This window comes from Rosa chinensis, chromosome 4 (assembly GCF_002994745.2).
Source record: "Rosa chinensis cultivar Old Blush chromosome 4, RchiOBHm-V2, whole genome shotgun sequence".
Taxonomy (NCBI): domain Eukaryota; kingdom Viridiplantae; phylum Streptophyta; class Magnoliopsida; order Rosales; family Rosaceae; genus Rosa; species Rosa chinensis.
In genome coordinates, this window is record NC_037091.1 from 31,853,935 (window position 1) to 31,970,954 (window position 117,020).

The window sequence follows — 117,020 nt, forward strand, 5'->3', positions numbered from 1 at the left end:
GTGTGTGTACCCAAACACACATATATGTATGTGTGTACATGTATTGTCTAATATATTAGTACTTTTTTTTTTTGAGAAGAAAATATATTAGTACATGTGTGTGTGCGCGAGCGCGCGCATTTATTGTATATTATATAATTTATATATATATATAGTATATATAATTAACTACACATTTAATTTGCGGGCTTACGGGTCGAGCTTGGAGGGCTTTTACGGGCCTTTGGCCGGCCGGGCTTCAAACCCCTAAACCAAGTCCAACCCTAACCCAACGGGACGAGTCTTTTGAGGGCTTTTATGCTGGCCGGGTCGGGCTTTTACCCGTCAGGCTTGCAGGCCTCTATAGGCCCATTTGATCTGCGGGCCAAATGATGAGGCCTATGCTTGGGTACCAAAGAAAAACTCTGCTAAACTAGCTAGCAAAAACAAAACCAATGGAAAAACAAAACCTGGCAGCTTCAATCAGTTTCCCAGTAATATGGACAAGACCTGCAACACCTTGACATACTCCTTTACATCACCAACACCTCAATCATTTAGTCATTCATTCTATCAGTCTCTCAAATTCTTGCATTTTCTTAAAGATTGATGGTAGATACTTGTGAACTAGCAGAATGATCACCAGATTTTGGTTGTTCAACTCAATGAACTCAAAATTTTTCAAGGAACATAACCCATTCACATATCAACAAGTTTCACAAAACTTATTGAGGTGGGAAACTAGTCATTTGCGAGACAAGCTAGTGTACTGGTGGGTATGAGATACCCTCATTTACAACTATTTGAACAAAAATTTACAAGTATTTGAACCAAAATTACAACATTGAGAACAAAAGTTACCATATTCATTTACACTATTTACATATAGTTAAACAAAAATTACAACATTGACAACGAATTTCTTCAAAAACTTGTAAAAATTTCGTAAGAAGTGTAATTATCATTATTAGAACTAAGATCACAACATTGACAACGAATTTGTTCAAAAACTTGTAAAATGTCGTAAGATATGTAATTACCATTATTAGAACTAAGATTACACAAAGTAGGACTCAAATTACAACTTTGACAACAAAATTTGTTCTCACTTTTGTAAATGTGGGTATAAGATACCCACCATTACACTAGAATTTCCAGTCATTTGCACTTGTTCTGATTCCAGGTAGGGTACCCATCTCATAATGCTGCATTGTCTCATCCATATTTAACTATTTCAGGGACATGGACAACTTCAATTGTTTTCTTTTTAAGTAACTCACCAATAGTGATATCTCCACCAGGTCAGAAAGAAATTCAGTTTCTACCTCTGCCATGGATCCTTGCTCGAAGCTTGAGCTTCTCACCGCCGCAGTTGTTCTGTTCCCAAATCTGAAACTCATCGATATCAAGCTTCCAAGGCCTTGCTTGGTGCGACGTCGTTTTCCGATTTGAGTGCTGACAAGCAATTCCCTACGACAGTCTCCACCAGAATTTAAGTGCGGATTCATCTCCATGGTTTGATACAATCATAGAGAGTTTGGCAATCTCTTTCCGATTCACTCATCTCTACTCGTTGTTCATATGCTCTCTGCAATTGTTGCTGCTCCGCTTCATTATACAGCTGATGTGTATGCTAGTCTATTATGGGATCTTGCCTAAGTCGTTTCTGTTTCATCCATCTACTTTGCACGTTATTATGTTGAAGTATATTGATTGAAGTTTGTTTTATTTTTGGATGGATAGTTCTGACTTGACAAGTGGGATAGTAGAAGATGTCAGCTCATTGTGTTTTGGATTGTGAGAATGGCTCTAGTGTGAAGGAAGTCTGTGAATTGGAAATTTTGGTGAAATTGATTCTGGGTTCTTAAGTGATGAGATGCCTAAATCTAGGTTTGTGTTGTGGTATTGAAGAATTGGATGTGGTAGATATGACTGATCGAGAAGTATCTAACTAAAAAGAAAAGTCGTATAGAGGCATCTTTTCTATGGTGATCAATCTGTGATGTAGTATAGATCTAATGATGGTGTATTTCTTTCTGACCTAGTGAAGATATCACTATTGGTGAGTTACTTAAAAAGAAAGCAAGTGAAGTTGTCCATGTCTCTGAAAAAGTTAAATGTGGATGAGACAATGTAGTATTATGAGATGGGTACTCTACCTGGAATCAGAAGAAGTGCAAATGACTAGTTTCGATCCCACTGTTTGGCTCCAAAACCAGCTGGTGTGCAAACAGTCTCTTTTGGGCGAGTGGTTGCGCAGGCGTGCCAGCACCGCGGGGTGCAGTCGTTGGGGTAGTCCCGTGACCTGACTTCTTCTTCAAGCGCTGTGGACGAGGAGAGCACCAACCTCGTCACAGGGTTCTTTTCTTGCCTTCCGGAGAAGGACTTCTTGCCTTACGCGGGTAAGGGCTTTGGTTGTGGTCTCTTTGCGTTCACCAAATCGATACTCAACGTTGAGAGGCTGAGCAGAGCAATCACTGGGAAGTTTGAGAGAAGCACGGTTTTGCTAAAGCGTGACTTTAGCTTCGCTGGGTGCGAGGGCGTTACCCTTGCTTCGCTGGAAGTAACAGTGGCGGTTGTGCTCGCAGTCGGCTCCTGGGGAGACTGGGACTGGAAGTACGGTCGCCGGGTTGAACTGGTGAGGCTGACAGTCGGCTCGCGAGGAGACTAGGACTGGCGGGCGGTCACCGGGTTTCAACGAGGTTGAGGGTTTGCTCCGGGGAGGCTTTGTAATCGCTGGGATTGATTGATTTGAGAGAGATCTTCTCTGTATTGTCTTTAGCCTCTATATATAGGCTATTGCAGATTCATTGTCCAAATAGGAATGAAATACTACATTTTAGGCCACAGTTATTGGCCTTGAATCAAATCAAAACTCTTAATAGTTTTGATATCTATCGTAAGCGATAATTAATGTTATCCGCCTCTGTCGTCGCTAGAATATAGGCAAAGATTAATTGCCTCTTAGAATCCTAGACGTGATCGCTGGATGCGAGCAGTAGGATACGCACGTATTAATTGCAAATATATCTTCACGCCCCTCTGAGCGCTCAAATCTTCATGCAATTAATGATGATATCTCCTTATGAGACACGGGATAAGCAGCATCACGACCCAAGTCCATGTAATCCCATTTTGGGCCGCAAGTATCAGCTCACTGGCTCAGACCCACTAAAGGATTTCGCCAAACTTACTTTTGGGCTCAAACACCCACCTTAGTAAGTTTTGTGAAACTTGCTGATCGATATGTGAATGGGTTATGTTCCTTGAAAAATTTTGAGTTCATTGAGCTTAACATCCAAAACCTCTGGTGATCATTCTGCTAGTTCACAAGTATCTACCATCAATCCTTGAGAAAATGCAAGAATTTGAGAATGTAATGACAGACCTCGCAGAAATGGACCTCAGAATGCGAGATGAAGTTGTCGTTGATGCTGGGCACCTCCTCATATTGGGCATTGGCCGGACTGCACACAAGTCAGAAGCTTGATCGATCAGCTACAATCTTGACTAGTGAGTGAGTGAAGTTACAACTTCAAACTACAAATACATAAGATCCCAGAACAAGAGTATTTATAAGCGTACCTTCAGAACATCATCGACGATCGAATTATAGGTTGCATGATCAATGAAGGTCTCAGTGATCTTGAAAAGATCACCCACAGCAAAGTCAGAGCTGTGCCCCGAAGAATTAATACTTTCCAGTAATGAAGCTGACGATTTGTTCGTCAGACATGAGTAGTAGGAGTAGGAGTAGGAGTCGCAGTACTGATAAGATCTACTCCTCCCTTAGGATGAGAAGTAGTCCCAGTATTGTTTGTACCTATTGCTCCACCAATATGGAACAATTTTCCTAATTCTACGTCGATGTTTGCCATTATATCATTTATATGACGATGAAGGCAGATTGAATAGAGTTTTGGTAATGGCTTACAAGCAAAGAGTTGGTGTGAGTTCAATGCCTTCCACCATGCCCTATTTATAACCTCCCTCTTCACCTTCAAGCTTGAACTGTAACGTGCATGCAAAATTGCAAAGAGCCAGCTGTCCCATGCAGAACAGTGAAACGAAGACTGCAGCGAAGACTCAAGCTAAGAGTCTCCCGTTTCACACCGGAAATTGAACATCAATAATTGTTGCTCGTACACGTGTCCAAAGACAAATCTTTAAGTCCCCCAATGTTGTAAATCAGATCGAGGAGTCATCTAGAATATTTTGTGCTAGACTTTTTTTTATATATATTTGTAATTAAGAGCTACATGTGGGATTTTTTTTTTTTTACATTGATTTTTCTTTATCTGTTTGGCACCTTGACAAATAACCGTGCTGATCGACAGTCATGGATGCTTGCAACCGAACATTGATTCAGATGATTTCGATCAGATAGTGTCATGGACTCATGGTGCATGTACGAGAGGGATACTAATTTTGTCTAGGTGGTTAATTATGGAGCAGTTATATATCATGTTCAGTACTAATCATTTAGTCAATAATTGACTAAAAATACTAAATTATCTTTACAACTGAGTGAAGAGTACACAATCCAATCAACTTAAAATTAATTTTTTTAACTGTTGAATTTACATTCGAGAGTGATTAAGCATAATTTATTTAGTCAAAAATTGACCATGTACATGAACATTATTGGGTCATATATTAGAAATTTTCTCTTCTAATCTTTAAATTTGATCCTAACTCAATGGTGTAGTGATAACACTCCTTTTCTTTCTCTCCTAATTGGTTGTATTATTTTTCTTTTCTTATTCAATAAAATTTTAGTGGAGGTTTAGCCAGGTACTTTTGGCTACTCCTCTGTTTAATTTTTCAAAAAAAATGGTGTAAAGATAATAGATGATAATATTATGATCATTGCACAAGTTCGATTCAGAATTTAAAAAGACATTTGATTATAAGTTGGATTCCTCATCTGAACAAGCAGGATATATTGTTGTTTTTACCAATATTTCTCAGATACCATAATTATTGACAATGTATTTCTCATCTACAGGCTTAATCTAATTGTTGAAAATCGGTGATTCCTCATTAATTGTGTTGAATAATATTCTATTTGGTATGTAGTAATGTTGAAAATCGGTGATTCTGCATTAATTGTGTTGAATAATGTTCCGTTTAGTATGCAATAATAATTAACCATTTGTTTTGTCAGTATGTATCAATTTCTTGGTTAATCTGAGAACAGGAAAATTATTATACTTTTGAGTCCAAATAATTCACAGCTGTCATCCCTTATCTAAGGGCTGGTATCACATTCTATATCACTTGGGTTGATAGTACATAGTTGGAATTAATTTTTAATTAATGTTTAGTTGTTTCTCCGTTTCATGTATCACATTTTTTCTTCTAGTCAAAGTTGCTATGCCTTGATTAGATCTAACAATCCATGATATTATCCAATGTTCCATGCTTGCCATTATATGACGATGGCTCACAAACCCATAGTAGTACTGTTGGGTGCCGTGAAGGCAGATCAAACAGACTTTTTGTAATGGCTTACAAGGTAAGGGTTGGTGTGGCTCGTACAACACAAATTTGAAACAATTGATATGGTCCCCCAATGTTGCGAATCTCAGATCCGACTCATTTAGAATTGCAAAAGATATTTTATTACATTTTGTTCCAGGAACTTCCTACACTTTTTGTTTGTTTATTCTTAATTTTTCACGTGTATCATCTGGATAAAAAATGTTGTTATTTTTATTTTTGAGCGCTTGACTTTAGCCTAACAATTACCTACTTTAGCCTAAAAGATATGTATGTTCCCACTCATTCTATTTAAATGTAAAAAGTCAAGTTTATCTCGATTCGAATATTAAAAATTTATTGGAGAATTCGTTGAAATTCGGTTATCGGCTGGAGGTCTCCAAAGAGGTCATCAGAGATCTTATATGTTACAGGAGAGGTCGCCGAAGACTTTCATTGTCCTTAATAAAACCCTATATTAGTTATAACAAATTATATATAAGTTATTGACAAAAAATGACTTAACAAATACATCCACTAAAGATTGAATTAAACATATAAGAACTAAATCTTATAAATAAGGACAATGTGTTCTCCATTTGCCACATGTCATGAGTTAATTTACTTTTTTACTCTTAACTACTTCTTTTGACTTCTAATCCCTTCACAAGGATCAAATCTTACAAATAAGGACAATCTGCTCTCCACTTGCCACATGTCATAAGTTAATTTATTTTTTTACCCTTAACTACTTCTTTTGAATTCTAATCCCCTTATGTTACTTTTTTTTTTTTCTGAAAATAATTCTTTATGTTACTTTTTTTTTTTTTTAGAATAATACTTTTATGTTATTTTTTTTATGAGAATAATCCGTTTATGTTACCTTTTTTTTTTCTTTGAGAATAATCCTTTTATGTTACTTCACAAAACCTCACTCTCCTACTACTCTCATCTCATCATCTAATCCTGCTACTACACTAGTCCAATCCTGCTACTGCACTCATACTCGTCTAGTTCTGCTACTCGTTTTCTGCTACTGCACTCGTTATCGTCCAATCATGGTACTGCACTCGTCCAATCCTGCTACTGCACTCATATCATTGACAGTAGCATATCTAGCAGGTGGAAAACATATCATTGACATAAACTATAAACTATATAGTAGCATTCAAACATAATACTTTCTAATTTATTCACTGTTAAGGAACGAAAAATAATAGAAACCATCTAATCCTTTAAAAATATGGACTATATTCAATGACAAAATAACAATAGGTTTTCTTGAACAGTTATCACACGAAGTAAATGGAGATGCCATAATTACTTATCCAAAGCACATCCAGCCATTTTTCATATAATTGACGAGCTATCATAATCGATTCAAATGTTGAATCATCAAGCAATCAAAGTGCCTAGTTTTGATTGCAACAACCACTCGAAACAGTGTGTGACTTCACTACACCAACCTAGGCCTCATCATGGGCCGGGTTAGGGCCAACCCTACCCTAAATTTTAGGGCTTAGGGTAGGGCAGGGCCGGACTTTGACCGAGTCAACGAAACTTAGGGCCGGGCAGGGCTAAGGCTTCAAAATGCAAGCCCTTACCCCCCCTTAAGGCCCATTCCGCAAGGGCCAAAAGGGTTGGGTCGGGCCAGGCTGTCCAAATAGGGCCGGGCTAGGCTTTTGTTTAACTCACATAAAACCAAATTTTGCTGTGTAAAAAATTTAAAAAATGAAACTGAATACTAAAGTCTTGAGATTTCAGAACCTGAGTGGCTTAGTTGATTACAAATAATTACAAATTCCACATAAACTCACATTCTCAATGATCAAGTTTTATAATTGAAAATGAAATTGCACTGAGGCACTAAGCCACTGACTGAGGCTACAAAAAGTTGTTATAAAAACTGATGAACTGATCAAGTCTTCATCAATTCACAAAAAGTTGTTATCTTTGATACAAAAACTAAAGCATGGTTTGATTTAACACCAGCAAAGTTTCCTTCATCTCTTACTAATATGAAGATCCATGGCAACCAAAGAAAGAACCTGCATAAAATCATATAAATAATTTAGTTACTAGACACATTTCATTTCAACACCATAAGCATACAAATACAACTATCTATCTGACTTTAGTTCAGCAACACACACACACACACACACACATATATATATATAGAGCTTCAATCCAACTGGACAGTTTAATAACTAAAAACCATATCAATTGCAACCATAAAGGATAAAAGAAATGAAATACTTCCAAAGTCCCCAAGTCCCAAATCCCAACCATAAGCATACACAAAGCACCAAGTAGTTCAGAACTGAATTGTAATCAAGGGAAAAATGTGTTTTAGAAAATATTGGAACTCTTACAAGTAGTTCAGAACTGAATACTAAATATGCGGTTATGTTTGAAGAAAGAAGCCACTACTTAGTTATAAAGGCCACTCAGGCCAGACAAGAAAGAAAATTGCAACGGACATATTTGTGTTTCTAACGGTAACTTAAAATTTGGGAATCTGTGAACAACGATCAAAAATCTATAGTCTATATAAACTAACTCACTGTCCTCCCACTCCATACAAATTGGCTAGAGACCCAGAGTCATTACACAGTCCATATTGAAGGAAAAGAAATAAACCAAAAGACCAGTCATTACACAGCTACAGTCCTACACTCACCAGATTAGTCATACACAGTTGCACACCATTGCTGCATCTTCATGAAAGTTGGGAGTCTTCTTCTTCCTTCTCTCTCTCTCTCAACCCAACCAGAAAACCATAAACATCACTTAAACATTCAAATTTCAACTGTAACTATGTAAAAACAGCAGTACCAGTATTATCTTACCATGTATTGAAGAAACAAATGTCGGCGAATGGTTCGGACTGGAGGAGGAGGGCCGGAGGCCGAGTGTTTGGCTGTGAGATTTAGAGATGGTGGCGATCTTCAGCTAGACTATGGCTGTCAGTGGCTTCACCCCTTCTTGCTCGTACATGAATATAGTCCTTGTGACAAGACCCGCCCCGGATTTCACCCCTGAAATCCGAAGTGGCCCTGCGGGACCCACCTTAGAAGAAATTCTACCAAAAATTTGGCGGAACTTCCCCCAAAATGGGCTACCCAAAACCTGTAGAAAGCATATACACTTCTAGATCAATTCATCCTTATGCTCCTGGAGCCACCCTGCTCCCCAAATCAACATCATCCTCCAATTCACAAAATACAAATCTCAACTTGAATAACATAAATCTCATCGATAATCAGAGCGATTCTAACGGAAAGGTATATAAGGAAAACCTAATTCAAGGACAGACGCGGAAGCCATGCTATTGACTATGCCTCAACTCCAATGTACGCCCGACCTCAACAAATTTCGCCTGCAAACTGGGTATTTGAAACCGAAGGGCCCAGGGGAAAAGTATTGAAAACACGTTAGTGTGAGTGGACAAAAATAAACAATTTTAAACAAGAGAGATTTTATACTTTCCCACATTTAATTTATTAAAAAATCTCCCGATGCATGCACTGATTTAGGAAAACGAAACAAAAGGAGTTTCGCTCAAGAAAACCGACTAACCCCGCTAGTCCCAAACAACTGAAAGGAAGGATGGAAACTCCGATACTCAACAGAATAAGACTAAACGGAAATCAGACTAGGCCCCGCTAGTCAAGTAATGATAGGATATGGGGAAGAAATATCACCATACGGGTAATGGAGCCTCCCAGGCTCTACCTACCCTCGACTGCCACTCACACATAGATTGTGCGAGGAGGAGAACTAATAACCTAACTTCCACTCACACATAGATTGTGTGAGGAGGAGAATATGACCTCGACTGCCACCCACGTGAGGAGGAGAATAAATCACCTCGACTGCCACTCACATACACAAAGTAAGTGAGGAGGAGAATAAGCTACCTCAACTGCCACTCACCAACAAAAAGTCGGTGAGGAGGAGACCTAATCACATGACCCGCGTATGGTGAGGAGAAACCATCGAAAACCAGTAAATCCGTAAATCCATAAGGCTTCTCCAAAATCTCTCAAGATAAAATCCATGTATTCAACGACGTGACCCCGCACGCCAAAATAGTCTCGAAATCATAAACAAATGGGCGAGAATTAATAAATCATTATAATTTCTTTAGGAAATCTCATTTCCGATAATATTCCAGAAAATCTCGAAATCATCATTAACGCATTCCCAATGCCAAAACCGAAAGTCGATAAATAAATAAATATGAAGACTAACTCCATCGAAATCTCATTTCAAAAATCTCTTAAAAATCCCAAATTGACAAATATAAATATAATATAAATAGTATAATTCCGGAAATCACCTCGGAAATAATTCGTCGAAAATCAACATCAATTATAAATTCGAATCCGAGCATAACAAATTAATATCCGAAATTCACAACCGGTATAAATCATAAATACTTCATGAAAATCATTATTGAAAGCAAATCCACGAGATAAATCGAAATCAAATTCCGAAATCAATTCATATGCTCGGAAAGTAATATGTTAATTAAATAAAGCATTAATTCAAGAAAATAAACGCATGCATCATTATTTAAAACAAAAGTCCACTCACAGTACTATTCCGGTGATCACGCATATGAGTTCCTTCGTCGAGCAATCGCTTGGTACGTCACCCTGTACATAATATATTCCGTGAATAGTTTCCACAAATTAATACAATTCCTCAAATCCATTCCTTATAATAACATCTCCACTTCTCCTCGGATGCAACCCAAATTATACTACTAATACCAATTCGTTAATTTAAAGGTTCCAAGGCAGAACCGAGAGATATCCGACGGCCGGATTCTCGTAATTCGATAATCGAAACCCTAAACTTCAAAAATTCATAATTAATTCCAAGCTTCTCCAAAATTCACCAAATTTCATATACAAGCTCTACAATATTTATAAGATTTAATGGGCTAAAAACTGGAATTAAAACACAGCCCAACACGCCTCCACGCCCCGCCAACAGTGGCAGCACGTGGGCCCCACGCACCGGCGGCCCCTACCTCCGATGGCCACCATATTTTGACAGTAGCACCTACTCAACACACTGATCGATTTTCTCAACTACAACACAACCCAATTTTACCTTTAAACAGTCGAAATCGGCCGGTGAAATTTTTCCAGAAAATCCCAAGAACCCTAGGATTTGAAATCTTCGATTCGACCTCCACACTGAAAATCTTGACTCGAGGGTAGGGGCGAAATGATCCTTCGCAAAATCGATCCTTCGACGCCAGTTTGGTGGCCGGATATGGCCGGAATTGCCGGAAATCGATGAAACCTCCGTTCGGCTACCGTAATCTTTGTGGCTCAATTCTGAGCTCCTCCGGTCGAGCCGCCGCCAAACACCACCATAGGCGTGACAAGGGAGAGGAGACGAGCTTGCCGGTGCCCAGATTCCATCGTGGGTCGGCCGGAGAAGGGAGATATCAGAGGAAGAAGAAACCGGACAGAAGGGAAGAAAGGATCGGGGGAGAGGAGAGAGAAAGAGCTGGGTAGGTTTCCAAAAATGGAAACTTATCACAGTAACTCGGCTATTTATAGAAACTTACCATGAACAATAACCGTAAACAATAACTTTAATCTTTCGCTTATAACTTTCACATACGAACTCCAATTTTTACGCACCACATATGCACGCGCTCGGTTTAACGTCCTCCACAACTTTCATGAAGGAAGTTTCCTCAAATTTTGACCCGAATGAAAAGTCAACTTTTAGGGCCACTAAAAGTATCTAAACAAGTAAAAAGTGAAAGAAATTGTCGTTTCCAGTCCAAATGACTAGTAAATGGTAAAATTTAGGTCCGGGACGTTACACCTTGAGTAGCTTCGGTGGCTTCGAACCAATCTTGCCTGGTTTCTCATCGGAAATATCACTAGCTTCAGCTAGAAAAGGTGACATTAACGCTGGAGAAGGCGGAGGTGGCACGACGCGAGAGGAGGTGGAAGAGGCATCAATGCTGGAGGCGAAGGCGGCATCGAAGTTGGAAAAGACTGAGGTTGGAGGAGGCGGAGGCTGGAGAAGACGGAGATGGACACTCGAGTTTTGAGAAGAAGAGAGCGGCGGCCTTCGTTTGTCGAACTATCGAAGAGAGTCAAGAGATGAAGACGCGGAGTTGTTGCCCTAGAGTCCTAGACATGCTTAGTTTTTAAGCCTTGGACTTGGACTGACTTGGAAAGAAATGGGTCATTGGGCCTCAGACATTAATAGGTTGTTTATACCCATTTTCTAATATAACACATATACAGATTTTATATTTTATTTCTATGTAATAGAAAATAATAAGAATAATATATAAATTTTAGGGCCCGGCCGGGTAGGGCTTTTAGGGTCGAGCCGGGTTTGGCCCTTACTAGCTTGGCCCTTACTGGCTCAATAGGGCCGAGCTGTAAGGTAGGGCCGGGCTTCATTTGCATGACCATTACCCTACCCTATTTGACAAAGGGTAGGGCCGGCGCGCCCTAATGCAAGGGTCGAGCGGGCTTAGGGCCGGAGGGCTATTTGATGAGGCCTACACCAACCATACGGTTGACTAAGAGGCAATCATCTTTAAGGTAGTCTGATGTCTCCAGAGAAGTTCTTTTGAAAAAACGCTTGTAACCCCTGCAGCATCCAAAGAAGCCATTAAATTCTACAAGTAAACCAATCACCACAGTGGATATATACATGATATGGAAAGCTGAACCAAACTAATTTCGACTTTTCAAGAACATCACACTGCAGAATATTAAACATAATAAAGTAGGGCATACATATTACTAGGTTAGATAGCAATCAATCCAAAGCATATATCACAAGAAGTTTTCAACAAAAGTACAAAACAGTTCTAGCAGAAATATAACGATCAAATGGGGCATTGTCATCATAACAAAACACACAGGATTCTATGAGAGCATGACAGAACTGATATCTATTGTTCCTACATTGAATACAATAACTCAAGAATAACCGAAACAAGAGCAAATACATTTGTAACTCTATACATGTCATACATAACTTCTAACAAGGTTCGGCGTGAGCATTTTCTGTTTCAGGTTGCACAATTAGCTCCTTAACAGTGATCAAGGCAAAGAACAAATAAGGATTCACAACTTTTCTATCCTAACCCCAACTAGTACAGAATTTATAATTACAAACCAAATGATTGCTTCACATTTCCTAATCATATCTGCAGCTTTTTCACACCTAAAACCCTTACTCTTCCAAATCAAACATGCTTGTTTTAAAATCAGAAAATTGAAGCTAGCAATTATAACAAACTCACACACATTCATCAATAAAAATAAGGCAAGACAAACAAGATTCTGGCAAAGAACTCTGAAGCATTCAACTCACCACATGCTACTGCTACTTTCGATTTGCTCAGCTTTGGAGGTTTCAATCGATTCTACTGCTACTTTCGATTTGCTCAGCTTTGAAGGTTTCAATCGATTCTACTGCAACTCCTACCTCATGTTTTCATATCCTAATTCGAAGAAACATAAACGAAGGCAGCAAAATTGGAGTAAAGGCTTACCTTACCGACCTCCATTAGAGCCAGATTCAAGCTGAATGCTACTGCTTCGGAGATTTTGCAGTGCGTTTTGGATCCGTCGTTGGAGCTTTTAGGGTTTTTGTTTTGGGTTTGGGCGTTTTACGTTTTGGGATTTCAGGTTTTGGTCGTTGAGGATTATGCAAGTGGCATGAGCATAAATTGTAATAAAAACTGAGCATTTTAGTCATTTTCTATCAAAATTCGAAGCTAGGCCTGCTTCATTTGGTTTTGGGCCTGAGCTTGTGTTCTTATTTGTATAAAACAAATTGAAAGTGAGGCAATGGGAGAGAATTATTTTTCTTTTCCAAGTGGTTAATTATAGAACAAATTATAAAGGTCATGTTGTAGGTAATTTCTCTCTTAATCTTTAAATTTAATTCTAATTATGTTATAGTGAACGTGATCGTTGACAATTATATATATATATATATATATATATATATATATATTTAAAAGAGCATCATACTTTATTAGCACTCAAAAGAGATTCACGAGTTACAATGCATGGCTACACATTCCCTAACAGCTATAGGAATGGCATCCACCCAAGAATTTGATTCCCTATAAACATGGGTAAAGAAAGCCCCCAGTAGAGAATGCAAGGAGTCTACAATATGATCCACAAGACGACCAAGAAGTGACAAATTGTTTTCTTCTTTTTTGTCTGAAAGTGACAAATTGTCACTGTGATCCTTGGTAGCCTGAAACAAAGCCAAGCGATCGGATTCGAAGATATTTGGAGTCAACCGATGGGTAGCAGCCAATTGACAGGCCCATCTGCCAGCTCTCATCTCGACCTCCTCGGCAGATGAAATCCCACTGGTGGTGTATTTCTTTGGCTTGTATTTCGAAGGCGAAAAACAAAGTTCATGGTTGCTACTATTTTGACTTTCAACTAGAAATAGATTATCAAGGTATATAAACGTAAGCGTTACTTGTCCATTTTGTGAATTGCACCCAGGGACTATTGATCATTTATTTGTTGAGTGTCATTATACTAAGGAAATCTGCCGGAATCTTAATTCTAACCCTTCGATCTCTCAGTCCTAGTGGAAGTTTGCATGTCTTATATGATCAATAGTCTTTAACTATAATGGAAGTTTGTCTTTAACTCAACGATTGGCTAAAAATAGGACTACTTCTCACTATTTTCTTTTGAGAAAGTTTTTATGTCTTGCTAGGTAATTTTGGATCAAACGAACAAGTCTATTTTCCAAAACAAGTATCCTAAATTAATGGAGGTTTTTTTCGAAGTTAAAAGTTTGACGCATGAATTTAGGCCAGTCAAAAATTTGTTTTGAATAAATTTCGGAAGAAGTGTTATACGGTTAATATAGGTTGGTTACCTCCTACAGATAATTTTTATAGAAAATTATAATTTGTTATAATTTTTATATTGGTTCAATAAATTCTATAAGAAAGGCATCGACGGGTTTTGTAATCGGAGATATACAATAGATTTTTCTTATGTTCTCCGAGTCGAAGTTGGTTTAAGATTTGGTATTCTTTGGGCGGGTTTAAGTCTTGGTGTTAGTGTTACTACTCATTTGCAAGTAGAAGGAGGTTCAAAATTTTTAATCAAGATGCTTAGAGGATCTTATCAAGTGTCTTTGAGAGTTTCTACCAAACAAACATCTTTCCTCAAATTTCACACGAATAAAATTCATTCAACCACGTATTTCGAAAACCAAATATGCTGGTGGACAAGGTTGCTATTATCAGCATCACGTTTGTCAAAATAGGATTTAGATGCACAACTTTCCTTCTTGCATTTTTCAGCATATGTTATTTGACACTTCATTGTAGGAGATCCTGAATAAATCTTCTCTGTAGTTTTATTTTAATATATCATTAAAAAAAAAAAAAGATTATGCCTTTCAAAAAAAAAAAAAAAAAGAGAGAGAGATTATGTATCTCTTCTTTAAGATCGAGCGGTGTGATCTCAATTCAAAAAAAAAATGTATGATCTTATTTTTGCATTGCTGATCCTTATTCATCTATACTATTATTAAGAAAAGAGAGTTTGCCAGGTAAAATAGAAAAATTTTACCAAAATATCCCTCAAATATTAAAAAACATTAATATTTGAGAAAGACAAAATGGTCAATTCACAAATAAAAGAAAAACAAAAGAAATTTAACAAAAAAAAATTAAAAATCAAAAACAAAATATGTGCAGCAGTTTTCTCCATATTCTGTGGAATAACTTCCCACGTAATTATCTATACTTATAGGGTGTGTTTGGAGTCTAGTTGTTTATAAATAAAATTCCCAAATTTTATTTAATTTTTTAGCAAAGGTCAATCCATTGAGTAGGTAGAAAGAGGCAAATGTTACATAGTAACCCACCTAAAATCTTGGGCCTATCGGAATCAAATTGCTGCCTAGTGCCTAGAAACCCTACATAACATTGTCTTAGACGCAATAAGCTTCAAGTAACCAAAATAATCTGACACTACCAAAGACTGAATCCAACCAAACCAAATTCCATCTCCGAGTTATTCTTAATCCATGGGACCACCCTACGCAGAGGAGGTAACCCCAGGAATATTGGACTCAACAGACTCCACAAACTGAGACACTGGTGGTTTAGTGCCTTCTTCTGAAGTTTCCTAGTACCAACAAGAAGTTGAAGTTTTTTGGGCTTTAACGCTTTCTCCTTGTTGTTCCTGTTCTTACCACCAACTGGATGGCCTAAGTTTCTTTGCTTTGCCAGCGAGATCACCAGAGCCCTGCCATAGAACCTAGAGCAAGAGAAGGATCACAATCTAATTTCACAAGTTCGAATGGGACTACCTGCTTTTCACATCTCTGATACTATTACGCTTTCAGAGCCAACTTGGGGCAATAGTCATTGAGTTATGCACCACCGTACCAGCACAAAGTGACAAGACTTGCCCTGAATTTCACCCTAAAATCTGAAATGGCCCTGCGGGGCCCACCTTAATAGAAATTCTATCAAAACTTTGATGGAACTTCCCCTAAAAGTGGACTACCCAAAACTTATAAAAACATTGTAACACTCTTTAGTAATCATATTCATCCTCATCTCCTATAGCCTATCTGCTCCTCACAATTTCAATACCAACTCCCAACAATCTCAATAAGTCTGAATCTACTCAAATACAAAGTTTTATAAATATTGGTAATCAAAGCAACTAGACAATTAACTGAATAGAATGAAAGTACGTTAAACATATAACCTACATCAATGACGAGAGTGGCAAATATTGTGCCTCAACTCCTACATACGCTCGACCTCAACCTATCTGCAGACTGGGCACATAAAATCGAAAACCCCAGGAAAAGCATTTAACAATCATTAGAGTGAGTGGACCGAAAAAATAATAATTTCAAAGGAAATAAAAATAAGATTTAATGCTTTCCCAATTTGGTTTCACATAAAACCCGAGCATGCAGTACTGTATTGTAAAATACTCTTAAATGTTAACTGAAAAGAGCATCTCAAAAATATTGCAAAACTCGTGAAAATACTCTTGATCATTCTCTGAAGTCTCAACTCATGATGTAAATCATGTCGAAAGCTGTCTCAAAATCTCATTAAAGTACTCAATGGTAATATACCTCGATCAAAATCATTTAGAAATCTCGAAAATATACTGAAGTCTCAAATCATACTGTAAATCTTATCTCGTAAAATAACTTCAAACATCAGTGAATCATCTTAAAACTCTTGGAAATCTCATTATAAATACTTGTCATAAAATAGGCAATGACTAGAGGGAACTGCCGACTAGTCATCTCATGCTACTTGAAGGGTACTGCCGATCAGGGACGCATCGGAGGGTACTATCGACCAAAATGCGAGGAGGTGATGGTAAGAGGGTACTGCCCGCTAACCATATATAGATAGTTAGAGGGTAATGCCGACTAACTATCTCATGTTATCTAGAGGGTATTGTCGATCGACCAGATCACGCATCGGAGGGTACTGCCGACCAAAATATTGTCTGGAAGGTATTGCTGAGCAGACTATTACCTGGAGGGTACTGCTGACCAGGTAATGCATGCATGCCCTAATATATTTACCTCCTCGAATAAACTGAAACCATTAAATCATATAATAACTCATGAAATCTCGATAAATCATTTATACTCAAATACTCGAAAATCATACTCATAATATTTAAATCTCCATTTTCTTCTCAATAACTCGGTACTCAAAATCATCATAAAATCTCAATAATTCAAATATCGAAAAAACTCAGTAAATCCTCCATAACTCAAAATAAACTCATTGTAGATAAATCATAAATAACTCGTCGAAACCATAAACCATGAAATCTCGATAAAATATTCATACTCAAATATAATCCTCAATAAATCATCGAAAGCATAAATCAAATACTCGATAAATTACAACTCATAAAACTCAATAGTATAATCACATATCAGATACTCAAATATTACCACCATGCCATTAAAATGTGAGTTAGGAGATTCCAATAAATCATCAATTAAAGGAAATCATTATATCGTGAAATCATATATTAAATCTCAATAGAAAAATAATAAAATATTGCATGCATAATTCATTTAAAAATAAATGTCCACTCACAGATTTGCGCTATGATATCCGTCCAACAATTTACTCCTCAAACTCGATCTACATGTCATCTTGAACAAATTGATATTATAAATAACTGTTCTCGAGAATCAGAACTAAATTGATGATAATAAAATCAAAACCCTAGAAACAATAATTCACCGAAAGCTCGAAATCATAACGAAATGAACTCAAACTTCATAGGTCACGTTGATTTGATAATTATAACAACCTATCAAAAATTAAGGTCGATCCAATGGTCGAATCTTCCTAAATCATCAAAACTTCAGAAATTTCTATTGATCCCAAAGTTGATCGTATGACTACCAAATTATACCCACATGTCCATAACGTCATGCTCTACCTGAATCACCAAATAAGAAACCCTAAAGTGGCCGGACGTGCCCCCACGAGCCGCCACAAGCGGCTGCATGTACTTGGGCCCCGCGCGCCACCACCTCTGACCCCAAATTGGGTCATGAAATTTCATCACCATGATCCTCTCATCATCCCCAACATGCTTTCCCAACTAACACAAAGTCCAATTTTAAGTGTAGAAGCCGGAATTTACCTCGAAAGGGTTGAGGAGGATTTGAGGCCGAAATTGCTCAAATCCAAAATTCATCTTCTTTGGGTCGAATTGAGATGTGAAACTTGGAGGGTTTACAGAGGATGACACACTACACCAATATCGTAATCAGACAACACTTATCAGACGACAACAGCAATTTTAACTGTCGTCCCAAATCAAATCATCAGACGACAGCAAGAATTTTTCTGTTGTCTTAATTTTTGGATCAGACAATAGTTGTTACATTGCTGTTGTGCAATTGTAATTCAGACAATGGTTGTTTTTCCGACGTTGTCTGAGTCAATCAATTCAGACAACAGTTATTACATTGATGTTGTTCAAGGTCGATTAACACAATGGATGAGAAAAGATGTTGTCTGATTATTTTTAATCACACAACAGTTATTACTGCTCTGTCGTGCAATTCCTATTAATACAATGGTTGAAAAAGATGTTGTCTGATTGTCTTGATTCACACAATAGTTTTTAATTATATGTTGTGCCACTATCTTACAGAAAATGTAATTGAATTGATGTTGTCTGAGTTCTAGGGTTCAATACGCTAGCCGGCGCCCTAGTTAAATGACTTTAACATTTGGCCAAAATTTCAATTTTTCACTTCCCTCCGTTCGATCAAAACTCGAGCTCCGCGCCTCTCTCTCTCTTTCTCTCTCTCCCTCCTTCCCCCCCCCCCCCCCCCCCCCATCTCCCTCAAAATCATTATCTATCTCACCCGAGCTCACCAGCCAACTCTCTCACGAAGCCCACAACCCTGGATCTCACTATACTCTCACTACTCTTAGCCATCTCTCTCATAAAGCCCTCAACCATCAGCTTCTCTCATATGCGCAGCCCTATTTTCTCATAATCTCAAATCCATCTTGTTGGAGCTTTCAACCATCAAACACAGATTTCGAAGTTCTTGAAGACTGTCTGCTCACTCTTTTGAGCTAGGTACGAATCTTTCCTATTGGTTTGTTAGGATTTCGGGTTGAATTGGAATTAGGGATTAGGGTTTTGTATTGATATCGATTTTGTTTGTAAACCCTTCTTGCATAAATATTATTGCATCTGTAGATACTTAGAGCTTATATGGAACTTGTTCAAGTAATTTTTTTTTTTTTTTGAGTTTATATTGAGGGGTTTATGATTCGTGCTTTTTGGGTGTGTTAGTTTGGATTTGGGTATATGGATCTTGTTCAAAACCCAATTTGGATTGAAACTCTACTTCGGTGGTATTACAGCTTTCCTTCTCATTCAGACCAAAATCGTTGACTTCTTTCGAATTCAGAGAAATGCAGAAGCACCGGAGAAGATAAACCAAGGTAAAATCCAATAAGAAATTGAGTTATAAGGTTTGAATTCCCGTTCAATTTCTGGTGTATGTGAAAATAATTTTTTTATTATTTTTTTTTACGTATGTTTGGTGGGAGTATATACTAATGGGATAGTGTTGGTTCTGTTTTTATTTCTAGATAATTGAAAGAGGTGAAGGAGAGCGAGTGGTTTGGTGATGTCCAAGAAGAGAAGGAGAATGTTGCCTTTTAGTCCCAGTGAAGATGCTGCAGTGAGATTGAAGCAAATGGCATCCCTGGCAACAGCTTTGACATCCACTGGAACTGATTTTAGTAATAAGCTTAGTTATAGGCCTGGTATGGCACCGAGGGAGGCCAACTGTCCATATTATGGACAAGGAGGCATGCAGGTAAATATGTTTCTTTTGAACAGCTAAGGACCAGAAAATTCCTTGTGTTTGGTGCATTCAGCTTAAATTCAGACTAGTCAATACTTGTCTATTAGGTGGATAATACCCCAGTCAACTATATAGGTGAACCCAAATTCCTAGCTGTAGTGAGTAGTATTATGGCTAGAACAATGTCTCTGCTTCTGTATGTAGACTTTCAACTTTCAAATTTACACTCATGTCGAAGCCAAGTATGCCAAGTCCGGCAAGTCCTCATGCAAGAAATGCTCAGAACTAATTTAAAAGATAGCTCTGAGGCTGTGCTCAGTCACCAAAGACCCGCGTGGTTTTGACGCGACCAAGTGGCACCACTTGGGTTGCTTCACTTTTGGGTCCAAATCGGTTGCTTTGTTTGACAAGATTAAATCGTTTCTGTCTAAAGGTATTGCAACTTGGGTTTTTTGTTTTCGGTAATTGGAAAGATAAAGGTTCTTTTTTGGATTATCCAAGAAAATGGATGTGGTAATCTTTTGTGGGAAATAGTTTTTGGATCCACATGTTACGTGACCATCAACAACAATTTGAAAAGGACATTTATTGGATTCCTAGAATGCAACACATTCATTGGAATGGGTAAATAATGTCTCGATGTCATGTCCACATATGTAAGTCCTAGAATGTTTCGGTGGCTTGCCTGGGCATAATATGTTTTTGTTAGTTGAATTAGAGAACTTGCGTTGGTCAATAATACAGTCTTTTGTATGATCAAATTTAGCTAATATTCTATGAGACATACTCCCACCTGGAGGCTTGTCATAACATCATATCACTGAGCATCAACAATTTAATGGTATTCACATGTTCATTCTGCCTATAGGATGATGGTCTGCATGATTTAAGTAAAATTGATGCTTTTGATTTTGATGGATGTCTTGCAAATACTAATGTTAGAAGGTATGACCGGCCAATACGATGTTTATGCACTTCAGTTTCTTTTGCAGTTATTCTTCTTCTCATTCTGTGGTGGAATAAACTTATCTCTGATTATTATGTTTAGTATAATGTAATGAAATGTGTATATGTACTTCAATTTTTGAAAGTAGATAATCAATCTCGCACAAAGCATTTTTAACATTCAAGACATCTTAGGTATTATTGACGCCTTGATGTATAGTGAAGAATATAGTCTAGGTTCACACTCTGCAGACATCAGACTATATTTTATAATCCATTTATGTCTTGTGAAAGATTATGGTATATAATTTATAGGCTAAGAGACTTTTGAGAATGTCGTGGAAGTCACAATTTGTATAAATCATGGACCATTTAAGAATAATACTAAATGTTAATTGTCTTCAGCAACTTGATAACTTATAATTTCAAGAACAATAAATGTATCCAACTTCTACCGTTAAGGCCATTGGTCAAAGTCTTTCAGTTATATCTCTTCTCAACATGTTCCAGGAATATATGAGCTATGAAGCATTCCATTTGTACAAAGGAAGAGATTACTTATTTGTCACAGAACTGTGATCAAACTCTTTGATTGACAACCAATATGTTGCTCTGTTGTCATGATTAAAATATAAGTTTATGTTAGCACTACTGGACTCTTCTTCACTGCATTTGTACTTCATTTCAAGTTTGCTACTCATGGTGGATTCTATCTAGTTTGATCATGATTGACAAAGTTCATTGGATCAATAAGAAAAAGCTTGCCAAATTCATTTTAGATTGTCAAGTTTTATGTAACCTATTTGTACATTTGGAATATTCTTTAGGAGTTTCCAAAGTGAAATTCTGATTATGTGATTGAATTTATATGAGATGTTGTGATCAATTATTAAAAATTGTAGGACATTGAAAATGGAGGAAGACATGCCAGATGATGCCTGTGATGCTAACCATACATTAGTGTAGCAGGTATATAGTTGCTTTGGTTCTAACTTGTTTATTTTTAACATTTTGTTACTTAGCCTGTAGAACCTTTCTGAATAATAATAGTAGATGCCCAGTTGGAGCCTCTGCTTCTACGTGAGAGGTCAGATGCATGAAATGTTTACATAAGAAGATTTAAATTGCACATGTACTTTTCCTTCTATAAGTATCTGTTGGCAAGATGAGATTGGATCTAACCAAAAAAATAACTTCCCACATATATATATATATATATATAGGAATTTTCTTAGGTGTGGACGTTCGTACCCAATTTTCTGTACGGATTTCCTGTTTTCGACCACTTTCCGGCCACATTTTCACATCTTAACCGTTCAGTTTTTAGGTCCTAGTGTATAGATCACCTCTACAAAATTTCATCCAATTTGGTGATCGTTAAGGCATCCAAAACTACATTTTACACGAACGGACCGAATCTGTTGAACCGGAACCGTTCGTATTTATAATGGTAAATTGCACTTTTGGATGCCTTAACGATCACCAAATTGGTTGAAATTTTGCAGAGGTGATCTATACACTAAGACCTAAAAACTGAACGGTTAAGATGTAAAAATGTGGCCGGAAAGTGGTCGAAAACAGGAAATCCGTACCATCCGCTCGGTACGGACGTCCGCACCTGAGACGGACTGTGTGTGTGTGTGTGTGTATATATATATATATATAAGTTGTCAGTGCCGTGTAGTATTTAACTATTTATCTTTGTTATTTGCTGTTTGTTTGCCGCAGTTTTCATCACAAAACTGAGGTTGGTGTTTTTTGATGCAGGGCTTTCCCTCCTTGAATATCCGGGGGTGAAACCCACATATCCAGCTTATGCTTTGCCAGTTGATGTTGTAAATAGGATTATCTTAATAGGCATAAAGGAATTAAGACTTAAAGTTGATAGTGCATTGTTTTCACTTATTTGTGAGGTTTAGGCAGGGTTAATGCACATCACGTTTATGGACAAGTATATGTTTGTGGTTAGTGTTTTATGGTTAGGGTTAATGTTGGGATGTAATGACTTTGTTGAATATATGGATGAATGTATCTGATCTTTACATAAATGAATTTTTTTTTAATGTGTTGTCATTTGGATTCCATATATGCAGAATGTAGGTCTTTTGAATGTCTCTTAGACCATTCTATTCCAGCTAAAAAGTATTGTCTAATAATTAAACATCATAAAATGTCTAGCAAAAACTGTTGTGTGAGCTATCTAACTGTAATATATTAAGGACTAAACCTTGTCGAGCTAAACAACAGACAACAGTTTTTCAAAGAAACCTATGATATCAATAATGGATAGACAATGGGATTTTCAGCTACATGTTGTCTGACCCAACCTTCAGACAACAACAAGCATATAAGCCCTTGATGTCTGACACAGCCTTCAGACAATAGTAAGCATATAACTTTATGGTATTTAGACAACAGTCATGTAAGCCGCTGATGTTGTGTAAAATTTTCTCAGACGACAGTTACGTGCTATTGTTTGATTAACCCATCAAACGGCATTGAGATAGACAACATCAAAGGGCATTATCAGACGACAGTGAAAAACTGTCGTCTGATTGATTTTTTGGCATAGTGACAAGATGAACAAAGTCCAATTAGTCTGAATATCTAATTTGGTCGGAGTTGGCCAAAAATTGAAAAATATGCCAGAAAAGAGAGGTACCTCTATTCCTTCGATTCTTCATATACGGTGAATGATAGGGTGTAAATCATATATGGTTGGAAAGCTAGTTTTGAGAGAAGAGATTTGGATCAATTTCACGGCGGAGAGGCCGAGAAGGTTCAGCGGTGAATCTACGGTTTCTGGGTTTTGGGGCTTCTATTTCGGGAAACTTCCACATATGGTGGTTTCCAAAAGAAGAAACTATTATTTATAGTTTTAGAGTTCCCACTATTTACAAAAATACGATTAACATAAATCTTTATTAACTTCTTCGTTACAACTCTGAGTTTAGCGTGCTTGGTGTCTACAAACTCGGTTTAACATCCTCTACAACTTACATGAAGAAAATTTTCTCAAATAAGAAAGGAAACAAAAAGTCAACTTTTGATCCCTTAAATGATCGAAACGAAGGTAAAAAGTGAAGATAATTGTTGTTTACTGTCCAAATGACTAGTAAACGAGTAAATTTGAGTATGCATGGGATATAACACAAAGAGCTACATTGGCAGCTGAATAGACCAAAACTGCACCTTCTGCATCATCAAATCTTGTATCGAGATCCCCGAAGGAGAGAAACAATAGGGCGTAGAAGAAGAAGCACAAGGATTTGGAATGGAGGGCTGAAAAACCAAGTAAGCCCATCTCCATGCTACCTAGCCATGCAGATCACCGATTTACGTACGTACCGCCTTCCCATATGAAGTCGCCGCGAGAGACTCCCTAGCAATAGCTTTAGGGTTTTGGTTAGGGTTGATTGATACTCTCCCCGTCCACCGTGTCCACCAAAGACGGTTGACTAAGACACCCATATTGAGGATGCTCCAATAGGCCGCAGGCCGTACAAAACCCAGCAAATTTCTCATACCAGAAGCGTAGCGCTACCGTGAATCTTGGGAAAAAATGGAAATTACATGTGGGATTTTAATTCTAACCCAAGAGCCTCGGTGGACGCCAACATTGTCCAACGACACCACCTCACTTGCTGTCAACCCTACCATCAGCCTCCTCAGTGACTAGGGTAGGGCGGCAAACCCAAAATTTCCACCCAGACTAGAATGGTCTTGACTTTTGAGGGTAGCCAGATCCGTCGTTGTAAGTCTGTCGAAAGCTGCCAGCACTAGCAATGATTTCCCATAGAACCAAGGGCCTGCATTCACTATTTGACATTTTGACCTCTTTCTTTCGACACCCTAAACTTGAAACACATAACGATCAGATCCATAACGATGGATCGAGAGATCATAATCCATATCAAAGAAATCGTCCCTATAAAAGCCTTCGGCTCCACCTTCTTCCTTGATGAAAGAGCCACCGCATAATGTGGAGACAATGCAGCACTGCCACCACCACCAAACTTAGTCTTCCCTCCCTCAAAGATAGCGAGCGACGCCGTTAGGTGAGTGAAAACCTCATCGACCATGATGAGAATAGATGGCGGTTCTGAGAGAGAAACAAAACTCTACCAGGGGACTCCAGTTTTCTCTCCGTTTTAAATTCCCAAATTGTTATCATCAGGTTAAACGTACGTGAGTTTTCCTACAAGAATTGATCATTAATTTAGTTACTGCTATGGTGCTACCTTTTTCTCTTTTTGGACAGTTTTAGCTAGTTCTACTACAAGCCATGTGCTGATGTGCATGCATATATATATATATATATATATATATATATATATATATATATATATATATATATATATATATATATGGGTTATTATCACAAATGATACCTGAACTTATCCTCTATTTTATCGATGGTACCTGAACTTCAATTTTGATCACAACCAGTACCTGAATTTTTCGATTTCATTTTAAATGGTACCTAAGGCCACCTTCGGTCACTATTCCGGCTAAAAAAGCCAAATCTAAGAAAACAAAAAATATAAAAAAATAAGTTCAAGGCAAGTTTATTACCAAAAATCATCACTATATATGATCGCAACCCTCGAAATCATCAAAAATCATTACTATGATCACCTCCCATGTCGTTTTTAGTCGGAATAGTGACCGGAGGTGGCTCTAGGTACCATTTAAAATGAAATTGAAAAGTTCGGGTACTGGTTATGATCAAAATTGAAATTTAGGTACCATCGATAAGATTGAGGTATAGTTCAAGCATCATTTGTGATAATAACCCTATATATATATATATATATATATATATATATATATGGGAAAATTTTGAGAAGGGTACATCAACTTAAGGTAGTATGTATTTCAGTACATCAAGTTTCAAAATATAAACTTTGGTACATGAAGTTTCAAAATCGACCCAGTATACATACACAACGTCAATGACGCCGTTAGTCTCGTGCCAGCTGTCACATTTCAATGGGTAAAACGGTCTCTTCACATTTTTTACTCTGAGCACCCAGCTATCTCTCTTCTCTTATTCTGGGCACCCATCTCTCTCTCTCTCGCAAAATAGAGGGCATAGCTAGACAGCTCGTAGCTCGCACCCATCTTCTTCAGACCCAATTTCTCCGCCACACCACCACCGCAAACTAACCCACCTCTGTCGCCCAAAATCTCATCCTTGACAACAATTTCTTGATGTAGAAATTGCTCACCATCGCCCCACATCGAATTTTCCACTATTAATTTTCTTGGGACAATTGGCGCACTCAATGCAATTAACCGACAAAATGTCGCTGCCAGTGTAACGTCCCGAACCTAAATTCACCGGTTTACTAGTCATTGGGACGGTAAACGACCTTTACTTTCACTTTTACTTTCGGTTTAGTACTTTTAGTGGCCCTAAAAGTTGACTTTTTGTTCGGGTCAAAATTTGAGAAAATGTTCTTCATGGAAGTTGTAGAGGACGTTAAACCAAGCGCGTGCATATGTGGTACGTAAAAATCGGAGCTCGTATGCGAAAGTTATAAGCGAAATACAAAATTACTGTTCACGGTTACTGTTCATGGTAAGTTTCTATAAATAGCCGAGTTACTGTGGTAAGTTTCCATTTTTGGAAACTTACCCGGCTGTTTCTCTCTCCTCTCCCCCGATTCCTTCCTCTTCGGCCCGATTGCTTCTTCCTCCGGTTTCTTCCTCCTCCGGCCGACCCAGGACACAATCCGGCCACCCCCAAGCTCGGTTTCTTCCCCTTGTCACGTCTGTGGAGGTATTTCACGACAATTTGGCCGGAGAACCTCGATTTGGAGCGGAGGAAGCTGCGGTGGCAGTTGGGTACTTTTGCCGATTTCCGGCGATTCCGGCCACCTCCGGTCCCCATCTCGCCGTCGAAGGTTCGGTTTTCATCACTGATCATTTCCCCTATGGCCTTGTATCACGATTTGTTGTGTAGATGCCGAATCGACGAATTGAAATTCTAGGGTTCTTGAGGATTTCTGGGTTTTTGTTCATTGATCGATTTCGGCCGTTTTTAATTGTTATTTGGGAATGTTGTAGTTGAGAAGTTGAATCAGTGTGTTGAGAAGGTGCTACTGTCAAATTTTGGTGGCCATCGGAGATGGTGGCGGCGGCGCCGCCACTGTGGGCGGCGGTAGCGGCGGCTAGGGTAGTTTATAAATTTTAATTTTTAACTAGTTAAATTCTATAATTATCATAGAGCTTATATATGAAGTTTGGTGAATTTTGGAGGAGTTTGGAATTGTTTGTGAATTTTCGAAGTTTGGAGTTTTGTGGTGGAATTATGGGAAATCCGGCCGTCGGATTTCCCTCGTTTTCATTATGGAATATGTAAATTGAGGAATTAGAATTGTGGAAGAGATTTGGGTTGAATTTGAGAAGTATTGGAGATAGGGATTTTCGGATTTCGTTTAAGTTCGTAATTATTTTATCGGATTGCCGTTTATGGAAATATAATTGTGTACAGGGCAATGTCGCGAGCTACGGCTAGATGAAGGAACTCGTTTGCGTGGTTGCCCAATAGTACTGTGAGTGGACGTTTGTTTTAAATAAGTGATGCATGCATTTATTTATTAAAGCTTGTTTTATTTTATTAACCTATTTTCCGAGCATATAAAGTTGATTGCGAATTATCTCATGGATTTGCTTTTAAGTAATGATTCTCACGAGTAATTATGATTTATACCGGTTGTGAGTTTCGGTTATTAAGTTGTTATGCTCGGATTCGAAATTATAAATGATGTTGATTTTCGATGAATTGATTTTCGATGTGATTTTCGAGATTTATACTGTTTATATTATCTTTATAATCGTCGATTTGAGATTTCTGAAAGATTTTCGAAATGGGATTTCGATGGAATAAATTCTTGTTTATTTATTCGATTTTTGGCATTGGGAATGCCTCATTGACAATCTACTTATTTCTTTAGCGTGTGGGACACGCTGTTAATTTATACGACTTTACGAGAATTTCCGGGTGCGGTTGGGAATCATACCCGTGTTGGCTTTATACGTGGACATGGGGAAGCTTTATTGATTTATCGGTTTTTAACCACCATACCCAGGGTCGTTATATATATATATTATATTACTGGCTAGCCTATTAGTACTCCTCCCTACTTACTATGTGTTCGTAGGCGAGTAGAGGAGAGCATGGGATGCTCTAGAGTGTGGGACACTCCGACCCGAGCCAATAAGGCTCCCTTCTTTTGTATGGTGACACTTCTTCCCCATATTTTATCGTTGCTTGACTAGCGGGGCTAGTCCGATTTTCACTGTAGCCAGCGGGGCTGGTCTTATTTTTCTGAGAAATGAGATTTCGGTTTTACGATATAGTTTTCGAATGTGGTGACTAGCGAGGCTAGTCGATTTATCGTTTTGGAATTCTTGGATTTAAAGCTAAATGTATTTTTCTAATTGTTGCATGCATCGGTTATTAAAGAGAATAAATGTGGGAAAGTATGAAATCCTTTTTCCTTTAAATTGTTTATTTTTGTCCACTCACGCTAACGTTTTTCGTCTACTTTCCCCTGGGCCTTTCGGTTTCTAATGCCCAGTTTGCAGGCGAATTAGTGGAGGTCGGGCGTACATGACATTTGAGGCATAGTTGTCACTACTTCCGCAGTGTAGGATCGCTTGATCCTTTACTCTTCTTTTATATCCCTGTGTATAGTAGTATTGCTCTGCATAACCTTGGGATTAGTATTTTGAGTTTGTGTTTTGTGAAAGTGGAGTTGTTGGTAATTGGGAGCAGGGTGGCTCCAGGAGTATAAGGTTGGTTTGCTTGAAGTGTTTAGTGTGTTTTACAGGTTTTTGGGTAGTCCATTTTAGAGGTGACTCTGCCAAATTTTTGGTAGAGTTATCCCTAACGTGGGCCCCACAGGGCCACCTCGGATTTCAGGGTGAAAGTCGGGGCGGGTCCTGTCAGCCAGTGTTGACTTGCACGTAGTAATCCTTCGACGGGGATCCGATTCCGAGCTTGGTGAAGTAGAGACCAGTCTCGGAAGGGTGGTTGTTGCCACCCAACTCCAGATCCACAGCTGATGAAGAAACAGAGAGGAGGTTCCGGCCGTGGCGCCAAGCGTCATGGGCTTTTAACTCACTAAGTGACCACTGCCCGCGACGGCCCTGGAACTTGTGACTCACCGAGAAGACCAAGTTGCTGGAAACATGTAGAATCAAAGAGACAAGTAGAAGAAATCCGAAAAGAACCGATCTTGATATTGGTCCAGGATCCATGTACAGAACCCTGATGGAATTCGATGCCAAGATTCGATTTTGAAGGGTGGATTGAAGCTTTTGGGGGAGTAGAAAGATGGTTTTTTTTTTTTTTGAAAAGTTGAGGGTGGTAAGATCTATTTGGGATTGGAGTATAGGACCCAGAAGCAAGAAGGAGACTTTTCTTAGTTTTGGGAGAAAAACCCAGATGGGAAACAATACCTAACTTGGATTGGAGAAGATTGGAGATGAGGGTTTTGGGGGAAAGTTTGAGACCAAATAGGGGTGTGTTGAGGAGGAGGCGTGGTAGGGACAGGTGGTGAGGTTGGGGGTGGAGGCGTCGACGACAGTGGTGCTTATGAACAGAACGGCTTGGGATTTAAGACGCAAAACCAACGAAGTAAAGAGAGAGAGAGAGAGAGACCGTTTTACCCCTCAAAATATGACACATGTCACACAAACTAACGACGTCATTGATGTCGTGTACATATGCTGGGTCGGGTTTGCAATTTGATGTACCAAAGTTTATATTTTAAAACTTCATGTACAAAAATTAATAGTGGGCCAAACTTCAGGTAGTATTTCTGAAATTTTCCCTATATATATATATATATATATATATATATATATATATATTTGGAACTTTGGATGAATTACACAGCATCAATTGATTTTAGTTGGCACCAACTAACACTGAAACAATTAAAGCTAAGTTGTTGTTTTCCTGTACGTAACTGGAGCTAAATATTTTGACCCAAAAAAAAAAATACACCTACTGGTATACATGTCGATCCTTACTGAGAATATATGCCAGACTGTACGGATAAATATAAAAAAATCCAAAAATTATGTCCTAACAAATTTAATAACATGCATGGATGCCATGAATGATCAGAAATAAATAGATATAGAGCACCAGAAGTACGTTGTTGCCCATTACCTAGTTGACAATCATGAAAACTGATTATTAATTGTAAAACATAGTTCTCATAAGTGGTAGGATATATATAGTATATACACACTTTGTTAATTACCGGCTGCCGTGAAATTTTGTATGTGGTTGGAAATGTACACTTTTGTTTTTGTATGAGGTATATACACCTTGTTAAGAGGCGCCTCTCTCTATCTCTCTCTCTCTCTCTCTCTCTCTCTCTCTCTTTCTCTCTCTCTCTCGTTTGTCCATGGCTTCACATTGAAGAAGTAAGGGTTTTTATCATGAGTAGGGTCTGTATTTTTTGAACTGGACAAAATGGTACCGAAACGAAAACGATCAAATAGGTACCTAAACTTATATTTAAAAACAAATTAATTAGATACATTTGTCCACCTTCTGTTAAATATCTGTTAAAAACCCTAAAAACAATTATGCGCCATGCATGTGCATCTATATGCCATTTAACTGAAGGTGGATGGATGTATCTAATTGATTTGTTGCTACAAGTTCATGTACCTATTTGATCGTTTTCTAAATTCAGGTACCTTTTTGTCCGGTTCAAAAAAGTACATACCCCACCCATGATAAAAACCCAAGAAATAATGGCAAAAAAGAAAAGGGTCAGTTTGAACACATCTCTACTACTATAAATGGATGTGCTTTTTTTGTGTCAAAAAGTTTCACCAAAATATAAAGTAATTAAAATACCCTTACATAACATAATTATCAAATGGGAGAGCTTCTAATGAGGATCTTATAATAAGGATCAAGTGAGGACATTTGAATGAATGGCAAGATGACATTCATGTTGAAACTTTAAAATATCAACTGAAGTTTGAAACACGCATCCAACCATTCATTTAAAAGGCCTCACTAGCTAGCTTGGTTCTTATTATAAGGTCCTCATTAGAAACTCTCTCATTATCAAATTAAGCCAATAGAATAAAAATAGGCAAAAGTGTAAAATTAAAAAAATAACCAAACCACCACTATTTCATTCTAAAAAAAAAACCACTATTCTTTTTAGTCAAATATTTGCCATCAACAACACAATATCATCTGCGAGAAATGCAATCATGTTGCTAGTAGCAATAAAGATCTTCCCTGTAATTACCCTAGCTATATTATGGGTTGACATTTTTTCTATCAAACATAGCATGACATGCATTTGAGCATGCAGGAGCTGAACTTTAATTGAAATTGTAATTTTTTTTCTTAACAAAAACTATCTTATTTATTTTCTTCACCAAAAAAAAAAAAATGATAAACAAAAGTCTCTCCTCAAGTTGCCCATAAATATAAGAATGATTTTGTAGCCCCATTTTATAATCTTAATTAATCCCCGCCTTCTGCAAACTATTCCCTCTCCGCACCATCTAAAATAAACCCTAATTCAAGATGAAAAATTTTCATGCCATGATATGTAACGCTAGCTTAGAGATCCTCCCAAACTTTGCCACCCTTTGGGAACCCGAAAGGAGGCAGCTTACCCTTGAAAAGCTGGAAAAATGTCAATCAGATAATATCTTAAGCTTAAGATAATGAGAAAATTATCATACATATATAAAAAATATATACCATCCAGTTGGGAACTTACTACTTTTTTTCCAGGCGTATATAATGATTTAGTAAATTGAAGCAAAAGCATGCAAAACGGGGGCGGCAATATTCCAAAAAAAATCTTCAAATTGACTATCTGCATGTGCAGCATAAATGCATGTCGAATTGATGCCATTGGCAAGTCAGAATTTATGTTGGATAACATATTAGATTAGGAAGATCTACTCCCAGGTCTTACGTACTTGGAGAGGATCGATCCACTTCAAGACATGCATCCTCAAACTTACAGTTTTGTGCTGCGTACTGTTATGTCATTTCCATGTGAACAATGTATTACGGTAATTTGAAAAGCCCTCTCGGAATACATAAAATCATAATTAAAGGAGTGATTCTGACACTTCACATTTTAACAGCTGCATACCAAAATCTCTTCTGTAAATTATAGGCGGTATTGCCTAAATCTATGACAATGACATGATAGATTCAAACTACTCAATCGGTTCCTTTACAAATTATCTAGCATGTATGTTAACATTTTGCTTTAAATGAATACAAGCCAAAAAGGCAAAGCACAAACGATCAAGAATGATGTCGAGCGAGAACTGAACTAGTCATGTGAGTCTCATCAGTCTTCACATTACCAGAAAAGTCACATAAAGACAAATATACGAGCCGCTATTTGGTAACTCTGGCCAATGAGCCATCACTTTAACGACGATTAATTTATTACCTATAGTGATTAGTAAGTTATCAATTATTCTCTAAGATGCACGTTCAGCTATCTGATTATATAACATTGTTCTAGCTAGTAAAGTTTTAAATAATGCTTGTTTCCTATGAACGATCTTGACTGGTTTAGTTATGAGACTAAATTGTTAGTGGCATGGAAGTGCAAAGTTAGTGGCATCCCATTACCAAATTGTTAATAGCTGGATTTGATAATTGGTTTGCTACAAGTTGGACTTCATATACCATTAAAGAAATGGTTCAGCTAGCTAGTAGTGATGAAAGGTTAACTATATAAACTGTGAACATCTTCCTCAATTCTCATTCAGAAACATCTTTACATCTTTAAGCCATTAAAGTCCCAAATTTTGGGGCGGTCTCAACAGTTGTCCTCTTTCAAAATGGCCAATCTTTGGCCTAGCCTGCTTTATGCCATGGCAATAGTCTTGATAGCCACCAGTGTAGCAGCTAGTTATGAGAAAACATATATTTATGCATCCCCACCACCACCATCACCATCATATAAACACAAGTCCCCGCCATCGTATTACTATAAGTCACCACCGCCACCATCTTATAAACACAAGTCACCACCACCTTATCACTATAAGTCACCACCTCCTCCATCCTATAAACACAAGTCATCACCATCATATCGTTACAAGTCACCACCACCACCCCATCACTACAAGTCACCAAAATATCACTACAAGTCCCCACCTCCTCCTTATGTCTACAAGTCACCTCCACCTCCCTCTCCATCTCCACCTCCTCCATATATTTATAAGTCACCTCCTCCACCGTCTCCATCACCTCCTCCTCCTTATGTGTACAAGTCACCACCGCCTGCTTTTCCCTCCCCACCTCCACCATACATCTATAAATCACCACCATCTCCCTCTCCATCTCCTCCTTACATTTATAAATCCCCGCCACCTCCATCCCGGTCACCTCCTCCACCATACATTTACAAGTCACCCCCACCACCTTCTCCATCACCTCCCCCTCCTTATATTTATAAGTCACCACCTCCCCCGTCTCCATCCCCTCCACCACCTTACATATACAAGTCACCACCACCACCATCTCCATCACCACCTCCTCCTTACCTTTATAAATCACCGCCACCTCCCTCACCATCTCCTCCTCCACCATACATTTACAAGTCACCTCCACCCCCATCTCTATCTCCACCTCCGCCTTACATCTATAAATCACCACCACCACCCTCTCCATCGCCTCCACCACCTTACATTTACAAGTCACCACCACCATCCTCGCCCTCACCTCCTCCACCATACATTTACAAGTCACCCCCACCACCTTCTCCATCACCTCCCCCTCCTTATATTTACAAGTCACCTCCTCCCCCCTCTCCATCGCCTCCACCACCTTACATATACAAGTCACCACCACCACCATCTCCATCACCACCTCCTCCTTACCTTTATAAATCACCGCCACCTCCCTCACCATCTCCTCCTCCACCATACATTTACAAGTCACCTCCACCCCCATCTCTATCTCCACCTCCGCCTTACATCTATAAATCACCACCACCACCCTCTCCATCGCCTCCACCACCTTACATTTACAAGTCACCACCACCATCCTCGCCCTCACCTCCTCCACCATACATTTACAAGTCACCCCCACCACCTTCTCCATCACCTCCCCCTCCTTATATTTACAAGTCACCTCCTCCCCCTCTCCATCGCCTCCACCACCTTACATATACAAGTCACCACCACCACCATCTCCATCACCACCTCCTCCTTACCTTTATAAATCACCGCCACCTCCCTCACCATCTCCTCCTCCACCATACATTTACAAGTCACCTCCACCCCCATCTCCATCTCCACCTCCGCCTTACATCTATAAATCACCACCACCACCCTCTCCATCGCCTCCACCACCTTACATTTATAAGTCACCACCACCACCCTCGCCCTCACCTCGTCCACCATACATTTACAAGTCACCCCCACCACCTTCTCCATCTCCTCCCCCTCCTTACATTTACAAGTCACCACCTCCCCCGTCCTCATCGCCTCCACCACCTTACATTTACAAATCACCACCACCTCCACCACCATACATTTACAAGTCACCTCCTCCACCGTCTCCATCACCTACCCCTCCTTATGTCTACAAGTCGCCACCGCCACCTTCTCCATCACCACCCCCTCCTTACATTTATAAATCACCACCACCACCCTCAAGGTCACCTCTCCCACCTTATCTTTACAAGTCACCACCACCTCCATCTCCATCACCTCCTCCTCCCTACATTTATAAGTCGCCACCACCCCCATCTCTATCCTCACTACCTGGCTACATCTACAAATCTCCACCTCCACCACCTATCCGTTATGTTAAGAAGTCACCACATTCAACATCTGCCGCACCCCCGCCATCAACTGTTCATTACTAAACTTATTGAATTTGTGTTTGCATTGTGTAAGTCTTGCAACTAACTTTAGAGCTTTATGTGTTTATCTTCCATTCATCTTCATTCTCTTGACTATCTATTATGTAAATTGACATATTGTCTTGCATCGCAGGTTGTCAATTGATAAGGCACATAATTGCTACAAGAGAGAGTTCTATCCTAGCAATAATTTGTTTGCATCTCATCAGCCTAAGATGGGGCCAGAAAAGTGCTGGAGAAAAGAGGCTGATTTCCAGATTTAAAGTGTTTTTTTTTTTTTTTTTTTTTTTTTTTTTTTTTTTGCAGCTTTGATGGTTTGATTATTTAAAAGTCATAAACAACCTTTTTGGTTTCACAAGTTGAAACTCGATGTAATCAATTAGATACTATAATTTATTCATCCCCTACATTTTGTGTTAAAGAGTTGAAGTTTATGAAAATGAGTTTTAATAATATTATGTAGTGTTATTTTGCTCTATTCATTTCAGCCCTATCAATTTGCCATATATCTTAAAATTGCAGGTCACAACTAGTAGAATTACGTACAATAAACCAACAAGAATCAGAGATAATTATGAAAGAATGTGATGAAATCATGGCATTAGCCTATGTTCATTGAAATTCGCCCGAGCCTATGAAAGCGCTACATATATACTATAATGAAAATCACCACATGAACAACCTAACCTTATGCCTATATGCTCAAACTTTCTTTAAGAGTGTTCACTTCTCTATGTAGATTGTGCCGACTCAAAAAAAATAAAGGTAGATTGTGCCAACTTTTTTGTTCTTCCATGAGACTTTCCTTTTGTTTTATTCGACTACGGTTTTATATTCTATTAGGATGAGTAAAACAATTAAAATCATTTCATTTTTTGGAATTTTATTTCTTAAAATCGTTTGTGCTCCCAAAATTTTAATTGATCACACAAGTCTTTATGCTTTCTAATTTGATCAATCATAGCCAACAGCCAACTAAGTTGTCAATTTCTCAATAGATTGTTCTCCTACTAGGGTCAATTTCCATGTAAAGGGAGTGTGATGCCCTGGAAATTCGTATTTATTTTATGAGGATTTTCCAGAATTTAATTTTATGGTTATTGGACGGTTTCATGGCTCGTGGACGGAGCGGAAGTGTTTTGGACGATTTTTTATTCGAAAAGTGTGGATTTAGGGGGGGGGGGTTCAAGGTTGACTTTTGATACGTTGAGATTCTCCGAAAACTTCCTTCACAAAAGTCGTAGAACGTGTCGATATGAGTTCGTGGACATGCGGAATGTGAAAATCGGAGTTCGTATGAGGAAGTTATGGCTTTCGGAAAAAGTTTCCGTTTTAGTACAAATAGGGATTTTCTGAAAATTATTTCATAAATTCCAATTTTCCATTTTTGGAAACTCCTTTCTCTCCGTTCTCTCTCCTCAGCCTCCACGCAACCCGACCCGAGTTTTCCGGCCGTTCCTGACTTCCGCCAACGACGAGACCAATGCAGATGTGGTCGCCGTTTTCTTGCCGTCCTCCCTCTGGTGCTCAACGGTGATGGAAACCACCGGAAAGTGGAGATTGGAGCAACTACAGTCGACATGATCGGAACCCGGTCGGAAGTTCACTTTTCCGGCGACGTATCGGCCAATCCTTCGTGGTTTTGGAATCTCCTCCTCCTCTTGATCATCCTGATACCCGCCTTAAGGGACGATTTTGTGTGTGGAGAGGAAGATCAAGGGTTGAAGATCAGCGGTGCTCAGTGAATCTGGAACTTGATCAGACGGCAGCGATTGGTTGATATTGCAAGCTTGATCTAGGACAATCTAGGCCAAACCAGACTTAGCTTCAGGTATGAAAGTTGCTCTACTCTTCGTGATGAACATTTCTGGATGGCTTGATTGTTGTGGTTTTGAGTTTTGGCCGGTGGTGGTTGTGGTGGTTGCACCACCTACTATGACGGCGTTTTGGCGGCCTTCCAGCCATGTAAGGGATAGTTTCTGGTATTATATATCTTCTACTTGCGATATAAGCGTTTCGATATATAATATGCAATTTTTAGAGATCGTATGATTATATTATGATTTTTACGGTTTTGGACCGTTCGATGATTCGATCCGTGAGGATTTGAGCGTCCGATCGACTTGTGATTTTGACATATCGATCGTAGAAGTATTTCGGAGGCATTGGGTGGTCTCGGATGTGTTTTCGCCTCAATTAGCGTCACTTTGGGAATTTTAGTTCGATTTAGGGTTTCGAACGTTATTCCTTGTGTTTCATTGACTGAATCAAGGCTGTACTTTCCTTAGGTATTTGACGGAGTGCGTTTTGTAAGTAGGCTAGTGGTGTGAAGACGCAGCGGGAATTTCGAGGTGAGTAATCTCACAAGGTTCGTTAATGAACAGAATACCCTTATTGCTTTGAGAGTTATTTTGTAACTGCAAACTATAGTTGGTATTAGTAGGCATTCATGAGCGGATGATTACGTATATATATATATATATAGATATATATATATATATATATATATATTTACATGAAATATATATGTTTTGGTGGATCTATAGATCTATGGAAACAATATGCATGAATGATGCATTTTATTGTTTAAGATGTGACTTTTCGGAAAACAAATGGTGGGAAATGGTATTTCTATTGTTTTGAAAAGTGTTTGAGGATTTGAGAGTCATAGGTTGTGATTTCTCCTTTTGATTTGATTTAACGTTTTGATCCGACAACCGGTGGTCTGAAGATGTGAGAGTCACAGCAGGTTGTGATTTCTCCTTTTGGTTGATTTAACGTTTTGATCCAACAACCGGTGGTCTGAGGATGTGAGAGTCACAGGTTGTGATTTCTCCGTTTGATTTTATTTAACATTTGGGGTCCAGTGTGACTCGTTTAATGTTTTGATCTGAGGGTTAGGTTGGCCTAAGGATCCGGGGTTGCAAGTTGCATCCTCATGGCAATGTTATATCGTAAGGTTAAACCTTGGCCAGGTGACAGGTTACGATTCAGTTATAGCTCTAGTCTGTCTACCATGGTACCTCATGGATCTAAGTAGGTTACTTACGACTCCTGGGTACGTATTTGTCTAGGTTGGACTGAAGATTCATATTTGATTTTTTAGGTTAACAATTGATATGATTTGATGTGTGTGTTGGTATTTGTCCAGGTTGGACCAAAGATTCATATTCGATTTGTTAGGTTAACAATTGATATGATTTGATGTGTGTGTTAGTATTTTGTCCAGGTTGGACCAATGAATCATATTCTATTTGTTATGATTGATGTGTGTTGATGTTTTGTCCAGGTTGGACTGATTTGATGTTTTGTTGTGGATTGACTTTTATTATCCAGGTTGGATCGATTTATCATATTTGAATTGTTAGGTTAACGATTTATATGATTTTGTCACGGTATGACTTTCGTTGTTTTCTTTTGGGAAAAGAATATTGTTTTGGGAAGCATGGTATGTTTTCCTTATTCTCGAGTTGAAAGGTTTTCCTTGTTTTTGGCTTGAGTTGTGTGTTTTGAGTTACTCATACGAAGCGCAAAAACTTACCGGATTTGTTGTGTGACAACCCGGTGCACTATTCAAATGGTGTAGGGGTTAATCTTGCAGGTTAGGATAATCGGGGCTGAAGCTGAGATAGCGCATTTGCAGTTTTACGGTAGGAAGCCATTTTTGTGACTTTACTGTTGATAAGGACTTCCGTTGTAGTGAGCTCTGAGGAGCAGTTACGTTTTATTTTGTTGTTGACAATTTAATTCGTAAGCTTGTATAATATATAACTCTGTGAAGAGCGAGTGTATATTAACTTTGGGGGTTCAAGGCTTCAATATGTACTTGGTTTAAAGGAAAGATGTTTCAAGGTATTTTGTATTGATGACTAAACGATCACGCATGTATAATTATGGGATTATATATCGATTTTTATTATGTTTAAAAATCAGGGGCGTGACAGGGAGTGTTTCTTGGGTGACCCTAGACCGAAAAAATAAGGGTCAATGACTTATAAGGCCACTTTTAGTAATTTTATTATTCTCTAGGTCAAAAAAATATCTTTTTTTCCTTTATAAGACAACCAAAATATGCGAGTCATGTTCTTATGCAAAGAGTTTGCTTCCTTTGCAGTCATATTCTCACCAATATGAAGCATGACATTATCAACAAGATGCAGCTCAATGGAGCTCTTAGCTTTCTTATTCTTCTTCGTCCAATCTGTTTCAGACATCATTGTAGGCTTCTCTCCAATTGCCTCGTCAACCTCTTCAGAAAGGGGTGAAATGTTATAAGTTGTGGGATATAGTTAAAGATGAAAGGGTAATCTACACAAATGTTTTGTTTGATGAGATGACTATGCCGTTAAATGAGGAGATTAATAGCAAGAGGGAAAATATTGATATTATTGAAGAAGAAGCAATCAAGATCTCATTGGCTAAAGCATCAGATGAAAATTCCCAAGCTCAAGTGGAACAAATTGAGTGAGTAGAGAATGATCAAGTAGCTATTGAGGAACCAAAGCATCAACAACAGTCACCAATTAGGGCTCAGGTGGAGCAATCCCCACAGAGGGGTCAAAATTCTGAAATTCCACCAGCACTTAAGTTGTTTCAAAGATGCATAGCATTTGACAAACCTAAAAGGAATCCAAAAAAGATACGAAGATTTGGGTTTGAACTGGAAGAAGATGCGAGTCATGTTCTCACCAAAATATAAGAAATCAATATGTAGAAAGATGCCACTGTAATTTTATTTTCATTATTTATGAAAATGGCACTGCTTCTAAATAGCTACTAGCACCGAATAAAAAAGTTATTGTCGACAAACCAAAAGTTATTATTTGACAAATCAAACAAACTATTGTCATTCTTCACAAAGTTATTGTCATCCTCTAGAAAAGTCACAATCATATTTCTAAAACCTACTGCCCTAAACAAAAATTTATTGCTTATGAACTAAAAAGTTAATGTAATTCTCCAAAAAAACTATTAATCTTTTGAAAAAACTGTTGGCTTCTTCAAAAAAATTATTAACCAATCTTGGTTTCAGTTTTGATTTGTTGGAAAATGAGGTGGCTACAAGTCAAGCTACAATGAAGGAAGAGATCAAAATCCAAACTCTTCAAGAGGAAATGGAAGATGGAGCAATTCACACCAAGGAAATTTTAGGTTTGGTAAGTCTCAAATTCAATGTTATAGATGTGGAAATATTGGGCACAAATCTATTGAGTGTGGAAATGGTGTTGGATACTACAAAGGGAGGAGCAATTATGCAGAAGTAGATGAGAAAGGAACCTTGTTATTAGCCTTCCAATGTGAAGAAAAAACAAAGCAGAATGAAAGCCATGGTATTTGGACACTGGAGCAAGCAATCACATGTCCGGTGACAGAGACATGTTTGTGGATCTTGATGAATCATTCAATGGCAAGATCACATTTGGAGATGAGTCCCGTGTTGCTGTTAAAGGGAGAGGGAAAATCTCAATTTATTTGAAAGATGACAGCCAGGAATTTATTTCAAATGTTTATTATGTGCCCTCATTGAAAAACAATATTTTGAGTCTGGGTCAACTTCTGGAGAAAATATATACTATTACTAACGAGGATTAGATGATATTAACCCCTCTGCAATGGTCTGAAAGGGGTGCTTAAGCACCCACACAACTCCCAAGGAGACCACTACAACTGGGGGCCCACCGCCCATCCCTCGCTAGAAATTTTATTAATAAAAAGGTGGCCGAAAGGCCAAAGTACATGAGGTGGGGGACTATACCAAAACCACCTCCAAAAAGAAAGGCCACTAGAGCTTGTTTATGTTGATGTCTGCGGCCCAATCAAACCAAATTCTTTTGATAAGAATAATTATTTTTTGCGACTTATTGATGATTTTAGCATAAAAATTTGGGTGTATTTTTTAAAAGAGAAATCGGAGGTGTTTGGTGCATTCAAAAAATTCAAGGTTGTTGTTGAAAATATGAGTGGTTGCAAGATCAAGGCATTGAGATCTGATCCCGAAGGGGAATTCACTTCAAATGAATTCCAAAAATTTTGTGACGACAATGGAATTCGCCACTTCCTAACAGTGCCATACTCTCCTCAACAAAATGGCGTAGTGGAGAGAAAATAGATCAATTCTCAATATGGCTCGAAGCATGATGAAGAGCAAGGGCATGCCAAAAGAATTTTGGGCTGAAGCTGTGGAGTGTGCAATTTATATTTTCAATCGGTGTCCTACTAGAAGCTTGTGGAATCAAACACCCTAAGAAGCATGGAGCGGAAGAAAGCCCAGTGTGTTCCATTTAAGAGTATTTGGGAGTATTGCATATACTCATATACTAGACCAAATGCGTTCCAAATTGGATGACAAACGTGAGAAGTTTATTCATTGGCTATGATGCTTCCCCCAAATGCTACAAATTTTACAACCCCAACAAAGGCAAGGTTGTTGTTAGCAGAGATGTGGAGTTTGATGAAGAAGACAGCAGGAATTGGGAAAATCAAGACAAAGATTACAATTTCTTTCCTTTTTGGGAAGAAGAAGAAGAAGTTGTGCAAAGACATGAAGAGGAACAACAAACTCCTCCTCCATCACCAATTCAAGATGATTCACCACCAAATACAGGACGTCAAGGAAAGAAGAGCTTGAATGAAATCTATGAGGTAGCTTTACCGGTTGATGATGTTAGTTTATTTTGTTTATCTGCTGAATGTGAGCCAATAAGATTTGAAGCAGCTGTTCAAGAAAAGAAATAGAGGAAAGCAATGGATCAGGAGATTGAAGTCGTCAAGAAAAACAATATGTGGGAGCAAACTGCCTTGCCAGAAGGCCAAAAGACCATTGGAGTCTACAAGGCCAAGAAGAATGCAATTGGAGAAGTGAAGAGATACAAAGCAAGGCTTGTTGCCAAGGGTTACAACCAAAGACCTGGCGTCGACTATGATGAGGTATTTGTTCCTGTTGCTAGGTTGGAAACCATAAGATTGGTTATTTCTTTGGCTACGCAAAATAAATGAAAGATTTATCAATTGGATGTGAAGTATGCTTTCTTTGAATGGAATGTTAAAAGAGGAAGTGCATGTTGATCAACCCATGGGGTATGTGGTGAAAGGGCATGAAGATAAAGTGTTTCGTCTCAAGAAGGCGCTCTATGGGCTCAAGCAAGCACCAAGAGCTTGGAATAGCATAATTGACAAGTATTTTAAAGATAATGGTTTCAACAAGTATCCACATGAACATGCTCTTTATGTGAAGGTGAATAATGATGGTGATAGGCCTCATAAAAAAGCCAGCGGATTTAGTGGGCCAATGGAGGCCCTCTTGCCCTGAGGGCTAAAAGTCCCTGCCCGGCCCGTTAAAAAACCTGCCTCGGTGGGTAGTGGGCCGGCCCACCAAAAGCCCGCAAAAATCCGGCCGGTAAAAGCCCATAAATATTATATATATATATATATATATGTGTGTGTGTGTGTGTGTGTGTGTGTTTATAAATACACACACACACATAGATACACTACACTAAAAATCTTATCAGACAACGGCAAAAAACTATTGTGGGATTTGGAGACCCACTGTTGTAGAGTGAGCCGTTGTCTGATCATCAGACAACGGTGAAACACAGTTGTGTGAGAAACACATAGACAACAAGTATGTGTTATAACTGTTGTGTGATAGCTCGGCAGAGGCCAGGCGCAGCTGTGCAGCAGTTGAGGCGCTGTCTTCAGACAACAGTGCCAGTTTTAAGCTGTTGTATGTTTAAGTGTGTCAGACAACATTTTTTTATTTTGTCTGTTGTCTGATTGATTTTCAAACTTCAGTTCTTGAACTATATCTGTTGTCTGATTAATTTTAGGACAACAGAGTTCAATTGGTCCTGTTGTCTGAGTATAAATTAGAAGACACTGATTTGTTAAAAACCGATGTGTGATATGAATGATTGCCATGTGTTTCTGTCCCATTTTTGGCCATTCAAACAACGGGCAGTCATCTATATCTAATCTGTTGTGCGATCATTTGAGCATCTCATTCCTGAATTAGAGAGTACACCATCAAATACAAACATTGCAAACCATTAAATGAGAAATCTAACCAATAGCCCTGCGTGATGCTGCGGGTTTGCATTGAAATTTTGTATGTAAAACAGTCCATAATCATAACCTAAGAAACATTAATTGAAAATGTTATAACTTTACATATTACAGAAGTGGTGTTTAAACCAAACTCATATTTTTAAATAAGAAGTTAAGCTCTCGGAGGAGGAGAATTGTGACCATGACCATCACTTAGTGTGTCTTTAACAGGGATTTTAAGATTCCAAGTTCATGTTGAAGCTCCAACAAACTGTGAAATCCCTTTTAATGGTTCATCAGTTGGAGTCATCTTTGTGGCTGTTTGAATGATCAGTATAGAGTCAAGAACAGGAACAAATTCAACTCCATAGCTCACATCCCACCCAACTACAGAGTTCCCATATGATGGTGCACTTCTACAATTTATTGACATCCAATTCAATAATGTAAGCTTTGATTCATCATCAGACATGCATGAGTGGGATTGTTTGGCAGTGCTTTTATAAAAGTGCCTTCTCTCACTGACATAATTTTATTTAATAATTTTTTTTTATAAAGTGCAGACGCTTCATGTAAATGCACCGTGAACATTTCTTAATGAAACAATCAATCATTTTATATATGAAAGCACTATAAGCTATTTCTTCCAACTTTCAAACCACTCCAAAAAGCTCTGAAGAGTGTTTGAAAGCTTTTTTTACCATCACTAAAAGCCTGAAAGTATTGCCAAACAGGCCCCGAGTCGTGGACTATAAATTTTGTGCTCAGAATGCAAATAGATCGTATATATCAAATAATAATATAACAACAAAGAAGAAGCAATCTAACCTCATAAATTATAATTTCCAGAGTCTTCTTTGTCCCAAGTTTGATGGTTACTTCAGCGACCGGATCAGCAATCATGAATTCTGGGTTGCACTCACAGTAATCCACACTTAAACCTCCATATTGTATAGGAACATGCTCAGCAGAAATGTACCTACAGCATCATGTGAAATTTTAACTTCAAACCAACCAAGTCTATAAAAGGGGATATACTCTACAGTAACCCCTATTGATCAAATCATGCAATGTCAGATAGACAGAAACTATACTAATTTGAAAAGGATCTCTGCAGATTTGGCTGGGCTTGCAAAGACAAACTTGGTTTTGGTCCCCTGTGTCAAGAAGGGGCTTATCAATATGTAGAATGCAAAATACCAACCATGCATGGAGCAGTCTTCTCATCACATACACAATAGATCACGCAAAAGCAGTTATATTTCACAAAAGCAGACTGAAACTAATCAAGACTGGAACTATTTCCTACTCCTTACAGATGAACAAGTACACAAAAGCATCGCATTTCAGAGATCTGATTTCACTACTAACCACTGGAAGCCATAAGCCGAGACCCTTAAGACCCAACAACAAAATCAGGAAGAAAAGAACAAATCCGATGTAAGTGACATTAACGAACTGAAGCTTCTAATAAGACTAACATGGTTCACAAATATAACAGGAATGTATATTCTCAAAAAGCTCTCAACATAGATAATTGCAAGACCACAAGTAGAACATAAAGATCAAATAAAGGGAAAGAACTAACAGGTTCTCTACTTCTCCTTTGTCTAAGTCAGAATGGTAAATTAAACTACTTTTCAAAGTATAATCGACAACCTGTCCCAAAATGGTAAATTAAACTACTTTTCAAAGTATAATCGACAACCTGTCCCAAAATAGCTTTACAAGATGGTGCATGCTAAACAATCAAAAATACTACAGCTAATCACTATTAATTCTAACTAGAACAAATAAACAACTTTATACCCAACTTTTCCTCAAACGTCAATTTAGAACAAGGACATCAAAGAAAAGAAAACAAACAACAATTGCATATATAACCAACCAAGAAGCAAACAAATTCTAAGAACTAAATTAATTAAAACCAAAGCTTAGATTTCACACTAAAGGAAATACAATTTGCCAAAACTTGTTCTTTGACTAAGTAAAGAAAATCAACTCAAAAAAATAAGCAAATGGTTTGCTGAAATCAAATAAAAACTACTCCTCATCACCCAAATCAATAAACAGCTAATAACGTAATACCCAGACCAATTAACAAAACAATCAAATCAGTGAAGTACGACCAACATAGTAGACATAATGATCTTGCACAAAACAGCACCCACATTTGGACAACTTTCTCAGCAAAACAAACCGAATGGAAACCCTTCACTTCTGAAAACTTCCTCCCTTTGCCTTCCCACAGTTCAGTTCCAAGAGTAGAAAAATCAGACTCTCATTCCCAATCGTTCATCCTTTCTCTTCATCTTCCAACACTCAATCAAAACTCATACAATTCTATAGCTTCACTCTCCTCTAATCTAGAAATACCCAATCACAGCATTTGAGAAAACCCCAAACTCTTAAACTCTCTCTTCTCAATCCCTCTCTGTCTCCCCCTTTCTACTTCTCATTCTTCTTTCTTTTTCAACTAGTCGCTCTCCCCTCCCCTCTCTTTTCTTTCTTCTTCCTCTTTTCATCTCCCTCTTCTCCCTTTTCTTTTCCCGTTCTCTTCCTCTTCTTTCTAGTTTCCATCTCTCTATTTCTTTCCTCTTCCCCCACCGTCAGCAACCAAAACCCACACCTTCTTATCTCTTAACAATTACAAAAATAAATAAAAAGTAACAATAGATAAAAAAAAATCTAATATATATATATATATATATATAACCGAAAATTTAATTAGCAAAAAAACCCACAAAATTTAAGGAACATAACATTTTAAAAAGTCTAACTCAAAGACAATAATCCAAGTAAGCTTCAAAGTCGGGGGCGGGCTATAAACAACAACTCTTCAAGCCAGATTAAAAAGCCACCAGTAAATTGGTTACCAAGCAAACATTCAAGGTAACTTCTGAGTACAAAGCCACTGTGGGTCCATAAACGCTTAAGAATAGAGAGGAAAGGAAAGAATACACATACATAAAAGTCAAATAAGGAGAAATCATATCAGCTAAACAATCAAACAAACTGCTATTTGAAAAATTTCTCTGTCTGAAGTATGTTATTATAATCAGAAGAAATAAGCAATAGAGTACAATATCCTCTTAAATATCAACGCCCCAGCATTACTCACTAAAACTCTGTAGAGTATGAAGGAAAGAATAGGAAGTTATCAAAATCCAAAATCGCAGATGGATAAGTAGTACCTACCAAACTCTTCAACTACAGAACCATGATGAAAATCCAATGTGGCTTCCACAACTTCTGGAAAGAGAACTACATAATTATGCAGAGAGGTGAGGCTCCATCTGACTCGGATTGAAGGTACCTTCATTATTCTTATGCAGTTCAAATTCAGTCTCTTCTACTACAAACCATTGAATTAGACCTTGTTCTTAACATCGAGACATTTGTACATAAAAAAGAATCATAAGATAAAACTCACCCTCTAATTTCTGCGAGATCACTAGTATATTCATAGCTAAGAGAGTAATAGAAGTAAAGCCTTGATGCCAGGGCATCAATAGTTCTGAAGTACATGTTCTTTAGTCATGAAGCCATGAAGAACAATCAGAAACATGATACCTGATAAACAAGTGAAAGAAGAGAAAGGAAGAAACTGTTGTAAAGAAATGGATAGATTGCTGTCTTTCTACCTTAAGTACTGCTGAAACTTCCCCCTTGCATCAAATTCAGTTTTGTTCACTTAACCCTGCAAATCAACAATAAGTTTCTCTGTATTAGAAGAATAACATGTTCCCTGTACTGTAAGTTAAAGATTATGTCACAGGTAGAGAAAAAAAAAGAATAGAACAAAATGTAGAATAACATATTCGAGTACTTAGAATGTATTTACCAGCACAGGACATTTCACCAGAGGGATTTATCAATATTCTGCACAATAAAAAAAATCAGGTCTTGACACATACACATGCATTAACATTATCTAGATAGAGTAATTTTCACACCCTAAAACATTATCAAGTCTTTTCCAATTATTTCCAAACATCTGGAAATATACCAAATTGAAACATTAGCTCAAGGATTGCACATTTCTTTGAATATGATACGCTAAAAGCAAGCATATAATTTAACCCTAAAAATGTCATCGTTAGTATATAGTAAATAGGGATCGTTCTATTTTGGGGATTGAGGGTACACCTGTAATTGCAAAAGCAACTAAAGAATTAATAAAAAGTATAAAATATTATTTACAAAAATAAAACAAACAAGAGGGGGTTTTAGGATTATTAAATAAATAAAATAAAGAAAACATAAAAACATATATACAAGGGTGGAACGCAAGGAATAAAGATCAAACCACATCCGTATGCAAGAAATCCAATCACAATTCCTATAGTTGATTATCTATGTCATGAGAAAGAAGTTGACCATGTGAAACGTTAGAAAGCAAACGATTTCCCATTTTTTACTTTCTTTGAATAATTAATCTAAGTGAAAGCACCTAAATCAATCCTATTGAACATCCAATCATAGTCTAGAAAGCTAGCTAATCAAGAACACATTCAACGCATGAAGAACAAAGAAAGGATGTCAACCAAAGTGCACAACCTAGTTATGAATAAGTTCACCTATTTGCAATCCTCCTTAATTGATTTCGACTTTTGTCCAAAGCCTTCACTACTTAAATTAGCTCCAATTACATGCATATATCCTAAGTTGGCCACCAAAGAACACATACATATAAACGTTTTCTATAAAACAAAATCAATCAAGCAATCTCACATAAGCAACATATAAATCAACATAAAGAAATCACAACTTTATTTCAAAACATATAAACGGCTTTAAACTTTGCCCTTAACATCATGTTAACTAGAATCCATAACTCTACAAATCAAACAAAGGAAAACATAAGAAAGTATGAAATACACCGTGGAAGATGGATGACAAGCCTTGAGACAAAGAACTTGAAGATCCTTGAAAGCAAGCAATCTTCTAGGGATGACACAAGGGTGGATGACGGTTAGAATCTTGATGTATTGCATGACTTCTTCTCCTCCTTGGTTGAGACGCAGAGCTTCTGAAGACTAGAGAATGGAGAGAATTTTTCTGATGTTTATTTACTGAGGGAGAGAGGTGTGTTTTTGGTATGTTGGTGTGGTTGTGGTAAAGAGGGGTATATATAGGGGAAGGCAAGGCTTCATGAATTTAATTTCTAAGGAATTTTCTGGTTGCACCACACAGCTCCAACCAATGAATTAATGTCATGTCAGCTCTGCCATGTCACTCAACCAATCAAAAAGCTCCAAAATAATTCCATAATCTTTCCAAATATATTATTGCTGATTTCCCAAGATTTATCTAATTTTTCTCTTAATTTTCGGCCAAAATAATCTTGAGTGAAAATAGGAATGAATCTGGACTTGTTTTGGACCTTTTCTCCCTTAAATCTCTCCATGGCATCATTATCCTTGATCCTCTCTTGATTTTTGACATTAACTCCATAATTTCCCATGGCAAAAATCAGATTTAATTCCCCAATAATATCTCCAATGCTTTCCCTTGATTTCTTCTTGATTTTTTACATTATCTTCATGATTTCCCATGGCAAAATCAGATTTAATTCCCAAAAATATCTCCCTTACGTCCAACAACCCAAAATCACTTGGGCTCTTCACCTTTTTGCCAAAATCCATAATTAATCTAGAAGATTCTTGGGCCTCCATGTGTCATCTTCAAGCCATGATGTCTCCTAGTGTCTCCAGGAATCTTCTCTCAACATCATTTTTCTTCATTATTTCGACCATACTTCCTGGTTGGCTTAGGAGTCTTACTTTGATATAGTTTCCTTTTTTGAACAGGATTTCCTGGCTGGACCAAGAAAACTTCATTTCTTCGTTTTAGCTCATTTATGTAGCCCTTATGCCCTGTCTTAGCTCCCTTCAACGTTTTCTAGCTCATCTTTCCTCTTTTGAGCTCATTTCAGCTCATTTATTCCAAGGACCTGAAAATAGAAACTATTACTAAAAATAGAAACTTTCTAAAAATAAGAAATGGAAACTTTCTAAAAATAGGAAATAGAAACTTTCCTAAACCAAAAGGATTTATTTAAGGAAATAACTAAGTAAATATGAGGAAATAACAGTTAAAACGTTGCATTAAAATGCTCCTATCAGAATACTTTAATCATCTAGTCCAATTTTTTGATACTCACCCTTGCAGAGCTGTAGGCCACCGGAGCAATGCAGTTATAGCACATGTTCACAAAGAATAGCTCAAAATTACAACAGCTTTAACAACAAGCCAACTCTTGGGCTAATAATCAACTAGATAAAGGTGATCCTTTTCCATACCTGAGATATTTCTTGAAAGTGGTACAGCAAGGGGGATTAAACCTTGCTTTGCTCCTGGAGAAATAATAGAATCACCTGTTTCATAGTAATGTATGGAAGAACTATGTATTAATCTATTGATGCAAAACATGGCAACATTAAAATAAGAACTATCTTTCTATTGCTTCCAAATTAGTAAACGGTAAACCACTTGCAATCTCTTTAACACCTTGCAAAATTGTGATATCCTTTCCCCCATGTTTGTTGAGAAAGAATTTAGGGGCTGTGACCACTTACCCAATTTTTGGCCAAAAATTGCCCACTTACTCCACCAAGAGTTTTTTAACCCCATTTACCCAATCTAACAGTGTTTGACAGTATTGCCCACTTACTCCCTCATTTTAATTAACAAATTACACACATATCTCTCTCTCCTCCCCCTCATCGATTTCTCTCTCTCTCTCTTTCTCTCTCTTTCTCTAACCCCGTCTCAGGCTCTCTTTCTCTCTCTCTCTCTCTGAGCCACCACGCCCACCACTCCACCGTCGATGTCGGCCTCCACCGCCGCCGCTCTGTCTTACCGTTGGACCACCAGAGGATGACGCTATCTAACTCCACGATCCCAACCTCTCTGGGCTTCGCCGGTTTTGTTCGTCAGATGTCCGGGAAGCTCTCCACGCCTGAATCGGGTCTGGGCTTCCCTTGCAGGTCTTGGACGACGTCAAAACTGTGGTCTATTAGGGGGTAATAGACAGATTATTGCCCCCCACTAATTTCTTAACTGTGGTTAATTAATCACTGAAATTAGAGTTTTGATAAGTCTTATGTTGTTTTGAGTTTATTAAAGTACAATAATCTGTCAATGATAGTTAAGTGAAGGGTTCTGACTTAAAACGAAGACATTATTTGGGGGCAATAATGTGTCTACTGCCCCCCACTAAACCATTAAAACTTGCACCAGTTAAGTGAAGGGTTCTGACTTCGTATGAAGACATTATTTGGGGGCAGTAATGTGTCTACTGCCCCCCACTAAACCATTAAAACTTGCACCAGTTTCAAGGATTCACAGTGTATTGCACTTTATCACAAACAAATCAACAAGAGATGATTACTGTCTCCTAAGAAAGACATTATTGGGTGGCACTAATGTGTCTACTGCCCCCCAATAGACCATCAAACATTACACCGCTTCCTATGTTTCACAGATTATAGAAGTTATTCACACTCAAAACAACAGATAATGTCTAAAAACCCACATTTTGAGGGTCAATATTCTGTCTACTGCCCCCCACTAGACTGACACAAACCACACAATTTTTTTCATTTATTGACTACTGCAATTTAACACTACATTTACTTTGGAATAGCAATTTTCAGTCCATCAATAAATAAAGCAGTCATCATTGGCCCCAATACAAAGTCTACTGGGGGACACTAATGTAACAACTTTTATGGTTATGACTGCACAATAGCATATAGCAGTTTTCAGTCCATCGTCGATTCCTTCAGAAGGTCAACCCCGGCGTCGCCAAGCTTCTAAGCGACAAGGACCGTTGGCTTGGCGTCGAGCCTGGCCGCGGAGAGCACGACGACGAGTTTCGGCACCGAGATGGCGAGAGCAGGCGTCGTGGGCAACCTGCTGGAGGGATGGAGGGAGGGAGAGAGAAATCCGACGTCGTCTGGAGAGAGAGAGAGGGAGAGAGAGAGAGAGAGAGAGAGAGAGAGAGAGAGAGAGAGAGATCGGTGAGGGGGGAGGAGAGAGAAATCGGTGAGGGGGAGAGGGCAAAAAAGTTTCAAAAATAAATAAAAAGAAGAAAAAAAGAATTAATTGGGTAAAGGGGAAATAATCCCTTAGAGTGTTTTGGGTAAACGGGGTTAAAAAACAGTTAGTGGAGCAAGTGGGCAAATTTTAAGCTAAAATTGGGTAAATGAGCATTTTCCCAAGAATTTATATGATGGAGGCAAACTCTCCTGCTTCAATATGTAAGCAGACCTGAAGAAATGAATTTTTATCCAATATCGTGACTTAGTAATCTGCTTTCACTATCAACAAGATGAATTCATAAAAACTTCAAAGGTCAAGATACCATAAGTTATTCCCACATACATAATGCTTGGCGTTGCCTGTCCATTATTGCCCCAAGACAATTTAAAATATGACAATGAAAAAATAAAACACACACTGCATACACTGGGATATTTCTACACCACTGGCTACACCAGTACTAAATATGAACATTTCTACAACAAAGTATACTTACAGAATTTGCGAAGAGGAGAGACACATAAGGAAAATGTCATCGTGCTTCCAAGTGAGAGGTCTACAAACACGACCAAACCGTTTGCTTTTAATCCCACAACACGGTAGCACGCATAAGTATGTATACGGCCAAGCTCGTATGCTGCGTGTTATGCCCAGTAAGAAGCATAGACAGTCCTGCTATAAGCCCTGCTAACAAAGCCCTCCACTTAGCTGTCCTGAACTAGAGTAATACCGGAACATAATCAATTAAACTAGAGCAAACAGCTATCTCAAATCTCAATCAAACAGACCATGCGAAGCTGAATATAAAAGAACAAGGAACATGCCTACGGTGGCCTCCTAAAGAAGCAATAATCTCATCCACTGAAACAAATGTGCCTGCAAAAGTCCCAAGAAACAGACCATATCTCAAGGTCTCCTGCAAAACAGTAACAATTGCTTCATTATTCGTAATCGCACCCTCAGTCCTGAACAGATACACATCAAACACTTAAATTATAACTAATAAACACATTAACAAGTTTGAATTGTTCAAATATTCGATATAATTAGCACATTAATCACTTCAATTATGACATAATTAGGTTTGAATTACTGAAATATTAACTTTTTACCTGAGAGAGGCTAAGAGCTTTCTCTTTCTGAGTCTAGCTAGGATGGAGAAGACTGCGAGGCCGCCTTTGAGGCCAGCGCCAATGGTAAAACCCTTAATCGAAGCAGTCATGACCCGTTGTAGCTTCTCTGAATCGCTCGACGGCACAGGAACGTATTTGAGTGAAGAGGAATAGCAAAACGACGACTGAGAGGGATCAGATTTCCTGTAATGCGCGCACACCAGACCTTCGGCGTTATCACCGTTGGAGCCGCCATTCTCGCTGGCGCAGTAGGTGCAGACGTCGCCGTCCGGCAACATGGGAGGGCAAGTGGATTAGGTTTTTGCGAGAATGGGGTGGCGCGTGGAGACGAAAGAGGGATTCAAAGGAGATTGAGAGGTGGATGATCGTCGATTCGGAGGTCGTGCTTTAGCCAAATACCAGCGGCTCCGGTTTTCGCTCCGCTGTTAGTTGAAATTTGAGCTAGGAGACGGCACCATTTCGGCTAGTAAAGGTGGGTTCTTGGGGAGAAGGAAAGCGAGGGAGAGTGAAGAGTGAAGCCAATACTGTCCAGATGGAGAGAAGGATTGTTCCCCTTCTTTCAATCTTCTTCTAAGATCTGAGATCTGTTAGAGAGAGAGAGAGATCTGTGCCAAAGTGCGATGTTTAAGAGAAGTCAAGGTTTTTGGGAAGGGACTGTGAAGTGTGAAGAAAGTGACGGAGAAGTCTTTGATGGAAACGATTCGAAGAAAAACCCTTATTTTGTCTAAGTGGGAGTGAGAGGAGACAAATAGCTATGGTGTTTTCATGAGAGACCCATGGTGTTTTGATGAGAGATTGATGGTTTTTGATGATGTTTAGAAGAGAGCTGCTCGACGAGTTCAGGAAACGGTTGTTTTTTACAAAGTGTTGACGGGGAGACAGCAAATCCAATAAACCTAGCTACCTATTTAAGTTGTCAAAGGTGGGCTTTTAATTTTTGCTTTATGAATCAGACAACACAAAGATGAAATTTTGTTGTCTAATTTTGAACAAATTAAACCTCAGCTAAGGTTCCAAAGAGGGAAAAGTTCCCGCTATAATATGCAACCAAAGTAACATGCTAGGCAATGCTCATTCACACAACGGAAACAACTCATTTGGTTGTGGAATCATCAATCTGGTGCTATATTTCAATCAAAACTTGGAGGTTTTTGGGGGGGCTTCAGTGCCATTTTGGGCCAAATAAAGGCACATCCAAATATTTCCCACTTTATCACACAACAAAAGGTAAAAAACCGTTGTATCATGTTTTGAATGCTACTCTCACACAACAGATATAACTATACTGTTGTACTATGTAGTACCAATTTGGAGCCAAATTTGAGTCGATCTAGGAGGGAAATCTGCCGCTATTTTTTTTATAATTCACACAACAGATTATTCTTGTAACCGTTGTGCAATGACCTTCTAAACAAAAACTTCAGAATTTTAACCACCTTATACAACGGAAGTTTAGTAAACATGTTGTGTGATTCACTTTTCTACATCACACAACACATTTTTTTTTCATTGTGCAAAAAGTGTTGTGTGTTAACGTTTTTGGTGTAGTGATATATATATATATATATATATATTTGTGAGTGTGTGTGTTTATATATATGTGTGTGTGTGTGACTGTGTGTTTATATATATATTTATATATATATAGAGAGAGAGAGAGAGAGAGATATGTGTGTGTGTGTGTGTGTTTATATATATGTGTGTGTGTGTGTGTGTGTGTGTGTGTGTGTGTGTGTGTGTGTGAAAGTTCTTATACTTCTATATAGAATATGTGCATTAGTGCATATATATATTCTACATATCGGTTGACTAATTCGATCGGATTCAAAAATATGGTGAAATTTGCTGAATTTTTTACCACACTCATAATTTATTGTAATAAACTCATCCAACGGTCGGTTTTTCCATTTTCTTTGAATTGATAGGGGTTGCTCTTTGGAGTGTATGATATATAAATATAGGTTTATAAAAGTAACTAAGTTTGATCTAGTTGATCGAATTTGAAACGAGAACCAAGTTGGCTGAATTTTCTACAACCATCATAAAACATTACAATCTCTCCATCGAGCAGTTGGTTTCTCCGAATTCATTTTCCACTTCATGGTTGCTTTAGAATGAACCTCAACAATTTAAAGGCAATGTATAAGTTATACAACTTTAGGAGGAAAATTGGTATAGGCCAATGTGTTTGTAATTAAATTTTTTTATTTTTTATCTTATGTCCACGCACATCCATCGATGGAATATTTGCAAACATGATGTGAAAAAAAAAGCACGTTTCGCGGTCGTCATGTCATCGGTCAACTAAGAAGACATACAAGTGATGATAGTTGACCAATTCGATCGGATTCGACAATATGGTGAAATTGGCTAAATTTTTTACCACACTCATAATTTATTGTAATAATGTCATCCAACGGTCTATTTTTCCATTTTCTTTGAATTGATAGGGGTTGCTCTTTGGAGTGTATGATGTATAGATATGGGTTTATAAGAGTAACTAAATTTGACCTAGTTGATCGAATTTGAAACGAGAATCAAATTAGCTGAATTTTTTACAATCACCATAAAACATTACAATCTCTCAATCGAGCGGTTCATTTCTCTAAATTCATTTTCCACTTCATGGTTGCTTTAGAATGAACCTCAATAATTTAAATGCAATATACAAGTCATACAAGTTTAGGAGGCAAATTAATATAGGCCAACATCTTTGCAATTGAAATTTTTAGCTTATGTCCACGCACATCCATCAATGGAATATTTACAGACACGATGTGAAAAAATGAGTACATTTCACAGTCGTCATGCCATCAGTCAACCAAGAAAACATACAAGTGACGACGGTTGACCAATTCGATCGGATTCGAAAATATGGTAAAATTGGCTAAATTTTTTTACCACACTCATAATTTATTATAATAATCTCATCCAAAGGTTGGTTTTCCCATTTTATTTAAGTTGATAGAGGTTTCTCTTTGGAGTGTATGATATATAAATATAAATTTATAAAAAATATTATCTTTAAAGATTTATTTGTAAATAAAGCCCGTAAGGCTTAGCCCGGCCCAGCCCGAAAAAGCCCGTGAGGCCTTCATTAAATGGATGGGCTTGGATCCTTCAATTTACAATAAAACCCGGCCCGGCCCAAGCCTGCTACCAATGGGCCGGGCTTGGCCCTGCCAGGCCCGTTGATGAGGCCTAGATGGTGATATGTTGTTGGTTTGCTTGTGCATGGATGATTTAATTTTTACTGGCAATAATCTAAGGATGTTTGAAGATTTCAAGAAAGCAATGACCACAGAATTCGAGATGACCGATATTGGGCTCATGTCATACTATCTTGGCGTTGAAGTGAAGCAAATGGAGGAAGGCATTTTCATTTCACAAGAGACCTATGCAAGAGAAGTCCTCCAAAAATTCAAGATGGATAAGTGCAATCTTGCAAGCACACTTGTAGAGTGTGGAGTGAAGTTATCCAAACATAATGTTGGTGAAAAGGTGAATCCAACTTCTTTCAAAAGTTTGGTTGGAAGCTTGAGATATCTAACATGCATTAGACCTGATATTCTTTTATAGAGTTGGTCTTGTTAGTGTTGGAAATTTTATGATTTAAAATTAAAATATATTTTATTTATTTATTTTGGGGGTTATTTTATTTTGTGTTTATTTTTCTATTTATGGTTTAACGGTTTTACGTTTTAAATATATGATTATTATTTGACTGTTATATGGTTAATGAGGCTATTGATAGTATGGTAAGTGTGCCCTATATAAGGGTATGTGGCTATGGTTGGAAGGCATATGGTGAGACATGAAACATGCACATGTGTGGAAGTTTAGATTGTCGGATAATGAGGGTATACATGACGGTATAATCCACCATAATGCAACCACTCTAGCCAAATACCTCTACCAAAGATATTCTTACAAACTATACATATACATACTTTACTTATATACCGTTTTGAGTGCATGGGTGATAATTGTTCAATGGGGCTTCTTAACTACACGACGGAGCTCGAAGAGTTGTTGTATCTTGGGGGAAGTTCGTCATTCAACCTTGTGCAGTAGGGAACGAATCTTCTCTTAGGACAGTGCGCTTGCACGCCTCGACTCGATAAGTTTTCCTATATAAAATCTATATATTATATTATTTTCTTACTTTATTTTATTTTCTCATCTATATCATTATTCTTATTTCCCAAGATATTATCATATTATTCTGTGTTTTTATTTTATAGGAATTCCGTCCCATATTTTTTACAACAATCTAAGAGAAGATTCGAGCGAAATTTCTGACAAAAATGGACAATATGAAGTTCGAGGAGTCATAATCAATATCGCACATTTGGCTTCTTCTTTATTTCTCAACTTATGAATACCTTAATATTTTTCTTTCAATTATTAGTTTATATTGGCCTTGAATATGCTAATTGCATTTTGCTTTGCATGTATACTAATTAATAGTTGAATATCAACTAATTCTTGTTAGGAAAAATCTCTCAAATGCCAAAGTTGATGGAGGAATTAGCTAGTGACGCAATATACATACACCAGCCTCTACCATGACGAAGGAATCCTAAACCACTTCTACAGCATAACTAACTTTTGTTCCGTAAGAAATATATGTTTTTTGCATATTATCATTTTGTAGTTACAATTATATCATTCGGCATATAAATTCATATTTAATGCATATGAGTTCTTTCTCATACATAAGCAAATTAAAAGATCGTGATTAAAAATTTAAAATACATATATGTTAGTAGCCAACAAGCAGGTACGTATATGTGCATGTTACAGTTAAGTTTATATATATAAGCTTATTTTCCATCAAGTCATATTTGCAAATTAAATTTGCTTTCAATGACAATTAATCTACCATGAGATCAGGTTGGCTATACTTATGATCTGTTGACTGTTATATGAAATTGATATTGCCTATAATATATAAAACGTTGTTACTTGAGGTACGTACTTGATTACTGATTTTATGAGTTATTCCATTGTATTTACTTACATACTAGTAATTGTTTTGCGTATAGCGTACCATTGAAAATATCAAATTATATTATGAATGCGATTGACCTTAAAGTCTATTACAGCGCTTTATATGTTATCAGGTCAGTTACAAATGACCTTTTCCTTTTGTTTCGAGGAGAAGCATATATTTCATTCGAGTTGCATATCATAATTAATGATTACTTATCTTTCTTTCATATCTAAAATAATGTTGCTTCAAATTGTGGTGATACTATTAATTTTGTCTCATTATTAAAATTTTGTTGAGTTATTAGCTGTAACATTGATTGAGCTTCTGAGTGATTGCAGAGAAAGAAAATAGTGATGGTACGTTTTCTTCTACTCTAAAAATTAATTTTTATATATATTATGAAATTATATATGCTACTCTATGTTAGCTTGTGTGTACAAAAATGCAACAGGTCATAAACGAAAATGCATGCTTAAAAAAAATACTTGTAAGTTCAATTGTGATCGAGAAGGTTTTCATTTTGCTTCAATAAATCATTGAGGAGTTATTTTTTTATTTCAATAGAGGGGGTTACTATTTGAAATTTTAACTATTTCATCAGTATTCTTTAATGTTTATTATTACGGAATTTTTTTTTTTTTTGGTGATGGAAATATTTTTATTCAAAACAAAAACTACATTACAAGGGAAAGACCCAAAAAAGGCCCAAAGAAAAAAACCAACAGACAAAAACAAACTAGCCCAAACAGCCCTTCAAGCTTCAACCATAGTGCCGATCCACCAGGAGAGAGATGACGTAGTGACGACGCCGCCACCAACCAATCCCAAAGGTGACACAGAAACGTCACCAGATCGGCCGGCGAAAACTTTGAGTCCAACCAAAACAATCCCGTGCAAGCACAGCAGCATAGAACCCATCAAAAGATCTCCATAACCCAAATCTCTGAACCATACAAAACACCCTCAGAAACAAACACAGAAACCAAAACATAAGAAAAAAAGAAGAAGAGAAGAGGAGAAGGAGAGCGATCCGCAGAGAGATCAAAGGGACAGACAGCCGAAGACCGTGCAGACCCTTGTTGCACTACCGTATTCAACGGGTTTACGCGCGGTAACGGGAAAACCCCGTTTAAATAGACAATCCAATCGACGCCGACGACGGAGCTCCGATAGACTAAGGAGTGATCGGTGAAGTGGAGTTCGATGGATGAGGAGGATGTGCATCTTAGCCATGAAGAATCAGAGATTTAAGGCAAAGAGTAGGAAAGAAGAAGTAAAGATAGAGATGATGGAAAGGACATGAGAAAGAAGAGGGATGGTGGGGAGGGTGAAGAAAATAGAAGAACAGAGGGATGGGTATGCTGAAAATGAAAGATTAGGAAGGGTTGGAAGAGGGCAGCTGGGAATGAAAGGAAAGCAAAGGTAAAAGGGAAATCATACTTGCCACCACCGGGGCAGGGGAGAGCTACCACTAGAAGAGTAGGGGAAAGCCTTTTGAAGAGGGAAATTTATCTCCCCCGACTTTCAAGCTAAAGATCCAGATCGGAGTGATCTAGATCTGGCAAGAAGGGGGGGGGGGGGGGGGGGAGGGGAAAGCTGGAAAGCTGGGTTTGCTAGATAGAAGAGAGAGTTTCTCTCACTAGAAAACGCGTTAAGCAAATATTTATTATTACGGACTTTTACATAACTGATTTTGTTATGACTTGTGAGTATAATTCTCTCATGAAGAGCATCTATCTTGGTGAGGCGGGGTAAGCTCTAGCTATAACTCCTATTAGGGCTGGCATTTTCAACCGAGACAAACCAACCAACCGAATCCGAGCCGAACCAAAGAAGTTGGTAACCGACACTGTCGGTAACCGAACTCTTGGTACGGTACAACCGTACCGACTCCACATACACGGTACGGTAATGGTTTCAATTTTTGTATATACATGGTATACCGTACCGTACCGAACTACGTATAATTAGTTAATTACTTATATTTTTTTTAATTGTTTATTCTTCTCTCTTCTTCTTTCTGGACCCTCTCTTCTCTTCCTTCTAGTTTTTTATTCTTCTTTCTTATGCTTTCTGGACACTCACTTCTTCTTCTCTCTTCTCTTTCCTCTTTCTTCTAGTTTTTTTATTCTTCTTCTTTCTTTTCTTTCCTCTTTCTTCTAGTTTTTTATTCTTCTCTTCTTCTTTCCGGACGCTCACTTCTTTCACTTTCTTCTTTCTTCTTTCTGGACTCTCTCTTCTTCTTCTCTCTTCTCTGAGCCTCTCAAACTCTTCAAAGAAACGCCATCTCTCTCTCTCTCTCTCTCTCTCTCTCTCTCTCTCTCTCTCTCTCTCTCTCTCTTCGGCACGAGCCCTTGATTCTCAGCCTCTCTCCGGCCATGATGGGATTTCAATACCTTTGGTTAAACTGGACTTCCACTCCTCCCGCTCTCTAGCTCTCCCATGACTCTGGGTTCGATTTCTGGGTTCAAGCTCGGTGATTCTTCAACCTCGAAGCTTGGTGATTCTTCAAGCTCAATTTCTGGGTTTTGGATTTGGTGGTTCTTCAAGATCGATTTATGGGTTTTAGATTCAGTGATTCTTCTTGTTAGAAACTCGGTTGGAGGCCCAACCAACCGATACCAACCGAGCCTCTCGGTATACCGATATGTTGGTATACCGACTTCTGTGGCCGGTAATGGGAGAAGATTTTGTGTACCAAACTAGTCTGGTACGGTAGCTGTTTTTGGGCCTGCAGCTCCGGTACCGAACCGAATCCAACCCTAACTCCTATTAACATTTATAAACATGTCTTTAAGAACATTTAATATTAAGTAATGTGGGGATTATGATCTATATTTCTAGTCATCATTTACTATTTACATCAATGATATTTTAAATGCCCTATGGTAATGTGGGGGTAACACTTGTAGCAATTTATCTTCCGTGATTATTAAATAATCAGTGCAGAGTTATAAATTTTCTTGTTTTCATATGGAGGAAAACACTCCTGTGAGAATTGTGGTTGATGGTTTATTTAAGGCTTGCAGATAAATTAAAACATAGGGTTTTGCGAGCTAAAGGGACAAGCAAGATATGACCAAAGGAAAAATAAAATAAATAAAATATGACAAAAGTCATATATCATGTCTCGTGGAGGAGGCCCTATAGTCTCGAGGAGGAGACTATATATATAAAATTGCTGAAGGGGGATGTGCTTAAGCCCATAAGGGAGTCACCTAGGGAGGTAACCCAACTTCTGTGATTGGAGATCCCATGAAGGAAGTTCAATGTGGTAGAAACAATCCATACTACGTGACTCAAATATAGCACACATAAACTTTAAGGATATATCCAAAAGAGATATTATCCTGTGTTGTGATGCCCCGGAAATTCATAATTATTTTCTGAGGATTTTTCCAGAATTAATTTTATAACTATTGGACGGTTTCGTGGCTCGTGGATGGAGCGGAAGTGTTTCGGGCGAATAATTAATTGAAGAATATGGTTTTAGGGGGTTGCCAAAGGTTGACTTTTTATTCGTTGGGATTCTCCGAAAACTTCCTTCACGAAAGTTGTAGAGCGCGTCGATACGAGTTCGTGGACATGTGGAACGCGAGAATCGGAGTTCGTATGAGGAAGTTATGGCTATTGGAAAAAGTTTCCATTTTAGTATATATAGGAAAAATCAGAAATATATTTTCATTTCCTCATTTCCTTTTCCGGAAGCCTTTTTTCTCTCTCTCTTCTCTCTCGTCCGCTCCCTCAGTATCGAAGAAAACCGCCTGACCCGACCCGAACCGGCCGATCCGACCCGACTTTTCCGGCCAACTGCGGCGGTCTCCGGCCTTGAAACTTGGCCAGCAGGGTCGTCTCCTCCGTCTGGTCGTCCCTCTGGTGTTCTCTTACGGCGATTCTCCGTCTCAGTGGCAGTTCAAGGTGGTGCAGACTGGAGAAATCGGACCCGACCGGAAAACACAGTTCCGACGTCGGCACGGCTTCGATTTTCTTGGGTTGAGTTCAGAACAAGCTCGCCGATCGATCCTTGGTGGTTGTTTGGATCGATTCACGTGAAACTTCGATCAACTCAGTTTGGATTACTGTTCACGGCTTGTGAGGTAGTTTTCGACCCCTTATGCTTGTTTTCTGACCTCGAGCTAGTTATGAGAATTCACAAGCATGCTTAGATGAAGAACTTTGATGTTGGGAGTTTTGTGAAATAATGTGTTTTTGGCCGGCGGCGGTGCACCACCGTCTGTGGTGGCGTTCCGGCGGTGTTCCGGCCACTTAAGGAATTGGTTTTGGTATTATATATGTTCTACTCGTTGATACGAGCGTTTCGATATATAATATGCAAATTTTGGAGTTCGTATGGAATTGTTATGATTTTTGCAGTTTCATACCGATCGATTTATTCGATCCTTGAGGATTTGAGCGTCCGATCGACTTGTGGTTTGGTCACATTGATCGTGGACGTATTCCGAGGACTTTGGGAGGTCTCGGATGTGGTTTCGCCTCATTTGGCGTCACCTTGGGAATTTTGGTTCGATTTAGGGTTTCGAACGTTATCCCTTGTGATTCGTTGACTGAATGAGAGCTGTAATTCCTTAGGTACGTGACGTAGTACTCCTCGGACGGCTATTTTGTGGATTGGCTGTCTTGTTCTGTATTGAAGACGCAGCGGGAGATTCAAGGTGAGTAATCTCACAAGGTTCATTAATGAATGAAATACCTTTATCGTTTGGTGAGTAAATCTCACGATATGTGTTATGAGTAGGATTGATATTTGTTATGAGGAGGATCGATATTTGTTATGAGTAGGATCGATAATTGTTATGAATATGGTTGATATTTGTTATGAGCATGATTACCCTATTGTCTTGGAGTTATTAGGTTAACTATGACTTTAGTTGGTGTTAGTGGTTTTCTGTGTGGATGGATGACTATGTGTGTATATATATATATTATGGGATGTATATATATGCATATATATTCATGTATTAGTGGCTTCGTTGTAAATCTATGTGATGATCGCTATCTATGTGATGACCAGCGAAATCTATGTGATGATCGCTATCTATGTGATGACCAGCGAAATCTATGTGATAACCGCTATCTATGTGATGACCGACAGAATCTCTGTGATGATCGCTATCTGTGTGATGATTGGCGATATATTTGTGAATCTATGTGATGATCCTTGAAATCTATGTGATGATTAGTAGGATGATGCAAATCTAGGTGATGACTGGTAGAAATCTGTGCGATGATCAGTGTGATGACTGCTCAGTAGCGGAGCTGAATTGTTATTAAGTTAACAAAGATCGAGAGGACTGCTGTGATGGTTGGGGCTACCTACAGACGTCAGAGTGTGGGACTTCGATGACTACTTTGTCTTGAGTTGTTTGACTTAGTGTGACCTCCTGAACTAAATTATATGCAGGGGTTACTATGAATTGTTTTGCTTGTTTTGATATGTGATTGCCTTGATTTCTCCTTGATTGTATTGATTGATGGTTTGATTTACATTTAAGAGCCATAGCGGTTATGAACTGTACTCTGTAGTGAGGATAGGAAGGTGATTCATTGTTCTTCACCTTTGATGTCATGTTGATGACAAAAACTCCTAGGGGGGAAATGGGAAATGAGTGTGATGTTGGAATTCGCCGTAGTGCGTTAGGATGGCGTTAAACATTTCTTGAGGAAGTCTTGTTTGACCGAAATTTGTGTAATTGGATGCTAGGATTGAGGTTATGAGCAGAAGGCTTTTGTGAAATTTGTGTAATTGGTTTTGAGTTACTCATACGAGCTTCATAAGCTTACCGGGTTTGTTGTGTGGAACCCGGTGCACTATTCAATGGAATGGTGTAGGGGTTAATCCTGCAGGTCGAGGAGATCGTGGCTGAAGCTGAGGTGACGCCTGTGCAGCTTTATGGTAGGAAGCTATCTTTGTGACTTTACCGTTGTTAAGGACTTCCGTTGTATAGTTACTCTGAGTTGCATTTACGTTTTATTTTGTTGTTGACAATTTATTTCGTAAGCATTGTAATATATAACTCTATGGAGCGAGTTTATATTAACTTTGAGGGTTCAGGGCATCAATATCTGTGTAAGTTAAAGGGAAAAAGATTCCAGGTATTTTGTATTGATGACTGGACGTTCACGCATATATAATTATGGGGTTATATATATCGATTTTCATGTGTGTAAAATCAGGGGCGTGACAGTTTGGTATCAGAGCGTAAGGTGCATATTTGGTGACAATCAATACTCCTCGAGTGATGGCCCGTCTGCAGCGGATCCCCATCTGATGCTCTTCGGTATTGATATAGTCATTGGGTATGCAATGAGTGTTGGAATGTGAGTCTTCAGGGTAGTGTTGGCTCAGTGAATAAGTTGTAGGAGCTTAAGGTAGCTTCTAGGAGTTATAGTCTTTTGAGGAATGAGGACCTTTAGATTTAACTCTTGTTTACGTAGGGGATAGAATTGTATCTTCTGACGTAGTGTGTGGTTGATTTGATTGATTGTTGGTTTAATTTGTGTAATGAAACGCTAGTTGAGAATCTAAGCATGAGGATGTAGTCACCAGTTGACTTATGTAGGCACGATATGGAAGATTAGGGAATTGATGACCGTAAGTGTGAGCTATGTGTATATCGTGTCTAAGTTATGGTGACTGATCACAGATGGTGATATATTGCGTCACAGATGGTGACTGATCACAGATGGTGATATATTGAGTCACAGATGGTGACTGATCACAGATGGTGATATATATTGAGTCACAGATGGTGACTGATCACAGATGGTGATCGATATTGAGTCACAGATGGTGACTGATCACAGATGGTGATATATATTGAGTCACAGATGGTGACTGATCACAGATGGTGATATATTGCGTCACAGATGGTGACTGATCACAGATGGTGATATATTGAGTCACAGATGGTGACTGATCACAGATGGTGATATATATTGAGTCACAGACGGTGACTGATCACAGATGGTGATCGATATTGAGTCACAGACGGTGACTGATCACAGATGGTGATCGATATTGAGTCACAGACGGTGACTGATCACAGATGGTGATCGATATTGAGTCACAGGCGGTGACTGATCACAGATGGTGATATATTGAGTCACAGATGGTGACTGATCACAGATGGTGATATATTGAGTCACAGAAGGTGACTGATCACAGATGGTGATATATATTGAGTCATAGACGGTGACTGATCGCAGACGGTGATCAAGGCAGGAAATAGGTAATCACGTCCTTGGCCGGACGAGTGGTTACGATATCAGTCAGAGTTCTTGTCTGTCTGCCAGGATAGTTTATGGGAGTAACGGTCGAGGTTGCTGGAGACTCATAAGTATGTAATTATAGGAGAATTCCGAGAGTATTCTTCCTTTATTGTCTAGATGAGACTTGATTTGCTTCTTGATGGTTAAGTTAGCAAATAGAACATTGTCACAGCGGTGATTTATGTTTTCCTTTAGATGGAAAGGTTATGGAGTGCTAGATGGAATCATGGTTGCATGGTTTCCTCAAGCTGATGTGTGTGCGGATAAGAAAGTACCTTATCTAATTCTGCTTGTGTGCTAGAATAATGTGTTGTGTTGTGTTGAGTTTTGTCTGTTGTCTATAGCTAGACTTTTGAGTGTGGCATGTTGTGATGCATAGGCCTTGGTCGAATTGAATTGAATTGACGGTTTCATTTTCAATTCTTGTAACGTAAGGGTTACATCATCGTTGAGTGGTGCAGATACTGTTATGATAACAGGATTCTGGACTTTTGTGTGATCTGTGTGTAGTGTTGCAATCACAAGAGTTTTAGTGGGTAGGGTACGAGGACGGGAATTCATGAAATTATTGGGTTACCACCAAGCGGTGTGGTAACGATTCCTATTGTTGTGATACTAGGTGAGGTACCTATATCCACTATTGATCGAGGAAGTTGTACTTTGAAATGAAGGAATTCTTGCTGAGAATGAAAATTGGATTTGAGCTTGGTTTATGCGTACTTGTGGGATTGGTGCGTGTAAATTTCGGGACGAAATTTCTTTAAGGGGGGTAGAATGTGATGCCCCGGAAATTCATAATTATTTTCTGAGGATTTTTCCAGAATTAATTTTATAACTATTGGACGGTTTCGTGGCTCGTGGATGGAGCGGAAGTGTTTCGGGCGAATAATTAATTGAAGAATATGGTTTTAGGGGGGTTGCCAAAGGTTGACTTTTTATTCGTTGGGATTCTCCGAAAACTTCCTTCACAAAAGTTGTAGAGCGCGTCGATACGAGTTCGTGGACATGTGGAACGCGAGAATCGGAGTTCGTATGAGGAAGTTATGGCTATTGGAAAAAGTTTCCATTTTAGTATATATAGGAAAAATCAGAAATATATTTTCATTTCCTCATTTCCTTTTCCGGAAGCCTTTTTTCTCTCTCTCTTCTCTCTCGTCCGCTCCCTCAGTATCGAAGAAAACCGCCTGACCCGACCCGAACCGGCCGATCCGACCCGACTTTTCCGGCCAACTGCGGCGGTCTCCGGCCTTGAAACTTGGCCAGCAGGGTCGTCTCCTCCGTCTGGTCGTCCCTCTGGTGTTCTCTTACGGCGATTCTCCGTCTCGGTGGCAGTTCAAGGCGGTGCAGACTGGAGAAATCGGACCCGACCGGAAAACACAGTTCCGACGTCGGCACGGCTTCGATTTTCTTGGGTTGAGTTCAGAACAAGCTCGCCGATCGATCCTTGGTGGTTGTTTGGATCGATTCACGTGAAACTTCGATCAACTCAGTTTGGATTACTGTTCACGGCTTGTGAGGTAGTTTTCGACCCCTTATGCTTGTTTTCTGACCTCGAGCTAGTTATGAGAATTCACAAGCATGCTTAGATGAAGAACTTTGATGTTGGGAGTTTTGTGAAATAATGTGTTTTTGGCCGGCGGCGGTGCACCACCGTCTGTGGTGGCGTTCCGGCGGTGTTCCGGCCACTTAAGGAATTGGTTTTGGTATTATATATGTTCTACTCGTTGATACGAGCGTTTCGATATATAATATGCAAATTTTGGAGTTCGTATGGAATTGTTATGATTTTTGCAGTTTCATACCGATCGATTTATTCGATCCTTGAGGATTTGAGCGTCCGATCGACTTGTGGTTTGGTCACATTGATCGTGGACGTATTCCGAGGACTTTGGGAGGTCTCGGATGTGGTTTCGCCTCATTTGGCGTCACCTTGGGAATTTTGGTTCGATTTAGGGTTTCGAACGTTATCCCTTGTGATTCGTTGACTGAATGAGAGCTGTAATTCCTTAGGTACGTGACGTAGTACTCCTCGGACGGCTATTTTGTGGATTGGCTGTCTTGTTCTGTATTGAAGACGCAGCGGGAGATTCAAGGTGAGTAATCTCACAAGGTTCATTAATGAATGAAATACCTTTATCGTTTGGTGAGTAAATCTCACGATATGTGTTATGAGTAGGATTGATATTTGTTATGAGGAGGATCGATATTTGTTATGAGTAGGATCGATAATTGTTATGAATATGGTTGATATTTGTTATGAGCATGATTACCCTATTGTCTTGGAGTTATTAGGTTAACTATGACTTTAGTTGGTGTTAGTGGTTTTCTGTGTGGATGGATGACTATGTGTGTATATATATATATTATGGGATGTATATATATGCATATATATTCATGTATTAGTGGCTTCGTTGTAAATCTATGTGATGATCGCTATCTATGTGATGACCAGCGAAATCTATGTGATGATCGCTATCTATGTGATGACCAGCGAAATCTATGTGATAACCGCTATCTATGTGATGACCGACAGAATCTCTGTGATGATCGCTATCTGTGTGATGATTGGCGATATATTTGTGAATCTATGTGATGATCCTTGAAATCTATGTGATGATTAGTAGGATGATGCAAATCTAGGTGATGACTGGTAGAAATCTGTGCGATGATCAGTGTGATGACTGCTCAGTAGCGGAGCTGAATTGTTATTAAGTTAACAAAGATCGAGAGGACTGCTGTGATGGTTGGGGCTACCTACAGACGTCAGAGTGTGGGACTTCGATGACTACTTTGTCTTGAGTTGTTTGACTTAGTGTGACCTCCTGAACTAAATTATATGCAGGGGTTACTATGAATTGTTTTGCTTGTTTTGATATGTGATTGCCTTGATTTCTCCTTGATTGTATTGATTGATGGTTTGATTTACATTTAAGAGCCATAGCGGTTATGAACTGTACTCTGTAGTGAGGATAGGAAGGTGATTCATTGTTCTTCACCTTTGATGTCATGTTGATGACAAAAACTCCTAGGGGGGGAAATGGGAAATGAGTGTGATGTTGGAATTCGCCGTAGTGCGTTAGGATGGCGTTAAACATTTCTTGAGGAAGTCTTGTTTGACCGAAATTTGTGTAATTGGATGCTAGGATTGAGGTTATGAGCAGAAGGCTTTTGTGAAATTTGTGTAATTGGTTTTGAGTTACTCATACGAGCTTCATAAGCTTACCGGGTTTGTTGTGTGGAACCCGGTGCACTATTCAATGGAATGGTGTAGGGGTTAATCCTGCAGGTCGAGGAGATCGTGGCTGAAGCTGAGGTGACGCCTGTGCAGCTTTATGGTAGGAAGCTATCTTTGTGACTTTACCGTTGTTAAGGACTTCCGTTGTATAGTTACTCTGAGTTGCATTTACGTTTTATTTTGTTGTTGACAATTTATTTCGTAAGCATTGTAATATATAACTCTATGGAGCGAGTTTATATTAACTTTGAGGGTTCAGGGCATCAATATCTATGTAAGTTAAAGGGAAAAAGATTCCAGGTATTTTGTATTGATGACTGGACGTTCACGCATATATAATTATGGGGTTATATATATCGATTTTCATGTGTGTAAAATCAGGGGCGTGACATGTGCATCCCTAAGGCATTAGGTGCTATATTAAATGTGACGTTAGGAAGGGAAAACAATGATACCTTGAATGAGTTTCGAGCCGGGAAAAACTCCCACGGGGTCCGGGCACACGTATCCTTGGAGAACTCACCTAAGTGAGAGTTGTTCGTGAGGCCGCGACAATGAGAATTGGGCTGTTCTCTAATACTCTCATGAGAATCAAGATACGCGTACGGCCATAAATGCGCCAACACGCGAACCTGTCTAATTACCCGTACTGTGTGTATGATATGTTGAAGTTTGGTCAAAGGTATCAAAGTTCAAGACTGTGTCACTTTGGTTCCTCAAATGGAGACTATCACACTAAGCTAGGTTCAAACCCGAAAGGTACCTATGCCAATTGCATAGTAAAAGCACTCACTTTTTTTTAAATGATTTTATTTTAATTTTAAATCAGTGGGGGATTGTTGGAAATTTTATGATTTAAAATTAAAATATATTTTATTTATTTTGGGGTTTTTTTTATTTTGTGTTTATTTCTCTATTTATGGTTTAACGGTTTTATGTTATAAATATATGATTATTATTTGACCGTTATATGGTTAATGAGGCTATTGATGGTATGGTAAGTGTGCCCTATATAAGGGTATGTGGCTATGGTTGGAAGGCATATGGTGAGACATGAGACATGCACATGTGTGGGAGTTTAGATTGTCGGATAATGAGGGTATACATGACGGTATAATCTACCATAATGCAACCACTCTAGCCAAATACATCTACCAAAGATATTCTTACAAACTATACATATACATACTTTACTTATACACCGTTTTAAGTGCATGGGTGATAAAGGTTCAATGGGGCTTCTTAACTGCACAACGGAGCTCGAAGAGTTGTTGTATCTTGAGGGAAGTTCGTCATTCAACCTTGTGCAGTAGGGAATGAATCTTCTCTTAGGACAGTGCACTTGCACGCCTCGACTCGATAAGTTTTCCTATATAAAATCTATATATTATATTATTTTCTTACTTTATTTTATTTTCTCATCTATATCATTATTCTTATTTCCCAAGATATTATCATATTATTCTGTGTTTTTATTTTATAGGAATTCCGTCCCATATTTTTTACAACAGTTAGCCATTACATGGAGGAGCCAACTAGCACCCACATGAAGACGGCCAAAATAATTCTTCGTTATCTCAAAGATACACTTGATTTTGGTTTACTTTATTCACCAGCAAATGATTTGAAACTTGTGGGTTATAGTGATATATAGTGACTAGGCTGGAGATGTTGATGATAGAAAGAGTACCACTGGATTTGTCCTTTATATGGGAGATGCAGCTTTCACATTGTCACGCCCCAAATTTCGAATAAAGAAATTCGAATCTGAAACGTGATAACTTAACAAGCACAAGAAAACACTTAGAAAATTCTTCATTTAAATTAAGCGATAAAACAAATCGAGCTCACCAACATCAATACAGACTCGTTCTTTAGAGTCACAAATTAATTTACAAAGAGTTTACAAATTAAACTTAACGACAATTCAATAAGTAAACACACTCACTACACAGCAGAAGAATAAAACTAGCATACACTTCAATGTCCAACCTACAACAGTAACCAACCCTCAGCTTAGATGACTGTTACTCCGACCTGCACAATAACCCCTACACCATGGAATAATGTACCGGGTTGAAACAACAAACCCAGTATGCTTTTGCAAGCTCGTGTGAGTAAACCTAAATAACTCCAAAAAAGCATTTCCGACTTGAGGACAACAATCAACACAATGATTAATTCTAACAACAAAATCCTTTTTTTCTTTTCTTTTTAGGAACACACATGTCACAACCGTGACAAATCAAATCATTCTAAATGAAAACCGGTAATCCCCGCATAGAAATTTAGTTCAGGAAATCACCAGCAGTATACAAACCAAAACTATAGTAATCCCTGCATATAGTTTAGTTCAGGAGATTACATTTAAAATCAAACAATTAGAATGAAACGGAAAATAGATAAAGAAGTCAAACAACTCACACTAAAGTCGATCATCACCAATCAACTCCAAATAAATAATCTCACAACATGTCTCGTTTTCAAAACTCGACATCCTTGCCCCCTAAGGTAACATACATCACTAAAGTGATAAAAATCATATTATTTTCACTCACCCATGATATGAAAATCAAGTCCCTCTTGGACAAGAAAAGAAAGAAACCATTTGAAACTGTCTTTTAAAAATGCGTATTCATGAGTCCCCAAGTAACCACATGTTATCCCCATTTCATACTATGGCAGACAGACTAGATCTCTAACTGAATCATAGCCTGTCACCTCAGCCGAAGCTCAACCCTACGATAATAATTGTCTCTGTCACTACTGTGACCCAGATCAGTAGATCCGAAAACATTTAAAAGCCACACATGACTCAAAATGTTACATCCATAACTCATATACACTTTCAACACAGTATAATCACCAATTACACAAAATATTCCATTTCCGAAAAGAGTAATTGCCCAAAACAATAACTTGAATAAAATCACAATTATTATGCATATCACAATGCCACACCATCAAGATATATATTTCACGTAAATATATATATATATATATATATATATATATATATATATATAAAGGCCTGCTCATCTAATGGACAGTTTTAAGGGACTGTGAGGGACAAGTGAATCTGATGGCTGAAAATAAATGCACAGTTTTAAATTGTTATAATTTCTGCTTTTATATTTAATACATGTAGTTGAGATGCATTTGTCCCTCACAGTCCCTTAGGTGAGCAAATCTGTGCACACACACACGTAGTCATCCACTCAGGAATGTCACTAATACCAACTATAGTTCACAATCGCAAAACTCAAGAAAATCATTTTTATACTTTAAATTTCATTTTTCCATACCTGTGAACCGCAGTCCTATGAACCGTAGTCAATCGAGTTCATATCGTTTAAAACAAATATTCATTTTTGAAAACGATTTACAATTTATCACATAATTTCGAATAATAAGTAAATTTGTTCGTTAATGAACCACGGGAGATTTATTCACCACTAAATCCAGCAGCGTCTTCTTAATAGCCCAAAATCATAAAATGCTCGCCAACTCAATCCATCAAGCACCTAATCAAATACGATCTCAACTTAGCATAAAATTCACAAAACACAATTGTACGATGATCCAACGATCGGATCCTCACGGATCAAATTGTCGGATCCTCTCACAGCACAGTAATCCCAAACTAAGCCTTATACGATGATCAAATTGTCGGATCCTCATCTAAGACCACACAAAGTCATCGAAATACTTATATGAACAATATATCAGAACTACAAGACGATCAGATCCTTACGGATCAAAAACTGAAACGATCGAAACCATAAAATACCTAACAAATTCATGAGATCTCCAAAAATTATATATTGTACATCGAAATGTTCGTATCGATGTATAGATTGAAAAGAGGAACAAAAACTGTCCCTGGGGTGGCTGGAAGCCTCCGAAAACTACCTCCACAGGTCGCGGTCAACCACCTAGATATGTGGTGAAACCTATCTACAACTCTTCGTCTCAACATGCCTAACAACTTTCTCAACTAGCATCAAGTCTAAATCAAAGGTTAAAATTAAGGTCGAAAACTACCTCTAAAGCCATTGAGATCAGGATTTGCCCAGTTTTCCGACGAGCTCCAGTTCTCCGTCCACGGCTCACTTGATCAGCTCGAATCCTTTGAGGAGCATTTCCAGCATCTTTAGGCGACTCCAAAAAGCCAAGTGGCTCAAGCTATGGTGGCCAGATGGCGGAGATATCGGCATTGACTTAAAACGCAAGTACAATCAGGTTTGCTTTGCTACACCGTGTAGCTGCTGAGATAGGCCGAGATGGTTGTGCAAGGTTAAGGTGAAGCCAACGCACTTGGTATCACATCCAACGGTGGCTTGTGGAGGAAGATATCACCAGTGGAAGGAAATCAGCAATTTCCGGTCGTGGAGAGAGAAACGGGTTCCTGATTTCCAATTTAGGAAATTTAGGGTTTTTTGCCATTTTTTTGGAAAATTTTCTATTTAAAAAAAATGAAAACTTTTTCCGATGGCTATAACTTCTTCATACGAACTCCGATTTTCGCGTTTCACATGTCCACGAATGCGCATCGACACGCTCTACAACTTTCGTGAAGGAAGTTTTCACATAATCCTAACGTATAAAATGTCAACTCTTTTGACCCCTCAAAAATTAAATGTTTCTAGTAATTAATCGTCCGAAACACTTTCGCTCCACCCTCAAACTATGCAATCGTACCAATGAACACTTGATTAATTCCAGGAAATTTCGGGAAATTAATAACGAATTTCCAGGGTATTACACGCATGGACTTCAAAAAAGCAACCCATTGTGACACTTTCTACTTTTGAGGCGGAATATGTTGTTGCAACATCATGTGTTTGTCATGTATTTGGCTTAGAAATTTGTTGAAAGAGTTTAACTTGGCACAAAGGAAGCTATTGAAGTCTGCATTGACAACAAGTCTGCAATAGCTTTGGCCAAGAATCCAGTGTTCCATGAAAAGAGCAAGCACATTGACATAAGGTATCACAAAATCAGAGAATTTATGAGCAAGAAGGAGATTCAGCTCAAGTTTGTCAAGTTAGCCGATCAAATTGCTGACATCTTCACAAAACCTTTGAAGATAGAGACATTTAGCAAAATGAGAACTTCACTTGGAGTCAACCTAAAAGTCATGTTTAAGGGGGGATGTGTTGGAAAATAAACATGTCCTTAATTAGTTGTTATTTGGTGTTTAATTAGAGGGTTAATGTGTGAGTTACATGCATGAGTTAGTGGGGTGTAATGCATGAAATAATGGACATTTCCATTATATAAGTTAGTGGTCAATTATGGTGTAGTGGGTGATTATGATAGAGAGTTATGTGTCAATAAGTTAGACGTCGGTTATTGACGTTATAGAGTCTAGAATTATTTTTAGTGTCCTATATATTGCATGAGCTGCATGTAATCATTTGTGTGCATTATAGTGAAACATTCTCTCTTCCATAATATTGAGTGTGTGTATTCTCCATCCAGTTCTAACATGATTTCCGTTCAATTTTGAGGAAGAGCAAAATTTACTAATCAATCCATGGAAGAAGATAATTTTTTAAATTATAATTTGTTGAAATCTATCACAAATCAATAGGAAAAGAAGTAAGGGGTGAGAGAATACAAGTATAGAATTGAGTTTGTTGTCTGCCTTTTGTTTGACACAAGAGAGTATGAAAAGAAGTGAAAAGAGAATAATGTTGTGTTGTTTGAGGCTAAGAGAAGAGTAGAAATACAAAATAGAAGAAATGACATTTGTTGTGTGGTATGAATTGTATTAGTAGGCATGTAATATAGTGTATGCAAGCCTAAGATAACACATTTAATACCAATAATAAATTGACACCTCAATAAAAAAAATTTTAAAAAAAATGAAATGCTATGTATGCAACTCTAGGGTATACAATGTTCGAAACCTATAGAAATTGATAGAGTCGCTTTGGTTCAGTTCATTCTGGTTGTTCATATGATCAAACAGAAAATCGGTCACTTCTGATTTGATGTGGTTTCGGTATCAATTGCTTAGTTTTGCCAGGTTTCGATTTTCTCACGGATTTGACCGTTTTCAGTGGCCAAAAAGTTCACCCCTATTTAAATCTTTTATTTAGGAGGAGATTACCTATCCCCAAATTGCCTATACCTATTCTGTTAGTTGCATAATTTTTTGACACATGTACTCTTGCTTAATAGAAAGCATCTCCATCTGTTAGTTCTCTATTATTAATAGAATTCTATTAAAAATAGGGGAGACTTAACAAATGGGCACTCAACTATGACTCATTCAACACTTTGGTCACTCAATTTTCAAATATATCACTTTAGTCACTCAACTATTATTCTGTCAATCACTTTAGTCCTGAAGGGGCATTTTGTCTCACTTTAGTCACTTCTCCTAATCATTTCAATTCAGACTTCTCAATTTTCCACAATTGGTTAGATGGAAATATTTTTGATATTGTGGGAAATAATTTTTTTTTAATGAAAAAAATTAACGGAGTAACTAAAGTGAATAACAGAGTTAAAGTTGAGTGACCATTTATGATATTCTCCCTAAAAATAAAAGTTTATTTACAAAAGAAAAAGTTAATAATGAAGCAGTACACTCTTCGCGTGTCTATAATTCTTCTTCTTCATGCTCCTCTCTCTACTTTACAAACCAAAACAAAGAGAATGCATCTTTATTTTGTGTTGTCCAGTGGTCTTCTTGTCTTCCCTTAATTTTCCATACACCTATATCCACATGTCAGGCAATAAATTTCGAACAAACCTATCAAAACCACCACTTATTCATGGATCAATGTTTAATGCACAAGTTATCTTCTATAATCAAATTCCCAATTATAGTTGTAAAGTCCATCCAGATCTACATGCACTAAGAATCTTGTGGCGCTCGATCAATCTTCAAATAATCGAATGTGTCATCTAATTCGACAAGATAATTTAAATGTTGAGCAAATTGAAGAAAGAGGAATAGATTCAATTGCAGTTTTAATTCAAATCTAATATTTTTTACAACAAGTAATTACGCCACCACTTCCTATAGTCATGGAAATCCATATCCTAATTTAACATCCTAAACTCTCCTACTAAACCCAAAAGATAGAATACACACTTCAAAATTAAATTTTTGGATTTTTAGTCAGAGAAGTCTGGGACACGTACAATGGGTTTCCTTGAGAAAGAAACGATATTATTAGGATTTGAGTTTCGATGGCAAACCCATGATAGTAGCTTTTGGGTCGCAATGAGAGAGAGAGAGAGAGAGAGAGAGAGAGAGAGAGAGAGAGAGAGAGAGAGAGAGAGAGAGGGAGAGAGAGAGAGAGAGAGTATGCCACATAGAAAAAAATTAAGCTTTTGCCTTTATTTACTTAATTATATGTAATAGTAGATTTTAATGGTTTTAGCTCGCTGTTAGTAAAGAAATATGTGGTCTAATATGATTGCTGAGGCATAATGGATATAGAGAAAATGGGGATAGGTGATATCCTCCTCTTTTATTTCGAACCATAACTAAGTGCGTGACGGTCTCAGAGCATCTCCAACGGGTTCTTTATAAATTCTCTATTATGTGGCTTTAAAAGTTAAAATCTCTAATTTTTCTTCCACAATTCCAACATGTTCTTTATTATTCTCTATAATTTATTATACATGGTTAAAATATATAGTAATTTTAAAAAAAATTTAAAAATTTGATCAAATAATTAATGATAAATAAATATAATTTGGAGAGAAAAGAGAAAAACTTCCTAAAAAATAATTCCCTATAATTTTAGAGCTTGCTGTAAGTACAGAGATTTTTGTTTTCTCACTCCTCACTTTATCTAAAAAGAAGATAGTATAGGAAGATATAGGAAAATGCTTAGAGAAGGAAAAAAAAACAACATATAGAGAAGTTGTTGGAGATGCCCTCACCTTCTAGCTTTCCTTGAACTAAATCCTCGTATAAAATGTGTCACTGCTATGAGGTATGTTTTTTTGATTAATGGACAGTCACGAGGTTATTTGACTCCCACCAGGGGCCTCAGACAAGGGGACCCCTTTCACCATATTTATTTTTACTTTATGCTAAGGTTCTTTCTGCTTTACTAGAGTGTAAAGTGGCTAATAGAGATTTACAGGGAATTAAAATTTGTGAGGGTGCTCCTGCAATTCATCACCTTCTCTTTGCTGATGATAGCTTGCTTTTTGGGAAAGCTACTTTGGGTGAATGTCACCTTATTCAGTATGTTTTGAATGATTATGAGTTGCCATTTGGCTAACAGATTAATTTCTCCATGCCAAGAATAGTATTATGTTTAGTAAGAGGGTTCTTGATGCAGATAAGCTTGTTTTGGCGGGTTTTTTAGGGGGTGACAATTAAAGCTAAGTATGAGAAATATCTAGGTCTCCCTACTTATTTGGCGAGGAACTGGACAAAGTCTTTTGCTTTGGAAGAAGAATTAACAATTAGTATCTACCCATCAAATTACACTTGAAGAGTTAAGATAAAGTGATATAGAATCAATAATTAATAAAGCTAGCAGACAATCTGATCTCATCCAGGACACTCTCTGTTCTTGGATTAGCAGGCTAAAAATCAATAAATCTCTCACCTTTTCTCATTTTAATTATTATGTTTCCTGGAATCATAGCAATAAGTCAAAATTTCCGGTACAATAACTTAAATTGATCTTCCATAAACCCTAAAATATAATATTTTCCTTGATGACAGATTTCATTTTCAACAAAAAGAAAGCAATTCTAGATCCTCTCCCATGGAATTTTTGGTGGGAAAACATAAATAGACAAAAATACCCATGACAGAAAACTACATGACACTTGAGTTGACGGAGTTATTAACTACGTGTATCGGTCATACATTATGTATAAATAGTAAGTTGAGGTACCAAAGTGATTTATTTAGAAGATGAGGTACCAAAGCAAAGAATAATTTTAAGTTGGGTACTGTTTGTGATTTTTTTCTTTTCTGATAACAGTCAGTTTTTATCGATGAAACATGATTTCCTTTCGATTCTTTAAAAAAAAAAAAAAAAAACCTTGTATAAAATAAGGAAAAGGGTAAAAACTGATTTTTTTTATTTTTTATTTTTTTTAATAAAAACCTCAATAAGAGTCAAAAACTCAAAATCGCTCGAGTCCATTAAAGCTTTTCCTCTCCAAACAGGTCTCCCCTCCTCCTAATTCTATTGAGCTATTCCATTTGGTCCGATCTTCTTCCCCGCATATTTTGCAGCTTCTGTTTTCCGCTAGTCATCGTCAACTAGAATTGCCCAGATGGCTTATGAATTGACTGAGCAAAAAAGTAAGCGCTTCTTTCACTTTCCTTGCATCTTTCTTCCCCCCGCAGTTAGAATCAGAAAGCGATATATGTGGGCTCATAACCTTGAGGTTTTTGCTTCAAATTGGCAGAGGTTGGGTTGGGTCTTCTTGGGTTTGGCATCTTATTCGCATTTCTGGGTGTGGTGCTTTTCTTCGACAGAGGTTTGATTGCTCTTGGGAATGTTAGTGCTTACCTTTGGTTTTTTGAAAGCCTCAGTTTTACTTTCTACTTTGTAATATGGAGGTTTAAGTGTTTTACTTGCTTGTGTTTGTGTCGGTAAAACAGATATTTTGGTTGACTGGGGTGGCCCTTTTACTTGGTTGGCGTTCTACATTGAATGTCTTCACTAGCAAAGCACACGTAAAGGTATGAGAAAAACGAGGAACTTAGATTGAACTCGTATTAGTAATTTTCATTCCCCTTCTGTTTCTTTTCGTAAATATTTATATTCTTGCAAAAACATCATGTATCAAAGGCACATGAATGTCTCGGAAAAGAGCTACATATGAAAGTAATGCAATGGTGGTTGTCTATCACATGAATGTGCACACAATTAAAGAAATCAGGGCTATTCTATAACAAGAAAAAAAAAATCTGCCTAAACCACTAATGAAATCAAAAGACACAGCAGCATCAAAAGTATACAAGTTCACCCCAAGTTCTGAAAACTGATGTTCATAGGAAACATTAGTTTTCCTTAGCCCTGCATTCCCAACAAACTAGGAGCATCAAATGAGGACGATGCAGGAAGTATGACTTGATTTTCAACGTTCACTCGATTTTCGTTTGGCTGGAGGTGAAGTTGATAGGCCAAGGATTCTTGACAATAGCTATTCGACACATTAGATCAGTGCTTAGTTTTTACTTTTTTCTTTTTTTGTTTTGTGTGATCTGCCTCATCTTGATAGATTTTCTGTTAGAGGCCAAAAGATCAAACTATAATAGTACAAATTTACATCAGCTGACTGTAACAACTTGGGGACCTTTTTTTAGTCTGCAAGTATCCACACATCTGGAAGCAAGCTTGACATCTTGTGGCTGGGAGCTTTCTTAAGTTGCATCACCTATCCAAAGTTAAGATGCTGGATAGGATCAGTGCAATGATTTTAAATATTTGTCGAGGGAAAAAGGGTTTCTAATTTTATTGGTCCATCCCCTAATTTCACCCTGGTGGTTCTGTATATTCTTGTTGACCCTGGAAAATGTGACAAAACTGACTCTGATCTATGTGTCTCTGATAAAATTCTGTTGAGCCATTTATTTATCTATTTATCTTTATGTTAAGAGAATGTTGTTCTTCTGCAGTTGGTAACTGTTTGATGTTAAATTGTCATTTTTTGGTCAGGGTAATGGGGTAGTGACAAATTAATTTTGCATAAATGTTCTCCTTTCATCTTTTAATAAGATGTTGAGGGTTCTTTGAGATTCATATGCTACCTGGTTATGCATACTTTGAATATGAAAGAACTGGATATCTAGCTGCATTATTTTGTATAATGTAATTGCATGGTGTAGAGATACAACTTATGTTGAGTTTCTTTATTTTTGCAGGGTTCTGCATCTTTTCTGATTGGTCTCTTTTTCCTTTTTGTTCGGTGGCCAATACTTGGCATAATCTTGGAACTATATGGTTGTATCGTTCTGTTCGGGTTCGTTTCTTCTATCAACATTATGCTTCAAGTATATAATATATTCTAGGGCTAGCGAATCTCTAGAGACTTGAGAGGAATCTTGTGGTAACATTGGTACAAACACAATTGAAATGTAGAGTTTATCATAAAATCATTCTTATAAGATTTATTAATAGTTGATTTGTAGACATTAGCAGTTGAGGTATAAATACAAGCTAACAAGTTTGTGATGCAGTATAATCACTGCCTAGACACCAGGATCAACAAACTCTAAGGTATAGGCTTTAACACACAGGTTTTGTAGGGTAGAAAGTGAAAACTAAGAACTAGGATTCCCTCCCAGGTTTCTCACTCACACACAAGGGTTCACACCAACACTCCAATCTCTGGAAAACTCAAAAACACTCTGAAATTTTTATTCATCACAACATATCTGGCCACTTGGCACTTACACTTATTTATATTTGAGCAGATAGCTCATATTAACTAGCATTAAAGACTCTTTCATAGCTAGGGCTGTTACACTTCACAAAACTGAAGCATAAAAGACCTAATAAAGGAATTTAAACTCCTATCTGAAACTGAAGTAATAAAGAAACCTTAAAAATCCCAAACTGAAACTGACCCAAACTGAAACTGAAAGACAGGTGCCTAGAGACTTCTAGACTGAAAGCAATTAATCAAACCATATGGAAAGGGAATGACTAGCTGCTCTCTTTTTCCATTTCTTTCGCTCATAAACCTTAAAAGGTTTGGCTATGATGTCCTCATCAATTCTCCCCGGCTGGGAAGAACTCGCCTCCGGTGAGATAAAGCTATAGTATCTTTCCAGAATATCTGGATCGATACGCTGCAGCTCCTCCTTAGTTACCCAAGTGTTGTCAGAATCTGGTCTATCCTTCCATTTAATTAGGTACTTCTGGTAGCCACCTTATCTTGTCGAAACAACTTGCTCATCCACAATGTTTTCCACCACATCTCTCTTAGGAACTTTAGAACGAGGCAAAGGTGGGGTGATTGGTGAAAATTCAGAAGAAAATGGCAACAGAGGCGCCATAGGTTCTCTATAGGGCAGTAAGTCTTCCACATTAAAAGTAGAACTGATTCCCATTTCTGGAGGGAGTTCTAACACATATGCATTGGTTCCAACCTTTTGCAATACTTTAAAAGGTCCAATGCTGCGAGCTTGTAACTTCTTTGCCTTCCCTTTAGAGAAACGTTCAGGTCTAACTCGAACCATGACAAAGTCTCCCACTGAAAATTCCTTGAATGCTCGATGTACATCAGCAGCCTTTTTATATTGCTCATTGCTCCTGTTAATCCGACGATTAATCTCAGCATGCAGCTCATGAATATGACTTGCAAATTCATTAGCTGACTGTGATGGCCTATGTGAAACCGTCATGGGAATGAGATCTATTGGAGCTTTGGGCTTGTGACCATAAACAGCTTCGAAGGGACTCATGCCTATAGTCCGGTTAACTGAATTATTATATGCAAACTCAGCAATAGGTAAAATTGAATCCCAAGACCTGATATGCTCACCAACCAAACTTCGCAGCAGATTTCCCAAACTTCTATTCACCACTTCAGTTTGCCCATATGTTTGCGGATGGTAAGCAAATGAAAACTTGAGTTTGGTGCCCAACATGTGCCACAAAGTCTTCCAAAAATAACTCATGAATCGAACATCACGATCAGACCTATAGTTTTAGGGAAACCATGCAACCGAACAACCTCATCCATGAAAAGCTTGGCCACTTCAGAAGCATCAAATGTCTTAGAACAAGGAAGGAAATGAGCCATTTTAGAAAAACGATCCACAACCACAAAAATGGAATCATGTCACTGTGTAGTCTTAGGCAACCCAAGCACAAAATCCATGCTAATATCTTGCCAAGGAGTATGTGGGACAGGCAGCGGGGTGTATAACCCTGTGTTTTGCCATTTGTGCTTTGCCAACTGACAAGTACGGCATCGTTCAACAACTTTAGCAACATCACATTTGAGACTAGGCCAATAGAAGCAATCCTCCACAAGAGCAATGGTTTTGTCTCTCCCAAAATGTCCAGCGATCCCACCAGCATGTAGCTCTAAAATTAGGAAGTCTCTTACCGATGTGCAAAGAATACAAAGTTTGGTTCCTTTGAAAAGAAACCCATCTTGTAGAACAAACTCAATGCTTTTGGATTGCTTTTCCAAGAGAGCTGAATATATTCTTCCAAAGTCTGGACAACTCAAATACTCTTCTTTCAGATTATCGAATCCAGCCACTTCCACACTCATAGTGTGTAAAAGTGAGTTCCTGCGGCTAAGAGCATCTGCTACTTTATTCTCCACTCCAGATTTATGCTTCAGCACAAAAGTATACTCTTGAATAAATTCAGCCCATTTTGCATGTCGTGGGTTTAATCTCTTCTGTGAATTGAGATATCGCAAAGCCTCATGATCAGAATACAAGACAAATTCTTGTGGCAGCAAGTAATGTCTCCAATACCGTAAGGATTGAACCACTGCATAAAATTCTTTGTCATAGGTAGAGTACTTCTGCTTGGCTTCATTCAACTTCTCGCTGAAATATGCAATAGGATGCCCCTCTTGACTTAGAACTCCACCAATTCCAACACCTGAAGCATCACATGTAACCTCAAAAGGCTTTGTAAAATCAGGAAGGCGCATAACAAGAGCATTAATCATTCTGGTTTTGATCTCCTGAAATGCCTTTGCAGCTGCAGTTGTCTACCGAAACTCCCCTTTCTTTATGCAATTAGTAATGGGAGCCATGATAGAACTGAATCCAGCAATGAATCGACGATAAAAGGTAGCCAATCCATGAAAACTACGCACCTCATGTATGTTTTTTGGTTCTGCCCAATCAGCAAGCCTTGACTTTCTCTGGATCTGCTTGCATTCCCTTTGACGACACAACAAATCCCAAAAAGATAACTTCATTGGACATGAATGAGCACTTTTTAAGGTTTGCAAACAACTTCTCTCTTCTAAGAGCCATGAACGGCCTCAAAACTTGTGTCATAACTCTCATGAAAGTGCTAGGTGCGTTCGTTAGTCCAAATGGCATGACTAACAATTCATACAAACCATCCTTTGTCTTGAAGGCTGTTTTCCATTCATCTCCAGGTCTGATGTGGATCTGGTGATAGCCACTCTTCAAATCAATCTTGGAAAAGATAGTAGCTCCTGCCATCATGTCCAGCATGTCATCAAGTCTCGGTATTGGAAACCGATATTTGACTGTGATTTTGTTGATGGTTCTGCTATCCACACACATTCTCCAAGAGCCATCCTTTTTTGATGTGAGAAGGGCAGGAACAGTACATGGGCTAAGGCTCTCCCGAATGAACCCTTTTGCAAGAAGCTCATCAACCTGCCTTTTCAATTCTACATGCTCGGTTGGATTCATCCGATAATGTGGTAAATTCGGTAATGTTGCTCTAGGGACCAAATCAATCGCATGTTGAATATCCCGGAGAGGAGGAAGTTCATTTGGAAGGTCCTCGGCAAATACATCCGTAAACTGTTCAAGGATTGATTTCACATCCGAGGGCAACTCCAAACTAGTCAAAGGGTGAGATTCCTTTGCAATCAATATAAAAATAACAGAATCACCTGTTGTCTCCCTTGCAAAGTGTCTTGGAATGATGATATTAAGGGATTTTGGTTGTTGTCCTCCCTTGCTATGTGTTGGTTGAGGTACTGGTCTGGGCTAGATTGGGTTCAACTTGATGTGCTTTCCTTCATGAATAAAGGAGCATGAGTTGGCACGGCCCGAAATGGTTACATCCAGATCATACAACCATGGTCTGCCCAAAAGAATGTGTCCCACGTCCATCGGCACCACATCACACCAAACAGTATCCTTGTAAGATGAAAACTGAATAGGAACTTGACATCGCTGTGTCACGGGAATGGAAGACTTGTCAATCCATGCCACACGATAAGGTTGAGGATGATCAGCAGCGGTTAAACCCAGTTTAGAGATGGTTTGAGGGGAGACAACATTGATGCAGCTTCCGTTGTCAATGATGACCTTATAACTTTTGTCTCCACACTTGACATAAGTGTGAAAAATGTTTGTTCTTCGCCAATCTTCAATACTCTTAGGTTGAGTCAAAGTGCATCTAACCACAGTCATTCTTGGTTGAACAATGTCTATAGGTTCACCCTCCAAATCATCATCAGTAGCTGGAATTTCAGGCTCATAAACTTCTTCCTCCAATTCTCCTTGAGCATCAGCCTCTTCTTCTGTGCTTGCTGCAAACAAACTTCAAGTTTGCTCTTTAGTTGGGCATTGACCAGCATAGTGACCATAACCTTGACATCTATAGCACCTTATAGATCCCCCTCCTCGCATACCAGATTGTAATCCCTTTTCTTTTTCAGCTTTCACCAGCGAATTGGAAGTATTGGAGCCCTTAGAGAATGGAGACGGTTTTGTTCCAGAGATGCTAGGACGAAACTCAGAGTTCCGTTGATCAACCCGCTTGTACACAGGGGTTGTAGGGGTCTTCAAGTAGCGCTTCAATTCCAGCACTAATTGATAAGCTCGCTCTAATGAATGTACATCATGAGGAATCAGCTCTCTTTGAAGTTCTGGACGAAGACCTGTTCTGAAACGAGCAAGAGTTACTGATGGGTCTTCGGTGATGTTACATCTCACCATAAATTCTTCAAACTTATCAATATAATCAGCAGCTGTCATGCTTCCTTGACGAAGAGATTGCCACTGGTCAAGCAAGCGTTCCTTGTAAGACAAAGGAACATACTTCTCCTTCAGCCTTTCTTTCATCTCATCCCAATGAGCAATAGGATCTTCACCATCTCTCGCAATTCGTCTTTCCACATTAGACCACCAATCTCGAGCCTTGCCCACCAATTTCATCTTTGCAAACCTTATCCTACGATCTTCAGGCAACTCATACCATTCAAAATAATTATCCATGTCTGATAACCAATCCAAGAAAACCTTTGCATTCAGCTGGCCATAAAAACTAGGAGCTTCAATCCTCATAGACTTCATTGCCTTTTCTTCAGGATCATGTCCATTTTGCCCATTGTTATGTGGAACATTTTGTCTGCGAACATTCCTTCTAGGTTGCATCCTTGGTCCCCCACGTACACTCTCTTCTTCATTGTAGATGGAAGCTTCAATCTCTGCCAAACGACGGTCAGAAGCAACGGCTTGATCTTGTATTCTGGTCTCAAGATGACCAATTTGGGCGGCTAAACCTTCTATTGCTTTAGCCAAAGTTTCAAGGTCCATGGCTAAATGAAGTTTCTTTTGGCTGGAGCTAGGAGACACCAGAGCTTGTCCAGCTCTGATACCAAAACTGATGCAGTATAATCACTGCCTAGACACCAGGATCAACAAACTCTTAAGGTATAGGCTTTAACACACAGGTTTTGTAGGGTAGAAAGTGAAAACTAAGAACTAGGATTCCCGCCCAGGTTTCTCACTCACACACAAGGCTTCACACCAACACTCCAATCTCTGGAAAACTCAGAAACACTGAAATTTTTATTCATCACAACATATCTGGCCACTTGGCACTTACACTTATTTATATTTGAGCAGATCGCTCATATTAACTAGCATTAAAGACTCTTTCATAGCTAGGGCTGTTACACTTCACAAAACTGAAGCATAAAAGACCTAATAAAGGAATTTAAACTCCTATCTGAAACTGAAGTAATAAAGAAACCTTAAAAATCCCAAACTGAAACTGACCCAAACTAAAACTGAAAGACACCTGCCTAGAGACTTCTAGACTGAAAGCAATTAATCAAACCATATGGAAAGGGAATGACTAGCTGCTCTCTTTTTCCATTTCTTTCGCTCATAAACCTTAAAAGGTTTGGCTATGATGTCCTCATCAGTTTGTCTCCTTGGACCTTAGAAACGTGCGCGTGGCCACACACACACACACTCTCTCTCTCTCTCTCTCTCTGTCCCTCCCTACCTCATAAATTATTCACAGTTTTTTTTTTTTTTGAGATTCATTTTGGAGCTTTAAGGGGCTCTAGGATAATCATCTATGATCTATGTTTGTGGCCCTTCTGGGTTACTGGATTAATTCGAATGAAGTTATAGTAGACTTATCTTTGGGTTAGGAGATAAAAGTTTCAAAAATGAGAAAGTTTTCCCTTCGAATGGTGATTTCAGATCATTGTGCAGTATTATTGTATAGAAATACTGTTACGAGGGGCCAGAATCTTATAGATCTGAAACATGTGGATGGAGCATCCTTCCCTTTAGAAGAAAATAAAGGAGTGTTGGGATTAGGGGTGTTTCTAAGGACAGATTTAATTTATGCAGAAGCTTGAAGCTTTTTTAAAAAAAAGATCAAAGTAGTGGCGTAAGGGCTTGGGACTTGAGTTAGAAAAAATATAGGTTAGAGCAAAACTAAAAGATCTGCTTTAAAAGAGCGCTGAAAGATTACTAGAGAGAAGTCTTTTGGGTGGATTAGTCAGTAGAGAGGAGATCCCCTAGAGGCAACGATCAAAAGTGGTATGGTGACTGGTTATAGAAAGGGACTACCATATTCTGTCAGAGTTCCAAATGGGAGTAGGAAGAAGAATATTGTTGAAACACTGGAGGAGAGGGCGTGGTAGTTGACATTGTGGGATTCTATGCATATCTGAATTCAAGCTCAGGATGGGGATTTTGATGTGCTGAATTACTCAATATATCTGAAAATCAAGTGAAGTGTCTGGAAAGGCGTTTTGAGGAGGGGGATGCCAATAGGGCAATATCAGCTTGCTTTTTCGAGGATATATTGCCAGGACATGATGTATTTACCATGTTATATTATCAAGGGGATGGGAGTTTTAAAGGTGAATTTGATCCAGGTGTTTGGGGGATTTTCCTTTTTACAGCAATGGCTTACTCAAAGCTGTCAGTGTCACAAATGACACTTACATTTGTATCATTCCAATGAAAGTTAAGTCTTTGAATATTGAGGACTATAGGATTAGCTCAGTTTCCTGTCTTTTCAAGTTAATTGCTAAAGTGCTAGCTGCTAGGCTCCAAGAGTTTCTAAGTGTTACTATTTCTTGTGCTGAGGGCGCCTTTGTGAAAAATATACAAATCACAGTGAGCTAGTTGAGTAAATAAGAAGAAGTCTAAAGGCTTGGTGCTCAAAATAGGTTTTGAGAAAGCCTAATGATCATGTGAAATGGGATTTGTTGAATATTTGCTGGGAAAGATGGGTAAGATCTGCCAACTTTTTGGTTCTGGAGGGTTGGACTGATAATTTTCCGGACTTCTCCAGCACCCATCTTCCTGTAGCCTCTTTATTGGTGTATAAACTAAACCCATCTCAGACCTGTGACAATCTAGCTGACTAACCCAACTTCCTCGTCCCTTAGATTCCTTCTGAAACCAAAATCCTAGCTCACCTTGCAATTGTGACCCATCCGTCCAATAATAAGTTGTGCGAGTTTTTATATTATGGCCTATAGTTAAGTTGTATGAGTTTACTAGTTTCAAGAAAGAAATTCAAGTATTCATATTTGAGTTTACTGCATCCCCTTATTTATAAAGGTGTATTGATTCCTTTTCTTTTCTTTTGCTCTTGTAGTGGTTTTTGGCCAACTATAAAGGTGTTCCTCTGTGAAGTTCCATTTTTGGGATGGGTTATACGATATATGTTCTGGTGAGTAGAACTTTATGTTGTTTTATTGTTATGGTCTATGCTTCAGAGCCTTCTTATGTTTACTGGATGTTCAAATTGAATAGACCTCATAATTTAATTGTTTCCATGGAAGGAATCAAGCTTTACTTGGTGACAGCTTTCATGTTTACTCATAATTATATTCTTTTCTTTTCCTTGTTTTTATGCAGAGGAATATCACTGTAGAGGTCAAGTCTACCGCATTTATTCGTTATAAAAATTCCATGTGTGCACTGCAAAGACCTTTGCTGTAGAAAGAATGTCACTTTTTTTTGGATGTGCATGGTCGGGTATAGGTTATTGTGGAAAATGCTGTGGCAAAAGATGTATTATCAGAATTGGCATGGAAGAAGGTACGGTAGGGTTTTAATATCACATGCTTTGCTTCTGAGGAGAATAGGTTGGGAGTTAACTTAAAGATGAATTGTTAGGCAACTGGATTGTGAAAGTGAAAAGGTTTAGTTATTAGAAAGCTATGTTATCTGTTCATAAGGAAAATATAAGCTCATATGATTTTTTAATGGTTGAGCACTTGAGCATGTAGAAGAAATCCTTGCATCAGCTTTAATTGTAGTTGTTTCACTTACTTGAATCCACGCGTTGCCCTCAATTTTTTTATTATTAGTATTATAACTACTATTATTTTATTTTTTTTGTTTAAAGGTTGCTCTCAGAGTCTCTGTTCTTTGAACTTGAATTACCTGTAGTTGTAGTTTCAATTTTAGCAATAATGTTCTTATAGTTACTAGGCCGGGCTGTTCCCTGGGGCATATACAGTACCTTTGATGCGTCTATGCCTGCGTCACCTTGCGCTTTGCGTGTTTGTGTGCCATGCATGGGGTGAAGCTCAGATTCCTCCAAGGGATGTGTCTGGACCCCGTTCTCGTTAATATGACCCTGCATATTTGTTGGTAAACATTAGATGCAAAGTTGCAAACTTTGGTGCTTTTATTACACCTGGTTTTGGTGGATCCAACCTGAAACTCTTCTCAGGTGCTTTCTTAATGTGGTGCTAGCTGCTTCAGCAATCTTGGGCTGCTTCTTCTCAGAACAGTAATATGGACTAGTTTATGCCATTTTAGAGGAGAGGAATGCCCAAAAATATGGGAATAAAGTTGAAATCCTTGTTCTTTTCAGGATCATTATGGCTAGAATTCTTTGTCTGTGTCCTTTAAAAATTGGTCGCTGCCCAGCAAGCATGGAAACGACGTCACACTATTGATGGAGTTTATGTTGGTAAACCCAGTTGACTACTCCAATGATCTTCCTCGCGTATTCAAGACAGGCTTTTTTACTTTAAATGTTGGGTTTCATTGGCTGGCATGTTTTTCGTTTGGTCATGGTTTTCGGTTGTCTATTGTTCTTTGGTAACACAACCTTCTGATGGTGCCCATCTCAGCAGATATAGAATCCTGGTGGGTTTGGGATTTGAGTATGGGAACCAGGTTGTATCCGGATTTCAGGCTCTAATTGAATTTGGTGCGTGTTTTGGGTGCTTTACAAGTCTGGATCTGGAGTCAATCTAGATCAAATTTTCATGCACTCTTCGGTTTTGGGATTTGAGTTTTCTGTCACCCCACTTCTAGTATAAGAACATGGATTTCTAGTACATATAAATCCAAAATTGTAAAGGAAATCCTTTGTAGGTGGGAGGTATTACTTATTTCTTAGTTGGGCCCATTTGTATGGTTTCTCTAGGATTGTATATTTGTCTCTATCATCGGAGATGCTAGTTTTGAATTTATATGCAACTAACCGTACTTACACACTAGTAACTATTTGTTAGTCAAAATTAAAGTAAAAGAAAAAAATTGTCATCTTTTTGTCAAAAAAATAAAATGATTTAGTAATGCATCTGGAACAACATCACACACTCTAAGCTACTCAGGCTTACTCACATAAGGGATAATTTTAAAGGACTGTGAGAGACAAATGTATCTCAACTACATGTATTAAATTAAAAGGCTGAAATTATAAAAACTTAAAAATATGCATTTGTTTTTGGTTGTCAGATTCACTTGTTCCTCACAGTCCATTAAAAACTGTTTCTCAGGTGAACAGGCCTCAAAAGTTACCAACAATAGAATGCAGAGAATTTGAGGGTAAAGAAAATTCATAGAATACGTCCATGAGACAATATATCTGACCCATAGTCTAAAAATAAAAACTTGGCTCAAAAACAATAATCTTTTTAAAATAAAAAATAAATGGATGGTGCCCTCAAACCTTGATTAATGAAACTACTAAATACAAAAGGGGAGAAAAGGGAGGGGGGGGAGGGATATTGAGCCTAAACCTCTGATTATAATAAGTATCTAGAGAACATTCTAAAATTATATCAGCAGTCTCTACCAAAAAAAAAAAAAATTCAACCAGGCACCAACTAGCTAAGAGTGTTGTACTGACTACTCTATATGCTTTGACATAGAAGTTACATAATGGAAAAATAACTCGATTACAATAATCTTTTTCTTTTTCTTTTAACAAATGGCTGGTGCGGTTTCCCTCAAACCTTGATTAATGAAACTACCGAATACAAAAAAGGGGGAGAGGGGCAGGTATTGAGCCTAAACCTCTTATTATAATAAGCATCTAAAGAACGTTATAAAATTATATCAGCAGTCTCTACCAAAAAAAAATATTCAACCAGGCACCAATTAGCAAAGAGTGCTCTACTAGCTACACTATATGCTTTGACATAGCGGTTACATAACGGAAAGATATCTTGATAAGTGACTCGATTATGATATAGCATGATTACCAAAAGCACCATTTTCCTACTATGTTGTCGCTGGAGAATAAATCTGATGGCACTTGGTCTTATCATGCCACTAGAAGGCTGCGATCATTTGATGAAGTAAGGAACTCACCGCCTACCTAGAGCAGATAAAGCACTTTGAGTGCACACACAAGAAAACAGTCTGACTAGCCTTACACATTACATATAGAGACTTATTGCTTGCAAAATGCGCAAAACAACTAAACAACGTAAAACATTAAAAGCATTTAAGGAAAAAAAAATTAGCCTAGGCAAGACCGACAAAGTGAGCCCAAACCTCATCTCCAGCCCATATCGAGCCCACATGTAGCATCCAAGCGCAAAAGACCAAACTAGCAAGGTATCCAGCCCTCTCGACCCAAATCAGCAGCTGCATCGTCCAGCCACCAAAACTGCCTTCCCACCACTAGTGTCGGGCCACCATCATCGTCCAACCATCGGCGAACTACTTCAAGCATCTCACTCCACCCAACACCAACTGGAACATGGAAACTCTACAGCAGGATCCAAATCAAACCTCACCCAATAAGTCATCGATCCCACCGACCTTCGATACCGGGCATTGAATCTAGCCCACCAACCTCTAACCACCACCAGACGCCACTCCAAGCCAACAAAAGCCCATTTCTTCTCTGATCCCAGCTCCCATCCACGACTCAGCCACTCCCTTTGACCGAGGGAGACGAACCAAAACACCTTTTGATCCAATCTCTGAGCACACATCCCTGAAACAAACCATCAGTCTAGCCTCACCCATCATGTACTGGCTAGGCCAGAGGTAATTGGTGGCGCCGAGGCGCAGTCGGACATGCACTAGCATAGACAAAGGCATGCTCTAGGGTTTTCCTCTAGAGAGAGAGTTTTTTTTTTTAAGAGAGATAGGCTCACGAACAATAATCTAGCAATACGATATGCTTTATTATTATTGATATATACTTGATGATGTAGAACAGCATCACATGCAAAGAAGCATTAAGTTGTCTTAGTCACTGTCCCTGGAATTTCTTCCACTAATCTATTTAGTTGCGTAAGAGGCTCGTCATTGTTAGTGACATTTCTTTTCTCCAAGTAATCAATTAGTTTCCAAATAGAGTAAAGTAACCATAAAAATAAGGGAAAATAATAATAATAATAAATAAATAAATAAAGATTCCTTTCAAAAAAAAAAATTATCCCCGTTTTTAGAGAAAGAAGTTTAGTAGCTAAAACTACCCTCATCTATCAGCAACTGTTCGCTAGCTTTTCATGATTACTTTAGCAAAAGGGATTGAACTTCACACTCTTTATTTTACAATCTACAGTCCATGTTTCATTTTTTAGTGACTTAAATTTTTGTCTTTCATAACTTAGTTTTGTCTTTATATATGAATTTTAATGAAAAAGGGAAAAGAGTGTGGATTGTAAAATTGGGAGTGTGGATTTCACCCCCTTAAAAAATAGATGTTAGACCTTGATGAAGATTAGGTTTGCCCCAAACTTTCATGATTAGCATTTCACTGTCTACAAAACATTTCCTTTTAGATCATATTACATTTAGGGCTGTCAATTCCGACACGACTCGAAACCCGCACGAAATAAAGCGGGTTGAACCCGCACGATTAAAAAGCGGGTTGGCGATGGATCAACCCGTCATGACCCATTTAATAAATAAATGGGTCGGCCATGGGTCAACCCGCCAACACGAAGTGAACCCGTATAACCCAATTGTGCTATGTTTCTTCTTGAAATTTTGGACGTTCAGAGTATTTTATCATAGGATTGGACAATTTGAAATATTTCACTTTTTAATTATTGGATTTAATTATTTATGAATTATATATAATTATTTATATTCTTCGTCTTGTGGAGTTTTTAGTGAATTTAATCAATTAATGCAATTTTTTAGTTAAATGGGTCTCATTGTTAACGCTTAAATGAGTAATTTTGTCTAACAAGACACGACTTATTTATTAAATGGATTAAGCGAGTTGGAAATGGATAATCAGTTTAATAAATGGGTTGGGTTTGAGTTTATATTTTGCGACACGACAAATACCTTAACTCGATACGACCCATTGATAGCCCTAATTACATTTATAGGAGAGAAATATAGTGCCAAGTTTAAAAGACCACATTAACAAACAATAAAGTTTTATAAATTCGTTTCAAGTCAGATAGAGCAAGCAACAGAGACGAGTGAAATCCAACCTAAACTACATATGAAAACAAAGACATATATTGAGAAATATTGGTACTTATAGTGGACATATATGAAAAAAACAAATATGAAAACAAAGACATATATAGAAAGTTTAACCTATAAATAGTATAGTATACCTCCGTATAGGTGTAAAAATTGGATAAATTAATTACACTGCAGCTGCAAACTGCTTGACTGGCATCATGATTATAACTGCATCAACCAGAGCAGGAGCTTAGCTGGTTCCATGCATATTACAAAGTATATTCATTGTTTCTCACTTAATTGCAATGATTGAGCTTTATAATTCTTTGATTTAGAATCAAAAACTTCAAAGCCAAAGAAGGATTAGGGTTTGTAAAACGAAAACGAAAACCAGAAAAATGAGTGTTGTGTTGTTTTAGTCTGAGAATGGATCTGGCAGCATAAATCGGGAACGAAAAGAATAAAACTAGTGAGTTTAATTTTTTGTATGTAACCACATGTATATCTGAATAGCATTTAAGAAAAGGAGGTGAATGCAAATAAGAAAATTCGCTGAGAATTAAATTAAGTTGGCGTAGAGTTGGAGAGTTCTGAGGTGGTGTGTCTGTATTGGTCTCTTAAATGCTTTGATGGAGCTACAGAGTTAGATTTCGAGGCATTGAAGTGATATCTACTTGCCACCTTAAATGCTTTGGCCTGCCCTCCTCTCTTTAATGCATGGCTTCTATCTGATCGACGAACCCAATTTTAATAACACTCTTTAACTAATTCCTTTGCAACTCTTGAATAATCAAAGGCGGAGGGATTAAATTTGGTTTTGTATTATCCCAAATTTAAAGTTTCCTCTCGTTCGATCGATATCCTTCTTTTGTTTTGGAGGGGAGATGGAACTTACAGAGCTCTCTTTAGCTCCAACGATATCTGCAGAAAGCAAGAACATGAATACTAGCAGGAAGAAGAGGAAGCTTTTTGAAGATGATTACCTCCTGATGAAGATTAATGAAACATCAGTAGTTCGTACAAGTCATGTTGATCTCGAGCTTGAAAACCCTTTGCCATTGGATTGGGAGCAGTGCCTTGATCTTAAGGCAACTAAATATATATATCTCTCTAGCTAAATTTTTCTATCAGTTCGTATTTTTTCAATTTCGATCAAGTACATCTTCTACAACTAGTTATCTCGATCATAATGTATATTTTAATACTGGTGTTGCAGTCGGGAAAAGTGTACTATTTGAACAGAAAGACATCGGAAAAGAGTTGGAAGCGGCCATTAAAGGAGGATCAGGAGGAAGCACATCTGGACCTTGAGCTCCACATCTCGAGCACCTTCTCGGCCGATGATTCGTGTTCGGAGCAGCGACGTTGCCGAAGAAGCTCAAAGAAAGTAACTGCCGAAGAGGCGGTGATCGGCAGTAGCAATAATAATATGATGCTGGCTTTGGCTTGTTTGAATTGCCATCTGCTTGTGATACTCTCCAAGTCTTCTCCTTGTTGCCCCAACTGCAAATATGTCCACTCATTTCCACTTCCAAGTGCCAACCAAAATCTCAACTCAAGTCCTTCAACTTGGTCGATCGAGCTAGCATTATCTAACTCAGATTAGGGAATTGTAGTAACGAGGTATGTTAATTGGTTTGCATTCTTGTATATATTCAAATAAATAAAAGATATGCACAGCCACTCCATTCCCAATTTAGTTTGGTTATTTGTTATCCTAACAAACAACTAATTGTGTTTCGTAAAGTTGGAAAATTTTAACAGGTGTTTTTTTTTTTTTTTTTGAAAAGAAAAGTTCATTGAATTTGCGATGTGTAGACAGATGGTTGGTTAGAGAAACATCAATAAATTACATATTTTTTTAACTTAAGACGTTGGATTATTTGTTAATAATAATGTTCAAGTACATCGACCATTTGTTGACAAGGAGGAACTGTATGAAAGTATATTAAAATAGGTTCTCAGAGACAACAAGCTAATGTCTAAATAGTAATCTTTTATTGCACTACTACTCACCATTAGCAAGGCAAGATGCTATTAAGAGGAACGTAAAGTAGCAGTGAAACCGATGACAATTAGATGCCACCAACAAGCATCCCTGTATAGTAAACACCATGAGCAAATTCCAAATCGGACCCGGATCCTAAATTGAGCATCAGATTCAACAAGCTAAACACCATCCCCACGTAGAACCATGGTCACCATTCATCACGACAAGTAGAGCATGCCATGCAATCCCCAAAAGTTGAAAAGCCGAATCCCTATGGTTGATCAAAGACGGAGGAGGGGCTAGGAAAAATTCATAGTTGTTGCTAACGAAGAGGACCCACAATTAATACAACAAGAATCTCCACCGTCAACGAACTTCAAAATTATTCTAGGAGCGGATCAAGGCCAGCCTGAGAGTTTCCTAAGGTGAATAATCAAAATGTCGCCTCTTATGAATTCGATATATAGCAATGAAATTTTTTTTTATCCTTTCTTGAATATTTTTATGCTTTGTTATTCACACACACACAGAGGATAAGAAGCGGACCTCCGCAATGCTTAAAAAATGCAGACGTCCATACTTTTGTCGCGATCAGGTGCTAAAGGCGGCGTGGCTCTTGTCGGACGGAGACCAGACGTCGATCTTGAACTTCTTCTCGCCGGTGGACTCACCGGCTACCAGTTTGCAATCCACGTTGATCGAGCTTGAAGATTCAAGTGAGGTTGCTGCTCAAAACCTTCGATCTCTATCTCCTTAGCCATGAAAACGTTCGGGATGCCCCTGCCCTCCGTCCGGCAAGAGACGTGCCGCCTGATAGCGTAGAAAGCATGGATGTCTACACTTTTGCAGCAGTGCGGACGTCCGCCTCAGAACTGGCCTATATATATCAAGGCCCTTCCATTAAGGAATCCTTTTTTTTGGTCATTTTAAGGGATTCCTTGTGGGACCCACTTTTCTATCTTATTTTAGCATCTTGACCGTTCAGTTTTTAGGTCCTAATGTATAGATCATTTCTGCAAATTTTCAGCCAAGTTGATAATCATTAAGGTATCGAACTAGGTTAAATCAATGGACGAACCGAATCTGTCCAACTTGAACGGTTCGTGTTTTAATTGTAAATTGCAGTTATGAGTGCCTTAATGATTACCAATTTGGCTGAAACTTTATAGAGACGATCTACTCATATATACCTAAAAATTGAATGGTTAAAATGTAAATATGTGATCGAAAAGTGGGTCTAATGAGCGATCCCTCAAGTATTTCCTCCACCGCCACCGTAGCCTTCCGCGATTACCAAATCGGCGGTCAACTCCGGCCGCCTCAGTTTGGTTTCAAGGACCCAGTTTTTGTAAGTAAAGTGCAGAAAGCTGACTGTGAAATCCAACAACCCTCTTCTCCATCTACTCGGACCATTATACCCCTCCATGACCTTCCCAGAACCCCAAAGGCAGCTTCACCAAAAAGCCAAACCAAGTGAGCGACCGACTATCTATACCTTAGTTGTCTTCCATGGCCGCTCTTTCTTGGAAAACCCATCACCCGTATCTCTTACTTTATATACCTTTTGAACAACACTATAAATGATACTAATTTTCAGTTTTACCCCCATATATAATGGAACACCTAGCCCCAAATCGAACCCATGAACATGAAGAATTATTTGAAGGTTCAAATATCATACCATTGAGAGAGGAACCTTAAAATATGGATTGCAAAACAACAAATCTCAAGTTGCAATATCAAATATTTGAGAGAGAAAGAGTCCAATTTGTTGATACCCAATTGATAAAATTGATGCAAGAAGATGGGTTGGGGTGGTTGATAGTGGCTGGCAATGGCAAGGCTCAGAACTTGGGAGGGGTTGTTGATGAACGCTGAATGAAGACGAGAAAGTGGGCACAAAGAAGACAGAACAGAGAGAGTCATTGTATTTTCACTATTTTGAGTTTTGATGAAAAGAAAAATAAGTCAAAATTGATTTACTGTACTTGAATACATGAAGTACCAGTTTTACCCTTCAAAAGTTAATGGGATTAACGTTTTTATTGCTCATAGGTATGCTTAAATCTTCAGGTACCATTTTGATATTTCCCAAAACTTAGGTATGAAAATTAATAGTCTGAAAAAGTTCAAGTACTATTTGGACGATTTTCCCATTTAAGATTGTAAAATATTACCAAGAACATATGAAGAAGATTCTGACTAGGGTTTACAATTAATAACATGGTTTTCACTTTATCTCCTTCAGTTATCATTAAATCAAATACGTATAGTCATAAGGATTTTGTAATGCAAAATTACTGTTAGTCAAGGTTGCAAAAGAAGATTCCAATTAGGGTCTATCAAAATGATTTTTATTTTCTCTCCACTTATTACCAGAGAACAATATAAACAATCACAAGGATTTTGTAGTTTAGAATTACTAGTAGTGTAGCCTGGTAGAAAATTATCAAGAACACATGTTTGTCTCGGGTTTATAACAAAATTAAAAACTATTAAATATAGAAAGAATATCACAAATGATCACTCAACTTTTACATGTTCGACACTTTGGTCACTCAACTTTAACTTTGTTATTTACTTTTTTTTTAGTAAAATGAGGTCAGCACTTTATTGAAATTGAAATATTACAATGATACCATGCCAATAGGCATAAAAAAGAAAATAAACAACGCGAAAGGAAAAGATGCAAAAATTGCATCTGAAATACAAAGAATTAAAAATGCAAGAGCAGCAGCATCGAAATGCAGCGCTGATTTTACACTACGGATTGCAGCCGTGTAGTGAATTGAGTAGTCGGTGGTTTGACTACCCATCGAACTCCAATGCACAATTTGACAAAACTCAACTTGGCGCTGGAATGAAGGCACTCTCCCACCTAAAGATCGAAGCCGGCCAAGGGTGTCAGAACATGGCGATGTTGGCAGACGATCTTTCACGAACAGGTACCATAAACTTGGGTCTCGAATCCAATACCAGTAAGCAAGAGTCCCAAACCAATCTAGCAACTGATATGCAGCCCACCAAAAATAGTGGGCCATATACCAAGCCCAATCTCCACCCGGATCCCAGATCCAGACCCGTGTGCCAAAACACCCGGATCCTAGATCCGGATCTGGAACCTTCTGCAGATCCGCCATCGTGATCCCTGATGGCCAGTCCACCACCACCGCCGGCTCAATCCCTGATCCCCAGCCCACCATCGACCAGAAGTCGAAGAGAGAGTATGAATCAACATGCACAAACAAGACCAGAGGCCATAATCACCATGAACCCATAAACCCCCAACAATCGAACGTGAAGACCAGCCATCGTCACCATCAGCCAAAACACCACCGTGAGCGACCGCCGAAGACCATGATTGGCCTTGCACTCCTTTAAGGCCAGAACTCAGAACCTTCGTCCTCGAGTCTCTGACTCTCAATTGGCCAAAATCCCGGCAAACCACCCCATAACAGAAGGCAGGAAGAATGGCAAGAGACGGACCAAAGCCCGTGACCGACTCCATTGAAGTGGAGTAGATACAAGGAAGACCCATCTCAAAGGAGACGCCGCCGCCCCAAACCCTAGCAGAGCTAGGTTGATATGTTTTCCTTAGACAATTATTATTGCACTTTGTTATTTACTTTAGTCACTATGTTAATTTTTCATTAAAAAAAAAAATATTTGCCACAATATAATTGATATTTTCGTTCAATCAATTATGAAAAATTGAGAAATCTGAATTAGAATGATTGAGAGAAATGACTAAAGTGAGACAAAATGCCCAGTTAGTGACTAAAGTGATTGACAAAATAATAGTTGAGTGACTAAAGTGATATATTTGAAAATTGAGTGACTAAAGTGTCGAATGAGTCATAGTTGAATGACCATTTGTGAAATTCTCCTTTAAATATATTGCAACTATATTTCCTTCTCTAATAAAAGTGTCTTTATAGTCTTTTTTTTTTCAAAAAGTTTCAATTTTGAAGGATTGACGTGGTACACGTACCTGTCTACATAGCCCTTAAGTATGGATTTCAGCATGAGATTTACTAACATCAAGACCCCACGCAGAACTTCTAGTATCGGGGATCAAACTTAGATTGAAACTCAACCACAAACATGCGCATACCAACTAAACCATCCACATTGGTACAATAATAAGGATTTTGTAATGCAAAATTACTGCTAGTCATTTCATTTTTCCGCACACCTGATTTTAAATATATAAAAAATCAGGGTGTGGAATAAGTATTTAAGATTACACGGATAAACATTTTCTTTTGATTGAAGAAGAAAAAAAAACACAAACGAGAGCCAACCAGGTTTCTCGTCCTTCCTCCCAGGTTTCTCTGATCTCCCTCTGTTTATGTTATGTTCTAGTTACCCTTTCCCCTTGAATTTATGGCGATGTTGGCTTAGGTAGCAGTGCAGTAAATTGAATAGAAGGGAAAGCGTAGACATAGACACATGCAGAGGAGGCCATGTGGGTCTCAAAGCTCAAGAACATGAGATGGTCCGCCATGGTTTTGGGCACTGCCAATTCCCTGGTGCTCATTTTGGGTATCTATTTTCTGGTCTTGGCTTTCCCTTCTTGTGATCGCGGCCTCCTCGTAATGCTTGTGGCTGTTCCTTTCTTGGCTGCTCTCCGCATTGCCACCATGGTCAAGACTGGTTCAGCCCAACAAGCCACTGCCAAGACCGTTCTTGAGGAATCTCCAGCTGATGTTCTAGAAGATGCTTCTCGACCCGAAACCAGGGTAATGCACTCTTGTGAGTCATTCTATGAATAATCTGTGGTGATGACACTGTTTCATTTCGCTTGTATTTTCGAAATGTAGCATGTTTTTATGTGATTAAATCTTCAGGGTGGAGCTGAAAATGATGAAACTATTTGTATTTTCAATACCTGTTTACTTGATGTTATGCAAATGATTAGGCTCTTGGTGAGTCTATGAAAAACTCTAGAGATATAGAACAAGGAAGGACAAGGAAGATGCTTACTATTTCACTAGTTTTCTATTTCTCGCAGGGAGCTTTCTCCTTATCAAGTTAGTATGGGATTGATTAAGTTAGTTGAGGATTAGGATAAACTATTCGTGATGATAGTAGGGAAGAATGTTATACCAGATTACAATACATTTTCTTTTTCACTTGCTCTGATCTAAGATATTAACTAGTTAGCATTACCATGTCTAGTGCCAAATTACTAATGTTTTAAACGGATGCTGGAGTCACTTCTCTAACGATTTGCTGCTGTTCACTGTCTTCCCAAAAATTTGGTATGCATGCAAGTTCATTTTGCGGGAGTCCCTTAATTTTTTGTGTGTTTCTCCTGTAGAAGAATGGAAATGAATCTAGTCATTTTGGCAATGAAAGATGATCCTGTTGTCTCACTGGTAATTTAGTTCACGCCGCTGCCTAGGTTAGGGAGACACCAACAGGGGGAAGAAGCAAACATGGAGCAGAGATGGAACTATTTAAAAAGTCCCATAGAGAGTTTGGACACGCTTTTAACCTTCCTTTGATCATAGATATGTGCAATGTTATCAACAACCTTTTTGGGAGGTATACTGCTGAAAGTAATATGTTCTGGAAGAATTGAAATTTGCAGTACGTTGAAGACCTTAGTAAGCAGTGTGTAATGGTGAAATTAGTGAAAAATCAATGCACATTTGATTTTTATTGTACAAGCAGAACATTTCAAAATGGAAGATGGACACGCGATAAAACTATTTGATGGACATTAGTGAAATATCATGATCAAAAAAGCCACGAAAGGTCCCTCTTTCTAAGTGGTTGATTTAGCATTAGGGCTGATAATTCATGATCTAATATGTTGGGATATAGCAAGAACTCATCGTGTATTCTTCAGAAGCTTTTATGTTTATTTGTTGAATTGCTTTATTTGTCATAATGTCCTGCTCTTTTATACTTCTTGCATGTAAAATGAGATAGTTTTGAAACATTATGTGAATTTTTGAGTTGATGAGTGATTCCATTTTATTTTTTGACTGTATTTTGTACCACAATGCTTGTATTACAGTGAGAAATTATTTTATGATTGAACAGGTGAGGTACAAGAATTGGCTTTGGTGGACTCGATTTGCAACTGTTATTACAGTACTGCAATTTGTTGGTGCATCTTCCCTGCTGTTCAGTATGGTCAACTACATGATCTACTCTCAAAACAAAGCATCAAGTTATTGTGTTCTGGGTAAGGCATGGTGCTTTTTGCATTTATCATTGTATTGGACGTTTCTATCTACTTCTTTTTGTGTAACGACAGGGAATTTAAATTCTAAGACTATACCACCATTATGAAGATAATTGGTTGGTACATACAACATTGCCTTTTGTCCAAACAATATCAGCTTGATGGATTTTATTTTGGAGGATGTGAGAAAGAAAAAAGAAACAGGTCTTGTTTTGATAGTTGACTTGACATGGCCTATGATCATGTGGACTGGGAGTTTATGGAATTTATTTTGGAGAAGAAGGGGTTTTTGATACTTTGGAGGAAGTGCATGAGGGGATGCTTGCGGTTTTTGAATCGCAGACAGAGCCAGGGAAAGGTAGTTTTGGGTTTTCACGACAGCTAAGGTCTGTGTGGGAAGAGAAGAAGTGGAATATCTGATCTTCAATTTTCATGTGATACTAATGTTTTTACCCTCTAAGGGAAATCAGAAGTTGGCAAATTTTTTAAGGTAATTTAATTCATTTGTGCGTGTGTGGATTAATTTTTTGTTTTTTCTGGGTCAAAAATTGATAGGGAGAAGTTTTCAGTAGCTGGGATTAACACTCATGTTGGAAGTGTGGAGCAGTTGTCCAATGAAATAGTTTGAGCTGCCTTTAGCAGGATATCCTAGAGGGTCTCTGGGATACGGTAGTGGAGGAAGGGGGGAGGAGGATAGGTGGGAGGAAAAAGGCCTTCCTATAAACTTTCGGTTCAATTGGTATTGAGAAGTTTACCAATCTATTATCTGTCCTGATTTTGAAGAGAAAGAAGATTGAGAAATAGGAGACTTCTTATGGGAGGGGATGGACTAAGGAAGAAAAATCATGTAATGAATTGAGAATTGGTGATGCAGGTACAAGAAAGAGGTGGTCTGGGGCTGGGATATTTGGTAGAAAAGGAATAGGCTCTACTGTGAAATGGCCAAGGAGATTATAGGAGGAAACAAATTCATTATGGTATGCAGTCATTAGAAGTAAATAAGGGTGCAAGCAAATAGCTGGGATTCCAATATTCTTCTTCAAGGTTCAAGCTGTAATCCCTGGAATGACATATTGCATGGAATCATTTATCTTGTTGCTTGTATAGGTTCATGGTTCCAAAAAAGACCGCTTTTTCATTCCTTTCCTTGTTTCTACAGATTATCCGAAAATCATAACTTTTCTGTTGTCATAATGTGCATTAACTCATGTTCTTTCTCTAAGTTGGGATTCAAGTTTCAAAGGAACCAAAATGGCCTGGAAGTTGAAGAACTCTTAGCACTTTTCTCAAATTTTAGAAAGTAATGCTGGTCCCATCTAGATCAGATAGGAGAAGGTGGATGCTAGAGTCATCGGGGATTTTTTCTTGTAAATTGTATATGAAACGGTTGAAAAGAGAGCCTTTTTTTTTCCCCTTCAGTCTTTCTTCTCATTTGTCTGTGATGTGCAAAAGCTGGAGCTGAGAGTGGGAAACACCTATTCTTACATTTCCCAATTGTTTAACACTTTGGACTAGGTTGAGTTGGGTCATCCCAGCTAATTGTGTGCCGTTTCAGTGTCTTTTGCATTTACCCTGCAATTAACACTTGGGTTTGTTAGTTCTTAAGCCGGATAGTGCACAGAGAACCTGCACTGTTTATAGGTAATCTCATTTTTATCCATCCCAGATAAGAAGAATTAAGTACTGCCAAGGGCATAATGTCCCCTATTGTACTTTTTTCTCTCCTAATAAAGAATGTATTTACAAAACTAAATAGAAGTCATTGGCTGAAATATCAGTCCTTTGAATTATCTTATTAGATGTTAATTTAGCAATATAAAAATTTTCTCACATCCTGAATTCTTAAGAATTGTTTTTGTCCTAATGTTTTTGTGGAATGTCACAACTCACAAATTTGGCAATGTTTGTAATCCAGTGGCAACTTCAAGCAATATTTTGTGGAAGCAACAACTACTCATCTTTTTTGTGATCACGGTGTGTTTGGCTGCGCTGCTACAATGTTTGGCTGGATCCAATGTTTTAAAATGGAGATCCTTTTATGCAACCCAAGATGATGCATGGAAAGCTCATTACAGGGAGGTATTTGATCATGGTATTCGCGAGGCCTTGTGCTGTATGGGACGAGTCAAATACTTGTAGGTCTTACATTTTGATCAATACAGGACATATAGTCATATACAGACATTAACAACACATTTATGTTTTGCTCTATAATATCAATTTATGCCATTTTATTTTTATTAATTGTCTTATCTAACTTTTACAGGAGTGTATTGGAAGAAGATGAGGTTTTCTCAGTAGCTCGACTGCTGGGTGACCTTGTTGCCTATCGTGCAGCAGGCACAGGACATCTGAAACTTATGGCAGGTTCATTTTTAACTTGTGGAGCTTCATTTTGTGAATTGTTTGCACTTCTTACATTTTCTAGTTGAGCATACATTACTTATTGCCATGCATCCACAGTCGATTCATGCTAACGTTACCCTATCCCAGTTAAATCTCTTATTTCTTGTTTTACAAAAGTAAGACTGCATACTTTATACTGTCCAGGTCTCGCACTATTGCGGAACCAGAGCCATTCACCAAAATCCTTTGACGAGTGCATGGAGACACCTGAAGAAAAGATCAGGGAGGCTGCAGATCTTCATAAGTTTGCAGAAGCTGCCTACACGGTATTATGAAAAAGTATTTGTTATATAAGCTTTCTCTTTTCTGCACATTATTATTACAGTTTTTTCATATTTAAGCTCTGTATGATGCAGGGTCCATTACTTGATTTTGGAAGACACCCTTTCTTATTTCCTTGTGCTTGGCTTTATAGGCAAGGGATTTTGACCCCATGGACTCGTAACAGGTCATTAGTTCATCGGGTATCTTACTTGTGCACATGTACAATGCTTACAGCAGTTTTTTTTTTTTTACTTATATTATTCATTATTTATTGTTATTGTTTGTTATTTATTTATTTATTTATTTATTTTTACAGTTATTGATCTAGATGTTTAAAAACTTGATTTAATCATTGTTTCTTAAAAATTCTGTTCTTGCCATCTTTTAGGCTACCCAAACTTGATGGTGATAATTGGTGGCGAGGTCATGCAGCGGCGTTTCTAAAATATGTAAAGTTATCCCCAGAGGTACTTAGACAAGGGCGTGTTAACCAGGTGAGTTATCACCCTTCATGTTTGTAGCTCATTCGGATCAAACATTCATTTATTGTTATTTTTCTTTACTGGGATCAATATATTAATATTTCACTAGATTCCAGATCTAGAGATTTCGGTTATTTGTTTCTAGAGTAACATTGATTAAGAATAGTTGGATCTATGTGGGAGATGTTAATGCTAGAGCATTCAACCCAAAAATGATTGGCGAGAGCTGAGATGTGGAGAGGCCCAGGATATAATATTATATCACGATACAATGCCTTTTATATTGTGGCGAGAGCTTTGATTTGCTGGTTTTCTTTGAAAGTGGAATCTTGTCAACTATTGTCTTTTGCTGTCCTTTTAGTATAATTTCTGTTCCTCCTAAAACTTTATTACAGGCGAAGTGTAGAGCTGCATACTTTGTTATAGTGCTGCATCATCTAAGATCCGTGGTGATTGCTGTTCGGGGAACTGAGACCCCAGAAGATCTAATTACTGACAGCTTATGTAGGGAATGTCGTCTTTCTGCAGAAGACTTGGATGGATTGATAAAGTCTCTCTCTCTCTCTCTCTCTCTCTCTCTCTCTGCTTTATACTGTGTTTTATATATATTTGTCTGATAATTTGGTTCTTATTAGAGTTTGAGAAATGTAACTATGAATGTGGGAACAAAAGCCTGCAACACAAAAGAGAAAAAAAGAGATAAAAGATGGAATAACATCTCCCTAGCTTTGGTTTCATCCATTTGTACCACTGGCACTTTTTTGCTGTTTTGTTCCCACACCATGAGCACTCTATAATTATTTACTAGTCACAGTTTTGTTTGCAGTAGCTGTCTTCTTCAACGCGATGTAAAAGAGAGCTTGATGTCTTTCCCTCACCATGCACACTCTGGTATAGTTGAGGCTGCAAGAGATCTTTTTATGCAAATTGAAGGTGAATATACTTTTTGGTCTTTCCCCTTGAAACTCACTGGGCTGTTTGATGCTGATCCGTCTTACCTAGGACCGGCTCTCAAATGTTAGCAGTGCGAAATTATAAAAATTGGAACTACTAACTTCTTTTCTAATAACATTCCATGGCCATAGAGACAGATATCATTAGTTAAACATTTAAGACGGCCACAAATAGATCAAAACAATTAGACAAACAATAAAACTACAAAGCCAGATTTTCAACAACTAGGATTTCACATTTCTTAACCCGATTTTAACATATAAGAGGTGTCTTAAGTCAGTTATTGCATGCCCTGTTACCCCCCAGAGCTAATGGCATAATAGTATTGCCAAATCTAAAGTACAAAATCCATCTATTTTTTGTGGGTAGCGAAAATAATCATGTTACTGTTATCACCTGTTAAATCAAAACATGTTAACGTACATCAACTGAAGTAGCAAGTCAATCTTACTTTCCAGTGGCTTCAATTGATTTATGGCTTATACTGAAATCAGTTGAATTATGGCTTTTACTTTTCTTTGTGATGAAGATTGAAGAGAGGGAGAAGAGATTGACTGATTGAGGATTTTCAGTTTTTCACATGAAATGATCTGTATTAGGTTCTGGTTTAGATTTAGTAGATGGAGAGAAGGAATAATTAGAGTAGAGATACGAAACATGTTCCAGAGAGAGACAGTAAGACACGTTCATGCAGGAAAAATATTAGTTTTGTATATATGTCGAAATCTCATCGGTAGATATTAAGTTTCTAAATGTATAAGAAAAACCAAAGTAGCTGGCTAAAGTCCAGATAGAAATCATGCCATGTAGGATTCCTTTGCTATCTTTTCCAAGTCTATGATTCTTTTGTTAAGGGTTGATGCAGATTTTATTCTTCCCACATGCTCTCCAAGATATTTTTAATTCTCAATAGTAATTACTAGCTTAACTCCAAGTCACCCTCCAGTTGCTTACATGTTTTTGGATTATTAGGTCTGGTGGTTTTATGAATTGTTGATTGTCTTAGGACTCTATGACTCTTTTAGATTTTCTTTGTCATAATTTGGTTATGCTTTACTTGTGTGACATTTCCTTACCAAATGTTTTCATTTTCCTATTATCTTATATATGCTTTAACATATTCTCAGTTGTGGCACTTCGTAATGTTGATGTTGTTGCAGGCTCTGACTCAAGTGGCCTTCTTTCTTCTTTATTGGGAGCTGGATGTGAGTGTGAGGGATATAGCATTCGCATAGTGGGGCATTCCCTAGGAGGTGCGATTGGTGCATTGCTAGGACTCAGAGTATGGAATTTCTCACCTGAAAATAATGTGATTTTGCAAATTCATTTGTTTATGCATTTCTAGTTCATGACTGAATGGTTATTAGTTTCACTGTTCGTATGCAGTCATGCTTGTCTTCAACATTTGAATTGCAGACAAAAAATGCAAATCAGTATTTAAATCTAACGGTATCGGTCATATTTTGTGCATATTTCTCCATTATATGAAAAAAGAAATATGAATTATGTATTTGGTGACATATAATTTCTATTTTGTAGCACAGTTTCTTGACTTGACTTTTGGGAAAGCAAAGATACATCAGTACTTGGGTTCTTACCAAAAATAAATTAGGATGAATAAACTGTTCCCTCCTAGACCATCAATCTTGTACTATATGGTAGACTATCAGCGCCTCTTGGCATTTGGATATCGTTAAAAAAATTGTTCTTTTATTGAAATCTCTACTCTTCAAATCATGACAATAATGATGATATAAAGGCCTTCTTCTAAGGACTTGGAGTGCAGACATCCTTACTGGAGAAGGCCTGAGAATATAACCCAGATTTGTTTAAAAATCCTGTTTGCTTCAACTTGAGGGAAGCCCATATAATCTAGAAAGATAGACCATATAATTAGAGTATCTCCATCAGTAAATTTTCTTTCACTTGTTTCTTTGTCACTTCTCTCCCTCTTCATATTGATGAAAATCCTTTTGTGTGTTTTTGTTCTCAAAATATTTGTGTAGCTGTATCACCGATACCCAAGTTTGCATGTCTATACATATGGCCCCCTTCCATGTGTGGACTCAGTTGTAGCAAATGCATGTTCTGAATTTATTACAAGGTAAATGTGCTTATCGCTCATACCACTGATAATTTTAGAATAGAATTTAAAACCCTAGCCTGTTTTAATTTGTTATTTTCTCCCATGTACATTATTAGTGCTTGACCTGTCCACAGCATTGTATACAACAATGAATTTTCAGCACGCCTTTCTGTTGGATCTCTCCTGCGGCTTCAAGGTGCTGCAATTATGGCAATGTCAAAAGATACAGAAGCCGATTCAGCTATGATATTAAGGCTTGCACGTCATTTTCTTAATGTAAGCAAACATCAGAAAGATAGGACTCAGGTAAAGGATCCAGCTTCAGATGCCATTTCTGGGGCAATCACTGCCGAGAAGCGTAGCCACCAAATCTGTGGACCTCAATTTGATATAAAAGGTAGCTAAATAGTTTTAACATCCTGATTTAAATAAATATTTTCTGAAAAGAACCTAAATCAACTTTGTGTATCATATACTCATGGATATGAGTGGTGTATTGCTTCACAATTGCAGCAAGTGAGGAACAAGATGAGGGTTTCCTTGCGTGCAAGGATGCTCGCACAGGTGAAACAGATTTTGGAGCTGATAACGATCAATTTACTAACCCTTTCGCCAGTGATGCCATTGCAAATCATGATCCTGTGTCTGAGTTTATGGAAAGTGTCCCCAGATCTGATAGTGTGTCACCTACCGATCCCCCTGAGATGTATCTGCCAGGCCTTGTAATTCATATAGTAGCACAGCCGAGGAACTTCGATATGCCTATTTGGAAAGGCTGGGGAGTCCACGAGAAGACAAAATCTCACAAAGCTTATATTGCAGACAGAGAAAGTTTCAAAGATATGATTGTGTCACCATCAATGTTTCTCGACCATCTTCCTTGGAGGTATCATGATATAGTTTCATTTAACGATTCTTTATTTCAGTTGGACCATCTTCCTTTGATATGTCTGACCAAATATTTTTAGATGTCACGATGCAATGCTAAAATTATTGCAAGCTCGGAGCTAGCAGGTTCGAAATACCCAGGTTCTTCCTAGTGAATCTCCAATGGCGTGATTTATGTGCATTGATATTACATATAGGCCCCCTAATGAGAAGACTTGAGACACGCTCCTTTTTGCCCTTGGGAGTTCAGTTTCTTTGGCGGAAATAACGTGTCTGTATCTTGAACACTGGTCACAGCTGCTTGTGCCGTCACAGTTGTCTGTGAACTGATGTCCAAAATGCAGCATTTCATAACTGAGGGCAATGGCACTTGGAAGAGTATATTTATTCATCAAATATTCTTAGGTGGGCTTCTTCAACTAAATCTCATGTACATTTCACCATCAATATCTAGTTTGGCCATTTTGCTAGAAGCCTGAATGCCCTGGGGCAAGGGAAGTATGATGGTACAAAGTGATATAAAAAACTTATACTGCAGATTGATGCAGCCTGAATTAAATCTCAGTTTTTCACACGTTGATGTGCTAGTAGGTTGGTTAATCTTTGAATAATCGTCTTCCCTCGTGTTTTTGCAGCAACGCTTTCTAGCATATCTTTAAATATTCAAATTTGGTTGCCCATGTTGATCTCTGTAGGAATTCAAGGCTAATGTGTAACCCGTTTATTAAGAAAGCCAGTTGGGTTGTAAATGTAGTTATCAGCTCAAACAGATAACTGCCAAGTACCAACTCATTTTTTGTCATTCTTTAGAAAGGTTATTATCATTTTCTAAAAGAGCTATTGTTATTCACAAGAAAATTTACGATAATCTTTCTAAAAACTAATGTAATATTACGAAGAACTATTACCTCAAACTCAAAAGCAACCGGGCCAAAAATGTACGATTAAGGAACAAAAATGCCAATGTCAGCAAAACAAAAAGCTATTGTCCCGTCCCAAAAACTACTGACCCATTATCACGTACAATCTAACCCTTCGAGTCTCAACTGTCTGACCACTTTTCGATGACGGACTGGTGTAGATGTGCTGCTTTCACATTCAGTCTCCCCATGCCCATGGATTATCCATTCGATTTTATTTTTTAATTTTAAGTTTAAATGGCCTTGCCTATAATTTGTGGCTCACAAAATCAAAAGGCAACTAATAGTGACATTATCTATGTTGATTTGTTATTGAGAGAGCTAATATGGGTTAGGCGGTTAATCACATAAATAAGTTAGGTTTGAGTTTATATTTTTAATACAATTATTAAATAAATTGGATAATCCATTCAATTAAATAATCACATAAATTCAATATTATACATTTAATATATTGACATGCTATGAATCTAACATGATTCGACGCATTTACAATGATAATTTTTTCTTTTCTTTTTGAGAGAAACAATGATAATGTTTCTGGTTAATACTCCATCGAGAAAAACAAGTACTATTTTAAATGCAGAATGTGGGCTGCGATCTGTGTAGCAAGGCCATCAAACTTTTACACAACTTGCCTTTCATTAAGGCCATTACCACTACAGAATGAGTTGCAATTAACTAATTCTGAAACCAATGACCATAATGGCAGCCTAGCCTGTGCATGAACTTATTCCTTAACAAGTTAGTTTAGCTAGGAAACAACGAGGAACTTGAAGAAAGGATACAATTGAACGACTAAAATTCTACTTCCTCTCAATGTTGGACCAAGCATATATCCCGCAAACCTAACTGAGCAAGAGAATTCCAGTCTCTTGTCTTGAACAACGAAGAATTCCAACTTCAAACAAAAGGTATTCCATTTTCAACAGAACAAAAAACGATAAGGGGGTTAGATACAGTGATGAGAAAGAGCCTACTCTCCTTTAACAAGTACTTTAGGCCAAGTTGGCTCTTTGTTTCTACTGGATTCAAAAGCTAAACTGACCAGCATATATGATTCAGTAACAACGGGCGTCAACTCAATGAGAGACGAGTCATTAAAAAAGAAAACTATGAGTTGTGTAGTTCTCTTTCTTTTTTGTTCTTTATTATTCCAACGCAAAACCTAGCTAGGATTTTGCCTAGACTTCTTCAATTGCAGAGCTAACTTTCTTTATCTTCCCCGATCGAACCCATTTGGATGCTTCCTCCGTTCTATGAATTCTCTTCCATACTTTTTTTATAATTATTGTTTAATTGGTTCTATAATTTTAATGTCGGTTTACAAAAAGTGCAGTTCTTGCCACACTACCATCTACTTAGTTCACTCTACAAGAGAAAATGAAACCAAATAAATCAATTATACCCTTTTTATTCTCAAAAGAATAATAAATCATAAAAAAATAAAATCCAAAAATAGAATCACCAACATCAACAATTGTTTTGCTGCCATCATTGCCTCGTTCTTTTTTCTTTTTTTATTGTTGCTCTTTATTGTTGGATGTGGTCATGTGGCCTTCTCCTCCACAACTGGTTGATCTCAAGAGTTGTCTTGCCTTTCTTCAGTATTAATGGATTCCTCATTAGCTATCTATATTTAGTAGGATGATTATAGTTGGACCTCTATTTTTGCTATGTAGACCTCAACTTTATTATTTTCTCCTTAAACTAACAATTTTGCCCCTTTATCATTATTGTAGTTGTTTTTTTTTTTTTTTTTCTATCTCTTGTCTCTCCTTCTCTCTCTCTCTCTCTCTCTCTCTCTCTCTCTCTCTCTCTCTCTCTCTCTCTCTCTCTCATCTCCATAAGAAAATGGTGGACAACGAGTTTATGCAAAAGAAAAGCTCCCAAACGTGTAGCTGCATCTTTCATCATAGAAGAGCCTTTCAACGAAGAAAATAGCGTCGGAGGCGATGACCACCACCATCATCAGCCATCATCTTCGCAAAATCGATTAGAATATATAGCCTTTGATTTAATTTGAACATGCTGACCAAATGAACTATTGAAAAGTGATCAAATTTATAATTTTGGATATGTGATAATCATGGTCAAATGAATTACGTAGGATATGTGAAAATCATAAAGCATAATTGTTGGTGTTATGCATAATGTGATGTTGATGTTGAATTTTTCTTTTTCTTTTTAGGATGCAAATGTTGAATATTGATCGAATATAGAAGATTCATTTAGTTTCTGGGTGGTGAAGACTAAAGACCTATTAAAAAAATAAAGGGGGAAAGTAAGAAAAGAGCGATGGAGAAAGAACATAGATAAAGGAAGAATTGAGGGATATAGTTTGGACCGTGTGGTGAAAACGGAAGAACAAAAGAATAATAATGAAAAAAAAGATAAAGATGAAAAGAAGAAAAAGGATCAGATGGATGCAGAGGGTGATGAAGGGAAAAATTGCATGCAAGATTAGATTCATTAAGTTGGATTTTTTTTTTTTTCTGTTTTTTGGAGGGTCATAATAGTAATGAAATTGTTACAAAATTTCATGGAGCTCTATATAGCAAATGTGGAGATCTAAATAGAGCCACCCTACTCAGTATTCCTTTAATAAATTATGAAGACCAACTTGAAAAATTATGTAATTCGGCGTTGTATTAAGAGCTAGCTAGTTAAGCCTCTAATTAAAAATTATTGATTGCTTGTAATGCCTTTTTTTTAATGGTTACAAACAATCTACCAAATCTCGAGTTTTGCAAACCCGCTATATTAATTATGATCTTCTTCTCCATGTTATTGTCGTTAGCGTTATTAGAATATATGCAAGAAGCGAAGGATTATTTGTTTTTTAGGTTTTTTTTTTTTTTTTTTTTGAAAAATTTTGCTTTCATGGATCTATTTGTTTTCTCAATTTTGTTGATACCAGCTATGTGCTGAGTAGAAATACCACAAATACTCTACCACTAAACCAGGCGCGCCTGATATTAACAACTTTGGTGAACCCACGTTTAGTCCTACATTGGAAAGGGGAAAGGAGGCAATGCCTAACCCACACTATATATACATGCATCTCCTCTCATTTATGGTAAGTCACTACTCTCTCTACTTCTTATCAATAATATTACAAACATCTGACTTAAGCATCGAAGAGTCGTAGGCCAACAACCTCGATCGTAGTCGTAGGTTGACAAGTTATGGATCGAACTTGAAGATGGTGTACTCTCGGTGATTCTTGGTGCCCCTTTGGGAACCATACAGAAACATTTGGTGCTAGAAAGAGGGTTCGAATCTCCGATCTTGTGGTTAACAGTACACTGACATGCAGATTGTAAGGTGGCAATAGCCACAACTGTTTACAAAATATCATTATAGGTTTAGTTGAACTGAAATGGGTTTTTTGTCGTGCCCTATAACTATGTAACATTGACTCGTATGAATTAAAACGTCTATATATATATATATATATATATATATATATATATATATATATAATAACTAAGATATAAAATAACGACTTGGATACTTGCCCAAGCCACGCACGCAACCAAGTATTTAATCAAGACCCAAGCATGTTGTAGCGTTGTTTTGTATAGTCATTCTTTGCTTTTAACTCCTTGACTACGTACTCTCTTTGTCAATCAAGTAGATGAGAAGAGGTTCAACTTTTCAAAACATTGCTGCTTCATATGTATGATCAATTTCTCATTACATGCAGTATCACATTTTCAAGTAAATTAAACCCAATGCTTGTCACGCCTGGACTAACCAGATGTGTGTGTATATACACCTTAGTTTTCAAGTCGTAGATGACTTTGTCTGCAAGTTTATTGACAGAAAATTAGCTTTATTCGGCTTGGAAATATACTATATATACCTACATATAAATGTCAAAGGTCAAATGTCAAAGTGTATTATTTCATTTGATTACCAACTCAACGACTAGCCTTTGCTAGTTTGATTGTTTTCATGCAATCCACGGTCGTACGTGCGTACGTGTGTATTGGACTGGACAGCAAGTTATTTTTTTGTTATAATTATGCAATTATGCGTGACATACCTTAGTCATATGGTGGGTCAAAATATCTACGTATTCAGTCCTATTCCTACTTTGATTTTTGTTTCTCAACATGACCTAAATCTCTCTTCTAGCATTTGACCGTACAAATTGACCAAGCGGGGAGGTTGCCATTTCTTTGCTTTGTCGTCACTTCATAGGTTTCCTAGTAAACAAGAGCTTCCTGTTGGACCCGAGTTGTTGCACTTATGTCCCCTCCTCCCTCCTCGCACCAACACAGTTTACTTTCACAAATCCCTCGATCTGCCTCCGTTTGTCAATGAGTAACCAGTAATAACAAAGGACAATGAATATTCAATAATTATAATATAATAATAAAAGCAAACTCACATACAAAAACTATAAAAAAAAATTATGACAAGAATTGATGTAACGCTTGCAATTATCGTATTGCGTACCATTAAAAATTACGTATTGCATATCTATTTCAAAATTACATAAGACCTAAGTATATATGAGTGATTCGTATGGCGTATAATCTACGTAAGACTTAAGTATATATGATAGAGTGATAATTTTAGACCCCTTAATTAGAGATGATGTCATGACCTCTCCGATTATTGGTGCCACACAAAGAAGGTCCTTGTAATTCCCTTGAACGTCTCTTAGTTTGTTCTTGTTGATCAACATCCATCAGAGATATCAGCTCTCCAATAAGTGTTTACCTTTAAATTCTCCTCTTCTCTTCTCTTCTAAAACCCTCCTAGGAGGGGAAGCTCTCACATCTCTCTAGCTCCTTTCTCCCACATCCCACCTCCACATTCTTGCCTACCCTTTCTAGTGGTAGCTCTCTGCTCCGGCGGTGGCAAGTATGATTTCGTTTTTGCCTTTGTTTTCCTTTCCTTACCAGATTCCTTCTTCCAATCCTTCCTAATCTTACAATTTTAGAATACCCATCCGGCATCCCTACCATCCCTCTATTCTTCCCTTTTCTTCATCTTCCCCCTTCCCCCAATCCCTCTTTCTTCTCACGTCCTTTCCACCAATTCTCTCATTTCTTTTCTTTCTCAAATCTCTAATTGACAGGACCCGATCAGAATTTCACCCTGAAATCATAAGCGGGCCTACATAGCTCACCTTAGGAAAAAGTTTTACCAAAAATTTGGCACAATTTCTCCTAAAACTGGACTACCGAAATAACAAACATGGACAACAAGATTTTTAAACCAAAGATCACAAATACTGGTTTACATTCCACATATTCAAAGTACTCATTTCAGCTAATACCACACCTTAGTACAATCATAGAATTCAAATTCTCAAGTACTTAACTTAACAACACACTTAAACAGTTTGGTGATCAGAACAAACTACATACTTAAACCAATATAATACAGGAGTAGGTTAAACAATAACCTACAGTCACAACAGAAGTGATAGATCCTAATTAAGCCTCAGCTCCTTCATGCACGACCCCTTCAAATATGTATACTGGGCAAATGAAAAACCAAAGAACTTAGGAAAAAGCATTTAAAAACCGCTAAGAGTGAGGGGACGAAAAATAAATAAATAAATTAAAGAAAATAAGGTAAAATAAATGCTTTCCCATTTTATTACTAAAGTTCTAGGCACATGCAGTACAGTTTGATATTACATTTAAATCCATCAACAACTATAAAATCATCATTTAAAACTATCACATAAATATTGGATGACTAGAGGGTACTGCCGACAAGTCATCTCATATCATCTGGAGGGTACTGCAGACCAAATAGCACACTGGAGGATACTGCTGACCGGAATATTAGAAGGCGATATCTAGAGGGTACTGCCGACTAACCATCTCATGCTATCTGAAAGATATTTCTGACCAAATGACCCATCGGAGGGTACTGCCGTCCGGTTATATATATTCTGGAGGGTACTGCCGACTAGGTAATGCATGGATACAACAACACAATTTCCACAACTTACCTCCTACTCACATAATGCTCATAAAACAAGATATCTCGATAAAATCATAATAATTCAATCATACTTAAATCTCACAATAAATCAATGCTCGAAAATCAGTACTACATGCTTAATTTATTTAAAATCAAATGTCCACTCACAGGTAAATCTCACAGCAATCCCCGCTACCTTTCAAGATCCTCCTCACTCGACGACTCATTACGTCCTATACATGTTGGTAGCATATAAATAATAGAAGGGGAAAATCAACAATTTCTTCAATATTGAACAAAAATCAATTTATTTCATAAAATTTTCCCCGAGCCTAGGTTTTCAACCACTTAGGAAAACTATTCGCATACTAAAAGCTTAAATCGATTTAACATTTTGAACCCTCAACGATAACAATAAAAATTTCCAATGACGTAAAATTTATGAATTAATACCTAAGAGTTTTCGAATTACAAATCTCCGATCAATATTCAATAATTGAAGCTCATAGATCAATATAGCCATGACCTCTTAATAATGAGCTATAACTAGGACGCTAAAAGAGAGGGTCAGAAAACGTCGCATGCGCCTCCACTCAAATCTTATGCAAAGAATCACACCAACAGACTCACCATCATAAGGGGACTAATTCTTATACTTGAAGCTAAGATCGAATCGGCCTAGAATTGCTAGAAATCGGCCCGAAACCCTTATTACAACCGAAAACTTCTAGGGATCGACTATTCCACCTCCGTTTGATTGGCAAGCAGGGTAACTATCAAGATGATCAGTGTGACACCAGCTTCAAAACCCGACAAGTTTCTCTGCCGAAAGTCATTGGAAGGGCGAGATCAAATCGGGTATTCATTTTAGCACCGAGAAGGAACTCAGTCCCGATTTCTCCTTTTTTCGGGGTGTAATGCGTGATTTGGTCCCAGCGATAGCAAGAGGAAAAGGTGGCGCTCCTAAAGACGGTAGTGCGCGGTCTGGGTCACTGGGACGATGAAGAACCCATCAGGTTTTCCGAGTTAGGGTCGGGTCGTAAGGCATGTTGCGTTTCAGCTTACAATTTTAGGGTTAGAGCCTTCTGGAAGGGCACTTACCCAAAATGGAAAGGTCCCAACTATATATACCCATGCCCGGAATAGTGACTTAGGTTTTTTATCATAACTTTTTCATATAAACTCCAATTCGGGTGATCTACGTGTCTACAAACTCGGCTTAACGTGTTCTGTGCATTTCATAAGAAAATTTTTCTAAATTTTAAGGTCAAAGAAAAGTCAACATTTGAATTCCCCTATTTGGTAAACAGGAACTGAAGAAGTAAAAATCGTTATTTACTAACTATAAGTAATAGTAGATTAAATTTGGTACAAGGCATAACACTGATTCTTCATGGTTAAGATGCACATCCTCCTCACCCATCAGAATCAACTTCACCAGATGTTCGCTGGTCCTTCGGAACTCTGTCGTCGGCGTTGTATCTAGGGCTGGAATTTAGAACTGTAAAACCGACAAAACTGCACCGAATCAGACCAAAAAACTCAGTTCGGTTCGGTTCTCCAATATATTTACTTAAGTTTTTTTCGGTTCGGTTCTAGAAGAAGCAAGTTCGGTTAAGTTCCGGTTCTTTCTTTCTTTTTTTGCTGGGAACCGAAGGACATATGTCCTTGTATCATTGGAGGTTTGACCAAGCTTATTTCCCTAAAATAAACTCTGCTATAGGAGATCTCAGGCCTATTTTATATACAAAAATGCAAACTTTCTCTTCTTTTCAGCTTTTCTCCCTTGCTTTCTCCGTCCAAACAAAAAAAACTATTTCCTCCCTTGCTTTCTCCGATGGAGAATGAACCTTTTCTCTCCTCCCCACCCCCACTTGAACCCATCATTGAGGACCCTCATGATTTCTCTTTCAATCTCCCTCCTCCCCTCACCGACCCAATTGTGCTTCTCTTACAAGAACCCCCACACCAACATGATGAAATACACCAAGACCCACATCCCTCTTCATTGTCTTCCTCATCTTCCGGACCCCGGAATGGCCAGACCCGCAAACCCACCATTCTCCAGCGATGCAAGACCGCCCCGGCCATGGCTGTCATGCTTGACCTGAAGCCAAAGACGACCCAGGTCCCCATTCAATCTAGCACCAAGAAGGCTGCTGCAAAGAGATGGAACTGGAAAATTGTCTGTTTCTGGGTTTTTTTTTCAACTTCATCAAGGAACCGTTGAAATCGGAAAACCGATCCGAAGGTTCTCGGTTCCGGTTCCCGTCGGTTCTGGCACTGTCAACTACAACAACCGAACCGAAGTTCCCTTTCCGGTTCCGGTTCCGGCAAATTTTTGCATTTTCAGAACCGAATCCAGCCCTAGTCGTATCGCTTGTCTCTTTAAAAAGGGTTTTCCCATTACCACACATAATTAAATCTGATGAATACGGTAGTGCATCAAGGGACTGCACGGTCTTCAGATGTCTATCCCTTTGATCCCTCTGCGTATCACCTCTTTTTTTCTTCTGTTCTGGTTCCTGTATTGGTATCTAAGGATGTCTTGTATGGCTAAGAGATTTGGATTGTGAAGATCTTTGGATAGGTTATGTGTTGTTGTTCTCGCGCGGGATTGATTTGGTTGGATTTCAAGTTTTTGCCAGCCGATCTGGTGACATTTATGTGTCACCATTTGATTTGGCTGGTGGCGGCAACATCACTACGTCATCCCTCTCCTGATATATTTGCATCTTGGTTGAAGCTTGTAGAGCTATTTGGGTTTGTTTGTGTTTGTTTGTTGGGTTTGTTTCTTTAGGCCCGTTTCGAATCTTTTACTTGTATTATATTTTTTGTTGAATAAAAATCCTTCCATAACCCAAAAAAGAAAGGGAAAAAAAAAACATTTATCAGAGATAGTGGATTAAGGATAGAAATGAAAGACTGGCTTGAACGTTGTTGCTAGAAATAGTACAATCTTGGGATAGTCTCAAATCTTAATGGATATATATTTCGGGCAAAAGATCGAAAAGCTTTTATAGGGCAAATGGGGGTAGTCAAAGAATGACGACCTAATTAGTATATCTTGGCATGCAGTGCCCTTTTTTTTAGTGTATATATATGAATTCACAGTGCCAATAGTATCTTTAAATGGATAAAGTGTAATGAAGTGGGCACCCAGAAAGATATCACGTACAGTCGTAGGGTTTGCATCATAAAACCCCCATTTTAATAATATCAGTGTCCACTTACAGGGACTACTCGCCGCGTTGAATAGCAATGCACTGCACAGGAACCATCTCTATTCTCAAGCGCGCAAGGCGTGCGTCAAATATGAAGTGCGCGTGCCCTAATATATAGGTTATCAGTCGGGTCAGGTCGGATCGGGTAATGTGATTTCAGTACAGTTGAGAAAATAGTCGGCGCGGTCTCATACTGACTTCTCTGCTTCTGCTTTTTCACTTTCAAGTTTCAACTGTAAATATCTTAGCAGTCCAAATTGCAAACTCATGTTGTTATTGTTTCATATCGGGCAGACCAAACGTACTTCTTCCATTCTGACATGTTCTTGGAGCCTTACATGCAAAACAGCAAGAGTTCTTTGACTGCAGGTCGAAGCTAGCTCTTTAGTTTGTTGAAGCTCTTTAGTTTGTTGGGTCGGTTTTCCATTACGAATAGGCCGGAATAAGACGTCCGCTATTAAGCTTGAAACAGAACATTAATATGGTGACTTAGCTACGTATGGAAGATCTCCGCCAAGGATGATTGTTGCGCTACTAACATTAACGTTAGACTATACAAAAACCATATAACTATGATGATTAGAGAGGTTTTGGCATTCATGTC

At 38.0% G+C, this 117,020-nt stretch overlaps 3 protein-coding genes and 2 pseudogenes across 11 annotated transcripts; 4 read left to right on the forward strand and 1 right to left on the reverse strand.

Annotated features, from left to right (window-relative positions):
• The first annotated feature begins 32,623 nt into the window (after positions 1–32,623).
• On the forward strand, positions 32,624–34,976 carry LOC112201029 (annotated as a pseudogene).
• Positions 34,977–49,215: 14,239 nt separating this feature from the next.
• Positions 49,216–52,221, reverse strand: LOC112199122 (annotated as a pseudogene).
• Positions 52,222–76,584: 24,363 nt separating this feature from the next.
• Positions 76,585–86,697, forward strand: LOC112198458 (vesicle transport protein GOT1). The gene is made up of 6 exons (XM_024339584.2): positions 76,585–76,765; positions 76,873–76,964; positions 77,069–77,149; positions 78,335–78,432; positions 86,013–86,087; positions 86,276–86,697. Coding segments are annotated over exons 1-6 (375 nt in total). The 5' UTR covers positions 76,585–76,737; the 3' UTR covers positions 86,277–86,697.
• Positions 86,698–91,724: 5,027 nt separating this feature from the next.
• Positions 91,725–92,743, forward strand: LOC112200744. Its single transcript, XM_024341752.2, has 2 exons — positions 91,725–92,136; positions 92,265–92,743. The coding sequence occupies exons 1-2, from the start codon at positions 91,933–91,935 to the stop codon at positions 92,652–92,654; spliced, it is 594 nt and encodes a 197-aa protein (XP_024197520.1). The 5' UTR covers positions 91,725–91,932; the 3' UTR covers positions 92,655–92,743.
• Positions 92,744–97,291: 4,548 nt separating this feature from the next.
• On the forward strand, positions 97,292–106,881 carry LOC112195904 (diacylglycerol lipase-beta). 9 transcript variants are annotated; one of them, XM_040518389.1, is made up of 15 exons: positions 97,293–97,780; positions 99,093–99,237; positions 101,153–101,372; positions 101,504–101,604; positions 101,788–101,909; positions 102,000–102,091; positions 102,296–102,401; positions 102,785–102,939; positions 103,204–103,322; positions 104,504–104,625; positions 104,730–104,792; positions 105,350–105,447; positions 105,564–105,826; positions 105,943–106,315; positions 106,398–106,881. In XM_040518389.1, the coding sequence occupies exons 1-15, from the start codon at positions 97,505–97,507 to the stop codon at positions 106,438–106,440; spliced, it is 2,298 nt and encodes a 765-aa protein (XP_040374323.1). In that variant the 5' UTR covers positions 97,293–97,504; the 3' UTR covers positions 106,441–106,881. The 9 variants fall into 9 exon arrangements, with proteins under 9 accessions (XP_040374320.1, XP_040374322.1, XP_040374323.1 ...); XM_040518392.1 differs by adding an exon at positions 98,362–98,588 and having other exon boundaries at positions 97,650–97,780; positions 105,943–106,881; XM_040518386.1 differs by having other exon boundaries at positions 97,292–97,780; positions 105,943–106,881.
• Positions 106,882–117,020: the final 10,139 nt, after the last annotated feature.

What these genes read in the sequence shown, in the direction of transcription:
- LOC112195904 (XM_040518386.1), top strand. Translation starts at nt 97,505, where the DNA reads ATGTGGGTCTCAAAGCTCAAGAACATGAGATGGTCCGCCATGGTTTTG. An exon ending in ACCCCATGGACTCGTAACAG is followed by an intron (nt 102,092 to 102,295) that starts GTCATTAGTTCA and finishes GCCATCTTTTAG; the next exon opens with GCTACCCAAACTTGATGGTG. An exon ending in TGTTCTGAATTTATTACAAG is followed by an intron (nt 105,448 to 105,563) that starts GTAAATGTGCTT and finishes ACCTGTCCACAG; the next exon opens with CATTGTATACAACAATGAAT.
- LOC112198458 (XM_024339584.2), top strand. Translation starts at nt 76,738, where the DNA reads ATGGCTTATGAATTGACTGAGCAAAAAA. An exon ending in CTAGCAAAGCACACGTAAAG is followed by an intron (nt 77,150 to 78,334) that starts GTATGAGAAAAA and finishes TTATTTTTGCAG; the next exon opens with GGTTCTGCATCTTTTCTGAT. An exon ending in GGTTGTATCGTTCTGTTCGG is followed by an intron (nt 78,433 to 86,012) that starts GTTCGTTTCTTC and finishes TTGCTCTTGTAG; the next exon opens with TGGTTTTTGGCCAACTATAA.
- LOC112200744 (XM_024341752.2), top strand. Translation starts at nt 91,933, where the DNA reads ATGGAACTTACAGAGCTCTCTTTAGCTCCAACGATATCTGCAGAAAGC. An exon ending in AGCAGTGCCTTGATCTTAAG is followed by an intron (nt 92,137 to 92,264) that starts GCAACTAAATAT and finishes CTGGTGTTGCAG; the next exon opens with TCGGGAAAAGTGTACTATTT.